Raw genomic sequence first — 126,138 nt, forward strand, 5'->3', positions numbered from 1 at the left:
CAAACTATCAATGAAATTAAACCCAGTTTAAAACATAACTATTTTAAGTAAAAGATCCAAGAAGACAAAGTAACACATGATGCATGACTTTTTCCCTTTCAGAAGTGACCTTCCCCCCAAATGTTCAATTGCCTATGGAAGAATGGTAGGGAGTACCAATCTAACCTCTTTAGATGGTTTTAGACCCCTGGATTAGCCACTATGAACATTTCTCCACATGTTCCCACCAGATGTATCTCAGGATGGTGGAATGCACAAAAAAGCCTACACAGATCTCAAATGATGAATACTCATAAGGGGAATGTATTTGTTTGATAATCTGAAGAAATTAGACACATTTTAGACCAAAGTGACATCAAGAGGTGGGATTTTCCTTCTCTCCCCCTTGCCTTTGAGAACGCCTAGTCCCTAGTTGCTCTACGCAATAGTTATGCAGCCTTCCACTTTATCCCATGTCCTCTTTCCATAGCCACAGCTCTGCACTAATCCTATTCCCTTATCCTATTGTTTACATCCTGGCCACATTTACAGTAGAATCATAGAATCACAGAAGCCTAGAGTTGGAAGAGACCTCATGGGCCATCCAGCCCAACCCCCTGCCAAGAAGCAGGATAATAGCGTTCACAGCACCCCCAACAGATGGCCATCCAGCCTCTGTTTAAAAGCTTCCAAAGAAGGAGCCTCCACCACAATTTGGGGCAGAGAGTTCCACTGCTGAACAGCTCTCACAGTTAGGAAGTTTTTCCTAATTTTCAGGTGGAATCTCCTTTCCTGTAGTTTGAAGCCATTGTTCTGCGTCCTAGTCTCCAGGGTAGCAGAAAACAAGCTTGCTCCCTCCTCCCTATGACTTCCCCTCACATATTTATACATGGCTATCATGTCTCCTCTAAGTCTTCTCTTCTGCAGGCTAAACAGGCCTAGCTCTTTAAGCCACTCATCATAGGGCTTGTTCTCCAGACCCTTGATCATTTCAGTTGCCCTCCTCTGGACACATTCCAGCTTGTCAACATCTCCCTTCAATTATGGTGCTCAGAATTGGTCACAATATTCCAGGTGTGGTCTGATCAAGGCAAAATAGAGGGATAGCATGACTTCCCTGGATCTATACAGTATACTCCTATTGATGCAGGCCAAAATCCCATTGGCTTTTTTTGCCGCCGCATCACATTGCTGGCTCATGTTTAACTAAGTTGCAGATCGTGTCTTGGGATATGAAGCAAAACCTCATAGGTCTATATGAGTTAATACCCAAGGTTTGTTGTAGTCAGGAGAATTTTTATTATAGAACAAACAATATTTGGAAGATTAGAACAGAACATAAACTAGAAATGGAGAGTGGGGGTTATCATAGCATATTTAGAAAATCTTAATATTTGTAGTTTCATAGAGATATGTGTTATGTATGACAGATTATTAGAACCAATGAGTTCCAAAGTTCATTGGCCATTTCTTATGGGCATGGAGAAAGAGCTAATGGGGAATAGAATTCAACTGGCACATCAAAGTAATATGATAAATTTAGAATTTAGGAGTACAATAAGGTGTGCTACTGAATATATTGTGGGTACATCACATTGGAACTTATAAGGAGCATGTATTTAAAGATCATTGTACTGGTACATTGGATATTGTACTTGTGTAAAGTATAATTAGTACATGTTTGTCCCCATAACCTGGAACAAAGGGACAAGGCAGAAATGGTTACTTATTTCAGGCAACATCTTTATTAAAACAAATTGATTCATAGTGCAGTGAGCACCGAACATTGAATCCAAATGAAATGTCATTTCCAAGTCAATTGGAGATTAAGAGCAAATACAATAAATTCCAATGCACTCATTGCTCACTACACATCCTGCCAGTTATACATTTAAAACAGCCCTATCTATATGGAGATTCTTCCTGAGATCTTTATCAGTCCATGATCCCTTCTTATCAATTTCTATGCCTGTATGCCGGTTTATTTGGGGACAACTGTCTAAATGTGACATAAGCACCTCACTGTGGACAATGAGAGAGATTAGCTATGCATCCTTCTTAAATGTGTATTTAACCATACGAGGCGTTATTAGAACTGTTGTCCTTTAACCTTTGATTACCACGTTGGTTTTGTTCTTCCTCTTTGTTTTGCCAGAATAATAAGCTGACAATGCCATAATGAAAATATGAAACTTTAAAAATGACCTGTATGCTGTACTAGGAACTAAACTTAGACATTTATTTATTTCATATCAAAAAGCATTGCATAAATTAGTATAAAACTGATAAAAATTGAAGGAGCACAAGCAGCTAAATATCTTTTGACCAAAAATGGGCAACAGCAAACGCATTGTCTATAGCCTCAAACAATTCTCTGTACATGAGGCAGGACATTGCAGACAAGCATACAGATGCGGAGTTATCTGTTCCGCTTCACAGTCGCACAAGCTGGAGAATTCTTTTAGGTAGTGCCATTTTGTCAGATCATCTTTTGATCTGCCCACTCCATTTCTGAGTCTGTTCAGGGAATTCCAAATTGCCCATTCTTGATTGGCCCCTGGAGGCAGACCTTTATTTGGGGGGGGGGGGGCATCCAATTGGGAATTCCTGGTTTAGGTGCCTAGACAGAAATGTTATGAGCATCAGTGAGCTAGACGACTAAGGTGTGGCAATTAGAATACCTAGAGCCCCTTTTTCATTTCATTTTTCATGATAGTACTGAATGCAGTTTAAATTATTATATCATATGCTGTATGCCATAATGTAAAGGCACATTTTTTTAAAAAACGCTTCCTGCCATATTTTCTTTAAACAATTTTGTGTCCCTTAAAATTAGATCCTGGTGTTTTATTTAATTCCTTTCAGTCTTGTGCTGGCTTCAGTTATCCAAGTATGAGAATTTAGATATTTTCCATTTATAATGAAGAGCAACTTGCTGTTGAAAGAGTTCTTCCAGTTAGAAAATTATTCTTAACCTAATCTTGGTCCTCACAATAATAATAAAAATCAATATGAATTATAGAGTCATTGCACAAGTCTCATTCAAAACAATGTATGGTTCCATGGGAATTATTCCTAGCAATTCAATTACATGTTCCTTGACTCAATCAGATGTTGGACACTATTCTAAGATTTTATTTCCTCTTGCCTTGGCATTTACAAATATTGCATAAGTGCAAACACAGCATTTCAACACAAAACACTCACCGTATTTGCTTTTGGCTTTCCTTGCACAATGGCAACCAAACGTAAGGCCAACCATGTTGAAGCAGTTAAGATGGCCAGTCCCACAAATCCCTACCATTACACTAGGGGGGTGGTTGAAAAAGATTCTAGTATTTGTGCATCAGTTTTAAATCTATTTGAAAATATATAATCCAGAAGAAACATTTCTTGAAAAGCCATTCTGGTTAACACTTTACATGAGTAAAGTCTAGATAATATTATAATCTTGCGAAAACATAGGAAATAATTGTACAGACGTACACATCTAAGACTATTTACAGAAATTACAGAATAATTCATTGTTTTATATGCTGAGGTCTGACTGATTTTCATGATACTTAGACTTGTGCACTTATGAAATCAATTAAATTAATCCAGAAACTCTGACACTATCCTCAGTATTTCAAGCATGGAAATGAGAATGTCTAGGGTTTCCAGAAGACGTTTACTTCTTGGGAGAAGAGCAATGACCAATCTTGATAAAATAGTGAAGAGTAGAGACATTGAAACTGGCAACAAAAATCTGCATAGTTAAAACAATGGTATTGCCCATAGTAACCTATGGATGTGAGAGCTGGACCATAAGGAAGGCTGAGCAAAGGAAGATAGACACTTTTGAACAGTGGTGCCGAAGGAAAATTCTGAGAGTGCCTTGGACCACAAGATCAAACCAGTCCATACTCCAGGAAACAAAGCTCGGTTTCTGACTAGAGGGAAGGATATTAGAGGCAAAGATGAAGTACTTTGGCCACATAATGAGAAGGCAGGAAAGCTTGGAGAAGACAATGATGCTGGGGAAAAGGAAGGAAAAAGGAAGAGGGGCCAACCAAGGGCAAGATGAGTGGATGGTATTCTTGTAGTGACTGGCTTGACTTTGAAGGAACTGGGGGTGGCCACAGCTGACAGGGAACTCTGGCGTGGGCTGGTTCATGAGGTCACGAAGGGTCAGAAGTGACTGAACGAATAAACAACAAAGGGTTTCCAGGATTATTTTGCATAGGGATGTGTTTATCCAAGAGAAACAGGTATCGCCGAGATACTATTAGACTGCATCTCCGCTCAGCCAGTCAGAAACTGCAGCCCACCAGCATGTAAATGGCATGCTCTCCATCCTTGTTCTCTCCACCTATCAAAATTGTAAAAAGATATTGAGACTGTTTCCAGGGCTTATCCTGGAAGTTTGACCTTATTATTTCTTTGAAGAAGCAGGCCTCATTGAACTCGTTGCTGCTTACCCCCAAGTAGTTGCTCAAGTAGGCATTCTTTAAATACATTTCATGTGATATCATATCCATTTTGCATATGGAATTCATATCAAAATCATCTCCTGTAGAGGGAAATATCTTCCATTGGGATTTGTAGTTGAATGCTGTTGATTAACAAAATGGCTATAGCATCCATAAGTGTATTTAGGACTTTTGCTTTAGTACTGATTTCAACACAGAGGAACGTTCCGGAAAATAAATTGAAGCATGACAAAAAGATGACATATTAGGGTGAGATTTTTCCTATTAAATATTATCTGTTAAACTCACACTTAAGTTAATTATTTCTGTTTGAACCTTGTTTAACTTTGGCAATAAAGCAATTATATGAGCACATTGTGTGTATGTGAGTCTTGCAGCCACTAATCAGGTGAGAAGTCTGGAGTTTATATATCCTCAAAGGGAAGGCCTGGCACTCTTTTTGTGTAAGCCAAAACTAGCTGTCAGTTTCTCCATGGACATTTTCCATGTGCACTTTGAGGTAGTCATTTCTTGTAAACTTTTTGTGGCACAGCTGGCATTCGGCCATGGGGCGGTTTGGATTGTGAGTCAGCTTGTGTCGGATCAGCATTTTCTTCAAACTGAATGACAAGTCACAAACCTAAAGCACAGATGAACAAAAAACAAAAGACAAAACAAAACTATTACACTGATCGAAAGCACTTAAAAATATGACATAAGTAGATATTTAATCACTTGACATTATGCATAACCCAGATAAGCAAGAAGGAAATCCTTCACCAAGATGCTTTAACTAAATTATTGAAAAATTTGGATGGTTTGCAGCTTCCTTCTTAAAAGAGAGAGAACAACAGTCAGTTATAAAGTAGATGTGATATAGATATAGTGGTTCCAAGTTAGTAGCTAATATTTCATTTGCTACTCTGCACATACCCTCAAATAACAAGCAACTCACTCTTTCCCAGTTTCAGCTTTATATTTTGTTAAGTCAGATGGGTGATCTGTGCAGCTCTCCAGATGTTGCTGAGCAAACTCCAGAACCTTACCCAAGATATATAGAGTGGGAAATGCTGGGACTTGCAGTCCAACATCTTTCAGATCAATGTGTTAAATAGAAATAATATTAGTTTTACGATGCCAGGAAAATATATATAACTATAAAATGGAATCTTGAGAAAGCCTTGGAAATAGCTATTTATCCAATGACCATGGAAAACCAGGAATTCTTTGAAAGCATGGAAATCAACATGTGGAAGCAAGCAGACTAACAGAGAAAGGGTGGGTGGTTTTTTCTCTGCTCTGCCAGCCTACCTGATTTCGCTTCCTAACCACAGAGGAAGAAAAGCCCTTTCTTCTGTGATCAGGACATAAACTAATTTTTTTCACAACCTAGCCAAATGTTTGGCCTTATTTATAAAGGATTTCCTAGTGCCTTATTACAAAGGATTGCCTAGTGCAGTGGTTCTCAACCTGTGGGTCCCCAGATGTTTTGGCCTTCAACTCCCAGTAATTCTAACAGCTGGTTAGGATTTCTGGGAGTTGTAGGCCAAAACATCGGGGACCCACAGGTTGAGAACCACTGGCCTAATGCCTCCACCTGCTCTGTCAATAGCACTGAGCTCCCTCAGCTAAGCAGTCAAAGGTGCCCATTGGGATGGAAAATGGTTGGTTGTTTCCTCACCACATCCTAAAAATAATCAGTTGATTTTAAAAAGTCAAGACATGAAAAATTTTAAATAAATTCTCATGGTTTTGATAGTGGGGCAAAAATTATTTGAACATTTCCATCAACATGTAAAAGACTGGAAGAAGCAAATATTCACATCCCTAGTACCGAAGGGCCAGTATGCTCATCACTACATCTCTTGATCTATTTGGAATTTGAGAGATTATTTATTTGTTTCTCATTTCAGTGGCTCACATTGACATTGAACTGGAAACTTCCCAGGTATGATGCAAAGGTGGCTCAAGCGCCACATGCTCTTTTGAATAAAAAAAATTAACTCAAAACTACTTTTGCAGAGTACAGGAGGAGAACAGAACAGTTAAGCCTAAAATCACATACTTCAGGTTAAAACTATAAAATTTGGCACATTTATACACTGGCCCATGCTAAACATTTATCTGATGTGGATCCAAGCAAGCAGTGCCTGCCAAGAACTAGAAAATTTACTATTCTATCTTTTTTTTAAAAAAAGCCTGAGTTAGAATGAGTGAGAGATAGAGTTTACAACCTACAACAACCAAATGTATTTTTGGTTTCTTTTGTAGTCACAATTTATATGCATCTTAAGAGCCTATATAGTAAATAGAGTGACATAGTTAAAGCATAACCAACAGGAGTAGATGACTAAATGTATTCTTGTTATCTATTACTCTGGTTCTTTCCTGTTGCTTTCTTTGGGCATTAGATACGGTGTCAAGTATATTATAACAATTCTCATGACTTCCAATGAGGATAAGAAACTGGAGGGTTCACTCTAACCTAAAACTTAAGCAACCACAGATCACATTTCCAAACATTGGGGATAGACCTTAATAAAGAATGCTTTATTGAAGAACAAGATACTATGAAGCAAAGGAGCCCCGTGATGGCAAGATTTGGCCAATTCAAATCAGACTTCCAAAGATCCAGAGTATAGCTTAAGAAATGCATCTGGACTGACTCTTCACACAACACAAGACACACAAGATGCAAGATACAAAAGAACTGTATCAGACTTAATGCACTACTGAGAAAGAAAATAATGAGAAGGCTGTTAGACTTAGAAAATTATACCCAATGCATGCATAAATGTATTTGGGACTGAAACTGAGTAGCCTACAATTAACTTTGAGTTGATTGTAGGCTGGATCAAATTGGCTCAACATCTTTATTTGGGCACAAGACACAGGCAAATATAGATCTCAAGCCCACAGAAAGTCAAATGATCTAATTCTTTTCTGAGAAATGAAAAATACTAGCCTATGGCATTTGGATGTATTTTTGAAGTCACAGCAACATTTCTGATACTGTTAGGAGCCCCATTCTCTACCAATCATAATATCATGGTTCTATTTGAACAATATGTAGTTTTCCATGATAGAGCCAAGTGGATTGTGCAAAGTCAGTGAGTCAAAGCAGCATCTGTTGTCAAAAAAAAAAATAGTTCTTGAAGAAATGTGCACCAAAAAGACATCTCTTCAACAACACAAACTCTGTCATGAGGAATATTTATGGGGATAAAATATTTCAAATATTCAAGTGTAAGTTCAAATTCAAGTTCATAGTTCAAGTACATGTTTATGCCTTGAATTGGTTGCTAGATCACACAGAGTTTGATTGGTAACATATAATAAAGTTGCTCATTTTTAACCCACACAATTGTGTTGTCTCATGATTTCACTGGTGGGAGAGCAAAAATATTATGAACTGAGACACTGTTGATCATTAAGGAGGCATGACGTGTTTTCAATTGCTGCAATACCACAATAAAGGACATATTTTCATGAACAATTTAACTTGCGTAACAGCGGCAACATGGTTTTCTTCACTGAATGAACACAAAGAGAACAAATTTCCAGGTTTCCAGTTGAAGTTGATCCACAGATTATGGTGTTTAAGTTAACAGTAATTTGATTGCTTGTGCTTACAAAAATACATGAGTCTGTATCATTTTGATAGCGGTTGGGCTGTATTCCATCCTCTTCCCCACCAACACCTAAAAAAATCTTGTGGAACCAGAACTAAAGAAGAAAAATCACAACCCAACCTGACAGCAGAACATAGCCCTGAGTGGCCAATGTGATGGAAAAAGAGGAGAATCAGTGTATCTTTACATATGAAGCATCATTTAAAAGACTTCCAGAAAAAGATGAAACAAACATTTGCACTAGAATTAATATCCTCACAGAAATATTTTGTTACCGCTACAGGGTTCTCACTACTGCTTTCAATGAACCAGTTTAGTAGTTTATGTGTTTGAATGCTTTCACAACATAAACTGTATTTTCTGGCGTTTAAGACTACTTTTAACCCAGGAAAATCTTCTCAAAAGTTACGGGTCATCTTATACAGCAGGTGTCATCCTATAGGGTGGGTGCTGAAACTTCCAAGCTGGACTGGAGATTCTGCGGTTGCTGCATATGGTGGGGGGGAGGTAAAAAACAGCCGTAGCAATGGCGGCAATGTACAAGTACGGTAGAATAAAATCCACTCACCAGGATTCATGGAAAGAAGTGACCTAACACACTCCCAATGACAAGGTGAGGGGATGCCTCACCAGGAAGGTGTAAGTGTAGGGCAGAGCAAGCCGCAGGTGTTTGGGACAGCTGGGGTATGGAAAAAAGAGATAGCGTGGTGTTGTGCTCTGAAAACATGCCTTTTTCACCCATCTGGCCTGCCTTTGTGTCCTATTAACATACCTCTTTCTCTGCCTCTCATATCTTGCTCCTAAGGACTGCAGTGAAGTGGAGCAAGCGTGCATGTGTGAGATCTGAGAGGCAGAGAAAAGGTACAGTAATAGGAAAATTACCATATAAAATCAAATCTGATGTTTATTAAATTTTTATTTGGTGTGCATTAGAAGAGGGGTAGTCTTATATGGTGAGTATATCCCAAACTCTATATTTTAACTGGAAAAGTTGGGGGTCTTCTTATATACCAAGTTGTCATATATCAGAAAATACGGTACCTTCCTCCCTCCCTTTTTCCCTCTTCAGGCTACAGATGTTACTATTTCTCTCTGTCCTTTTGTGACACATAAAAATGTTTAAGCAGAAGGGCAAGCACAACCTTTACTTTGAAACTGGGTGAAGGACACTCTACTTTAGAACAAACAACATCTGGAGGAGTTGAGGCCATGTGTGATAACAACAACCTTGAGGTTTCATAGTGATCTTCATTAAGAAAACGAAGGCACTAGAATGTCCCTATTTTCACTCTGGACATATTGATGCAGCTCCACCTTGCCTGTGGCACACTGTCCCAGGTTAATTAAACAGGAGGCCACTTGAGCATCACCTCTGCACAATTAAATGGCAACTACAAAATTTTAACCAGACCCAAATAACTCTAACTTTAACAGAGATAAATGCTACAATAAACAGATATAACTATACAATGTAGAGACAGGCACATTTGCATAAATGCACATGCATGAACATCTTAGAGGCATCGCTTATCTTACTGGAAGTACACTGTAAGAATACCAACGTCAGCAGATGGGCTGTGTCAAATTCTGCTACCAATAAGTAGCTTTTAATGAGTTTCAATCATGCAGTGATGACAGTTTAACAATGGCACATTATCTCTGCAAAAGAAGAAGAATAAACTGCTTACAGATGCACACTAAATACCTATTCCTCACTGAGAAGTAAATTCCTCTTGATATGCTATAGCTGCAGGACTGAAAAGCCTACAAACAAAAAAGAAGTACACATTGCATAGGTAAAAACAAAACAAAGCAGTGGAAAGGATCTTTCAACGATACTTGAATGCATGAAGAAAAATTATAAGAGGAATTGCCTCAGATAGGAAAAAATGAGACATACAAAGCGCTGACACATTCTGAAAATTAAAGTTTACAGGCAGTTTTTGTTGTGAAATGTTCTAAGATATGAAAACTATATCTGAAAGTTAATGAAAAGGCAATTGAAATATGCTGATCAAGCATTTAACATATTTGACTGAACAGTTATGTACCAACAGTGCATTAAGTATAGAACAAAGATGCATTCTGGTAAGAGAAATGTACTATATTTAGTAACACCACACTGTATCACTTTAAATACTAGATCGGTGGTATTAAAACTTTGGCTCTCCAGATGTTTGGGTGTTTAACTCCCAGAATTATTGACCACTGTCCAAGCTGTGAGTAGAAGTCAAACATGTTTGGAAGATGAATGATGGAGAACTACTGCTCTAGGATGAAAATCACATATTTATATGCTTTTAATTTCTTCTTTTTCCTCTCTGATGTACAATTTTTCCAGATATAAGAGATAAACTGAGAATAAACAAATACATAATATATGCAGCCTGGATTGGTAAAACCCAATGATGTCTATCATAGATTGCCAGGTATCAAATTACAAGTCTATATGAAAGAAGAATGGGGAGGGGGGGGGGCTTAATAAAAAGAAAATAATTGAATCCAACAAAGAAAAATATTAAAGTCCAAGAACAGGATGAGAGAAAAGTAGTATGGCCAATGTGTACGGGAAAGAACCAGATGCCTTAGTATAGTAGGGGATGTAAAGAATGTTATTCTCTCTGACAAGAAAAAAAATCTCTTATATGATGAAACATCTAATTGAGAAAATGATTAAACACTGCATGTGGGTTGCTGTGAGGTTTCCGGACTGTATAGCCATGTTCCAGAAGCATTCTCTCCTAATGTTTCTGGAACATGGCCATACAGCCCGGAAAACTCACAGCAACCCAGTGATTCTGGCCATGAAAGCCTTCAACAATACAACCACTGCAAAATTTTTGACATCAACAGAATTCAAATTACAAAAAGCAACTGTGCTGATCTTTTATGGCTTAGTCAGACCACATTTGGAATACTATATCAACTCGCTCTGCTGTATTAAAAAACAAACAAAAACAAGACCAACACTGGATGGTGTCCAGGATGGAGAAGTGTCTTGAATTCAAGTCATATGAGGAATGATAGAAAAATGTGTATATTATTTACCACAGAGAAGAGAAGATTAGGAAGACATGACAGTGGTCTTCAAATACAGTATTTATAATTGGTTGAAACTGTATACAACAAAATGTAAATTACATATCAAACATCTTCCTAATGATGACAACAGTTCAGAACTGGAGGTGGCAGAGTCCTTTCTCTAGGACCATTTAAGAAGAAGCTTGGGGCGCCATCTGTTAGGGTTGCTGTAATTTCATTTTGAACTGCAGGCCATGTATTCCAACAGGAATTAGACAAGATTACTTAAGATATATATATGAAATGGCTAGTATGGATGGTGTAGGAGTACGAGGTGCAGGACATATTGAATGCACCCTTGTCCTAGAAAATAGTTTAGACACTACTCCTTCTGGCAAGAAGATAGTGGGCAAGAAGCTTCAAAAATTCTCTTGTTCTAGAAAACAGGTCTTACATAGGAAATAGGTTCTAAAAAGAGGACTACTGAAGGTTATTCATGTGAGCTGAAACTGAAGAACAAGTTACACATGTTAATCTTGTTGAAGTTACCAAAACCAGCATGCCTGGGATGTGTTCTACAGGAATTATATTAAAAAGGTTTCACTTCATGGACTATTGCTATCACATATGAATACCCCTATATATCAGGCATGGGAAAACTTTTTGCCTTGGGGCTGCATTGAGGGCCTGGCCAGGAGAGCAGGGCCAGGAGGGAGTGGGGCTGTATGCATGATGGGTGGGAATGGGCCCACAAGGGGTTGGGGCCAGGAGAGAGCAGGGCTGGGCCCAGGTCATCCTCACGTTGTCCTCACAGCATAAGGACAGGGCCGCATGCCCCATCCTTATGCTGGGAGGAAGGCGGGACGTGTGGCGACTGTCCTGATCTTTGGGTTGTCCTCTTGCCATGATGCCAGGAGGAAAGTGAGACAGGAGGCAGCTGAGAGTGCTGCAGAAGGCTCTCAGTTGCTATGTACCTTCCTTGAGCTGTCCTTCCAGCATAGGGATGGGATCACTCACACTGTCCTTATGCCATGAGGAGGGTGAGACATGCAATGGCTGAGAGTGCTCCAGAAGACTCTTAGCTGCTGTGGGCTTCTGTGTCCTTATGTCAAGAGGACAGCGTAAATGAGGAGGGCCTGAGGTAAGTGCCCCAGGGGCCGCATCCACCCCCTGGTCCTTACTTTGCCCATGCCTGCTCTATACCAACTCCTAGAAGCCACTGCTAGTTCATAGGGTATCTCCTTTACAAAGTGATATCTCATTCTGACTATAAAACATTTTATATGTTGTAAAAAATGGAAAATTCACCATGGTGGTATCTGTTATACCTCTTAAGAGAGAAGGGAAGCTGTTACCAGTTTGTGCTAATTTTGATGTTTAAAGCATTATAAATCCATCCTATGTAAGAAGAATCCTTTAAGGATGAAATCTTCATTTCAGGCAAAAAACTATGCTTACTTAAAACTTACATTCCATACCTCATCATATCCCTCTTTTTTCCGTTTGTGAACCTAAAAATTTTACATCATCACTCAATAAAGCTCCCTCTAATATACACTGGTAAAGCGTAGTCTTGCTTAGGTTTGTGAAAGTGTCTTGTAAAAGCAAACAACATATGGAAGAACAATTGGTACTTCAATAGTTTCATCCACTATGTAACTGTAAAGTACTTGTTATGTACCTAGTTGGCTATATTTTGATGATTAGTTGAAAGCTTTGCAATATCCTGATCTTGAGGCATCTAACAGGCATCTAACAGATCCTTTACTCTGAATTTTGCAATTTGAATCGGAAAGCCTGCATAAATACACAAATGATCAAATGCAATGTACAATCAGGCTCTATCACAGGCAACATTTCAAATTAGCTTTACAATTCATATCCTGATGCTAAGATTTTCTTAAATCCCTTCACCAATACTGTGGTTGTTACTGTTACAGACACAAATTATATCCATTTTGAGAATAAGTATACAGAGGCAGTGCCAAACAAAAGGCTGGCAATCCATACAGGTCAAGACTTTAGTTTAGTTTTTTTTAGTTATTTGCAACATTTATTTCATTCCCTTCTTACAATACCATTATGCCTTTACTTATAATACAGTAGAGAAAATTTTAGAAGGTTCTTTCCCCTGTTATTTCTAATTTGAAGCACTTAACAGCACGTCTACATAGGATGTGTCTACATATGCCTATGTGTCCAACCTGTCCAGCCTGTCCTTTTGCTGCTCCATCTTCTTGTCCTTGTGTTGCTGCTACCAGCCCTTGAAGGCCTGCTGCTCTGGGAGAGCCTGAGGTCATAACCAGGTTACTATGTGATTAATGAGGAGAGGATAGAGTGCCCCCCTTGATGATCATATGGTTTGATGCCTAAATAACATAAATGTTTGGATTGAGTTAGTCATCATTTCAGTTATGAATGATAACCCAGATTATTTCAGATCTCCGGTGTATTATGACACGTGACCATTTTGTTTTACAAATGATTTGTTTTATATTAATCTGTATGCAAGCAATGTTTAAATCTGGAAAGTAAAAGTAGATATTGAGAAGAAAAACAAACCAAAAACACCTCTCAGAGACACAAAATGCAAAATAAAAGACCTGCTTGTGTCTGTAAATATATTTACAGACTAAGAATATTATGCCTCTGATGGCCTCAATTATTTTTTTGGTTATGGCTTTGAAGTGCCAGATCTTCTGTGATTTGAGGAGGAGGTTCTTCTGGGGATTTACCTGGAACCTGTTGGCTCAACGTGTGCAGAACCAACTTGACATTGCTTAGCCTCTGCTGGAAGACACTGATCACATCAGCAGATCATCAAGTCATGTGTAAATGTGAAGGTGAAACTTCTTCTAGTGAACCACCAGGACCACCATGATCTTGACAAAGTAACTAAGGACAGTCCAAATGGTGGTGCCTTGTAGTGGGTCATGTCCATATGTAAACTGAAGGAACTGGCACTATGCAAGCTATCCTGGGATTTGAACATATGGTTCAGTAAGGTCCTGAGAAGACAGGAAGGACATGCTTGAGAACTTCTGTATAAAGGTAGCACTTACTGACAAACCAATTTACTTTTCTCAGGTTTGGTATGGATCTTCAGGTGCTGTTCTTCTTGGGTACAGTGAAAATGAAGGAGTAGCAGCCTCTGAGGTTGGAACTTCATATATTGCCCTTATTTAGTTCAAATGATCAATGTCTTCCAGTAGGAGGTGATGCTTTCCTGGATTTTAGGACTTTGGGGTGGTTATGAAGAAATTATTTAGTTTGTGGGAGGACGTGATCTGATAGCCATACCTAATAGTGTTCAGCACACACTTGTCTGAGGTGCAAGGTCTCCCATACATGCACAAATTCTGAAGATTTCCCATTATTGACATGCTGATGTTACCTCAACATTTGAGGAAAGTACAAGATAGATGCTTTTGAACTGTGGTGTTGGAGAAAAATTCTGAGAGTGCCTTGGACCATGAAAAGATCCAACCAATCCATACTTCAGGAAATAAAGCCTGACTGCTCATTGGAGGGAAGAATATTAGAGGCAAAGATGAAGTACTTTGGCCACATAATGAGAAGACAGGAAAGCTTAGAGAAGACAATTGTGCTGAGGAAAATGGAAGGAAAAAGGAAGAGGGGCCGACCAAGGGCAAGATGGTTGGATGGTATCCTTGAAGTGACTGGACTGACCTTGAAGGAGCTGGGAGTGGCTATGGTCGACAGGGAGCTCTGGCGTAGGCTGGTTCATAAAGTCACGAAGAGTCGGAAGCGACTGAACAAATAAACAACAATATAGTTTGGATTGGAAACTTTGTTCTTTGTTCTCCCCATGAGTCCTGGTCTGAAGTCTCCTGTCAGAAAGGAGGAGCTCAAAGTGCTCAAAGTGGAGGTAAAGTCTGATTGAAGGACAAAAAAAGGATGAGCAGCCCTGCCTATTGTCCTCTCCTTTTTCTTGGGATTTGTGTCTTCTTTATGACCTTGTTCACAATCAGGACAGGCTGTAATGGGCCACGAAATGGCTTGGTCTCTTGAAAATAGGCAGATATAAAGTTCTGCTTGGAATGTGAACTCATGTTCCTTTTTTTTTAACCAAAGCTGGCATCTCATCTCTATCCATCCTGACCCTTGGTGCTAAACTGAATGGTACCCAGCCTAGCATCCACAATAAAGGCTGTCATATTTATCAGTTTATTCATTTCCTGCCTAAATTTGGTTCATTGGGGAGAATTATCTTCAATGCATCCTTGGGCCAGAGCAGTGATACTTTATCCATAATGGTGATAGACTGCTGCCTTTAATGCCAGGAAAGAAGCTTCATGTGAATTCTTATGGGCTGCCTCAGTTTCTTGTCCTCAGTGACTCTTGGTGTATCATCCCCATTCTTGCAGGACACAAGGGTTGATACAGGGGCATCAACCAATAGAACTTGTAGTTTAGCCATGACATTTTTAGGAAGACAGTAAAAACAGAAGTGTTTTCATCTGTGAAATATTGCAGAATATGCACTCCTTCTCTGCCAAAGTTTTATTTGTATTTTAGCATGAAATCTTTTTAAAGAAAGCATGTAACTAAATTATCTAGGCGGGATATTTTATAAAACAATAGTGTAAACTGATATTTATAAAGCCAAACATCCTACTAATCTGAAGGTATTTTATTATAGAGAAGTAAAATCAAACAGCTACAGCAAACAAAACAAGCAATCCAGAACATGTAAACAAGGAATTACACATTTGTAGTTTCGTAAACTTAGTTCCTTTCTCCAATAGCAAACATCACACTACAGTTGCACTTAAAGAAAGAAAATGTCCCTCTGTTTGCAATGTAACTTCTTTAGTTATCTTTATGGTTACAGGGATGTGGTGTCACCAAACAGTGAAGGAAAAATATTACACATGCCTTGTGTCGATGCCTCATGCTCTGTTGTGAGTGTGGAGATAGCTGTGACAGGAAGGGACTGCCTTTTGGACCACGGTCTGGCAGCTTGAGATACTCTTATTTTTTTAACACAATGAAAAAGCAACCACTTTAGTTACTTTTGAAGAATGAAGAGGAAAAAAAGGTTACTTTTAAAAATTTAACTAGAAAAATTACTTGTGCACATTGGAACTATGGCTATTATTTAAAAACTGTATTCAAACTGTATCCTTCATCATTCAGGAGTAGAAGTCCACAGCCTTCTCAAAATAGTGTCTCTAGATATTACCGTACAAGACCACTATTTGCTTTTAGATCTGCCAATTTCTACATGATGCACATTACTTTGCAACTGCAACACTCTGTCACACTTCCGAACTGTGCATGTGTCAATGTGGGCAGAGCAACAAAAACAAATACCAAATAGATTTAGGAAATGGTTAGAAGGAACCACCAGAAAAAGAAAACCATAATCCTTAGGTTTCACTGCAAACCTTCTAATTAAATAAACATTTCTGGTGGGTACTTTTATAAAAATAGAATGGGCAGGGATTTCCTTCACATTACTTGTATAACCAGAAGGAATAAAAAAAGATGGGTTCTTAATTTCCCCCCCAAATAGCCATCCTATGTCTGTGATTATGGACACTAACATGGGAAATGGGAAATGAAGCTGCCATTCCAAATAGCCTGAAAACTTAAAGCTTGTAATCCTTGTTGTTCATTTGTTCAGTCGTCTCCGAATCTTCGTGACCTCATGGACCAGCCCACGCCAGAGCTCCCTGTCGTAATCCTACTTGCTTGAAAAACACATGATTGTATTCCATGCCACCTGCTAACTGAAACCTTTTCCTGGGATGGGAGAATAATAACTGCTTCAGGAAATGGTCATTTGGATCATGACTATAGAGTGAGAGGAAAAGTTTAATCCTTGTGTTTAGATCCTGAGTGGGACTGTCCACACTGATACTGAATTCTGAGAAACAGGTGCATGAAAAACATATATGTATTTTGCATATCATATAGCTAGACCTTGACCTAAAGAATAGAATTCGGTTGTACAGCTGTGCAAATAACTGCCTATGGCTGACTTACAAAATGTTATATATAATGGAGTTAGAGATATTCACCCATTGTTTTAGAAAAATGTCCTAACAGTAGTTCATACATTACTGTTCTAATATTATTTCACATAACTCTAAATGAAGTTTAGAAAGTACTTCTGCCCTGCCTCAATGACTTAATTCCACTGCACTTGTGAATGCATGATTCTAAAAGTTTTCCACCCTAAATCTCAAGACTCATCATATACAATGGCTTCCTATGGTTAACAGTATCTGTGCCATTAAGATTTCAAGGTGCTTCAACAGTTTCCGCTGTTCCTGTTAAGACTGACTTTGGAAATAAAATACATTTTGCTTGTTCATCTGGCTTGCTTATCAACAGGCTAAAAAGAGGTCCCAAAAACTCTACCTCTTGTTTGTACTCAGTATGCACTTAGTCTCCTTTAAACCATTTACAATGCAATTTGGTTTATAACTGGGAGTTAGGTCCCATCCAATAAGTCTGGTTAAGATCCATGAGGTACACTGTTAAGTAGGCAGGTATAAAATACAATCTTTAACAGCATAATCCTATGAACATTTGTCTGGGGAATTAGTCCCACTGAATGGAGAGTAACTTAATTCCAAATAGACAATTGCAGGATTGGGTTGTTAACATATATTGAAGAGATTACAGTTTAACTGCAAAATACTGTGATTGCATTCTATTAATTTATTCATTTACTGTATTTGTATTCCATCCTTCTCACTCCAAAGGGGACTCAGAGCTGTGTTACAATGGGCAATAACTCAATGGCAACCATATAATAAATTAAACATAGACATTAAAACATAGAATTAAAAAAACATATAAATATATTCTGGCTAATCTCCAACATCAAACGAAGTATTTTATGTACAAAATAGAAGTCTCTTTCAAATAGACTCAAATATCCAAACTGAATTAAAGTGGTGCAAACCATTCTTAATAAACATAGGCCATCAAATGAATGGTTATTATTATCATTATCATTATCATCATATCCTAGTTTATCTCTCCCAAAGGAGACTCAAAGCAGCTTAACATAAAAGCACTAGCATAAAATATAAGCATTAAAACAGAATTAAATATTAACACTATTAAAAAAAACCCAGTTAAAAACAATTTAAAAATATTCAAAGTTAAAACCCATAAATAGGTGTATGGAGTCATTCTCACCAAAAGAAGCAAGGGACAAAAATTCTATGTCCTTGAATGAAGAATTTTGAAATACTTCAAAGAGTTATAAACTCATTAACAATATGCAAAATAGGTTGACAGTGCAATCTTTAGTGTGTATAGTCAGAAAGAAGACTCATTGGGCTCAATGGGACTGTACAAGACATTGTGTTTAAAGGAGTATAACCTTAAGGTAATAAACCCTTGGGATTCATCTTTGGATGAAGCACAAGTCTATAAAAAAAGAAACCCAACTCACATCACACTGGAACGGCTTCTCCCCTGTATGGGTTCTCATGTGTTCATCGAGGCCACGTTTCTGACTGAAAGCCTTGTTGCACTCTGAACACTGGTAAGGTTTTTCCTATAAGAGGGTAACAAAAGAGGAAATGGAAAGGGTGGAAGTCAATAGGAAGTAAAACTCATTCAAGGACAGTATTACAGGTGGGATGAAGGAGCCTTGATATCAGCTAGAAAAGAAAGATACAAATGCTTAGCTTGATAGTTCCACTTTAACATATAAGGAATGTGTTGAAGGAAATGAAATATGCCAGCTTTTTCTAACTCTTGATATGGACCACCTAACAACATGTGTCAAAAAGCCCAGTTTAAAAATTTGCTATAGAAACATTTTGACTGAAGACATTTTAATCTTCTTACTCATAGTAAAAGAAAGCATATGTGCAAGGGTTTCCAAGAAATACAAACAGGAAAGGAGAATATCTGCAAACACCATGAAGGCAACCGTGGAAAGTTTATACACTAATAATCTTTGAAAATGGCCCGATATGACTACAAAATCCACAGTGTAGTCTCAGTATATCCTGATGATGGAGTTCTTTTGCATTCTTTTTATACTTCCATTGAAATGTTTACCCACTTTTGTGGCTTTTAAATATTTATTTTATTTTAGGTAACCATTTGACCAAGATAATTTCCTAGCAAAAAAGATATTTAGAAAGGAATCGTGCGGATGATGTCTTCAGGCTTTTACGTCAATGGGTTTTCAAAAAACTGTCTACTGAGTAAATACTCCATATGCAGCCTCTGTAATTTTTACAGAAGTATACATCTCAGCCATATGAAAAACAGGCCTCGCCAACAAACCCTTAATTTGTTTTGCATTGTAGTTAATGCAAACCGCATTCTGTGTAAGCATTCTGAAAATCTATTTTATTATGTGTATCTGTTCCTTGGTAGATAGCTCAAAATAAAAGTTCAGTAAGTAATTCCGTATCTGTGGATATTATACAGAATGATCACAAGTATATGATCATCAACAGGTGCTCAAGAATATTTCTGCATATTCCTGTTCCAGTGCTTGTTCTATCTTCAACAGAAAGGTACATCAAGGTTAATTAGGCAGAGGTGTGTCCACACTAAGCATTAAGTGCAGAATTGTCATGCTTTGTTTTAATTGGACATCCACACAAAAATTATTTACAGTATTTATATTCTGTCCTTCTCACCCCAAAGGGGACTCAGAGAGGATCACATATACAGCAAATATTCAATGTCATTATACACTGACAAGACAGACAATTGTACATAGAAAGAAGTATATATAGCCTTTCCCATCTTCAAATTCTTGGAGGCTGTGCTCAGTTCTGACCACGGGGGGGGGGGGGGGGGGGTTTGCTGGTGCTGTCACTCCACTTTCCCTGCCACAGGGCTTTTGTTCGTAAACTTTCTCCTTGATTGAATTGTCAGCATTTATCTGGCATTTCCTTACAGGTGCCTTAAATATCTCCCTGCTTAAGTGGTACCTATTTATCTACTCATATCGCTGTTTTCAAAACTGCTAAGTAGGCAGAAGCTGAGCCAGGAGCTCACCCTGACCTTTGCTTCGAACTGTCAACCTTTTGGTTGGCAAAATTTACTGCAGCTGACGGTTAACCTGTTGTGCTAAAGCCCGGCCTAATATCCAGTCATTGCCATCTTGCATTCTGTCTGTAGTTTTTCTTTAACCAAAAAAGGTATACAAAGAATTAGAGTTAAGAGAAATGTTCACAAGCACAGATTTTTCTACTGCAGCTCTTTTGCTTTTGAAATAGTTTTGATAATGCCACAATGTATCAGAAAACAATTTAGCACATCACACAGGCATGACAATACTTTATAACCATTTCTCTAAAGTCTTTCATTTATATCTAAAACAATTGTATGGCGAAGTGAAAAGGAGGCTTAGTTCTGTTCATCCATAATGTTCATATTTTAAAAGCACATTTTTAGTCCCTATCACTATCAACAGATATAAACCAAAGGTATTCTGTGACATTTTCCTGAGAGTTTGCTCTGCATATATTTTTATATTTATCAAACATTCTTGTCTAGCTGTTGAACAGAAGAGAATCATTTATAATTTACAATAATAGGATTGATTCACGTGTGTATGTTCATCACTCAGTGATGGTGTCATTAATTGGTCAGACAGGGAATATGAACAATTCCATAAAAGGGATGGTCGCAAGATGAAATTTTATAACTTAAAGTATTATTATACAACTAAGGTATGTTCTGACTGTGTCGTTTAAATAAAAGAATATTGCACAGTTGCTTTTATGATATCTGCTTTGATTTATGATAACCATCTTTTTTATTTACTAAGTTACTTAGTATCAGAGACAACTATCCATACCTCAACCCATTTTATGTTTCTGCCATCAATAAATGCAAACAGATGTCATTCTTTTCCTTTGGTGAGTGGAAGTCATTTTTCTATAATCTGATAGATACTCCATAAACAGCTGGAATTTACAATCCTAGAACTTCTTCAGTGTCTGTGAAATCAGTTTTTTATTATCTTCCGGATGACTTTGTATTTGCTGATAGTTAAACTATTTCCCTCCTCCTTTTTTCTGTGCTTTTAAATCTTTTCATCTTTGTTTTAATATCGTCAGTGTCCCCATTGTCCTTCTTAATAGCATCAATATTTCCCCCTCCCCAATTGTTGCTATAGTTTTTATCTGTATGTTTTGTATAGATTTACTGTTGTTAAGAACAGAGCAGGAAAACATATTTTTCCACATTGTGACTGTTCTCTGTCCTTGAAGTATCAGTTACCTATAATAAAAACTAGGAAGGTAGTCATTATTTATAGTATTTGCTTTTCTTTTATGGATATGTTTTTAAGATGATGAGTTTGAATAAAGAAAAGTTATTTCCCCCCTCTCTCTCTCTCTCTGATTATCCTGACCCTGTTGGATGTCCATGGCTTATGAATGTTACTTTTTGGACCAGAATTCCCAAAACAGCAAAACCCATGAACCAAATTGATTGGCAGATTCTGGGAGTCAAAAACCAAAAAGTAACCTTTTCAAGCCCCCCTGCTAGCTCAGTGGATTAAACCACTGAGCTGCTGAACTTGCTGACAGAAAGATTGGAGATTTGAATCTGGGGAGCGGGGTGAGCTCCCGCTGTTAGATCCAACTTCTGCCAATCTAGTAATTCGAAAACATGCAAATGTAAGTAGATCAATAGGTACTACTTCTGGGAGAAAGTAGCGGTGCTCCATTCAATCATGCCGGCCTCATGAACTTGGAGGTGTCTATGGACAACACTGGCCCTTCAGCTTAGATATGGAGATGAGCACTTCCCCTCCCCAGGGTTGAACACAACTAGACTTAATGTCAGGGGAAACCTTTACCTTTAACCTTTTTAAGCTCTAACATGACATTTCACTCTCCCCAAGGGATTTTGCCAAATCAGAACTCACATTTTTCTGTATTACTGCCTTGACATCAAAATATCCTGCATGTGAAAATCTAAATAATTTTCCACAAACATTTGGCAAAGTTGAGAAAGATAAACTGGGAAAGATATTGACATGGAATGCTTTCAACTAAAAAAAATAAAAGCAGCCAGACTGGCTAGATACGAAACACAACATTACATGTAGATCTGCTCCAAACTAACAAACGTTGTTTTTTTTTTTGGGGGGGGGGGGGGGACACGACTTAGGAATTATGCTAATATTGGGTTGTTGGGAGTTTTCCATGTTGCATAGCCATATTCCACAATCATTCTCTCCTGATGTTTCACCCACATCTATGGCAGGCATCCTCAGAGGTTGAGGGCTCTGTTAGAAACTAGGTAAGTGAGGTTTATATATCTGTGGAATGTCCGGCGTGGGAGAAAGAACTCTTGTCTGCTTGAGGCAAGTGTAAATGTTGCAACCAATCACCTTGATCATCACTGAATAGCCTTGCAGCTTCAAGGCTTGGCTGCTTCCTGTCTGTGGGAATCCTTTGTTGGGAGGTGATTAGCTGGCCCTGACTGTTTCTTGTCTGGAATTCCCCTGTTTATGAGTTTTATTCTTTGTTTACTGTCTTGATTTTAGAGTTTTTTTAATACTTGAAGCCAGATTTTGTTCATTTTCACCGTTTCCTTCTTTCTGTTAAAATTGTCTACATGCTTGTGGATTTTCAATGCTAATGTTTATTGGGGTTGGGAGGCGGAGTTGAAAACTGGATGCTTTTCCAACAGAGTTTCTCGGAAATAGTCACTGCCATTTGCTTCTAACTTGGGAGGGAGAAGCTCCATTGTTACCAAGGCAAATAGAGTAAGCAATGAATCTCTAACCATTCTCATATCACACAGGTAGAATGTAAAAAAAAAAATAATCTGCAAGTGTTCTTATAATGGACAACCAAGTGTGTTTAGAAAAACTACAACTTTTTGTGAAAAACTCATTTTGACAAAGGAACATTTTTGCAAAGACAGCCAAAGTATTTTGAAACAAACCACAAATATTGTGGGCATTTTTTTACAAACTATTTTTTTAAATAAAACTTTCCCACAAATGTGAAAATAATTTTAAAATGAGCAATAAATAGTATAACGTTGTCTAACATGCAAACCTTTGAAATAGTTCAGTACAGGTACAAAAAAACAAATATTTGTATCCCTCCTGACATATGATCTATCCACCACATCAGGTGACTGACAGCAGAGTAAACTATGATTAAGTCTGGCATCAAGACACAGACTCTCTCCTGACAGCAATTCAAAAGCTCTCCTGTGTAATGCAGATGCCAACATACAACTGAGTATGTTACTTTGGGGGGGGGGGGGGGCACCTTAACTGAAAGAAAATGAGACAGAGTACTTTACTTTCAGCAAGGTAATACAAGTTTCAGAGCTTTTTCTGATGTGCTTCATAACAACATAGATGTTATATTTTGGGGACCACAGTGAGGAAGAAATAGCCAGAACATCACCTCTGTGTGAGTTATCTGTTACTGAACATCTGCCTTCGTAGGTATGTTATGTGTTATACTAAAGTTCAAAGCTGGGAGGATCTCAACCTTATCTGTATCCAGAGCTTCTAGTGCATTGTTTCTCAACCTGTGGGTCCCCAGGTGTTTAGGCCTACAACTCCCAGAAGTCTGATTTGGTCACTTGTAGAATGATTCTGAAAGGAGCCTAAGGATCTAGGATAGGATGTATCCTACAACTACAGGGTGCCCATTCCTGCCTCAAAGCTCTAAAATGCTGTTCACTTATTCATAATTCATAATGGCTAAATTTCAGACTTCAATGGAAAAAGAGCATTGCTTCTATAGACTTTATTAGGCTTTGCTTTAAGTTTAAAAAGATAGCAACCATAACTAACACACTTATGAACCACCTCGGCGATTAAGATCTTCAGGGAGGCCCTGCTCTTGGTCCCACCTTCTTCGCAAGCACAACTGGTAGGGAAGAGAGAGACAGGGCCTTCTCAGCAGTAGCCCCTTGGCTGTGGAACTTCCTCCCTAGTGACATTAGATCAGCTCCCTCCCTCCTAACCTTCAGAAGGAGAGGAAAAAACCTGGTTCTTGGACCAGGCGTTCAGAGAAGCAATGCAACAATATAATATAATTGGAATACGGAACAGCCTCAGACTACGATTTGAACTTAGAGATTTGTTTCTGCTTTGTGTATTTTTAAACACACTTAGCATGGCTGCAAAGATGTCCAATAAAGTGTTTGTCACAAATTATGAGGTATGTGACAAAATACCTTTCGGACCGCATCTCGGCCTATGAGCCTACGAGGACCTTGAGATCGTCTGGGGAGGCCCTTCTCTCGATCCCGCCTGCCTCACAGGCACGTCTGGCGGGGACGAGAGAGAGGGCCTTCTCGGTGGTGGCCCCCCGGCTGTGGAACACCCTCCCTGTTGACATCAGACAGGCGCCCTCCCTTATGTCCTTCCGTAAGAGCCTGAAGACATGGCTATTCGAGAAGGCATTTAATTAAGTGCTACAGTAACTGGAAATGACAACTGGAACGGAATATGACTACGAGACTGATTATGATTCTACTATAAGACGAAGCGGATTATTTTAGTGTAATTAGATGTTTGTGTAGTAGTGATATGTTGGTTTCTGTCATGTTGGCTCATTGTAAATTGTCTTTTATATGTTGTACACCGCCGCGAGTCGCCCCAGGGCTGAGAGCGGCGGTTAATAAATGCAGCAAATAAATAAATAAATAAATAAATTTTATCTCCTTATCTGACAATCTGTCATGACGTCTCAAACATATTTAAGCCATCAAGCTACACATGGCTTGAGTTAAGTGACTATGGAAATACTGTGTTTTTTGTTGCTGGAATGAGGACATTTTAATTAAACCACAAAGGATATGATGACCAAAGATAAGCATTTTCATCGTGAAATTTCATATTACAGAATGCTACCAGCCTGATTGCTTTGTCAAGTTACATTTTGTTGGTTTGTTTATTTAATGTTCATAGAATACTTTTAAATGGGGGAAAACACTGCAAGACTTCTGATAATTTAATGTGAGGGTTTATAATGACAGAGCATAAGAAACAGAATCAGCGAGGAAATAGTGCTAGAATCTGTCCCTTGATATAGATGTGGGATAATTTGCTTCCTTATTGCAAAAACGTGAATGTAAATGTATTTGGCACTTCAAGATGACTCACTTCTAAGTAATAATAATAAAAAATAAACTTTATTTATACCCCGCCACCTTCTCCCATAGAAACTTAGGATGGCTTACAAATAGCACACATGGCAAGTAGGCAAGCAATAACTAGTGTTAGTGCAAAATACTAATAGAGTACAGGTCAATGAACCTCTTATTGACACAAACTTTGGTTAGGCTTGGTCAAAGGGTAAATAACTGTTAATCTGTCCCTTGAATGCCTCAGTCTTCTGCCTGTAATAGAATAACTGTTGTAGTACAGTGTGCTGATAAAGCTACTATAGTAGTAGAAGGGGAAAGAGGGCTGCTCAGGTGCTGGAACAAGAGCAGCAAAGGAAGCGAATTAGGGAGATATTAATGACACTTACAGATACTGAGTTGTTCGAAGGTTTCACAGACTCTGAGATGGAGGAGGAGGGAGATGGGAGTAGAGGCTTGAAACGGGTTACTCGGGAGCAAGAGTCAGATGAAGAGAGAGAAAGGAAGTGGATCTGTGAAATAATGCTCCAAATGAGGAAGAAGACTTCATGGGGTTCACGGGGAGTGATGGGACTGAGAGTGATAACGGAGTGGACGACGGGCTAGACTGGACCCGTGTGCAGGAAATCAGGGACATATGTACTCAACCCACCTCAAGTGAGGAGTTTGAAGGGTTCTCGGGAGACTGGCAACCTGGAAATACTTGGGGTGATCTAAGTCTTGATAGATGTTGGAAAAGCTGGAGGGACGGGCGGTGGCGAGCAGCTGTGGAAGCAAAAGCACCTGAGAGTGATGATGACAGGGTGGAGTCCAGCTCACCTCTGATGAGGAGTTACAGGATATAAGAAAGGTATCAAACTATTGGAACTTTGCAGTAGGTAAAGTGTTGTATTGGGCTTGTGACTTTGTTGCTGCCTTGACTGTCGCCTTGGGTCCTGGGACTACAGATCGCTGTGCTTCCGTGCTTCTACCGACTGGAATCCTGTAAGTGCTGACTTCGGATTGTTTTTGGACGACGACATCGTGTTTTGGACTTAACATCTGCTTTTGGACGTGCCTCAACTTTGGACTGTTTCCTGACTACGTTTTTGCTTGCTCCCACCTTGTTACCTTGTATTTTGTGAACTCTGAAATTTTGAAGCAGTTTGCTTAAATTTTTTGGTATACCGGATTATACCTTTGTATAATCCGGATTATTCTCCAAGTTGCGTTTTTTGCTTAGCAATTGCTACAGACTTTGTTTTATTGCTAGACTCACTGAATTCAAGTGTTTCTAAGCTATTTTTGTTTGTTAATAAACCTTGTTTGGACCTTTTTACTTGTGTTTGGCTCCTTTAAGGCTTCTGGTTCACGACAATAATTGTTAAAAGCGTATTTACCTCATACTATAATCACCTAAGGGGCTTTAGTAGGTCGAGAGAAGAAAAATAAATGCCATAACTAAGTAATTAAGTGAGCAAATAAATACATCAATCAATATTTACCCTTGTATGAGTTCGAATGTGCATTTTTAATCCATCGTTTTTGCTGAAAGCTTTGTCACAATAAGGACACTGGTAAGGACGTTCCCCTGAAAATAAGGAACAAGCATCAGAATAACAGAATAATAAGGATCATATTAACAGCAATTAAAAATAATTTATTTCTTCTACTTCTCTATGAATTATTTATTCTTAAATGCACAACACCTTTTTCCAATTGAATTCAATATAGCACACATATGATTGTCAGTTAAGAGATGACGAGAGTCAAAATTACTTAGCCACAGAAAGGTTGCTAAATCATGTGTTATCACATCATTACCTGAGCCCCACAAACATGGCACGTGGGAAAGAATGTCCTGACTAAAAAGATCAAAGAAGTACAGTATGTTTATGAACCAACTTTTAAAGTTCACTTCATACAATGAAGTCCTTGATTCCAGTGAGCAGTATTTCCAGTGGGGAAGAGCCACATGGTTTCCATGAGCCACATTATATTTGCATCCCTGCAGTGTACAAACAATGCCACAGAGAAACTATTTCCTTGGGTATGCCTATGAGTGTAGTTGAGACAAGACAACCTGACACATCTCAGCTTGAAGGAAACCGCACACACAAGAAGCAAATGGGCAGAGAGATCAAAAGGACAGCTGCTTAATGTTGTCTTAACAAGATATGAATATGAGGACCCACCCTGTCTTCCTGGTGACAACTGTGAGGGTTAGGGTGACTTATTATGGTAAGTTTATGGTCACTTTTATGGCTAGTCATTAATTGTTCTCAAAGTACAGTATGTTTCCCTGACCTCACAGCTGTTCATCATTAGATCCATCTGGGTGTCACCATCCAATTTAGTTACCTCAATCCATTCTGTTCATGTGTCACATTTAACTCAAAGCAGATTAGCTAAATATTGCAGCTTTGGTCCTGTTGCATAACTCTGAATAGATTTCTTAAATGCGTCATAGCTTACTTCATGTCGCACACCAAATCAAAGCTTTTATAATTTAAAACAAATCACATAATACAAAACTCACCACTGTAAATTTATGGGAAATGGCAATACAGTGAATGAAAAAATAATAATTAAATAAACAATGCCTATTAAAAACAAACAAACAGAGGAAACACCAGTAGTGTACTTCCCCCTAACCCAGATCACTCTTGCCTTAGCTCATTAACAGTAAATGTAAGGATTAGGACAAATATTTTTCACAAGTCCTGCAAGCTGTCCCAAGTGCTCTGATTTACAAATTCCGCATCTGTTTGAAATGTGACACTATCTCATCTGACCCTCAATGTCACTAATCCATGCTGTCATCCTTTAGACGCTGCAGGAGCTGTTGGAGTTCAGACATTTAATTAATCCAGTTGACATTTTTATGTTTTGAGGCTTTTGCATTTCAAGGAGAACATTTGGAAAGGTTTGTAAGTAGATCAGTGCTGACAGGTCAGTGTTGACTCCTTTCTCTTCTTTCTTTGTTTATAGAGAAGAGCTTTGTTTTAAAGGACTGGCTTAGGTTGGATATGGAAGTTGTTCATAATGTCCTTCCTGAATCATAGCATTTACAGCTTTTAAAGAACATGGCCTGGATTCTAAGTTGTCCTGTATTCATTCTTAAAGGGGAGATGAGGAGTTATAGTTTCTCTGGGCCCTTCCACACAGCTCTATATCCCAGAATATTAAGGCAGGAAATCCCACAATATCTGCTTTCACCTGGATCAGAGTCGACACTCAGATAATGTGGGATTTTCTGACTTTTTGTGTCAGCCATCAGTTTTAATAAATGTTATGTCAATGTGACAGAATCACTATAACGTATGTGCATGCCTGCGTGTATAAGGTTTCTATGCTTATTGCTTGGGAGATTCTGTCCCCTTTGCCGCAAAACATATTTATGTATCATGTGTGAAATCTTCTAAGGCAGGTTTAGATGTAGACCAGTGTTTCCCAACCTTCTTTTGACCAGGAACCACTTGACCAGGGACCACTCTCCAACATTAGTACCAAAAGGGTTACGAATCGGTTTTTGGTCAACTTTAGATTCAGTTTGGGGTGCCAATTCAGAAAATTGCATTGGATAGACCACATCAGCTCTAGTTTCTGATACAGAACATATGCCATGGTCAGCAACAGGGAAGGAGTTGCAGGTAACATGCAAGGAGAGGAAATAAATAAAATAAGAGGAAGGGGGCTCACGGACCAGATTTTCATCCTCACAGCTCACTGGTGGTCTATGGTTCACAGGTTAAGAACCATTGCTGTAGACCAATGATGTCCAATCTTTGGTCCCCTGGTATTTTGGACATGAGCTCCCAGAATTCCCACAAGCTGGCCAAGGCTGGAAACTATTACTGTAGACTAAAGGCATTTAATTAATCTGTGCTCTAGGTAAAGGTTTTCCCAAAATTAAGTCTAGTCGTGTTCGACACTGGGGGGTGGTGTTCATCTCCATATCTAAGCTGAAGAACCGGCATTGCCTGTAGACACCTCCAAGGTCATGTGGCCAGCATGACTGCATGGAGTGCCGTTACCTTCCCTTCAAGGCTTCCCTATTGATCTACTCACATTTGCATGTTTTCGAACTGCTAGGTTGGCAGAAACTGGGCCTAACAGCGGGAACTCACTCCACTCCCTGGATTTGAATCGCCAACCTTTCAGTCAGCAAGGTTCAGCAGCTCAATGGTTTAACCCACTGCACACCAAGGGGCCCAATAGTGACTCCAGCAGACCAGAAAGGGTCAATAACTCCTGGTGTTAACATGCAAGGCTCCCCTTCACATGAACTAAACTGACTTCTTCTGAGATCCATACACTTTAATCTGGATATGCTCTTCATGTGATATTGCTGCCCCATACAACCGGGATTCTGAAAACTGTAGGCAAAAAAGTAACATTTCCATTTTTCTCCCTTTCTTTCACATACACAGATATGCACAGATGTCACAGATTGTGACTTCTCCTCCTTTTGAGTTTTTTAAATAAAAATAAAATATTTTATTCAGTTTTCAACAATAATTTATAATCTCTGTCAATATCTTTCAGATCAGGTTACAGTTTCACATCTGCAAGTATAAAAATATAAATTGAAGTACTTTTCTGTGTAGCTTTTTCCCCTGATACATATATCCACTTTCAATCTGTCTATAAAAGTATCAAAGAATTAAGGAACTTTTTAAATATCTACCTTTTTCATCAACTGGATAAAGGGAACAAAGTTATTATTTACACTTAGTATATTCAGGTGCAGATATTGGCTTGCTGTGATAGGGAAGTAAATTATATTTATACTGCAGTTTAGCAAAGTATGTAGATATTGTTTGAAATCTGAAATCACAAATTAGATAGACACCATCCAGGGATGCTTCAGCTGAGATTTCCTCCATTGCCAGAGGACTGGACTATCTTCCAACTCTAGAGCTGTATTATATTATGCTGACTCAGAAATACTATTAAATCATTCTTGCCAATAAAAAATAGAAATCCCAAATAAAAGTATTAATCCTTTTTTCTTACATGTCTTGATCTGATGGCATTGTAAATCAGTTTAATAAGAGCAAATAAACCTGAACAATAAAAAAATACCAAACCACAACTATAACATATGTGTGAAATGAGGATAATTCTCCTGGGTAGGAGGTCAGGGGAGGTGAAGGAAAAAAGGCCATCTGGATCACACATTCAACACTCCCTGCCAGGTGATCAATAGAGGAGTCCAGAAAGGAAGTGGTAAGAGAGCTTTTCTAAGCAGAGATAGTGTGAGGTGATGACAGCAGGCAATAACAAGTGTGAATGGACAGAAAGGTTAAGGTAAAGGAGAACTGGATTGTAACTTTGGAAGGTTACTTCAATATCTGTACCTCTAAAAGGCATAAAATGTTTCTGTATATGCACCTCATTAAGTGAGGAAAGTCAGATGCATTAATGTGTTTTCAATGAACATCAGTGAGAAGACTAGTTTGCCTAACAGTATAGAAGTTTTATGGTTTGATTAAAGACAGTGCTTGTGTTAATACACAACATTATCCCTTTTAATTAAAGAATAAATTCAGCCCCATATTTGGATAACATTTGCCCATTGTTTCAGGAAATATATGACAGGGCTATCCAAGCAATCTAGGGAACATTGAAATGATGGAAAATACACGGCAAAGAAAGTGGGAGTGACAGTTTGAGACAGAATCCAAAAGTGTGGTTCCACCATGATTCTCCATCTGTCATTTTTATCTCCCTTCACTGCTTCAACATTGCTTTCCCTCTACAACACAACACTTAGTCTGAAGATTTGTGGAATCATCCTACACCAATTTTTGGTCATCATGGTAAGCTGTTAAGAAGAAGGGAGAGGAGAAAGTTCCAATACCTTGGCAATTCAGTCCCAACACAATGTTGGTCTATGCTTTTCTAAGCACACAAAGTACATCAGAAATGCATTTGGATGACTGCTAATAAGGCAGTTGCAATAATTAATGTTTCAGTAACAATTTTCTGCTCATTTCACCTCTGTAAAGAATGCCCAGTTTTTGCAAACCAAATATACACAAATCCTCTGAATTAATTCCAGAAAACATGTGAGAAGTCTCCCACAGGATGGTAAAACATCGAACATTCAGGCGTCGCCTGGGCAAGGGCTTTGCAGATGGCCAATTCTTTCACACCAGAAGCAACTTGCAGTTTCTCAAGTTTCTCCTGACACACACAAATATTCCAACTAAATATACTGAACTTCAAATTTACTATAACACAGCAAAACTGGGTTTGTGGATTTACAGCTATTACAGCTTCCATGAAAATGTACTGGAATATTCTGAGTATTTAGACAAACTACACAGAAAAATAAAGGAGATATATCACACTGAAATCCTGAATTGCCAGAAATCAACTGGCAAACTAAACTGGCCAATCTAATTGTAATACAATTCTCATTCCGCTGTGAGTCGTCTTCAGGCTGAGAACAGTGGTATATAAGCAGAGTAAATAATTCCACCAATTTCAATACACACTCCATTGCTCCAACTACAGCAGGAACAAGAACATGTACCTAGAACGTCTTCTAAATACTTAATAACAGTTAATCATTTTAATGCCTCAAAATTTCATAAATCAAGATAATATTCTTGTTGGCACTCCAAATCACAGGACATAGACTTGGAAACAAGTCAAACTTACGTTAATACTTATTTAGTCCATAGGTGAGAACCCCAAGTAACATTGTTTTGGTAAACTATCCTGTATGCTCTAGCTTACCAAATCAAGTGAGTTTCAGCATGTTTATTTCACTGCTGTTTTGTATCTCTTCTGTTTTTAAAATATGGAGTGTTTATTCCTCCCTTCACTTAAAAAAATGATTAAAATGCCTTGACCTTCATGAACCATGCACTGCTTCTTTTTACTATTCTTTACAATCACCAAGCTATTAAGTGTTGTAATTCACTTGATCTAAAGAAGTCACTAGCAATCAAGAAAACCATTCTTTGAAAGAACGTATTTCTCTCATCCACTAGTAGCAAACCAACAGGAGGCTGACAGCTGCCTGAGATTTTACAGGTACTTTTGAAGATTTAACTGTCTCAGGCAGATAAAATAGATGATGATATATAAGCCCAATGGGTTTGGAATGCAGATCTTTTCAACTCTGTGGCTTATGAGAATGAAACTATTTTTATAGACAGCACATTTTCTTTGAAAACAGAGAGAGATGATCACTATTTTGTTATAAAATGAGGTTGTAAAAAAAGGAAATTTAAGAATCCAAGAGTGCAGAAAGCAAAGGAACAAAAAATCAAAATGATCAAATTGGTTCATGAAGCTAATTTTACTCTTTTTCCTAAACCCAATAAAGATTCAGCATGGTAAATGGATTAGCACCAATTTGCTTAACATTACCCATCCTCTCTTGCCTTTTCCATCTTTATATTTGTTGTTAACTGCCTTCAAGTCAAATTTGACATATGGTGACCCAATGAATAACAGACTGTCAAGGTATCCTAGGGCCCTTTCAGACAGGCATCAATCCTACGGGGAACGAGTATATTTTATCCCAGGCTTCTGTGGGGGGGGGGGGGGGTAGATACATGCCCTCCCAGGTCAACCAGAGTTTGAAATGGGACAGCATGGAGCCAGCCCCCAGCTCCCCATTTACCCCCAAAACTTACATGAGGGCCCTGGCTACATGCTCAGGCCTCTCCAGCGAAAGCTCCTGGCATGTCAAAATGATGTTTTGGGAGGTTGGGGAAATATTTTTATCTCTCCCCCTCCCCACAACTTGTCATTTTCATGCACCAGAAGCTTTAGCTGGAGGGGCCTGAGCATGCAGCCAGGCCCCTCACATATGTTTTGGGGAATAAATTGGGGGCTACAATAGCTACTACTGATATGACAAAGCACTCTGTAAAGATGTTAACTGTGCAGTGGCCTGAGTACATGTTGGACTGTTATGAAACAGGCAATCTAGACCTATCAGTGTGTATCCAATGGATCTTACTTCAGAACATCAGATGGATCTCATCATGCTATTTACAAAAGTCATGCTTCAGTGAGATGTTTTTGATGTGTATCCACTAAAGTAAAAAAAAAAAAACCTGCCTGTGATAAACTAGGGCCAGTCCCTCTCCTTATGTCCTCATGTGTTATGCACAGTGTTTCTATACAAGCATACAATCATGTACTAACATTGTGAATACCTTCAGCCCCGAGAACACAAATTTACATATAGTTTCTATAAGCTTTTATGCCTTTGGGCGAAGGATCCATTACAGAATTAGCTAAGGCTGACATAACCCAGATCTCCATTGTTATCTAACCATCTCTCATTTCTGTTACTGATTTTTCAACCTCTGGCTTCACTTGCCTCATAGTTCACTTTTTGTGGGCTGTAGTTTCTCTGTAAAAACAACTGTATCACTTGTAAATGCTATGTACTCCCTGGTCATGATGAACAAAGTATTATACTAGTAAATAATAGTAATAATGAATTATTACCAAAAGAAAAGGTTTAAACTGAAGCAATCTGCAAGGCGAAGTTAGACTGAACTTATGAACATAACATTTAACTCTGCAAAAGCAAGAAGCACAATGGCTGCTGGAACACCAAAACAGATCTAACTGATAAGGCCAGGGACCATGGTGGAAACCATATTTAGTTGTGTTGTTCAGCACAATGCAACCATTAATACAACTAAATGAATCAAAGATAGTGTGATCTTCCTGTCTGACAGAGAAAACAGCTTCTTAAAATAACAAAAATAATGTGCTTAATACACCAGAACATAAATTATCACAATAGTTTGGTGGCATGTCATTGGGTTTGCCCAACCTTTTGAGATTCAATAGCTATCATAGATTACGAAACTGCAGGATTTTTGGTGGGTGAGATTTATGTTAGTAGTAATACCAGTCCTTAGTTCCTTTGTAGCACAATGTTTTCTAGTATTTAAAATACTTCCAACACACACAATGGCCAAAACCCAATATTGTATTGTTAGAACTTCTTCCCCCTTCCTTACACTTTTCTGCTGCATTTCTCTGTGATGTTCCCTCTAGAGCAGGGTGGTGCAGTGAGAGAAATGCCTCCCTATTTCCATTGGATTCAACCAGCATAATTTGTAAACAAGGTGTAGTTCATTCCCTTGTCATTTTAACAACAATTCCTTAAAATAGGTTCATATGACTCTGTCACAACTGTTTTCTAAGATCTACAGAGACACTCGCTGGAACACCCCAGCAAGCGAGAGTCCAAAAGTGGCAGGCTCAAACCTAGAGCCTCAATGAATGGCTGATACCCAATGAGAGATTCCCCCCTGGGCACACAGAAAACTGGGTGACTAGGAAGGTGCTGAACAGACTGCGCTCTGGCACCATGAGATGCAGAGCCAACCTCAAGAAATGGGGCTACAAAGTGAAATCCACAACATGTGAGTGTGGAGAAGAGCAAACTACAAACCACCTGCTGCAATGCAACCTGAGCCCTGGTGTTGCCTCCTTGCGGCAACATCAAAAGCACTCCAAGTGGCCAGATACTGGTCAAAGGACATCTAATCAACTACCAAGCTTGCAAACTGTGTCTTTTGTATGTTTGTTTGTTTTTTCTGTCAAAAATGTAATACAACTGTTCGGCTGCCTGACACGATAGATAAATAAATAAACTGTATGAATTTACACCAAATATTCACTGTAGACTGTGTCTTAGACATTGCCCCTCCTCAATTCAAAAGCTTTTTCCGGCATTTTTTGTCAGTACCCTGTGACCCACAAATAAGGTTGCTTTCTGTGATCCTCTGCTGAGTCCTAACCATCTATTCAGAAACCACAATTTCATCTCTTCCCAAGAAGAAGATTCTGTTTCAGTTTCTCAATCCAAACTTTCATTCCAGTAATCAGTATTCAGGCCTAGTTACAGTCAGAATTGCAAACAGGACAAAACAAGTAAACAGCTTTAATTTTAACAGGTGGTCGCTAGAGATGGAAGTGATTAAGACTTATCAAACATATTAGGAAGCCAAGTGATTAAGTGCACATGTTCTGTCATCTTCCTGCAAGCCCAATTTGTTTATGCAAAACTGAACAGAATGTCATAGGAAGACTATTTGTTAACAAGCGCTTTGCATGTGAAACACCAATCCTCACCCTTTTAAGTTGGAAGCCAAACATCACTAAAACTCTCAGCAGCTTGCCAATTATTTGAATATATGTAGTCTGTGGTAAAAACAATGCTGCAGGGCATCAAGTTTGTTCTGGAAATGTTTGTCTGCTATGTACACTCAGATCTGCAGATAAGTATAAGTACTTCATATTAGGTGACCATGATAGACACAGGCAGAGTCAAGAGGACACAGTGATACTGAATCATAGCACAACCCAAAGTAAAAAGGAAATGTAGCAGGGAACTGTAACCAAACAAGCCAAGCTAAATGCTACATGAATTCAAACTTGGTGTACAGAAACTTTTGGCCAAGGGGTCCACCCAACTAGTATTTTACCATCCAATTAGTGAAAAGCATTATATGTATATTCCTCACAATTCCTCAACAACTTCACACATTATATTTCTCCTATGGGAATAATGCCAAGGTAGAAAAAACAGATTACTATGTATTGCCCAAAATGTAGAATGTTTGGTCCTTTTGTTAATCCTGTGAATCAAACAAGGCAAGTTTGGTATAGTAAAAATGTAACATGAAATAGGAGTCATTTTGTACAAATACAAGGGTTCAGTGTTTTTTCCCCATTAGGCTCATTGTGCGTTGTTTTAAAAACTTAATGTTACAATGTAAACTGAACAACATCAGAAAATGTGAGAAGTGTGTACCACATCAATAAACAGTCTACCATTTTTAACAAAATGAAATCAAATACCTTCATTAATAAAATAATTTCACAAATGTTGGGCAAAACTTCATTTTAATATGCAATAAATCATTAAATAGTACCAATAAAGAAATATGTATGATGAAATGGTGCAATTCAAACACCCAGGAAAAGTTGGCATTTCAATTATAATGCTGTACCTGTATGACTCCTAATATGTACTCTCAGCGTTCCATTACTTGCAAACTTCTGTCCACAGTATGGACAAATTTTCTCCTTTTCCCCTGTGTGAGTCTATAAAAAGGAATGAGATATAAAGCTTTAATTTGATTGCAAAATGAGAACAAAAAATAATATACCCCCTTTCCCTCTTCCAAGAGTCTAATTGATTCTGTATCTATTGCAGAGTAAACCATAAATTCACATTTTAAGGGTTTGATAATGGGGGACACTTTAAGACTACACTATAAAATTCCTTCAATAATTTTGCCACTCCTTCCAATAAACTTTGTTATCTAGTATAACTACTAACAGAATTAGGGTTTTTATTCCTCAAATGATTTAGCTCATGAAAATTGTATTAATCTTTACTGCCTCTTGAAAATCTTGTGTGTAAAAAAAGAGGAATGCATCTTACTTGCATATTGTACTAAAGTATATAAAACATGCAGAATAGTTGGCACTAATTTTTATTTCTTAAAAAGAACTTTAAGTTCTGTAAAATAAGACAATAACTTAAAGTTTGGAATAGTATTAATAATATTTTTGAATAAAATGTTTTCCAAAAGAAAAAAAAATAGATGTTACATGACATTTGCTTGTCATGTAACATGGACTGCAATTCACAGTAAACTATAATAAGAACAATTCACACAAAACTTGTTTAAATGGGAAGATTAAATGCAAACAGAAATTGACAATCAAGGACAACAGTATACATCAAACTGTTTATTTGTAAGTGCCTGAAATGACATCTAGTAAATGTGTGTACTGAAAAGTCCAGAGAATGGCTGTTCAGCAGCCATTGTAGGCTAGCTAGTAGGCATGTGCAATCCATGCTTCTGGAGCAATTATTAAAAAAAATGAATTTTCAAAAACGTTTTGTAAATGCTTCGTATTTCGATATTGTATTCGTTTCGTTATTGTTTTGAGGTCGTTTCGTTATTATTTCCGCATGTCTGGGCCAGTTTTATGGTTTAATTAGTGAAAAAAAATTATAATATCACACCAACAGTCAACAACAGAGGGAGAGGGAAGCTTCAGAAGGTTTTGGAGGTTTTTTAGCGTATTTCGCGGTCGCGTCCGCCATTAACTAATCGATTCGTTATTGTTTCGGAAATCGATTCGTTAATTTTTTACCATTTACGAAATTTCGTAAATATCGAACTTTTTAAAAGGAAAATTTTGTAATTATTTTAAATATCGAAACAAAAAAAAACCCCAAATACAAATCGATTTTAGAAACAAATTTTTCCGTTGTTACCCAGGCCTAATAATCACCATCATCATCATCTTTATTTATAGACTGCCCTATCTCACCGAAGGGACTCAGGGCGATTACCAACAAATATGGCAAAAATTCAATGCCAAAAGAAAAACCATACAAACAGTTTACATCAAGACAAGACACATTGGACAATATAGAGCAACATAACTATAACTCAATACTCAAAATAGTGTAAAAAGATATAAAATAAAAACATCATAAAATACAAAAAAAAAAACCCTGATAAAACACACTAAAAAGAGAATATAAAACCAGACAGTCTATCGTAAGACCGGGGAAGTGGATGAAGTGCAGAATAGAGTACTATCTGGCGACCTAGGGACAGGGCCTACAGACTAATTATAGGTTAGCTAGAATCCACATTGAAACAAAGACAGTTCAGTCATGGTTCTTTCCACAGTAAGACACAACAAATGTGCCTCCAAAGGAGTATAAAGCACAAGACCTACAATCCATCCTTGAGCACAATTTTGGAAGTTAATATCACTTGAACAGAGATTTTGGCTTCCATCTTCTAGTCTGTACTTGTAATTCAATACAGTTAACTATTTTTTATGACAAACACGTAACTGTTAGTAGTTTAATAAAAAAATTGTAAGTTTCCATGTCATCCAGGTAGGGTGGCAAAGGATATGATCTTCTCGAGGTTTCCAATTTCAATCATTCCTACCACTGATTCTTCTATCACAAGTGGATAAACTCTGTCAATATTCATTCTGTTTATCAAAAGTCAAGGTTTACAGAGGGAGGGGAGCCAATATTGACTTAGCTTATCTTATCAAATGCAACAGCACACAACCATAATGAAATCAAAGTTAAGACAAATACAAACCAGTCAATACTCCAATCTTAAGACTATAATTTGTCATAAGAGGGCATACAACTTGCAACGGCTTTACAATATGAAAGAGATAAGCACTTTGAACATCATGCTATGCATTTGGAATGGCTGACCATTTTTAATCAGTAACTGCCAGCAGGTAACCAAAGCGAATTCAAGTAGAAAATATGACTTCTTCTATCATTTCACAGCCATCTGCAGCCCTGATTCAGAGAATGGTTAACTACATAATGTGATGAGAATAATACTCAAACCTATACTATACACACTCATAGCGATTTTTGTCAAAAATTCAACCCCCAAAACCTGAATCAACTCACCAAAAGTCAATGTAAGCACTGTATGTTGACTTACCAAAAAGGAACCAACCCCTTGTCTTGAGTAGAGTGGTGAATTTTAAGAGCTTAGTCTGTCCTGTCATAATACAAAAGAAGCACTGACCCCATTTACTCTCTTCTCCGTGGCCCTGATTCTGGCTTTTTGAAATGCTTTTGTAAGGAAATGGCAATGGAAAGAGCTCCCTGAGGCAGTATTGGTGTTTACTACTCTCCACGAAAGGTCATATCAGACGGATAGTGAAAAGGTTTATAAATGATCTATAACTGTCATAGACGGGCCCTTCAGATATTGTTGGACCTCCAGATAATTACAATAGGGAATCTGTAACCCTAACTAATATTGTCATTAGCTAGGAATTATGGGAGCTATGTGGGATGAATGAAAAGTAATGCCTCCACCTTCGTAACTCCTCAACAGATGGCAGTATAGTATGCGGCAGTACTGGTATGTGACAACTACATTATGTAGTTGTTCAATAGACTCTCCTCTACAGCCTTAGCATTGAATGGTTGTGTTGTTGTGTTGCTAAAGTGCGAAGTATGGAACCCTGCACAGACGGTCGGTCAATGCAACTTAAGCAACGTGCAGTCATTGAATTCTTGACAGCAGAAGGTGTCACCCCAAAGGAGATTCATCAGAGAATGCAAGCTGTTTATGATGATTGTGTTGATGCCAGTACTGTGCGTCATTGGGTGAGTAAGTTTAAAGATGTTGAAGTGGGAACATCTGACTTGAGTGACAAAGATTTGGATGTCCTGTGACAGCAACTACTGAGTTTCACAAGCAAAAGGTTGACAGATTGATTCAGGACAATCGTTGTATCACTCAGAGAGAAGCATAATCGGCATTTCACAAGAACGTGTGGGTCACATTATTGCTTTGCTGCCTATCAGAAGATCTATGCACGATGGGTTGTGGAAACAGAATGTCAACTTCTTCCATGACGGCTTCAAATAACTTGTTCATCGCTGACAGAAATGTATCAAATTGCCTGGTGATTATGTAGAAAAGGGAATAGTGGAATAGTGGAAAAGAGCACATTCTAAGGATTATTTCTGCATTTGATGTATTAAAATATTCCTGTCCAAACCCAAATAACGAAGGTGAAGGTACTACTTTTCATTCAACCTTCGTACATTCTAAGAAGGTTTATAACCCCCCAACCCATATTTAAGAACAGAGCATTGGGTAGAAACACTAGAAACTAAGTTACTCAAACAAAGTTTTGGATTCTAAAATGTAGTAGTCTCCTAAGAGATTTAGGATAATCTACAGAGTTAGACATATATTCATTAGGAACACTGCTGAAGGCATGAATGGCATAGAAATAGAACTTTGAAATGCACTGTTGAAGGATTTAGAAACTTTATTTCAAATGAGATCACATGGGTAAGATTACTGAACTGCTTGTTCCATGGATGATTTTAGAACATTACATTTGATCCTATTTAAAACAGGCTGCAATTCTCACATTTGCCAGGAAAACCTCTAATTGTTATAATGTTATACACTCAACACTCCAAAGTGAAATCCTCTAACTTGCATAGTATGCATGACGAATTCCTTTATGTTCGTTCCTGTAAATGGTATACTATTTCAGACTGCAGAAAGCCAATACAACTTTCCACTCTCTGACTCTAGGGAACTCATGTTAATTTTTTTGTGGATTGAGATAAGTCTTTTTAGAAATATTATACATTAGTTAATGATTACATTGACAGATTATATGCAGAAATCCACTAATATACTCTAAATGAACACATTAGCAGCAATTCATAAACTAATCAATTATAAAGGTAGAAATACTTGTATTTTTCTGCTATGTAAACAAACAGTTCATTAATTCTTACAAAAATGGAAGTGAAACATTAGAAATGCTTTCATAAAAGATTTTTTGATTTTATTCACTGTACAGATAGAGAAATGATATATGGCCAAATGTTTAAACCCAACTGGATGTGAGAATATGTATGTTCTTCAAAAGTGCTACTTCGGCATAACATTCTAAGAGGATATTTATTTAAATTTTCACCCACACAAGGAAAAAAATCAGCATGAAATGAAAAAAGTTGAAAGAATAAAATATGAAACATTTTCAATGTTGGAAATGCAACAGCGCTTAATATTTAAGCTGCTAAAGATGACTTGAGAAAGCAGCAGCAATAGGATTAAGCAATCTTCAGTGACGCAAAGGTCCCTTGTCTTGTAGCTATGTATCCTGTTGTTTTTGTTATATGCCTTCAGGTCATTTCCCAAGAAGGCAAACATATCAGGGTTTTAAATAAAATTTGGGCAGAGGGAGAGCTGCCTTTGCCTCCATCTAAAGCAGTGGCCCTACAGGTGTTTTGGAACTCCCAGAATTCCTGACCATTAGATAAGCTAGTTAGGGCTTCTGGGAGTTGGAGTCCAAAACACCTGGAGGGCCACAAGTTTGACACCTCTTCTTTTCATGTCAGGAGCAACTTGAGAAATTGCAAGTCACTTCTGGTGTGAGAGAATTGGCCGTCTGCATGGACGTTACCCAGGGGACGCCTGGATGTTTTGAAGTTTTACCATTCTTGTGGGAGGCTTCTCTCATGTCCCCACGTGGGGAGCTGGAGCTGACAGAGGGAGCTCATCTGCACTCTCCCCGGATTCAAACCTCTGATTTTTCAGTCTTCAGTCCTGCTGGCACAAGGGTTTAACCCATTGCTCCATCAGGGGCTCCTTTTTGATGCCCCTGAAAAGTCTAGAGAATGTGACTTGTTCAAGGTCACCCAATGTGTTTCCATGGCTGGTTTCTTTACTTACTTTTTTATGACTCTTAAGTACAGAGGGTGTCACGAAGGCTTTGTCACACAAATCACATTTATATTTCTTATGGCCATCATGAACAACTTGTATATGAACATTCAGTGTGTCCTTCCTTTTGAATGTAGCATCACAGTGATCACATTTAAAGGTTCTTTCACCTAAGAAAAAGGAAAGAGTATTAGTATATAAATAATACAAATGTTATTTGTCTCCATATTTGGCATACAGTCTCACTACTACTATAGTCATTCTTTAAAGAAGTCTTTCTATCACATGCACCACCTGACATCAATTGGGAAGGAACAGACTGTAAGGAAAGGACCAAGGCATTTACATCTCCGGTCCATGCTCGGTTCAGCCAGCATGGCAACGTCTTAAATCAAGAAATAGCTTTCTATGCTCTACAGAGACACTCGTAGGAGCACCTCAGCAAGCAAGAGTCTAAAAGTGGCAAGCTAAAACCTGGAACTTCAATCAGTTGCTGATACCAGATGAGAGACTCTCTTCTGGGCATACAGAAGATTCGGGCAACCTGAAAGGTGCTGAACAGGCTGCGCTCTGGCACCACGAGCTAACCTTAAGAAATGGGGCTACGAAGTGGAGTCCACAACATGCAAATGCAGAGAATAGAAAACCTCAGACCACCTACTACAATGCAAACTGAACACTGCCACATGCACAATGGAGGACCTTCTCACAGCGACACCAGAGGCACTCCAAGTGGCCAGCTTCTGGTCAAAGGAAGTTTAGAAAAATGCCAAGTTTTTTAACTTTATGTTTTTAAATACATTATAACTGTACCCTCAATTTGCTTCTGACAATTATAAATAAATAAATCACACATTCAGATATGTACTCTAAAAACTAATTGAGGACCCTTCTACACAGCCATATAAACTAGAATATCAAGGCAGAAAATCCCACATTTTCTGTTCTGAACTGGAATATCTGGCAGTGTGGACTCAGAGCGCAGTTCAAAGCAGATATTGTGGGATTTTTTGCCTTGATATTCTGGGTTATATGGTTGTGTGGAAGGGCCCATAGAATTTCTTGAAGTTGTACAATCTTCTGAAATAATAATAAAACAAACTATACACAAAAAAGTCTGTGCTTGCCACTATTCTTACTTTTTTTAGGCCTATTTAACCATTCTGCACACATTTCAAAATATGCTCTATGCTACAGACAGAACATAACTTTTATGGACGATAAAATAAAAATGGAAGAAGATATACTTGTTTTATTATGTTTCATAATATTTTACAGCTATTGTTTTATTGAGTGTTATTGCTGTATTTTTTATTCTTCTGATTCTTACAAAGTAAATGGGACCATAAATTTTAGAAATGAATGCATAAGAAGGTCCTGCCATTTTTCAGTATTTCATTTGACAAGGGATTTTGGGAATAAGTTTTTGAACCTCGACTTATGCTACCACTTACTGTTATGTATCAGAAGGTGTCTCTGCAGAGAGAATGGGGTTCGGAACAATGCTTTGCATTCCTCGCACTGAAATGGTCTCTCTTCAGAATGGGTCTGCCGATAAAATAAAAGGCAGGAAAAAAATTCAGAAAAAAACTATTGAATTATTGTAACTAGCATTGCTGACTCTGTTGAGGTATTGTCTCTTTCGACCCAAAAAAACTACCAAATGTTTAATTCCACATGCACCACTTGGTAATAATGTAGTTGGCGTTAAGCAGATGTACACTACATAAAGAAGGGTCCATATAAATATGGCCAGATTCTTTTTTTAAAAAAAATCCTTGCTTCAAGGTTTTGTTTGGTGTTTCACCGGATGCCAAAACATGAAGATTTTCCAAATCTTGCATGCAGATGTATAAGAATGCCATTGCCTCAGTTAACTCCAGCCTAGTTTTTAGGCAGCAGTTCCACTGCATCATCTGCAGTTTCAATTCTCAATTCAAAATCTGTTGGTTATTTAGAAACAGAAGTTAGAACTTAACACCAGAATTTTTGTCCATAGGTTCCAGCTAGCTAATCACTTTATTTATATTTCACCTTTCTTCTAAGCTATCGCTCAAGGCAGATTCTTTGTTTGCCACTTTTAAAACATATGTTTAAAATATATGCGAAAAAATATAAAGCATAGCTCTGAAAACACACACATTCTAATTGAACAGTATTCTTGAAAAGTTCAAAGGTAATGAGAGATATAAGCTCCTCAAAATTTTAATGCAATGGAAAAATATAGTTGAGAAAGCCTGGTGCCTCCAAATGTGGTGAAAGAGACACCAATACAAACTACCAGTTAATCTATGGAGGATTTCCAAAAGTAGACTTGAAACAAGCAGTCTTTCATTTGGTCTGCATTCAGGAGATGTGAAAGAAATGCTTTGTGGTGGTGGCATCTTGCTTCATGCCTAGACCCAGAATTATATTTAACTTAAAAGACTCAAAATTCCAAATGATAAGATCATCATGCCCATCTTAGTATTCTGGTGATTGGTTTTTGTTGTGTATTGGTTGACCAAGTTTTAATGCTGTTGTTTTATACTTTTTATGTTTATTTAATTGTGTTTTATTTGATTGATATGCTTTGCTATGTTTTATTTTAACGTATTTTTGTTCTTAATAGATTTTTTTGTATTGATGTTCTGTGAACATTTTGTCCCATGTGCAAGCTGCCATGAGTCCCTTCAGGGAGACGGAGGTGGGGTATAAAAATAAAATTATTATTATTATTCTTTTACTGACACAAAAACACAGTATGGCACAGTAAATGAGATATATATGCTGGATTTTGTATCACAAAATCACAAGTCGAAGACTTCCCAAGTGTTTAAGACTATGTGGTGTATTTTCAAATGATGCACACAGATCCAAGTAAGGTGGCCTTTTGCAGTTGACAGATCGTTGCTGTTGTTGTTCAAGGTGCAGTTAATAGACAAATGTGGTCTAAGTCTGATGTTGCCCAGGCTTTACATCAACTGCACAACAGAAATTGCTTCTAATCCCCATATAGCCATTGGAGTTACTAGTCAATTTCATATTACGAGCTGAAATACTCTAAATGATATTTGCACTTCCCAAAGATTTCACTTTAGTACAAGATCTATTGTCTTCAATGGAATACAGCTACTTTCCCCCCACTTAGATCATATGTATATATATGTACATACTGTAATTTCCAACTTATAGTGACGCAAGGCAGATGTGAAGAGGGAGATAAATCATTCCCTTCCCTATAGACTCAGGCAAAAGCATATTGCTGCAGCCTCTCCTAGTTTTTTTGTTCTTCTCCTTTTTCCATCTTGATCATACTCTGATGTTGCATGGCCATGTATGCCCTACCTACACACACACACACCATCCATTACTGGGTACATATGCAAGAACAGAGCCTTTTTGTATACAAACCAAAGAAGCTTTGTTACTGAAATTAAATATGCACTGTTTTCTGTAATATTTTTACATTGTTATTTGGATAAATGCATTTTTTTTATTTAACGTAAAAAAGTTTCACTTTGGCATAAAATATATAAAATAATGTATGCATGTGTTTGAGAACAAAGCATAGACACTGCTAATATGCCGATTACTTTTCAAGCCAAATTTATGTGTGTGTGTGTGTGTGTGTGTGCATGTGAATGGAGAAAGCATAGCCAACAAAGTGCATAGCTTATTAAAAGGAAAACAAAAATAATTTTCCAGCTCCCCTTTATCTTGAAATAACACTCCTAAGCATGCCAAGAACATCAGGTAGTAGTGATTGCATTGGGTTTTCTTCCTGCCTTTTGACTTGAATCTGCAGGTAGAACAATGTAAAAATCCAAATTGCCCAACTGTCATTTTTTTGTTAATATAAAGCTATATATGGTAACTCCCCTTCTAGAAAAAACACTGCATTTGGAAGCCACTTCTATAAGGTTGCTGTGTGTCTATGCAAAATATACATTATTGGCAGTACTACCAGCATGACTCTTTTAACTGCAGCTGGTACAGAAAAGCCAAATCATGTCTGGATATAAAGAGACTGAACTACCTTCTCACCTCAACAGGTGGATCCTCCAGAACAGGGCTGAGAGATTTGGATGATACTTTGCTGTGGGGAAGCTTGCACTGCTGCTGACTGTGCTGCACCTGTTCTGTGGATAAATAGAAGGCTTCAGTCTCTAAGGCTGTTAATTTGGCACCATGCATGACGGAAAATTGTATCTGCTTTAAATTCCCTCCCATTTACATACACATTTGGGACTTCATAGGTGATCTGCTGCCCTGGTCTTAATCAGGCTCAATTTCTATCTGGAAAACTTACTTTACAGATACAGCTCTTGCAACCACTCAATAAGCATAGTCAATGGCCATTTGAAAAACTGTACTCCAAAAACTAACTTCTCTAGATTCTTTAACATGATCAGACATTTTAAGCCTTAAAACATGGGAAATGCCACCATGTTATTAGGAAACTCTGGCATGCCTCTCTTATCATGTCAATAAACTTTCAAGACAAGCTCAAGCACAGATGAAGCCACATCTAAATTGAATTCGGCACAAAAATATAACTCCAGAACACAAATGTATAGGCTATCAATTTGGAATTCCTGAAGTGCATCAAATTCAGTTAATTCAACTGCGACACTCCTCAAACAAACAAAGGTTGCCTTTAATTATGTAAACAAGTCCTTTGTTTCATCTGGAATAGTTCAAGCATTGCTTGGCCATTTCGTAGCCCTTTGCAGGCTTTTCCTCCCCTGAAAGAACTATTTCATATTTTAGACTACGAACCATCACTGGAAGAAGTGTTTAGAAACTTCTTACCCAATGCCTTTGCCAAAATACATACGGTGTTTGCACACCAGCAAGGTTCCTCCTAGCCAATTGTTGGCATTGGCTTAGAGAGATCATGTAAGTTAGAGCCAATGCATAGAGTAAGAGGCTTTAAAATATATGCCTTCTGCACAGAGCAAAAGGATAAGCGCTTTTATCAGCCTCCACATGTGAGGTGTATTGTTTAAATTGGCTCTCAGTTAAATACAGACAGAATGTTGTTGATTGTGGTTACAGAGATTCAGAGAAAACGGTGTGCTAATTATACATCCAGCAGGGTTCTTCATAAGTAAAGGCCCTACTCCATGACAAGTTGGTTTGGAAACAGAGTGGTGCATCCAAAAGCTGTTTGCAATATATATGAGCGCCTGCCTGAAAATATAAATTCAGTGGCTTCTGGAAGCACTCCTAAAGGAAAGGCAGCTAGTTCCACAAGACTGGAAGACTAAACATTCCTCGCTAAAGTCAAATAGGCATATATTCTTTGGCATTGAAATCAATGATGAGAAGCTGACTGAACTGGGAACTGGTGGCACTGTTTTAAAATGGTGCCACACCTTCCTGGATAGCTAGATTATTGTTAAGCTTCATGGCAATTAGTTCTTGGGGGAGTCCACCCCCCCCCCCCCACATTTTATTTTAATATCTACATGTCATCACTGGAGTTCATTAGGGGTATTCCTGGATGAGTTGTCATCAACATACTACTCTACCTGTCCTTTTTTATATCTAATCAAGACAAGGCAATAGACATCCTGAACTGGTGCCTGAGATGGGGATGATAGTAAACAAACCAATACTCAATCCAGAGTTGTGAATGGTGTTGGTCATTCACTTGCCAATTTGAGTGGTGTTTAAACTGCTCTTCAGTGGACCACACTCCCACTTAAGGATCAGGTGTCCAATCTGTGCTCCATCACTGTTAGGTAGTCCATCATCTTAAAAGCACCTTTTATTACCCTGGATTGATTACTATCTATAATTTACTTACTGAAATAGCCTGGCAACAGTTGGATCTTGGTTGGATTGCTGCATTGTGTTGTATCTAAACCCATCTCTGAAAATAATTCAGAAATGCAATTTTTTCTTAAATCGGTTAATGGCTATGATACCAACAGGGAGTGATAACAGAGGTTTATCAATGGCACTGGCATTTAGGCTGTTACCAGGCCTAATCCAGTTTGTTTAAAGTTCAAAATGATTTCAAACCAGATTTGCTAAAGAAACTATCTAACCATCTTCAAAGTGCCCTCAATGGATGAAATTGGAGTGGAGTGCCTATAACTGTGAGGTAGATCTCTGCTTAGATTTATGTTATCATTCAGTGCTTCATGAAAAAAAATAATCTCGGAAGTATTTTATTTTTTTATGGTGACTAGATTTTTTTCAATGCCTTTTATATATACACTTCACTACTCTTATGATTGTTGTGGGCTTTTCTTAAAAAAATCATGAGCCAGTCTGAGATTGCTTTGTTTGTATAACATCATGAAAGAAAAAGAGTTTTAAATTCTTAAATTCATTTTATCATTCTTTTTGGGAAATTCTTCATCACTACTTCTACATATCTAAAGCAATATGGATTTTCTATTTCTATTACAGCTACTTTCTTTTTTTCCTACTCTGTTTTTCTCTTTTGAGATACTTTCAACACTTTATATATGCAACATTTAAAAAGAGGGGCAGGAATGACCTTGGAGGTGTCTATGGATAATGCCGGTTCTTCGACTTAGAAATGGAGATAAGCACCCCACCCCACCCCAGGTCAGACATGACTAGACTTAATGTCAGGGGAAATCTTTACCTATTATTGTTGTTGCTGTTGTTGTTGTTGTTATTATTATTATTTTACTGACACAAAAACACAGCATGACACAGCAAATGAAATATATATCCTGGATTTCATATCACAAAATCACAAGACAAACACTTCTCAAGCATTTAGGACTGTGTGATGCATTTTTGAATTAAGTGCAAATCCAAGATGATGACGACGACGACGACGATGATGGTGATTATTATTATTATTATTATTATTATTATTATTATGCCTAGCTGGGTCCTTAGCAAGTAGTTCCATTTTCAAACAAATAGAACTTCTTAGTTTTAAATGAAACTCTTGCAATACATAAAAATTAAAGTGTGCATAATTAAGATTTCAATCGCTAACTATAACATTCCAGTGAAAGTGCCTAGTAACTTACACATGACTGAGTGAGTTGAAATCATCAAGTCCTTATCATAAAAGCGCCATGTTCAACTACATCAATTACAGCACTGCATAAACTTGGAAACTATTCAAGCACTTGTGTCAGCCAAGAGCATTTTATTCTAACACTTCAGCATATCACCAGATTATACAGCCACAAAAATATTGGTAAGTTTCAAAAGCAGTATTTCCAAAAGGGCACAATCCCAATATCCTGTTTTTCATTAAACATCCTTAAAACCGTATTTCTAATACTAAAAAGAACAGTAGAGCTATAACTCCTTATTTACCCTTTAAAAGTAAATTTTCAGCTCTGCTCTAACTCCAGATTTCACGTGGTCTGACCAGTAATGTATCCAGTTATTTGAAAACAATTACTAGAAAAAAGAACTGAATTGTATATATACAAAAATGTGTTATCACGAAGCTATTGCTTTTCCTTAAAGAAATCTCACAAAATAAATCTTGATTTGTGTAGTGCTTATCTTAACTTAACTTCTGTCAAAATGAAGAACCTTTTGTACCAAATGTGGGAGGTGCGTTGTAACAATAGTACAGGATTTTGCATTTGGATGCTACGAATTACTTGCTTCTACATCCAGGATAAAGTTTATCTGGGGGTACAGGCTTGAACCCTGGTCTCTGACCTTTTACAAATGAAGAATTACACCAAGAGAAAATACAAAACAAGAGCAAAGGAGATTACACAAAATTGGCAAGTTTGCTCAGGTCTAGGCTGAACCAGACCAGTTTGAATCTGCATTATATGGCAGCATAGACCCAGCCTTAGACATTATATGTTCAATCATTCATCTGCTTTGCATTTTAAAAGGAAATTAGCTAGATTTTACAATGAATTACAGCTGAGAGGAGCTGCACCTGCCATCTGCTGCCCAACTTATTCCTGGTACAATGCTTCATGCTTCATGCACTTCTCCCTAATCATGTTGTGAAATAGTGAATCCAGGTTTTACTCTCAACTGTAAAGGATGCCAATCTTGTTTTAGGGATTAGGATTTTGCATCTTGGACACCTCATTTAAAGCTCAAACTGGGAACAGATATATTTCCTGACCAGCATGGGGCCACCAGCCATTATTGCTCACTTTTGGTAACAGTGCCGAACTAGGGTCAAAGGGAGAAGCTGTAAGTGACATAGTGTATGGAAAAAGCTATGCTATTGTATACTTTATTTTAAAAGCTGGACACACTCAGTTGTTAGATATTATCCCAGATGGCATGCAACATAAGCCAAACAGAAAAGGATCTTTGATGGAGCTAAGATACCCAGTCTACTTCCAATGTACTTTTTTCCAAACCATAAGCAATGATATACCGTCTTATCTGGTCCATGTACCTACAGGCCTTTCTCTGGTTTAACTCATGGTCCAAGAAGGGCCACTTGTCATCCCATCACTCCAGGATGAGGTGCCTTGCCTGATCACTTCAAAGGCAACTAGCAGACTTTTTATTAATTGCAATAATGGCAAAGGAATGGTTCCAGTCACTTGATCTTTCTGGTTACTTCCCTCTACAACATTTCCAGTTCCATGTGGCCACCAAACACTTAACCAACAAATGTGGTTCTAATAATTAATATACAATATCTACTTTCACCCTGAATTCTAAACTGGATTGCCAGTTCAGGATCGTCCCAGGCCCTATGGTTTCTGAGTCTAAACCTAAAACCTACAGATACTGTAGATGCTGCTGATGTTCTAAAGCATTATGCATTAAGATGTTCACAGCCTGCCATTCACACACACATTTTCCTGTTTGGATATTAAGACAGAAATCTTAGCTAAGGGCTGTTTCCATATCAATGTGACATGAGAAGGCAAATTCTTCTCACTTGAGGATATGTGAAAAGGAACAGCTATAATCCATCACATGTGGGGGGGGGGGTCCCTTACTGTGCTGGGCCTCCTCTTTAGCCACAGATCCAGATGTATCCCATCAGATGATGCAGGCCATGCTCCTGCTTCATCAGCGGGATAAGTCTTGAGGAAGCATCAAAAGAAGCTTCCTCACCAGCACTGTGAGTCTCCCATCTTTTGGTTATCTCCAATGGAGTTATGTGTGTTTATTTACATTTTCCCATCTGATATGGAAGCGCCAACACACCAACATTCCTTGACTAGATTCTGCCACCCTTCCCCCATGTGATAGGGGAAGGAGGGAGGGCACATGACTCACAGTGAGTTGCCACATGTGCCTTTTGTTTCACCGGTGATTGCTGGTGAAACGGGTGTGTGTGTGTGTGTGTGTGTGTGTGTGATCAATGTGATGAGGTCCTTCATCTCGGCTTACTTACTTATAGCTTCTGAATGAAAACAGAGTGGAGACCTACTACCACAATGACTATTAACAGAAGTTGCATTAATAAATTATGTTCAGTCCCAGATAGTGTAGAAAAGTGAGTTGGAAATTTGCACATAGCCCATTTCTGAGCAGAGAACCCACTAAAACTGAAGAGTTTGTACTCCTTTTTCTCAACTGGAGATAACCTATAAAACCCTGAGATCTGGCAACTCTAGTTACAACCAGCTCATGAACGATACGGGAGATAATATACTTATTCCTTTATTTCCAGACAGTCAGCATATTCATCAAGTATTGCTATTCTTGGATGCTATATATTTAACTCTATCATGAATATATACTTACTTCATAATTGTTAACTTCAAATGCAAAACACTAAAGAAGCTATAACGTTTTCATTCTGAGCCTAAAACTAAGAGGTTTAGAAATCTTATTGAAAACGGATGAATTACAGTTCATTTTTACTTGCCATCTGGTTTCTGAGCTTTCGGCCCATATTGCTATCATGTTTCTCCAGTCTTATCTCTGAAACCACAAGGATTAAAAGAGAAAAAGAAATCTGAGATACTCAGGCTTCTGTGAGAAACACTGTAGTTCATTTCCTGCTGTTGATAGCAATTCTTATATACTTTTTACAAATATGGAACAACAGGGGAGGGGGCGTTGCAGGAGGATTATCTACTTTTAAAGAAATTTTAGTTCCTAACACTGTACAGAATATCCATAGCCTAAGAGTGCCTAAACCTGGCAAAAACCTCAGAGAAAGGGCCAAATAATATGCAAGTATGGTGGAATCAGTGCCATAATTGGCTTTTTGCCTCATAGGGAGACCTGCAAAGACAGAATGATTGGGCAAAGTCAAAGTCAACGTTTGCTCAGTCTATGCAATTTATAAAATCTGGAGGAATCCATTTTGTGTTGTTATTGACATCTGACTTCAAGGCAACCTTAAAGTGAACCTATTGCAGGGATTTCTTGGCAAGATTTGTTCAGAGAAGGTTTGCTTTTGCCTTTTTCTGAGGCTGAAAGAGTGATTTACCCAAGGTCACTCAGTGGGTTTCTATAACCAAGTGGGAATTCAAACTCCCAAATCACAGTCTAATGCTCAAAACACTACATCATGCTGGCTCTTTTCAAATTTTCTTAGAGGTATCAAAAATAGGTTAACATTATTTATCTGCACAAAATATTTTCTGTCATATTTCTGTTTAAAAACAGTGTCATGGATTGCCTCATAAATGAGCAGAAAGTAGGCTATGGCCCTTTGGGAAACAACTGGTCTGTATGCAGCATCCATTTTATACCTGTTGAGGGCACATAACAAGAATAAGTTACACCTGGCAACTTGATTTATCCCTAAGAGACCCCAAGTAAACATCCTGCTTTGTAAATTGAGAGCTCCTGATAGAACACAAGATTTCTACCTTGAAGCGTGAGTAAATGCCAGAAGTCAGTCTACTCTTCATCGCCATAATTCAGTGGTTCTCAACCTTCCTAATGCTGTGACCCCTTAATACAGTTCCCCATGTTGTGGTAACCCCCAACCATAACATTATTTTTGTTGCTACTTCATAACTGTAATTTTGCTACTGTTATGCATAGAAATGTAAATATCTGATAGACAGGAGGTATTTTTATTCACTGGATCAAATTTGACAGAAATACCCAATACACCCAAATTTGAATACTGGTGGGATTGGAGGAGAGGGGTTGATTTTGTCATTTGAGAGTTGTAGTTGTTGGGATTTATAGTTCACTTACAATTAAAGAGCATTATGAACTCCACTAACAATGGATTTGAACCAAACTTGACACACAGAACTCCCATGACCAACAGAAAATAATGGGCATTGGTAGGCATTGACCTTGAGTTTTGGAGTTGTAGTTCACTTACATCCACAGAGAGCTGTGGACCCACACAATGATAGATCTGGACCAAACTTGGCACAAATACTCAATATGTCCAAATGTGAACCCTGGTGGAGTTTGGGGAAAATAGACTCTGACATTTGGGAGTTGTAGTTTCTGGGATTTATAGTTCATCTACAATCAAAGAGCATTCTGAACCCCACCAACAATAGAATTGAGCCAAACTTCCCAAACAGAGCCCCCATGACCAACAGAAAATACTGTGTTTTCTGATGGTCTTTGGCGACCCCTCTGACACCCCCTCACGACCCCCAGGTTGAAAAAATAAGAAAAAATGCTTTCTGTTTTCTTTAAATTCAGAGGCAACTGCTTAGAGGGCTTTCATACATTGGCATGTAAATGCAGCCCCCTTTTGGGTTGTGTATCTGTGTGTATGCACCCATATACATACAGCCATTACATCTGCAAGCTATGATTGTGCTGGGTATGCAAGCTGCTCTATCTTTCAACAGGCCCATGCATCCTGTCTGCGTTAGAAAGAACAGTCAGTGTTGTTTCACCCTGCAAGAAGCATTCTGGTTATTATTATTACTTTCATATGATTTATGGCTAAAAATACAAGAGATGGTGCAAAGATCCGGTGCCAAATTCCCAGATGGCATATAACATGAGCCAAACTGTGAAAAATACGTAAGTATTGGTATATCTGTTTCATCAAGTGTTGGGAGGAGGGAGGGGTGAAGAGGGAATAAGCAGGAGAGTTCTAAAGACTAAGCAGGAAACCAGCCAGATAATTTTTTACAGTCGCAATTCTGAAGCAGCAGCAGTCAAGGGTGCAGCCACGCCATTGAAAAAGTAACCCAGGGTCAACCGTAATGACAGGCATTATTGAAATTAGGACAGGCAGATTGGAGCTTAAAGCACACAGCTTGGGGTCTCTTAGCAGAGGCTGAGTGTGAAGTTCCGCTATCCTTTCAGGTCAGACTTTCTTCCACCACTAGCCCTTCAACTGAAATGCAATTCAAACTCTAATCCTTTTCTTGGTAGTCAAAAAGATACTGAATGACTGCAATATAAATACAGGTTTCCCACTTTTTAAATAAAAAACAAAGGACTAGTTTGGGTTGATTAAAAGAAACACCAAACAATAACCAGGAATCTATTATCTTGCTTTCTAGGCAATCTGCAACAGAACACTATTTTTGAAGATTCAAAGCTCATGTTTCTAAGCATGCCAAAGCATTCCGATCCATCCCTGAAATGAGCAACAGCTGTAAATCTAAGCCTGGCAGAGCTGTAAACAACAACAGCAGAGTGGTTTTCTTATGTTTTTTTTTTTACCTTCTTGTGATTCTTGTAAACATTTCTGTGGGCAAATCCCTTTCCACAAAGCTTGCATTTATAGGGTTTATCTTCACTGTGTATAATTTTGTGTGCAGTCACTTGATCAAGTCGTTTGAAGGACTTATGGCAAACCTCGCAGGTGTAGGGGCGTTTTTCTGCAGAAAATGAGTGGGGAGGGGGGGACATTTAATCTCCTGTTTATACAGGGGTAGAAGATGAAAGGCAGAGACAGCCATCTCCTCGGAAAGATTTCTGGCAATGAAGTCAACCCAATTACAATTAAACCAATTAGAAAGACATCTAATGCCCTTTACATTACACAGTTAAGTTGCTTCATTAAAGTGTAAGCTATAGCGCATCTCGAGAAATTGGCACGTTCTTTGCAACAGTCATGGCAAAAACTAAGTTCTGATTAATTAGCTTAAATCAAAAGAGAATGACTTCAAAGAAGGAAAGCCTGTTCCAAGCTACAAATGTGAAAGAGGGCATGACAGTGTGAAATGTTAAAACTTAATTAACAATATACATAGTACATTTGCTTTCATTAAATAAACGGTATGTATAAATTTACATGTTGCATCAGTTAGTTGAATCTAGCACTATTCTCATCCAAAATCTCAACTGCTAGCTAATTGCCTCTAATAAGCCAAACTTCATTTGTTTCTCTGCACTGACATGGAAACAACAGATAAAACAAACAGTGTTTACTATGTTGAAAAGATGGTAACATAAAACCATCTTTTTAAATAACCTGGATGCAATTTGTTCCCAGTTACTAAATGAACGCTGTTAAAATATCAGTGTGTCATGAAGAGAAATATGTGGTAGAGCCTGATCAGAAAATGTAGTAACCCTTGCAACAACTATAAAGTTTTTTCTTTGCCACATAAATCAAGATCTAAGCAGAATATCATAAACTCTTTGCATGGGATAGTCAATCGATGTTTCTGCCACCTCTAGTGAAACATGTTGCATTCTTGAAATGATGAAACCTCTTGTCAATATAAAGAGACAATCAGATAATTTAAGTACCATCCACTTCATATCTATACTGCCAGATTCAGCCCATGAATATTGCTATTTCTACAAGTCATCTGCACATCACTTACATTATCTTTTATTATGCAAAAACCTTTTTGGATTTATTTGATAATGTTTCAATCAAAAAGCACTTGTTGGAAGGAAATCTCAAAAGTATACAAAGTGTGATGGGGCTGTAGATAAAGAAGGAGGGGGCTGTGTATGAAACTTTGGGCTTCCAAGAAGGTAATGTACAAATGATTAAATGTAAGGTATTAGGCTTATACCTGGAGACTGAATCCCACTGTAGACTGAAAGATATATTACTTTAAGCAGCTTTCAACTGCAAGCACTCTAACATGGCAGCATGCATTACAGGGAATAGTTGAAGACAGCAATGCCAATATTTCAATCATCTTAAATCCAAGAAAACTAAGCTAACTAATTTGTCTAAACAACTACACAATAGCTTCATAAAGCCCTATTTTTGAAGGCAATCCAAACTCACTAAGGTGGCTGAAATTCAGCGGAACCAACACCAGCACATCTGAAGCTTTGTTGGATCTAAAACCCTCCCAACCTAGGAATGTAGGAAATTACTTAGGATTACGCTTACCTAACAGCAAGCTACATAGTGGCTTTGTCCCTCAAAGGGAGGAAGCTTGGAGGATCTGGTCTGATCCTTCCTTCTTCTGCCCTTCTCCACCTCTTTCCATTCTTCTGCCAGAGGACCTTATACCAGCTTATCTCTGAATCACCAGCAGTTATAGTTTATACCAGCACAGGCACCTCAGTCAAAAAAAGGACTGCTGCCCATTCCTGGACTCCTACAGACAGCACATATTTGATTTGAGATTGCACTACTAGTTGTTTTAATTAGTCCCAAGCACCATATTAAAAACATGTATAATATTTTAAGACAGTCATTAATCCAAGCAATAGGTGATGTTTGAATTTAATGATGGGATGGGGGGGGGGGATGTGGTTGTTCCTTTTTCACTTACCTGAGTGTGTTATCATATGACGTTTTAGCTGGTTAGCTGAAATAAATTTCTTGTCACATTCCTGACACTCAAAGATCTCATGAACCTGCAATATGGTATTAAGGATAATTAAGTATGTGACTTACACAAGAACTCACATCTTAAGCTATAAAAGAATACTTCCACAGACTAATTGTTTCTTAGCTCAGAGTTATGCTAATAGTAATGGATATACTTCCTTCCAGAATTGTCCTTTCCTTAACAGCCACATATCTCTAGAATTAAAAGGTCATGATAGAAATGGAACTCTCCTGGAATATATAGTGGCCACCACGAAAGTATTCTCTCAGAATAATAAATCTATTCTACATTAAAATCATATGAAAAACAGAGCCTTTATTCTGGGAAAATGTTTCTTTTGGAAGATCAAATTATGTGCTTTAAAGCAATATAAACAACAAGCAATAAACAATACACTAAGACACAATAAAACTGGGCCGGGCCAGAGTAATGGGTACAGGATTAAAAGTGCTGATGTGACAGGTGGTATATGAGGCATATAGGGCAAGTGCAGTGTGCAGAGTGCAGCAATCTTAGTTCTAATAAAGTGCTCATGGGACTTGGTAATGGAGATTTCCTATTCTGGGAAGGCACATCAGAACAGCCAGGTCTTCAAGTTCTTTCTAAAGACTGCCAGTGTAGGGGCCTGTCTAAGATCTTTGGGGAGGGTGTTCCAGAGTCGGGGGCCACCACAGAAAAGGCCCTGTCTCGTGTCCCCACCAAACGTGCTTGCGATGCAGGTGGGATCACGAGCAGGGCCTCTCCAGATGACCGAAGTGTACGCGTGGGTTCGTAGACGGAGATGCGGTCACGCAGGTAGGATGGCCCCAAACCGTTCAGGGCTTTGTAGGTAAGCACCTGCACCTTAAATTGGGCTCGGAAAATAAACGGCAGCCAGTGAAGCTCCTTGAACAGGAGGGTTGACCTCTCTCTGTAAGGGCCCCCAGTTAACATCCTGGCCGCTGCCCGTTGGACCAGTTGGAACTTTCTAGAGCAAGGCTAGCAATTTGTTAAGTCCCATTTCTCTACATGAATGTTGATAGGGAATGAGTTCTACTTTCTCAATCAATTCATAGTGCAACAATTTATATGAAAAAATATCACTCATGATGAGTGGGGTTGGTGACGCAATATACAAGAACTGATGTGGTCCTTGTAGATGAGCACTATACTGGTGCTCATCTATAAGGACCTATTCCTTCAACAGAAATGATGATATGTTAGCAATAGTGGAAGAGGCAAAAGATGTCCACCAAATAAATACATGGACATTGAGTTGTTATAATATTAAAGAGTGGTGAGGAGATCTTATATAATATCCAGTTAGTCAGTGCGATGAAGCTATTTACTTCTTGTTCTTAGAATGTGCTAGTCTTGAGAACAATGCTTTACATGGCAGAAGACAAACCAGTTTTGCCTCAGAAAAGAGAATGGAAGCCCAAGAAAATGGCTTTCTGGATGAATGGCCCAAGGATGAAACAGGAGAGCTTGTATCCAAATGATAGGCTGGCTTAAGGTGAAGCCACAGAGGATTACTAATTGTTCAGCAACATGTGCTGAACACAACACTCACAAAATCATATCCGAGTTCTAGTAAATACCAAAATGAGGTTCTGCATAGCCACAGAATTCATATGTAAGTGAACAGAGACCAGAAAGAAGAACATAAATATATGCATCAATTAATCCTGTTTTTAGCAACTTCTAAAAACAAAACTTATTTTTTTAATTTGTAAACTACTCTGAGCAGCAAGTTCTTTATTTTAAATCTTTTAAAGTCTGTAATACACCTTCCTATGCTAATACTGTAAAAAATTATGGAGCCCTTCGCATTAGCAAATATTAGTTTCTAGATCTTGTAGCTAAGGATAACACGCTGATTGACATTGCTTCTAATTACCCATTAAACCATGTTAGTAAGAGTGTAGCTGATGGTCCTTTGTTATCATCCCTTGTCACGTAGTTTTATGAATACTGAAGTGAATAGCTGGGAGTAGGTCTACAACTGTCAGATATGTTCATCCCACACTCTAAAGTAATATCTATTTTGGGGTTTGTATAATAAAACCAAAAGTTCTAGAGGCATAAAAGAGATAAGATTTCAGAAGTAGAGCAATTACAACCCCCAGGTTCAAAAAGGACTAGAGAAATATTCTGCGTATGAACTATGCAGAAAGGGACAGGGTTTGGGTTCACCAACTATCAGATTGGATATCCTATTCATCACACTTGAGAAAATTAGTCTGTTGTGCTGAACAATTCTTTCATATGAGAAATTATTTAGATTTGTTCTGAACCGAGATATGCATGATCTCTCCGAAGTTAAACATGCAATGCTGCTTTATTCAAGGTCAAAGTATGAGTTATAGTCCTTTTACCTTTTACAGAATAATGCCATCTTATTTCTCTACTTCATCCCTCTATATTATTCTAATTCTTTTAGAATACTTCAAGAACCAAATGCCAATTAATTTGAATCTATTGGGCCTACCGAAGGTTTGTGTAGCCTGAAATGAACATGCTTTTTCACTTTTGAAGAATGACTATTCCAGACACTTTTATTTGCATTATTATAGAGCAGCAGGAGAGCTAGCAAGAGATTTTAAGTCCTGAAAATGTGTGCTCTCTGTCTGAAGGCCACATTCCAGAAAAGGCAGTTTGCTAGGGAAGCAAGGTCAGAAACACAACCGAGCTCAGAGGAAGCAAATGAAAGTCCAGGTAGATAAACTAAGGAGCAGTTAGATAGGAGATTTACGTTTCATCAACACAGAACTTCTTGGGAGAGTGTACAAAGGTCAAGAAGCCTATTAGTCAAAAAGTCCTTATCGGTTTCCTAGGGGAGAAGGAAGGATTTTCTGTCTATATTAGCTAGACCAACAGATTGTTTTGCCAGTTGAGGCAACGTTGATGTTTGAGTATAACTTCTGTCAAATCAAGGGATTTCTATTTCCATGTTTCCTTTTTGTTCATATACCATGTTCCAAATTTTTGAGGACTGTCCCTGAATCTCATGTTTTGGATTTATTCTGCTTTGTATTCCTGGTTTTTTATACTCCTCATATACTTTGATTTCTGTGGATTTATCCAGATATTCTGACTTTGGTTTTTTATACTATTTTTCTGAATTGCTTTTTATATGTTCTTCAATAAACTGCTTTGCTATTTTGCCTTCGATTAGAGTGTGTGTTAAGTACAGAGGTGATTCCCAGCCTTGGAGTGGAACGATTTTTAATGGAACTTAAATCACACAATGCATTGAACCACACTTTTTTTTTCATGGACAACAGTTGCAATTTCTTGCATCATCAAAAGGAATCTTCTGGACTTTTAGTTTATCCAGTTATATCAAATAAAAGAGTTTTGAAAGATATATTAACTTTTCACACAGTATCCTTATAAAATTTCATACTAAACAGAAAATGCACTGTTGCTTTTCATTTTTAAAACATATATGTTTACAAACCTCAAGACTTCAAGACTGACTTCAAAAAAGTGTGGGCAATGTGTAACAAAATAGAGAATATGAGATTTTCAAAATCATAGCTGCAGCATTATAGATACTTTTTTCTTTTGTGTGGAACTTGTACGCAGGTGCATAGTATGCATAATTAACTAAGGTCAAAGTAATATGTTTTTCTATCCTCAAAATCCTAATTATAAATAAACAAAGGCAAACATTTTAAAATTAAAAGTATAGACTGCTTTGACTGTTCTCTTGGTTGTTAATAGGACAAATCATAAAAAATAGTTTAGCTTGCTGTCAGATTGCCCTTGTGGAATATTTAAAATATTGAATTGAAGCTATATTGATAACTTAGTTGGTTGTAGTGAAAAGCAGAAATTGAACAGAAACACTGGAAAGCAGAAATAAAAATAAATTAGTAAAGGTAGAAACAAACTACTGTTCCCAGATAAGGCTTTAATATTGATTTGTTGCTGTTATGAAAAATATACATTCAGCCTCCAAGCTAACTACTCTCTTTGTCAGAATGAAAAATAAATGTATCCAATACTTTGCATCTCAGCAGCTCTCCAGTAATGGTACCCTCTTGTCTTATACCTTTGCAAAGTCATAGCCTGCTGTGGGTCAGCCTTCATTTTACTGACCTTTCGATGCTCTTGAAGATTTGTTGCTGAAGAACACCTCTTATTACACACAGAGCACATCAGCCTCTTCCTAGAATTTCCTAAAACAGAAACAAAAAATACCACCAACTGCTTTAATAAAGAAGTACAAAGAGAAAGGCCAAATGTTTTTACTGCCTGTGCCATTTTTCACAGGCCATTTGATAGATACAAGAATTTTTACTTTTTCCCACCTCTAATGTATTATGTTACAACACAGCTCTCTGTGAGCGCTTTATGGAGGATTCTGCCTGTGGAATGTCAAGTAAAACAAGTTTTTTTTGTTTTGTTTTCTGCTTAAAATTATAAACAATACAATTTATCCAGTATCACTTATTAAAATGCCCACATAGGTAGATCTATTTTGGAACATCTATTTAGTTCTCTATTCTGTTGTTGATATTAGGAGAAGTCATGTTGACTCCAACTTATGATGACGCTGTTACATGAGGGTTTTTTTAAGGCAAACTTTACTCAGAGGAGGTGTGCTGAGAGAGTGTGTCATGCCCAAGATCATATTATGATTTTCCATGGTTGAGTCCTGTTCATCCTGGTCCAACCCTGGTATATAATTACTGTATATTAATTACTTTTTTTTCAGAATTCCATAGAATGTATTAATAAAGTTGTAGCTAAGAATAAATCCACAGCTCAGGGAAAAAGAAGCTGATTGAAGAGATAATTCTTGGCCACTCCCTCCCATACCTTATACAGGATTGACAGACTGTCAAAATACAAATTTAAACAATACAAAATTGTCACTAGAATATTTTTACTGGTTTTGAATGAAAGGTAGGTTTTTATTATATAAGCAAATATGAGTTGGTAGAGTCCATAAGGGACATCTTTTGTTTCCTACCACATATAAGTGGTGATGTATTCCTCCTGGAGTCTTCCAAGAAAGCCAGAAAAAGGGGGGGGGGGGGGCAGATATTATGGAAGCCATAAAACAGTCTCATGTAGGCCATCTGTTCAACCCTACTATTGTAGGCTACAGTTTTAGTCTAGGAGTGGATAAACTCTGTGAGTCCAGGGGTCATTTTCCCCTCTTCTGGCACAGGAAACAAATGCACTAGATGTCAGTCCATTGTACTGCTTGGACCACAGTTTCCTGAAAAGTGGCCTTACTCCATATGACTTGTTCAAGTAAAATATTATCTCGAGGACCCTCCTCTGTGTTACTTATCTTCATCTGAAATACTAGCTAAGAACAGTAGCATATCATCCCAGAACTGTTTTGCTATTTCAGGTGCTGGTAGTCTGTTTGATTGCTGTTTTTTATACTGTGTTATGCTGTTGTTTATTTTATTTTATGTTTATTTTGTTGTTGTTTTATGAATTTTAATGTGTTATATTTTGCTCAGGCTTGTCCCCATATAAGCCACCCGAGTCGCTTGTTGTTGTTGTTGTTGTTGTTGTTGTTGTTATTATTATTATTATTTTACTGTATACAAGCTTACCTACCGAGAAGGCTGATGTCATTTTGGTGACAGTAGAAAAGTGTGCTGAATAGCTATAGTGGGAGAAATTGTAAAGCTGGGATTTTGTCTACAGAATACTGGACTGGACATGAATTGGCTGGGAATGATGGGGCTAGTCCAATGCAACTGGAAGGTAATATTGTGGTCTGACAAAATGTGTTATCTAATAAATCCCAGTTTCAACGTTTGGCTTACCGCTATGAACATTTTCCTTGTGCTTTTTCAAGGCATCTTTACTCTTGAACCTCTTCCCGCAGCTATCAGCTTTGCATACAAACCTGGCTTCACCACGGCATGCTTCCTTATGTTGCTCATAGCTGAGGTTAGATAGTCAAGAAGAGAAAAATGATATATCAAGAAACTGCTACCAAGCAGACAAAAAAAATCCCAGCCCCTCAGCAGGCATTTGAGTGCACTTAACACATGCTGTGCAGCACACTTCTGGGGTTGCTTCATGCTTTTTAACTTACAGCAGGTAGAAATGAAAGAATTTCTTGCCTCGCACAGTTAGGGCTCATAAAACAACTATGAAACTTGAAAGCAAGAAAGCATGCAAAGGGAGCTCAGCAGCAGGATGAAAGCAGCCCGGTAATTAGGACAGGGAACCTCGATTCTGAGCTGAAGGCTGTGTTGCAAACAGAACATTGAAAACTCCTGGAACGTTCTCCTGGGTTGTTGTTTTCTAAGCACTGCAGAACACTATAAGGAAAAAAAGAGAGAGAGAAAGGTTGGGGAGAGATCATACATTTCTATATCCATTTGATTTCAGGGATTAGCCTGCAAGTTCTGCAAATATTGATGCATTCAAAGAGATTTATTTGTAGTGGAGCTATATTAATCTACTGAGCTCTGAGTTCCTATTTATATATAAAAATGATGTATTTAACCAAGATACCGAAGACCATTCTGAAATTATCGGCGTCAGTGTTTCTGTGGGGGAAAACTGGTCATTTATTGCAGATTACACTGTAGATTGCAAATTAAAGGAGAAGACAAGCTGCTTTTTTGGAAATGCTCTCTGGCGCTGGCCTGCATAATTTTCAGAAGTCTGTTGTGGGTCCAATACATATTATATCATTGCATTTAAAACTGTTTTATCCCACATTTCAAAAACATTCTTAGAGCTCCTAACAAAGTCGTAAAATTAAATACACAGTTGAAATACACAAGTTTTTCACCTGTTGAATACCCTGAGGAAAAGCAAAATACTACCAAAATCTTTAAGTGAACGGCCACTTAGAAATATTTATTTATTTCCTTAAATAATAGTTATCCTACCCCTCATCTGAAAGGAACCTCCAAAATGGCTTACAGATTAATGAAAACAAGACAGTTCCTACCCCCAGGCTTCAATTCTATAAAGACATGACACAGAAGGGAAGAGGGGTGGAGAGGGGGGGAAAAGGAAAACCAGAAAACTTAGACCTCAATTCTTAATGGTATGTTTTTATAATAGCCAGCTGGGATAGAAATGAGCTGCTTGCAGTTCACATAAAAGGCATTAGCTGGAGTACATGAAAAGGAGAGGCCAGAATAAACACACCCAGTAATACTACCACAATGTTTTGATGTAATGATGTTCAGTAAGCCTGTTACGCCACCAAAAAGAAAAGTTCAGTGGCAATCGTTTAGGGGACTGTGCACTAAGATTGAATGTGTAGACACTATCATGAGAGTCTCTTCAATAAGGAAGCTCTCGCCCACTCCTGAAAATCCAAGAGTTTGTCAGGATCTGACGAAAGTTCTTGACAATGTAGAATAATTGCTAGAATAATTGTCAGAATGATATTAAAGTTTTTAAATGTCATTATAAATTCTCCCATCTCAGGAGAAGTGTATTGTACAAGATACATCTACATGGTGTCAAGTAATACCCCTATTGGAGGTATTACTTGCTTTCTCAGTTTTGTTGCTACTGCGAGGAATTTTGCCACTACAAGAGTCACCCTATGGCACTTGTCCTCTAAAAGATATCTAACAATCCTCTGCGGGGGATGGCTGGTTATGCAGGACAGGATTTGATATAAAAGTTGGCTACATTGCACTGTAGTAGCAGCACTGCAATAAAATGAGTTTAATTGTTTCTATTTCATTTCCTCCACAGGGGCATACTCTTTGGGAGTAAGGAATTCCAGACAGTCTGCCTCTTAGCAACTCTGAGGGAAATATGTTTAATCTCGCCTTTGTAAAGAGTCGACAATATTTAGTCACTGTAAGGCTTTTTAGGTATTCACATTTCTTAAATGGCTCCTTATATGGTAAATTAAGGACTCTGGGAGAGCATGGTGAATTTGAGTAGGCTTTAAGCCCTCCCAGGGCAATGTCCTATAACCTTTGCTTCAGGGATTCTTGTGCTATTTTAAGTCCCAAATAGAGCAGAAGGGGTGCGGATAGTCCAATTGAGGCTGCTTTTTGTTCAGTCCTCCACACCAAAAGGGGTTTGGAGGTTTCGTAAGGGAAGTGATGTAGCAAACCTGCTCCCAGTTTGAATAACATTGTTTTTAACCATAGGTTTGTTTTCAGAGTCCAGGCCCTGGTAGTCAGTGGGCATTCACCCGTTTCTAGAAACAGAACCACATTAGGTACACAAGAAGGCACATTTAGAAGATCTCTTATAAACCTTGCTTGCACTCTATCTAGATTTGTTGGTTTTACTGATGGGTCTATGGACCATAATAAATATTGTTGTTGGGTTGTTGTGAGTTTTTTGGGCTGCACGGCCATGTTCTAGAAGCATTCTCTCCTGACATTTCACCTGCATTTATGGCAGGCATCCTCAGAGGTTGTGAGACCTCACAACCTCTGAGGATGCCTGCCACAGATGCAGGTCAAGCGTCAGGAGGGAATGTTTCTGGAACATGGCCATGCAGCCCAAAAACTTCAAACAACCCAGTGATTCCAGCCATGAAAGCCTTCGACAATACATGGTTGTTGTTTTAAATGTCAGATGTGCTATGATGACACCATAAGATGTTCTATGTAAAGCAGCAGACTTACACTTGAGATAGGGTTACTTGGCATTGGTATAAGAGATTTCAATCAATAGTTTATAATGTTATAGACTTACTGCCTCTGCAAAGCTTGTTTCACTGGGAATTTCTTCCCACAGTTTCTGCATTTATATTCCTTTTCTTCACTAGGTTTTTGGTGCAATGTTTGAAGGTGTTCGGCTAAGATTTCCTGACTGGCAAAACTGGATTCACAGTTGGGACAGGCATGGTCCTCTTTACAGCTAAGAGAATCTGCAAGAAAAAGTGATGAAGAAATCATTTCATACTGATAATGCAGCAATTCCAATCTCTTTATCATAATATTTATGAGGATTCTTGATAATGTAGACTGCATACATTTTTTTCTAATATTTTCAAGAAGAAAAATGTGTTTTATAATTCAGCCTCTATCCGAAAATAGAGAAGGAATTCATTTGTGCTCATTTCTTTGTACTTGGATTGCTTTTGCCCTTAGGAAGTGGAATTTGTCAGTGATTTCTAAATTCAGGGTCCAACACCAATCTCCCATTTTTTCTAAATTTACCCTGGATGAATTTACAAAGTCTAATGCCCTCATTTACAAGGGAAATATTTCAAAACAAGAGTTCAGAATAGTATAGTCCAAATATTTGATGGATCAGATCCAGATTCAGTCATTCAGAGCTCATCATACAACTTCCAATCAAAGTACTGTATATCTGGGTCTAAATCAAGCGCAAGTAATTTCAACCATCAGTTTACTAATAACCTGAAAATTATGTAGAGAAATTCACTATTATTAGTGCAAATGACGAAAAAAGAGAACCACTGAAATCATTCCTTTCGTTCTGTAGTCTATATAGAAAGTCTTTGATTTAATTAAATTAAGAGTGCATCTACACTGTAGAATTAATGCAGTTTGACACCACTTTAACTGCCATGGCTCAATACTATGGAATTGTGGAATTTGAAGTTTTATGAGGTTTTTAGCTTTCATTGACAAAGACTGATGACACCTTACCAAATAACATCCCCCAGGATTCCACAGTACTAAGCCATGGGAGTCAAAGTGGTGTCATGCTGTACTAATTTTACAGCGTAGATGCACTCTAAGGCAGTATAGATCTCCTGATGCTTAATTTATCCTTAAGTTAAGAAAGTATTACTGTGTGTCTTTAAATAGCAGTGGATGCTTCCCATTCTCCATAATTATACACATACCTTTTTCACTAGTTTGCTGTAAGTCCTTATGGCTGCTATTACTATTGTTATTGCTGTCATCTTCCTCTTGGTGAATAATGACTTCCTCCTCCTCTTCTTTTACCTCTTCCATGTCACTGTCAAGGTAACCAATCAATAGTTCTGTATCTGTTTCAATATCTTCAACAGCTAAATAGAAAATGTTTTCTCCTTCCTGTTTGAGACAGAAAAAGATGGGATGACCCCTTTAGAAAGATATACAACTAGAGCTATTTTGCAAGTTTTCAAGTGGAAACATAAATAACATATTGCTCTAAATTTCCAGAGGGGCAGCGATGTCAGTCTGTTTTAGAAAAAGAAACAGAGAACCTTGTGGCATCATGAAAGTTTATGCCATAACACATTTGTTAGCCATTAAAGCGCACTTTGTTGTTTTTATGTTGCTCAAATACTGCTGCCAGAAAAGGCTTTTTTATCAGACACAAATGGAGTCTGAATACCCTGGAAATAATTTACATGTGTTTATGCCACATTGTAGAGACTGGAAAAGTTACATTTTATTACAATTCCCAGAAATGGGCTCCTTTGCAATCCTTGAAGTTGAAATCCAAAAAAGGAAATTTTCCATTGTATTATACTGAGTTTTTGTATCTTTACTGAAATTACTGCTTCTGAACCTTTTTAAAGAACTAATTTGCATGGTCCCACTTTTAAGTCAATATTCACACAAAGCATCCATACTTAGTAAAGAATCATAATACTATCAAACAAATGATTTTGATACTATTCAAGAAAAGAAAAGGGAGACTGCATTTACCTAGTAAAGATTGCCAAGTGCTGTCACAAATCATAAAACATATCTGATTAATGTACAGCGAAGTTAATTGAACCTTGCTTACAGTGTACATATCCATATATTTTGTGATGAGCTTTGTGAGATAGGATAAGATAACAATATTTAATTTTCAATATGCTAGGATTCACTGAAACTGCCATCAGGAGATATCACACTTCTAAAGCTTAGTTAGGCCTGTAATGGATTAAAATGATTTATTTATGAAATGGAAAAAAAACTATTTAATTTGATAAACGTGACGAAAGCAGGCATGTTCAAGGACCAGATGCATATTTGGTCTTAGATCAGTGATGGAATGGGAGAAGAAAATTAATTACATATTTTCTTCAAGATGTGGCTTTCACAGTAGAATCCTGATAGCTATCATAATACCATGCCTTCATCAAAGACTTGCTTCTTCCTCCTAATGGCATTGTTGTATATTCCAAGGAATTTAATTTACCACAATATGAATTCAAGATAAATCAAGTTATAAGGTACTGACTTTTCTTCTGATGCAAATCTACTTTTTCTTGTTTCAAGGCAACATGTGTCTTGGCACTGAGTTCTTTCAGTGTATCATTTTCATCCCACCTCTCACCCTATTTATTTAGAAACATGAGTGTCTATGCAGAGTGAACCTGTTATACCTTGATTAAACCTTGAGTTCCATGGTTATAATTTCATCAATAGCAATGTGTCTGATATTTGTCTGGATATTTGAAGAAGAATTCAAAAAAGAATGCAAATTTCTTAAACTCATTATGTCAGAAGAGGCATCTTCAGCAGGCTTAAGGACAGACCTTCTTCCCTTAAAACTCTCTTGGAGTCACATTGACTGACAAAAAAAAAAAAAGAATAGAAGGTCTGAATAGAATAGAATAGAAGTCTATTCTATTAGAGTAGAATAGAAGTCTACTGTTGTGTGTACTTCCAGACACTTTCCTTCTTTTTTGTGAGTCCATTGGGTTCCCAGAGGGCTTAAGGCAGTGACTCCCAACTTTTTTTTTTTGACCAGGGACCACTTTGACCAGAGAACACTCTCCAACATGTATACCAAAAAGGTTACAAATCAGTTTTTGGTCAACTTTAGATTTGGTTTAGCTATTTGGGGTGCATTGGATAGACTACATCAGCTCTAGTTTCTGATACAGAACATATGTCATCTAGTAATCGTCATCGGATCAACCACAGAAAACCATATTTAATAATCTATAGCAGATATGGTAGTATTATTTCATGGGTAGTCAGCCTTTCCCCTCCTGACATTCCTGTTGCCTTGGTACTATAAGTGAATTTCATGAGACCAGTCACTCTAGTTGCCACGTAGTTTCGAGCAACGGTGTAGGCCGTGGACCACATTTTCGTTCTTGCAGACCACTGGCTGTCCATGAACCACAGGTTGGGAACCACTGGCTTAAAGGGAAGGTCTGTCCTTTAGCCTGCTGAAGATGCCTCTTCTGACATAGTGGGTTAAGGAAATCCGTGCTGCTCTTTCCCTAGAATTCTTCATCAAATACCCAGGCAAATAGCAAACATATTGCTCTTAATGAAATTATAACCATGGACCAGGAAGAAAATCTGTGGAACTCAAGGTCCTTGAGTCTGGGTTTTATTTAGAAAGAAAGACAAGACAATGCCCCAGAAAAATAATTAAATCTCTGTAATGTAATTAAAGTTTATCATGAAATCACAGAATCATAGGAAGATACCACAAAGCCTATCAAGCCCAACTCCATCTTCGAGTAAAGATGAACTTATTGTGCCCTTCCAGATGTTGTTGATAGGCAGCTCCTATGAGCTCTGAATGAAATATTCAGAAGTGAAAAAAGTGAGTTGCTATCTGATAAAATCTGAAATCACTCTGTATTGTCGAAGGCTTTCATGGCTGGAATCACTCAGTTCTTGTGGGTTTTTTTGGGCTATATGGCCATGTTCTAGAGGCATTTCTCCTGACGTTTCGCCTGCATCTATGGCAAGCATCCTCAGAGGTAATAATAATAATAATATACACTGAAGTCACTCTGTTCACACCTTAAGATTCTTATGTCATCTCTCTGCATCTGATTTCATCAAATGAATTCCTGTTTCAGTTTCCATTTCTGTATATATTCTATACACATACCATTAACAGTCTTAAAGCTGCAGCCTTGAAACTGGAATATTACAGAAACAGTTCTGAACTATGGTATTCTTCCTCTAAGACAAATGTGGGATTAGGACACTAATCTTGCATTACTCCCCAAACCCATGCCCCCATGTGAAAATATTTATATGTGGAATAGCTAATAGCTGCTAGTTTTAAGAGAAGGGCAGAAGTTTGCCAAAATTTAAACTTCACTATCCAGTGGTGACCCAATGCTAATATCTGGGCATTGTACACAAGGGTGTGGGAATGATATGGCTCAGATCAAACTACTGGCACTGATCACTGGCTATTGCCATCACCAATGCTAGGTAATACAATCAGACTCAATACAACCAGGTATCCCAATAAGACTGCTCAGAAGCCAATCTGCCAAGGGTGCCCTCAGAGTCACATCTGCAGTGAAGAATATAAGCCTTGCGTCCACCCACAATGTATTTTGGTATGAACATTTCATCAATTTAACTGCTTAATGTATGTGCAGCCCAAGATATTAATGGGATTTTTCCCAATCTTGCAATTATCATTCATATATATCTAGAGTCCTCTGCTGTCTTTATGGATTACTGTTCTTCTTATGTACCGAATTCCTGCTTGTCTTTTAGGCTGAGAGATGGAACAGTTGTACCAGATTTATTACTGTGTGGATTAATTCTCAAATACTAATCTTCCATTGTTGCATTTGTTAAGTATGACTTTAAAACACTCTACTGCATCACAATAAATACCTCTTCTTCCATTAACCTTTGCAATTTCATTATTCCAGATTTTTGAGCTTATCCAGGCCACCAGAACGTCTTGTGGTTAACGAACAGAGTGTTTGAATACAGAAGGTTGGCTGTGATTCTCTTTATAGAGCTTCAACATTAACAACAAAGAAGCCTTTCCCACACATTAGCCACCAGAATACAACATTTTAAAAGTAATACAATGTGCAATCAAATGCAGATTTTATTCAGACAAATTATTCAAAGCATACATTACACAGCAGGATCAACCAATGAAGATTTTATAAGTGCATTGATCAGTTGATTAACAGGGACAAAAATTGAGTGTTCGTTGTGGCTGTTTAGACTCAAAAACTTCCAAAGTCGACAGTTTCACAATAATTTTGGTTAATCAAATTTCTACTTTATGGGTCATTCACAAAGTCTATCCCATAATGTATTAAATTATGAGCAGGACAGTAGAGTTTTATTATAACATTATGAATTATTATATATTATTAAAATGTAATAATAAAGTATATCGACTGTAGACTGACACTTTGAAACCATTTATAAAGAGTTTCCAAAGTTCCTATACCATATGTATAAGGGTATTTAGGCTACCTAAAGACTGCTCAGCCAAAATAGCCTAAAGGTATCGTATCCTGCCTGATCTTGGACACTGATTCAGGTCACATTAATATATAGATGGGAGGACCACAAGCCAAAAGGTTTGTAAACTTTATTTTAGAGGAAGGAACTGGCAAAATTGTGTATTCCCTGCCTAAGTAAACCCAACAAAACTCATGGGATTGCGTAAGTCAACAGCTGACTTGAAGGCAAATACACTCACAAAACTCCATTTATTGACAATAAAAACTTTCTGTTGATTAGTTCTGTAAATCAATCTGCTTGTAGTATAGATTATAAGTTCACATAACATTCAAGATGTAATTTTGGAACAATTCTAACATTTAGCATTCTACTCACTCTGTACCTGTAATTGTATACAGCTCAATTGGTAGGAATAACCTAATCAAATTTAGGTATTCTTAATTTATGTTGGGTGTGGTAGAGAGTTAACTAAGTGATTAAATCTCTACCTGTCTGAACTTTTACAAATCACATCCTGAATTTTCTCCAAGTAAGGGTGCTTTCAGACCTATATTAAACTCGCTTCGGAGCGGGTTTAGGAAACTCGCTCCGAAGCAGGTTTAAGTTGCCACACTCCAGAGAAACAAATGGGTTTTCTCATGGGTTGTCCACATTGCAGCGCAGTAACTACCACGCTTCAATGGGGACAATCCAACCCCCCCCCCCCCCCAAAAAAAGCTTTAAAATACAATAAAAACTTACCAGGCTTCCACTGAGTCTCGTGGAAGCTTCCTGGCGTGTACCAATGTTGTGTCAGGAAGTGGGGGGGGGGAGCGATTTCCTCACCACCACCTTCCAACACAACATTGGTACACACCAGGAAGTTTCCAGAGAGGTCTAATGGCAGTCCGGTAAGTTTTTATTTTATTTTAAAGCTTTTAGGGGGGAATTTGAGGAGAATGGTGGGATAGTCTGAAACTACCTGGTCGTCTGCCCCATAGCGCTTACACTACATTGGACCTGGGCCTTTCAGGAAGGCCCGGGATCTAATGGAGTATCTAAATAATTCATGACAAAGCAGAGTTTTCCTCCTTTGTCATAAATTATTCCTCTTTTACCAGAGGAGCAAGGGCTCGTGCATTTTGGGTCCTGTCTGGATGAGCCTTAATTCACTTATACAGGTTGTTTTCCTCATTTACACTCACAATCCTGCAAAGGAGATTAAGCTGAAAGACAGTGAATGACAACAGATTTGAACCTGTTCTGGGTATGACCTAAATAATAATAATAATAATAAGAAGAAGAAGAAGAAGAAGAAGAAGAAGAAGAAGAACAACAACAACAACAACAACAAACTTTATTTATATCCTTCTCCCTCTCCAAAAGGACTCAGGAGAGCTTACAACAAAATTAAATCATAACAGATACATAAGCAAAAGCAAAAAAGACAGGACATAATATATAACCAACAATCATAAGCAGGTTAAATTAACATAACAGTATCACAATAAACAAATATTCTGAATGAATACATGAAAGCTTCAAAACACTTTTGGAATAAAATCTCTCTCTTACCACAATAATGTTACTGATCTATGCATGCAACATAATTCTGGTTTATTTATTGTGGTGTCTGACTTCTCTATTTCAAAGCCTTTGTGAAAAAATATGAAAGGCATTTTTAAAAGGCCAACAAAAAGAAATAAATTCAATCAAGTGTTAAAGGGACAGTTCTTCTGCTTCAGAAGAAGAAAGACCCATGTCCAAATGTGATTCTCATCTAACCTCATTCTTTCACATAAATACAAAACTCTCTCCCTCTACACACACACACCTTTTCCTATATATATATGTAAGAAAAGATATTTCAACTGAACAACTTTTGCTAGAACCTAAATTTGTTTTCTACATAGGGAAAGATTAATTAAATCAATCCTTTGTATAACTTTGTGTATTCTGAAAGCTCATTCAATGATTCTGTGGTATTTTAGACATTTCAGAGTATTAGGAATAATGAATATTCACTAAACAAATAAAATGACTTGTTCATAATAATTTTCAGGCTACATTGGTTCCTGGTTTGAATTTTTTTTCTATGTATTTTCTGAAAAGGTAGACAAGACACTAGTTCTGTAATATTCTGGACATTCTTTACCATTTAACATGCTGGCTGAGACCTTTAGAAGTTGATCATCTGGAAGGCCACAGGTTTGCCACACTTGTTTTCAGACATAGGCTGGATCTACACAGCCCTATATTTCAGGATCTGACCCCAGATTATCTGCTTTGAACTGGATTATATGAGTCTACACTGCCAGATAACCAGGGATAAGAAAATAATCTGGGATAAGATCCTGGGATACAGGATTGTGTAGATCCAGCCTTAAGCACAGGATGACTACAAACCATGTAAAGTTACCTGGGAGTAAGGCACATTTCAATCAACAGAGCTTCTAATCCAGTGGTTCTCAACCTGTGGGTCCCCCGATATTTTGGCCTTCAACTCCCAGAAATCCTAACAGCTGGTCAACTGGCAGGGATTTCTGGGAGTTGTAGGTCAAAACACCTGGGAACCCACAGGTTGAGAACCACTGTTCTAAACAGTCATGGGCAAGATGGAGTTGGAAGGGTAACAGTTCAACACAATTACCTGGATAGCAGCCAAATTCTTCTGCTCTTGAGATGGTGCTTCATGTACAAAACGCAACCAGTTCGAATGCCGTGGATTGCTGGCATCCAGGACATAAAGAACTTCACCTTTATTCCCACGTACCTGAAAATGCAGAAACCACTGAGCATTAATCAGAGGAGGGTAGCTGTAATGATTCCAAAGGCAATTTTCTATCTCTAGGATTATCCATGAGCTACCAAACAAAGACTCACCAAACTTTCAGGCATAGCCCAAAGTCAACCTTTGATGTAAAACAAGTGCAGGGAGACAGTGAAATCCAAAAAGTGAGCCTGCCACTCTCGGAGGCTTGCAGGACAGCCTCCTCTGTCTCCTCCTTCTGTTTCTTTCCCCCCTTCCTCTAAAAAAAAAGTGACCCGAGGAGTCTGGAGGGTTTGAAGGCCTTAGGTAAAGCCTGGGCTGACTGCTTGTGGTACACAGAATAACAAATGTAACCATCAGTTACTACAGTTAACAAATAATTTCTGTATTCCATAATTCCTTGAAAGTTATACTATTTCTTCTGTAGTATTGCCTGTGAGAGTGCTGTAGTGGTTTGATGCTTGAATGCTGATCTATGATGCTAGGAGACCCATGAAACCCATTGGGTGACCTTGAGCATGTTACCCAATGGGTTTTGTGGATCTCGACCAAAGGGGAAATCAAAACAATGCTCATTTTCTGATGAGTGTTGCTAAGAAAAAGCCAGAATCAGGTCATCACAGATCAGAGTTAGCTCAAAAACACAGAACAACATCAATATGGATGATAGCAGTTGGGGTTCATTATTATTGTGGGGACATAGGTTACTCCATACTAGTCCATACTATTTATTTATTTATTTGTTTGTTTATTTATTTATTTATTGTGTCAGAAGCAAATTGAGAATACAGTTATAATGTATAGAAAAGCCACAAAGTTAAAAACTTGGCATTATGCTAAATTTCCTTTGATCAGAAGCTGGTCACCTGGAGTGCCTCTGGTATGGCTGTAAGAAGGTTCTCCACTGTACACCTGGCAGGGCTCATACCACATTGTAGTAAGTGGTCTGTGTTTTGCTCTTCTCCACATTCGCATGTCATGGACTCCACTTTGTATCCCCACTTCTTAAGATTGACTCTGCATCTTGTGGTCCCAGAGCACCGTCTGTTCAGCACCTTCCAAGTTGCCCAGTCTTCTGTGTGCCCAGGGGGAATTTCTCATCTGATTGAGATTCTGGGTTTTAACCTGCCACTTTTGGTCTCTTGCTTTCTAAGGTATTCCTACGAGTATCTCTGTATGTTGGGGTTCAGCCTGATCCTGATCTGTGTGAACCGGATTCTCTGATAGTTTTTCCAACTGAGCAAGCTCTCCCTGACAGTGTGGAATCTGTTGTTGATGCTGAGGTCAGCGGCGAGGAAAGTGAAACTGAACAGCTGGAGGAAAATGTTTTGGAAGCTAGCCGTGATATCTCTCCACCTGGGTTTTTTAATGAGGACCGAAGAGAACAGATAGTTAGAGACAGAAATGTTTCACAGTTTCTACGAAGGTCAAATCGTTTACAGGAGAGACAGGCCCAGGCTTCAAAGTCATGGGGCGTTTCAAAGAATAACTTCTTTGGTTTAAGGGGCCTCCTGCCGGGTGTCTCTTTAGATCAAGCAACGTTTGGGACTGTGGCTGTGCCTTGGCAGAATTTCTGTGTTCCATGGCCAGTAATCCCAGAGGCTTCTAGTTTTCAAGTTAATGGTTAGCGAGAGGCTAACAGGTTCCTGGTTCTTGTATTGTGCCTTTTGGAATTTTGCTCAAGTTCAGAGATTCTACTGACTGCTGTGTTTCTATTGTGGCTTTTTAACTTTGCATTTACCTTTCTTTTGTAACCAATTTTTCATCAATAAACAAGGATTGTTTTTCCTACAGTCCAGTGTGGTGGATTTAATCTTATGGTCTCGTTTCTTGATCTGGGATGCAACACTGTAGATCTTAGGAAGCTACTTCTTGATTTGAGGCGTTGGCTTGCTGACAGATATCCGAACAGAGGATGGGTGAGAGATGTCAATGCCCTGGTCCTTTCATTACAGGTTTCTACTTCCTGATGGATGTCAGGTGGCGCAGTATCAGCTAAACAGGATAATTTCTCCAGTAGTGTAGAGCGCAGACATCCTATGATAATGCAGCATGTCTCATTAAGAGCCACATCCATTGTTTTAACATGGTGAGATGTATTCCACACTGGGCATGTGTATTCAGCAGCAGAGTAGTCCACACTAATAATGGAATTATTCAGCTGTGCTGAAGAGATAAATAAAAATGAGGGGAGTGGAGTGCACTAGAGTCAATGGAATTGGATATCCATAGCAATTGACACAAAAAATGGAAAATTTTCTAGAGCTCTTTGCAACACTGCTGCTGGCCATTTGCCCAAATTCAAATATAGGTTGGGAAAAGCAAACACATATGTGGTCTCATTGGCACTTTCCATTCTTATCATCCCATTTCATTTGCCTTTCAAAATTGACATCTGCACTGTTCCTCGCAACATGTTGCCACAGCATTTCCCCAACTGCTAGAAGATAATGTATACATTTTATGCCTTCACATTACAAAACAAAAATGGAGCCTCTCCTAGGAACTCCAAAGGCAGAAGGTTATGTTTTAATAACATTCACCATCTTTTAACTCGGGCCTCTAAAGCCTTGGGAATCAGCATTCTGCCTTTGCACTGCAAAAGTTTATGTATGACCACTGTTTTGAAGATATTATAATGTATTTCCATAGGATGAATTTTCACACCACACAAGAACAGGAGAAATAGAAGTTTTTAGTGGAAAAAATGATTAGCCCATTAACAAATCAGTTCCACATATCAGTTCCTTACTTCCAGGTATGTGTAGACAAAATTATCTAAACTAAGGGTAAGCATATTCTGGCTCTAGTGCCACAAGCAGCCCCATCAAATATTGTTACCTTCAATATCTTCAGAATAACTAGGTTTATCTTGACTGATCAAAAAAGAAGCTGTTCCTGGAAGTTTTTTTTTTTTAAAAAAAAAACATTTTCAATTGTGTTACAGAGTACCAGAAGTGATCTTCTGACCACAGTATCTTTCTGCAATTCATACAATCTCCGAATGGTCAGAGGATATCAAAGTGGCCCCCAGATTAGCTGCAATTTCCAACCCATGAATTAAAGCTACCACTTTCAATTTCAGATGGTTTCAGGAATGAAGTATCTTTAGACCTCCTATGTGAGCCAATTGGTCTTCCTGAATTAAGACTAAAAGGTAATGTGAGAGTACTCAGGAAGACTTGTTCAGAGATGTTGAAGCATCTCTTTAGGAAGTTTCAGTAGCTTCCTTCTACTTTGAACTCACCCACACACACACACTCCAACTGCCACTGATGATTTTGCATTACTCTGTGTTAATCAGGGAGTCCAGATTTGGCAGAAGCAGAAGGAATGCCTTGGCCCCTAGATTCTGGACCCATTTCATGCTGATTTCCTATAGAACAGCAGACTGAATTGTCAAGATGCTATTGCTGCAACATCTTGGGCACATTTTTCCTGTTTCTTGGCAGGGAGTTGGACTGGATGGCCCATGAGGTCTCTTCCAACTCAAGGATTCTATGATTCGTTGGCATACCTGATTTCCTGTTTTAATTCACCAGGCATGTAGGGATCAAATAATCATTTAGTAGTCTGGGATTAGAAGAATTGATAGGGTTTCTTAAATCCTGCTCCTTGTTAGATCTCCATCCTTGTTTTCAAAACACATAGAGGTCACCCCCCCCCCCCCCCGCTTCATCATCATCCCAGTTACTTTTTGAAACTCTTTATTTTTCTTTCTTTTCCCTACTGATTAGTTTACATTAAGTCTTTACAGTCTGCCAGACAAGCCATGATCCATTTCTTTATTACATTTATAACCTACTTTTCCTGTGTGGCACTCAAGGCCAGTTAGATAATTCTCATGCAGAAACAAACATGCCTACATTACCCTTCCGATAGTGCCGTGCTGCAAGTTAGACTGACGGTCCCAGTGGTACCCAATATGTTTCATAAATGGGCCGACGCTTGAGCCTGTGTTTCATAGGCCTAGTTCAACATGGTGACACATCTTTTCCTAAACTATGTCTTTCCAGATGTTGCCTGATACCCTTTATCAGATACGGCAAATATGCCCAGGGGTCAATAATAATTAAGACAAAAAGGATTTGGTACATTAATTAGAGCACCATGGCCAAGAGGCAAAGGTTATCATGACCAAGGACCAAAATTTATAATGGTCAAAACATCTTGAAGGGGCCCAGGTCAAGGAAATGTGCTCGAGTCATTGGATCAGTGGTTATCAACCTGTGGGTTCCCAGATATTTTGGCCTTCAACTCCCAGAAATCCTAACAGCTGGGATTTCTGGGAGTTATAGGCCAACACACCTGGGGACCTACAGGTTGAGAACCACTGCATTAGAACATTGTCTTTTTGTCTGACTTACTCTTTGGAAGGATAGTGTTATTTCTTTACTGACAGACACAAACAGTCTTAATACAACAAAGTCTGATAAAACATATAACACTATGACAAAGTCCATGGAAAGCCATATTAGAATGACTCCACTCAAAACTGTTATCTTTAAAAGAAAAAAAGGAAAAGAAAACCCCTCTTTGGGTTCAGTAAGCAATATTAAATTTTGTTCTATTTATTTGTATTTTTTTCATAGAGGGATTTCTTCCCTAAAGGACAGATTTATAAATATAACTTATTTATGAAGATAATAGGATTTGCATTTGGCTGTGAAAAAAAAGCCAAATCTGTTCCAAGATGTTTTATTTCATATATGTATGAATAAAAATTATTTTGTTTGGGAAAGGCAAGCAAGGCCAGTATTACTTCTGGCATGAATATGGATAAAATTAAAGTTATCAAGTTTCAAACTAGTTGACATTTCCACAATAGCTCAGGTTTATTCTATATTTTTAACATGAAAGGACTGAAAGCCTGAAGGGACTACTGCAGTACAACAAACTCTACATTATACTAAGCAGACAAGAAATGCAATCATGGAAATTGGAACCTTCCTTTGGAAACTTATGTGATTGTAGTACTGTACACTATTAGTTTGCTAAAGTCCATTGACTTAAATAGACCTTAGGAAGCTTAACAAAGTGCTTTAACCTGTATTTCTATGCCTGGTGACTTGAGAGTAAGTTCCACTGAGATAAATGAGACTTCAGAGTAAACATGAGCATGGAAAGAATAGTTTGTCGATAAGAAAGGTTCTTAACCTATGGGCTGTGAACCTCCTTCTTTATTTTATTTTATTATTTTATTTGTTACTGTTCCTTTTGTGCCACTCCTTCCCCATCGCTGACCATGGCACATGTACTGTATCAGAAACTAGAGCTGATGTGATCTATCCAATGCACTTTTCTGAATCAGCACCCCAAACCAAATCTAAAATTGACCAAAGTCTGATTCGTAAATGCAGATCATCCCCGAACAGTGAGATGAGTTCAGCAGGGGGAAATGTTTCGCCAGTTACGATGATCTCATAACAATGGATGTGATGTGTCTGCCATTAATAGTGTCACTGCAAGTTCACTTTGGACCTCTATAATATGGTCTCAAATGGATTTTTCTTATGGTCAGTTTAGACAAAACCTTGGTTAAAGAGATTGAAATATAGTAAGAAAGAGCAGAGACTTGTTGCCTATATAGTACTATCACCTTCACAGCAGACTGAAGGCCCTTCCACATATCCATATAACCCAGAATATCAAGGCAGATAATCCATAATATCTGCTTTGAACTGGGTTATCTGAGTCCACACTGACATATAATCCCATTCAAAGCAGATAATGTGGGATTTTATGCAGCTGTGTGGAGGAGGCCTGAGGGCACTTGCAGACAGGGATAAAATCTGCATCAAAGCGGATTTAAAAACCCTGCTTCTGTGTAGTTTTTTGTCCCCAAAAGCTGCCCAAAACCCAGGTTTTCATGGGCAGAGTGTCAGGGTAATTACCAGGCTGGCACCCAGGGATGAGTCCCCATAGGCGCAATACCCCATTAGACCTGGGCCTTTCAAGAAGTTCTAGATCTAATAGGGTAGCTAATTAATTTGGAATGACCCAGGTAAACCCTGCTTTGTTCCAAATTAATTTGTTTTTACCATCCTTGGTAAAAACCCCTGACAGGTCTAAGGATATGGACCTGTCTGGATGGGTCCTGAGTTGGTAAATTGGCTAAATTTACCTGGCTAAATTGTTGTCGCTATTTCTGAATTCGCATCACTGCATGTAAATTAGCACCTGCAAGTTTCACACAGGTCTTTAACATCACTTTTGGTGAAGCATTTCCTCTTCTTTTTTTTGCAATGCAAAAGTAGAGATTGTTATTGGAAATTGGATTATTGTTCCCCCAGGAGAAATTTCATTTGCTACTACTCACCATGGTGGAGAATAGATACTGAGGACATAAACCAAGAACTGCTAAATGGAAGCACCACTTTGAGGAATTACACAAGAATGGACAGAGAGTAGAAACGGTAAGGATCTGAGCTAACATATACCCTAATATGGATCAAGAAAGTATTAAATCGCTCACCTAAGCTTGTCATGAAATCATGTTTAATTTTGCCAAAAGCAACAGCAGTGGAATATACTTTGCTCTACTACTTAAAGCCATGGATGTGACCTGGCTTTGCAGCCAGGGAGAGAAAAATGTCAGCACAACACTGATAATAAACAGATGGCTTCCCCAGTAAATACATTGCTTGCAATTTTGCAGACCATTTAGTGGATTGTTATTAAACAAGAAATGCAAGAAACTACATTCCTATATAAACAGCATGGGGAAAATATTTCATGCCTAGATTCTTAATTTAATTTTGAAACAGAACATGTGAGGCCTCATATTGGTTGTATTTAGTGCACAAAGGTTAGCCTTGCATTGATCTTCAAATGGCCTGGCTTCAATTCAACAGAGTTTGGTCAATAGAATCATAGGGTTGGAAGAGACCACAAGGACCATCCTATCCAATCCCTTGCCATGCATGAAAAGGACAATAAAAGCACCCCCAACAGTCATCCAGGCACTGTTTAAAAGCCTCCAAAGAAGAGTCATATAAGGAATTATTGTAAGGGACTCCAAAGCTGGGGGAGAAGTTGGGAGCTGCTATTGTGTTCATGGAACGATATTTTGCTTGCCACTATTGGACACTATATGGACGTGCATGCCTTTGGTTTGAACCATCATGATTTTTATTACCTTCCTAAAATATAGAAACTTTTCAAGTATTCATGCTTTATTTGCCATAAGAACTGGTGCATAAAATGTAGGATAACTAGATTTTTTAAAGAAGTGGTTGCAAATGTTTTACTAAATTATATGCTATTTGATACTTGATGACACCTATTGCTGTATCTACACTTCTAAAGGATGTACTTTGAAATGCATTATATGATCAGCATAGAGTACTGTAAAGAAGCGTTAATGCCACCACTTGCCACCAAAAATATGTAAAGAAGTCTTTATCCCACCGAATGGCACCAAAAATGTAAAGACGTATCAATGCCACCAATAAAATGTAAAGACGTTCCTAGACTGCTATTAAATTAAACTGCCACCAATATGTTTAGAGACGCTGGTCTTAAAGTCTCTGTTTATCCCTATTTGCGTTGTGAGGTAACTTTGGTAGAGTGGAATGCACCGAACATAAAATCACTGGAGGAGGCAGGTTTAAAATAACAAAGAGAACAAGTTTATTGTTAAACAGAGCGTATTGTTGCAATATTGAGATGTTGAACTTGGCACATGCTTGTTGGTTACAATATGGCTTGGCTGAGATACATTCAGGCTTCTGATGTTACAATCTTATAAACTCCTTCTTCAGTGAAGTGCTTTATTATTTCAGTGTTCCCTATTGTGAATATTCACACTGTTTGTCCTATACCGGATCAAACCACTGATCTCCAGTCTTCCACTACTGGCGATCCTAAAACCCCCTCTGTTAGATTCTTTTTAACTCAAGCAATCTAACGAGGTTTCTCCTTCAGCTCCTTTGCTGAAGCAATATTCACAAATACTAAGAACTAACTGAATTTACACTGCTTCACACCACAGAGCTCTAACTGACTCTGCCCTCTTCTCAGGGTCTCTTCCTCCTGACTAAACTACTTTTCCAGAGTCCTATCTGACTCTGCTCTTCCTCTCAGGGTCTCTTCCTCCTGACTGAAGCTTAACTGCCACTTTCAAACCTTTTTCTCCTTCAGCTCCGCCCACCTCCTCTTTTGCCTTGTCACCATGGCAACCTATCTCTCACAGCTAGGCCATGGTAACCAATGTAATACATAAATACAGGTTAAACACAGTATAAATAACACTTTATAATAAACATATCTCTACACCTTCCCCCCCAGAAAAATTATTTTTGGACCATTCTCAATCCTAGAATGGCAAAAATAATTCCACATATTATTTAACAATATATACATATACATCAATTCTGAAAGGGAAACATATTATGGTTAAATACATTTCAATTACACATATATACAAACCTTTAACCTATGGAAGTCTAGATAAGGCGTCCGCAACTAAATTTCGTTTACCTGAAACATGTTTAATTTCAAATATAAAATCCTGTAAACATAAACTCTATCTTAACAATTTGTTATTCGTACCTTTTACATTATCTAACCATTTTCATTTGTTGACATACTACATTCATCAGAATGCCAATTTTTACTTAAAACTTCCACAACCTCTCTACGCTGTGGTTGGGACAATTCTATGTTCATATCTACTCGATCTAAATTTTTGTACTGTTCACAATCACCCTCCCAAAAAGAAAAGGGACCGGATTCCTCTTCTGAAACAACAAAACATACATTCGCAGATCTTACAACATAAGGCTTTAACATGTTTACATGGACTCTTCTTTCTACATTGGAATGTTCATCAAAAATATCATAGTTTATGTGGTTGTGCTTTCTGATGATCTTCCAGGGTCCAGACCAATCCAATTGAAGTTTGTTGGTCTTGTTGGGAGATAAAAATAAAACTTCATCTCTGATGTTGAAGATCTTTGGTTTAGCAGTAGAATCATAATAGTCTTTTTGTCTCTGCTGAGCCGCAAGCAAATGTTCTTGAGCAATGTCTCTCGCCAGCTGCATTGTTGCTTGAAGATCTTTTAAATACTCCGACACTGGAACTGGATCTGTTGCTGGACTTTCCTCCCAATATTCTCTTATCAGATCCAATGGACCACGAGCTTTCCTTCCATATAGTAATTCAAATGGACTGTAGCCAGTACTGTCATGAGGGACGGTCCTGTAGGCGAATAACAGTTGTTGCAATTTGACGTCCCAGTCATATGGCTTCTCTTGACTGTAAGACTTTATCATTTTGACTAAAGTCTTGTTCATATTTTCAACTAGTCCATTTGTCTGTGGATGATAAGCTGTTGAAGTCAGGTGTCTAATTCCACATAACTCAAGCAATTTGGACATAAGCCTGGAAGTAAACTGGGTTCCCAAATCCGAAACCAATTCTCTAGGATAACCAGTTCTTCCCCAAATGGATAACAGGGCATTTGCAATTGTTGTTGTCTCGATGTTAGTCAGAGCTACAGCCTCTGGATATCTTGTGGCGTAGTCAATCATGGTTAAAATGTATCGGTAACCACGTCTGCTTGGTTTACAAAGAGGCCCCACTATGTCAATGCCTACTCTGTAAAATGGTTCTCCAATTATTGGCATAGGGATCATAGGAGCTTTAACTTTATCCCTTCCAGTACTCAATCTCTGGCAGATGTCACAAGACTGGCAAAACTCTTTGATCCTCTGGAACATGCCAGGCCAATAAAAGTTCTTAGTAATTCTCTTCGTGGTTTTCCTCACACCCAAATGTCCACCTTGAGGGTTTTCGTGTGCCACCCTCATCAGCTGTTCTCTAAAACTTTGAGGCACTACAATCTGACTACATGTTACTGATCCTTCTGTCGAGTTCACACTTCTGGTTCCTCTATATAAGACACCATTCTTTAACACAAACTTGGAAGGCTGTTCTTTTGCCGATACTGTGGGGTTTTGAGCTAAAGTGAATAGAGGTTTAAGAGAAACATCGGCTCCTTGTTCCTGCCGAATCTCTTCAACTCCTCCCGTCCTCTTAACAAGCTCAGCCACTGTAGCACTGGATTCCGGACTCTCATCCCCATCTTGTTGTATGGCAAAACACATGGCTTTTTGTTCAGGGCTTTCGTTGTTACATTCTTTCTCCTCACACCCCATCCTCCAGCTCTCAATCTTCTTAGCCAAATCATTTCCAATTAAACATTTGTATGGTATGTCAGGACTGACTGCAAAATCCCACATACCCTTCCATCCTTCATATTCTATTGGCAAAGTCACCACTGCTGTTGGTATCGCAGGTCCTAAACCTTTTAATCTTATTTCAGAGGTTGGCTGCTGAAATTTCTGAGGTATTATTTCGGGGTGCACTATACACACTTCGGAGCCTGTATCTCTAAGTCCTTTCCTGTCTTTGTTATCAATAGAAATGGTTTCTAAGTAATCCTTAGATGGGCTGCCTGACAGGATGAACAAACATTGTTTCTCTTGAGGCTCTGAGCCTGAACTCTCCTTTGAAACAGTATCTGGATCTGTCTTTGGTGTTTCTTTCACTTTATTCACAAAGAGGGTTGTTTTCTCTTTCCTTAACAGGGGACATTGATACTTTATATGGTTCCATTCTCCACATTGAAAGCATCGTCTTTTTACCTCAGGAGCAGTTTGTCTTGTTACACTCTGCCTCCTATAGATGGTGTTTTCTAAGTCAGAGCCCTTTTCTTGCTGTGGGCGCGTTTGTTGTGGATAAAATGGCTGCCTGTTTGTTCTTTTGTCATTTGGCAGATCTTCCCTTTTGAATCCTTCTTTTAAGGTTGTTATTTGATCTGCCATAACCGCTGCCTCTACAATAGTGGATGGCTTGCGATCTTGAATCACCCAGTGAATATCATAAGGCACTAACTGAAAAAACTGTTCCAGCTTTAAAAGTTCTCTCAGCTGTTGGTAATCTTCCACCTCAGACGTCTTTATCCAACTATCGAACAGTTGAGACAAACTAGAGGCCACCTGAGCAAAACTTTGTGTTTTATCTTTCTTTAATGTCCTGAACTTAAATCTGTAATATTCAGGAGTCAGTCTAAACTCTTGTTGAATCTGTTTCTTAAACAGATCATAGTCTCTATAAGATTCTTCAGGCAACTGTCCATAAATCTGCAAAAGTTTCCCACTTATCTGTGGCCTTAGGTATGTCATCCATTTTTCCTTAGCCACCCCAAAATCCCGACAACATCTCTCAAAAGATATTAGGAATTTCTCTGCATCATCGCCCTTGGTAAATTTAGGGAATTTCTTCATCAAATCTGGGGTATCCACTCCAGATCTCCCTTCCTGGACATCACTGGATGTTTGAGACAAAGCCAATCTTTGTTTCTCTAGCTCAAACTCCATTCTCTTCAATTCTATCTCCTGTTCTCTCTCTTTCTGTCTTTCTTCAAACTCTCTCTCTCTTTGTTTTTCTTCAAATTCTCTTTGTTTTGCCTCCATCTCCAGTTCTCTCTCTCTTTGTTTTTCTTCGAATTCTCTTTGTTTCGCCTCTCTCTCCATTTCCAATTCTCTCTCTCTTTGTTTTTCCTCCATCTCCAATCGTTTCATCTCTAATTTGTACTTAAGAGCCATTTCTGACATAGGCACTGACTCTGTCTCTGCCTCAGAGCTCGAACTTTCTTCTTGGTCTCCCTCTCTTTCCTCAGCCAGCTTTCTCTGCCGCCTGGTAGCCATGTTGTCAACAATTTTTACCTCACAACTTATTCCTAAATTAAACTTAAGGCACTCGATCAGTTGTTACACGAATCCCGTCGTCTGCCACCAAAAATATGCGAAGAAGCGTTAATGCCACCAAAAATATGTAAAGAAGTCTTTATCCCACCGAATGGCACCAAAAATGTAAAGACGTATCAATGCCACCAATAAAATGTAAAGACGTTCCTAGACTGCTATTAAATTAAACTGCCACCAATATGTTTAGAGACGCTGGTCTTAAAGTCTCTGTTTATCCCTATTTGCGTTGTGAGGTAACTTTGGTAGAGTGGAATGCACCGAACATAAAATCACTGGAGGAGGCAGGTTTAAAATAACAAAGAGAACAAGTTTATTGTTAAACAGAGCGTATTGTTGCAATATTGAGATGTTGAACTTGGCACATGCTTGTTGGTTACAATATGGCTTGGCTGAGATACATTCAGGCTTCTGATGTTACAATCTTATAAACTCCTTCTTCAGTGAAGTGCTTTATTATTTCAGTGTTCCCTATTGTGAATATTCACACTGTTTGTCCTATACAGGATCAAACCACTGATCTCCAGTCTTCCACTACTGGCGATCCTAAAACCCCCTCTGTTAGATTCTTTTTAACTCAAGCAATCTAACGAGGTTTCTCCTTCAGCTCCCTTGCTGAAGCAATATTCACAAATACTAAGAACTAACTGAATTTACACTGCTTCACACCACAGAGCTCTAACTGACTCTGCCCTCTTCTCAGGGTCTCTTCCTCCTGACTAAACTACTTTTCCAGAGTCCTATCTGACTCTGCTCTTCCTCTCAGGGTCTCTTCCTCCTGACTGAAGCTTAACTGCCACTTTCAAACCTTTTTCTCCTTAAGCTCCGCCCACCTCCTCTTTTGCCTTGTCACCATGGCAACCTATCTCTCACAGCTAGGCCATGGTAACCAATGTAATACATAAATACAGGTTAAACACAGTATAAATAACACTTTATAATAAACATATCTCTAAAAGAAGTGGTTGCAAATGTTTTACTAAATTATATGCTATTTGATACTTGATGACACCTATTGCTGTATCTACACTTCTAAAGGATGTACTTTGAAATGCATTATATGATCAGCATAGAGTACACCCTTATAATGCAGTTTGATTCAGTTTAAATGGCTATATGTGTGTATACACTGATCATATAATCAGTTCAAATTGCATTATTTGGTAGTGTAGATCCAGCCAGAGGGAGCCATTACTGAATATCACTGATATAAATTCTATTTTTAATGTATTTTTCAGGAATATGACCATCATAGGGTAACATTTTCACTTGCATTTGGGACTTTACCATGTATTCTTTGGCTGTGTGATACTATTTTATATAGTTTGCCTGAATAGATAGTTTTCTTCCAGATATCAGAAGACTACCTGTTTGAACTTTACAGAAAACATTCTGTTCTCCTCATATTGACAGAAAACTAAGATGGTAAAAAGCTGGCCTGAATCTTCTGTGAGGATAGGAACCTTGGCCACACCATGCAGGTGCCAAATGAATGTTAAAAAATGTCTTCCCAGCCACATCAGTGGCCATTTCCTGTAGGCATGGTCAGATGTGGGTCACCATTTCTTCCTCTAAACCATACAGGTAGCCATTCTTCAAAAAAAATTGCATTTTGGAATACTGCTGAATAAATAAATGGCTTTGATCTACACTGGCATTTGATCAGAAAAGTGAAAATTAGATCAACTGAATCAACGATTAAACACACCAATTGCAGGTCAAAATCCCACATGGTAAACATGATATCTGTCATATGAACACATGTATAAAGGCTCACTAAATTAAAGACCAGAATTTAAAAGCAATGTTTAGAAAACATACAATGTTTGAACTTTGTCAAAGATTATTTCAAGTGCTACTGCTTGTATTTGAAAGTTGAAAGGAATGCTAGGAGTGGGTGAACATAAAAAGAAGTCCATAAATAATCTGTGGCAAAAGCTAAAGCAATTAAAGACAAAGTGAAAAAATAACTTTGATATTTGGTGTACCAGCACAGCCTATGCAAAAGTGGACACTATTACATAAATTTGTTTCCTTGGTGTCTTGGTTTTTAGGCCTGTTCCTGGAGTTATTGGGGTGATGGCCAGAAAATTGCATTGGATAGACTGCATCAGCTCTAGTTTCATAGGCCTCATCTATAAAATCCTGATTATCTTTGAATTGGATTATATGGCAGTGTAGACTCATATAATACAGTTCAAAGCAGATAATGTGGATTATCTGATTTCATAATATGGATTATATAGCAGTGTCGATGGGGCCTCAAAAATAGGTATAACAATTGAGGCATCACAATGTGTAGTAACCATTTCCCCTCCCTGCTAAGTCTCCTGCCCTGCTCTTCTTACACAAGCACCTTTTTATTTAAATATGCATTTGATTGACTGTTTATGCAGTTATGTTTCAAAATGTTTTTTCATTGTTTTAAGTATTGATTTTTCAGTATAGCACAAGTTGAATATCCCTTATCAGAAATACTTATATCCAGAAGAGTTTCAGATTTTGTTTTTTGTTTTTGTTTTTTTAAGATTTTGGAATGGTGTCTTTGAACATACAGTATTACATAATGGAGTATCTTGGAGAGGGAGCCCAACCCTAATTATCGCATTCATGTATGTCTCATGCTCACCTTAAACATATTGTCTGAAGGGTTTTTTCCCCAATATTTTAAATAATTTTCTGCATGAAATAAAGTTTGTTTACATTGAAGTATCAGAAAGCAAAGGTGTGACTATCTCAGGTATCCATCTGGACAGATTTTGGAGTATTTCGGATTTCAGATTTTCAGATAAGGGATACTAAACCTGTAGTTTAATTCTTTAAACTTGTAATACATGATATTTTAATCTAGTGGTTCTCAACTCATGAGCCCCCAGTGTTTTGTCCTAAAACTCTCAGAAATCCCAGCCAGTTTACCAGCTGTTAGGATTTATGGGAGTTGAAGGCCAAAACATCTGAGGACCCACAGGTTGAGAACCACTGTTTTAATCCATGATTGGACCCATATGATGAGACGTGACAGTTAAGTCATTCCTTAGAACTTTTAGACAGCTACATTGAAATTTTACCAAACAATTGTTTCTAATTTTCCAGTCGCTTAATATAAACTTTGTATTCTTTCTCCAAGAGCAGTCCTTCAGGTGTTATAAGAGCTAATTGTTTATTGCTGGATCAGCAAGAGACAAAACAAACATCAAATGTATCTTTAACTTTCTAAAAATGTTATGATGACACTACTGTTAACAGTAATGAAAATAATTACTTAAGTATATACTCTAGTCCAGTGTTTCTCAAACTGTACTTCTCCAGTTGTTATGGACTTTCAGCTCCCAGAAATCCCAGCCAGTTTACCAGTTGTTAGGAAATGTGGAAGCTAAAGTCCAAAACACATGGAGGAGCACAGTTTGAGAAACTCTGCTCTAGTCCATCTTGGGGCCCTTCCACACAGCCATATAACCCAAAATATCAAGGCAGAAAATCCCATAATATCTGCTTTGAACTGGGTTATCTGAGTCTACACTGCCATGTATTCCAGTTCATCGTTGATAATGTGGGATGTTTTTCAGCTGTGTGGAAGGGGCCTCAATGACAGTGAAACTGGTAATGCTACAAGGTATTATCACAAAATATTACTTTTTGATGATGCTTCAATGAACATGACATATATATTTTTCTTAATAGTAATTTCACTGCATGGATAAGACTTTCTTACTTTGGCAGACTGCAATTCCAAATGCACTGAACATCACCAAAGCCATAACAATGATCTGAAGGTTCATATTCACTTAGTATCTTAGGTATAGAAATTGTGTAAGGACTCATGAATATTAGATCTATGATATTGAGCATACATCATATCACCTACGATGCAAATAAAGCACAGAATATAGGAACCAAGAAACTATGGTATGAATTCCAGTTCAACCATAGAAATGCATTGGGGGCCCTTCCACACAGCCATATAACCCAGAATATCAAGGCGGGAAATCCCACAATATCTGCTTTGAACTTGGTTATGAGTCCACACTGCCATATATCCCAGTTCAAAGAAGATATTGTGGGATTTTTTACCTTGATATTCTGAGTTATATGGCTGTGTGGAAGGGCCCTGGGTGGCGATGGACAAGTAACACTCTCACAACCTTAAAGGAAGACAATGGCAGATCTCCTAATAAATCTTGTCAAGAAAACTCTATGAGAAGTTGCCAAAAGATGGCAATGACCTCAAGGTACATAACAAGAATATCTGACTTACTTCCTTGTTTCAGAATATGAATGGGTGCATCACAGGAAGTGCTTCCTTATTTTGGCTAAACCAATATTTGATTTATGTTTCTACATCTACAGAAGAATGTTTTTGCATGCATTGAAGGCTGTGTGATTTTATCAATACAGTCATAGAATTACAATCAGACATAGGGCTCTTCCACACACAGCCTTATATCCCAAAATATCAAGGCAGAAAATCCCACATTATCTGAGTGTGGACTTAGATAACCTAGTTCAAAGCAGATATCGTGGGATTTTCTGCCTTGATATTCTGGGATATAGGGCTGTGTGGAAGGGCCCTGGGATATGCTTTCCAAAAAAGGAATCACTAACACATAAAACAGTTTAAAAACTGGCCTAATAGTTTCTGGAATACCTATCTTTATGAATCTGAACTTTTATTTTATATATCTTGACATCAACCTTGTAAATCAAGTCTACTTCACAGCTTGATTTGTAATGCATTACAAGGCTTGCATTCAGATCATTCTCTTTTTTCCCCAGAAAAAGGTAAATCCTTAGGTTCAATTATCCAGGAAGTAATAAAATCTGGTTTGCAGGAATCTGTGCAAAATTCCAAAAGTTGGTGTGTGGTGGCAATAAATAAAATGTTGGAATGCCTTTAAACCTTGGTCCTATAAAGGTTTTCTTTTCCTGTGCAAATACCATTGATAAATATACTGCAACATCAACAAACCAAACAGTAATGAACACTCTACATAATTCAAAAGATTAAACTTTCTCGCTGACCTTAAAAAAGTATCTTCTTTCTACTCAAAGCATATATTTAAATATAAGACTCATTGCTGAAACCACTTTGACCTAACTATGCTGCCATTTCCCTGCATTTGAAAGTTCACGACTGACCTTAAAACATGCCTCATTTAAAACATGTTTTTTCAAAAAGCAGAAGCTATGTTTTAATATTCTAAATCCTGTGTCCTTATACCAATTTCAGCAACTATGAAAACAAAATTTCCTGCACCACAGCCCTGTAATTATTTTTATTAAAACCACCAAGGTGGTGCACAGCATATCTAAAGCAATGCAATAAAACCATTAAATTAAAGAACATCAGCAAAGCAGTTTAAAACATTTACATAATCCTAAATAAAGCCAAATACAAAGTACCAGATGAAAAATAAGATCCACTGCTATGATGATATTATAAACCTCAGCCACCCCGTCTTCAATTTATGTGGGAAATGGTCATACTGACTCACACTATTTGTCAGTATGCCACTGGAAAGAGAGCAGACACAATATATGAATTGACATAAGCCACATCACATTTTATGTAGGTGAATTACGCATCCAGTATAAATTACGTCAATATGCAGTCATTTTAAAATCCACAGGGGTCAATTCAAGTCTAGCTATTCCAAACACTTAAGAAACTTGGTCAGTTGATGTAACTGCACTATTTACATTTATGTTTGTTTCTCAGAATGAGATCAGGAGATAATTATATGACTTCGAACTTACCATGTAAACCATGCATGGGCAAACTACCAGCAGTTAGGAATTGTGGGAGTTGTAGTCCAAAACACCTGGAGGGTGTAAACCCTCCTCTCCAAGCAGTACCTTCTTACAACACATACATTTGTTACTATCACTACAACTACCCCTTCTCATTTTCTTTCTCCTTCATTATTATATCAACATGAAAGCAGAAAAGGAGTCACTCTCCTTTCTTAATCCTAAAATTGTTCTTGAGCTCCAAAGAGTTATGTTTCAACTGATAAAATGGGAAAAAGATAACTTAATTATAATGATTATGACAAATTTCTCAGATAGAACAGTAATGGAGAGTCTGTGGGCACATTATGTACTCTAACCATATTAAATGATAGTTCAAATTCACTTTAAAAGTGGAGAGACAAGCAGTATGATGGCATCACATCACACAATAAACTCAAGTAGACCATGTCAGTAATAGCATAAGACGTGACACAGGGAAGAGGAATTTACATCACTCATCACATATAGACCAGGGATTCTGAAACTATGGACTTTAAAATGTCCTGATCTTAAATTCATGGAAACACCAGTGAATTTTGGGATTGGTATTCTAGGAACTAATATCCAAAACAGTGAAGATGAAAGTTCAAGAACCACCAATCCATATGAACATCAACTTCAGATATTATTTTACAAAGCAATACTGTATTTGACTTTTTATAGTTAGAAAAGAAGAAGTGCAAGTCTCACCTCCCACATCAGCCTGCAGTCTGTGTCTTCATCCAGCTCCTGTGGCATTCTCTTCTCGCCTGCAAATGGCCCAAATTTTTCACCCTAAATAATGATGACACAGGGAAATCAACATTGGCAGTATGTTTCTAACATTGTGTTTCACATATCTATCATAACATATCTATAATTATAATTATATCTATCTACCTACCTACTTACCTACCTACCTATATCTATTATGGTCAAGCAATGGCTGCAATCCAACATCCCTCACCATAGCATAAATATGTGCTGATACCCTGGGCCAGCACTATATAACTCCCATAAAAAAATAGAACATCCAGCAACACATGGCAATGACTAGGTACCATATTCTGCATCTGCTTTTGTCAGCACAATATGTCTGCTACATCAGTGGTAAAAAAATTCGCTGCACCAACAAGTTACTTACTGTGACTTATGCATGCATATATGTCTAATTTATGGTTACACCAACTTAATGTGTTCTGTATAAGTTGGATCAAAATTCAAGTGACTCCAAACCAAGCTGTAGGTGGAGTTATAGTACAAACTCACTTGAGTAAGCCAACTTGGGAAAGACCAATCTATACGTCATAACAAATTAGTGATATAGTAATTTCCCACTTCGAAGTGTAAGAGTGACAATATAGTAATGCCACTTTCAAATTCAGATGGCAGGTCTCCCATGGTATATTGTTCTTGTGTGCCTCCAAGCAGATTCCAACTTGCTACAACCTGAAAATAAACCCATTGTGGGATTTTCTGAGGCTGATAAATTCTGTATGTTTTTAAGTTTGTATTTGAAGTTCTTCCTCTCACACACGTCATTTCCTCAAAATGTATGAGTTAATTAGTTATTCCTCCTTTCTATTTTTTGGGGGAAATACATAGTGATATATGTGACAGTGGCATCAATAGAGTTTATGTCACTTACAGTACGGTAACTCATAGTACTATCACCATGGATCTCCTCCAGTACCAGACAATAAAGAATGTTCCATACAAGTATTCAGATGTTTTGTCTGTTTGGTTTTTTTTTTTCAGACAAACCAAAAAGGAGCTCTGGATTTTGACAGGCTGCCACCATGAAAACATCAAAAGAACCCATAAAGCTCCATAAAATACTTAATTGGGGGGGGGGGGGGGGGGGGAGAGAGAGAGAGATGCAATCACAGACACACAATATCATGAGATGACTCTTTGGCAAGCACATCACTTTTTCAGGGTAACATAAACATCTCAGTGTGCATATAACTGACTTTACATATACATGACTTTAAACTTCTGCATGGGTATACAGTAGAGTCTTGCTTATCCAACATAAATGGGCTGGCAGTATGCTGGATAAGCAAAAACGTTGGATAATAAGAAGGGATTAAGGAAAAGCATTTTAAAGCTCAAATTACATTATGCATTTACAAATTAAGCACCAAAACATCATGTTTTACAACAAATCAGCAGAAAAATCAGTTCAATACATGGTAACGTTATGTAGTAATTACTGTATTTACGAATTTAGCACCAAAACATCGCAATGTATTGAAACAGCTGTGGATCCGGGCAGGAGGCAGACTGCATTGGATAATACAGAACGTTGGATGAGCAAAGGTTGGATAAGCAAGACTCCGCTGTATTGCCAAAGAACCAAAATTAGTTCTAATTACTTGACATTGTACATATTCCAGAGAAAAGCAATTTGGATGATGCCACATGATACTCTTCAGGTGTTTTGGCTTCCTTAATGTATGAAAGTATGAAGTGGCAACTTGAGGTGTAGATATATCTAGAAGCACAAGATAATAAGGAAGTATGCCATAAAATACAGCAGCCAGACTTTGGTTGCCTGAAGACATAGAAATAATAGCCACCTTTTTCATCTTTTTCACTTTGCCCTAAACAGCATAACTGAAGGCTTGCAATGTCCATGATGCTCCTTTCTGTATTACTTTTGTTCTGGCTCTGGAAACCTAACTGCTGAAAGCCACCAGCTGCACATTTTGCATGACCTGAATGCTCTGGATTTGCATGATGTCAATGGAATTCTTGCCCCAAGGCAAAAGAGTCCTTTCCTGAGAATGGAGTTTTGGTTTGTTTTAAGTTTTCAGTTGGAGTTCTTCATCTCTCACATACTACTCCCTCAGAATTAATAAATTAATTGTTTCTCCTCCCTAAATCATTTGGGAAATCAGTGTTCAAATATTGAAATATTGTTGCATGTGTCAGTGGCATCACTAGGGTTGGTGTCACCTTTAGCACCATAACACATAGTGTCTCCCTCATGGAACCTTAGTAATGCTTTTTGTACTAATGTTACTCGTTAATCATTATTAATAAATTTGACAAAATCCATGAGGGTTTTTTTATTATAAAGAAGCAATGAAACCAACAAGCTTGCAGCACGTGAAAACAAACCCATGTGATTGGGGCAGTGTCAGCTGTCCAGATCACATTGTGTGATCCTTTTTACCTTTCTCACAATCAAAGCAATAATGAGAACTCTGTCTGGAACACATTAGAAAACAAAAAAGTAAATTAGCAGAATATTAGACTCATGGATATTGGCTTGATGCGCCTTCCTCTTGGCACATTTCTCTCTTTCGCCCTCCATTCGTGCCTCTTCAAATTCTGCATCACTGCTGGTCACAGCTGACCTCCAACTGGAGTGCTCAAGGGCCAGGACTTCCCAGTTCTCCGTGTCTATGCCAGAGTTTAAAAGGTTGACTTTCAGCCCATCTTTAAATCTCTTTTCCTGTCCACCAACATTCCGTTTTCCATTCTTGAGTTCGGAGTAGAGCAACTGCTTTGCGAGATGGTGGTCAGGCATCCAGACAACATGGTCAGTCCAGCGGAATTGATGGCGGAGGACCATTGCTTCAGTGGTGGTGGTCTTTGCTTCTTCCAGCATGCTGACATTTGTTCGCTTGTCTTCCCAAGAAATTTGAAGGATTTTTCGGAGGCAGGGCTGATGGAATAATTCTAGGAGTTGCATGTGACGTCCGTAGACAGGCCCATAGCCAGGATTTTGATTCGGGGGGGGGGGGGGGTGGCGGCTCAAGATCTATCCTAGCAAACCTTTTATATCATTGTCCCAATACCCCCATGCATATGGGATACATTGGCATGGTGATCAGATCATGATATGAATAAACAACAGTTTAAATAATGTACCAGTAAGGCCTTCTCGTGAACCAACCTGAGAATTTCGGGGGGGGGGGGCGGCAGAAGCCCCTCAAGCCCCCCTTCCCCGGTTACGGGCCTGTCTGTAGATAGTCCACATCTCGCAGGTTTGGGAGGACAATAGCTTGGCGTCCCTACGGATGTCCCGGTCCTCACTCTCTGCTTCGTCCGGAAAAATGCTGCACTCGCAGAGCTCAGGCGTTGTTGTATTTCAGTGTCAATGTTGACTTTTGTGGCGAGGTGGCTGCCAAGGTAGCAGAAATGGTCAACATTTTCTAATACATTAAGCTGTATTTCAGGCATTGGAGAGGGATTGGCTAGTGACTGCACCGGGACTGTGGTGCAGCTGGCTGGGTGTCAGCTGAATTAAGATCACTACTGATCAAAATGTCATGAGTTTAAAGCCAGCCCAGGTCAGAGTGAGCTTCTTGCCAATTTGTGTAGCTTGTTGTCGACCTTTGCAACCCGAAAGACAGTTGCATCTGTCATTTAGAAAATTTAGGTACCACCTATGTGTGGGGAGGCTAATTCAACAAATTTACAAGGCCATAAAAAATCTCCAGCAAAAGCATGCGGGGAATGCGGAAAGTACTTCATCAGTGTTGTAGATGGATGGTGAAGCAACAGCTCCACTAGTGGCCAGAAAATAGGAATGTTAAATAGCCTCTGACTATCTATCTATATGTGTTGTGTGTCTATGGTATTGAAGGTTTACCATGTATGTTTACATTGTAATCCGTCCTGAGTCCCCTGCGGGGTGAGGAGGATGGAATATAAATACTGTAAATAAATAAATAAGAGCACTTTGGTTTTCTCGATGTTCAATGACAGGCTGACGTTCTTGTATGCTTCTGCAAAGGTGTTCAGAGTGGCTTGTAGGTCTTCTTCTATTCAGCATTGTCATCAGCATATTGGAGTTCTATAACAGATATTGGAGTTCTATAACAACCTACCAGCTGTTAGGAATTGTGGGAGTTGAAGTCCAAAACACCTGGAGGGTCCAAGTTTGCCCATGCCTGGTCTACACACCGAACTAATGCTGTTTGACACCACTGTAAGCTCAGTGGTTTGGGATCCTGGAAGATGTGGTTAGGGAGGGCATCAGCACTCATATCAGGAATTAGTAAAACTACAGCTCCCGCAATGCATTGAACCTTGGGAGTTATTGTAGAGCAGTGAGGAGAGAGTTGTACACAGTCTTTAGCCTTCTCTGCCCCACCAAACAATGAGCCAAGGCAGCTAAAGTGGCCTCAAACTGTATTCATTGACATACAGTGTAGAGGAACTCAAGGGAGTCGAGGGAAGGACCTCCTCTCCTACGTGGCAGGCTCTCTCTCTGTGTGTCTCAGAAGAGCCTCTAGTTTTGGGACGCTCCATTCCTGCCTGAGGGGGGAACTGACCAATTAGAGAGATACCCCTCTCTCTCCTCCCCCCCCCCCCGCCTCCAGTGTATATAGTAGTTTGCGCCACACATCTACAGAGGCGCCCCCACAACTCCCCTCCCTTGGTTTGGCCCACTCAAGTGAGGGGGAGGAGGAGGAGGAGGCTCACCCACCTTTGTCACTCGCCGGGCCGTAAAGAGCCCCATCCCGTCTTGGATGTTAGACGACTTCAGGGCGAACCTGTCCGGCACGTACATGCCCAGCATGGTTGCCCTCAATGGGGCACCAAAGGAAGGAAGGAAGGGGGGGGGAGGCCAGAAGGGGGAAGAGCCGTGGAGAGGAGCGCGAGCTCTTCCGCGCGAGGGGGGGGCGGGGGGCTGCGCGCGGCCAGAAGCTCTGCTCTCATTGGTTGAAAGTTTGCAAGGGAAAGGAGGGGGCGACGACGCAAAGAAGGAACAGCGAAGGATTCCGGGATTGCTTGGATCAGTGCAAATTTTCCAGAGCAGAGCCCCTCCCCCCCTCCGCATCCTTTGAGTGGTACGTGCCCCGCTCCAAAGAAGCGGGGGCACGTACCACTCAAAGGATGCGGGGGGGGGGGCTCTTTGGAGAACCTTTATACAATGATTAATTACTGCATATCTACGCAGGCTGAGCAAGATGGGAGTGTCTCTACTGCACTAGAATGGATACCTGGGTTGTTGTAGGTTTTTTCGGGCTATATGGCCATGTTCTAGAGGCATTCTCTCCTGACGTTTCGCCTGCATCTATGGCAAGCATCCTCAGAGGTAGTGAGGTCTCTTTGGCATCAATGTATTGTCAAAGGCTTTCATGGCCGGAATCACTGGGTTGCTGTAAGTTTTTTGGGCTGTATGTCCATGTTCCAGAAGCGTTCTCTCCTGACGTTTCGCCTGCATCTATGGCAGTGTCCTCAGAGGTTGTGGAACTTGTCCATACAAACCAAAAAAACTTACAGCAACCTCTAAGGATGCCTGCCATAGATGGAGGCGAAACGTCAGGAGAGAATGCTTCTGGAACATGGCCAGACAGCCCGGAAAACTTACAGCAACCTCTGAGGATGCCTGCCATAGATGCAGGTGAAACGTCAGGAGAGAATGCTTCTGGAACATGGCCATAAATGCAGACAAAACGTCAGGAGAGAATGTTTCTGGAACATGGCCATACAGCCTGGAAAACGTACAGCAACCTCTGAGGATGCCTTCCATTGATGCAGGCTAAAAGCCAGGAGAGAATGCTTCTGGAACATGGCCATACAGCCCAGAAAACTTACAGCAACCCAGTTTGGCATCACTTGAACAAGCATTTAGACAATCTCAACAGAAAGGAGGAAACCATGAAAATTAATCACATCTGGCTACCAGTATTTTTATTTTTATTTTTAAAAAACCCTCTAAAATCAGGACAATAAAGAAAGAACAACACTCAACAAACGGGAATTCCAGACAAGAAGCACTCAGGGCTAGCTAATCATTCCTCAAAACAAAGGATTACTCCCCTGGGGGCAGGAAGCAGCCAAGCCTTAAAGCTGCAAGGCTTTTCGATGTTAATCAAGGTGATGAATTGCAGCATTCATACTTGCCTCAAACAGACAAGGGTTCTTTCTCCCACCCTTCTCCTTCCACAGATATGTAAACTCCCTTTTCCTCATTTCCAACAGACCTCACAACCACTGAGGATGCTTGCCATAGATGTGGGTGAAACTTCAGGAGAAAGTGCTTCTGGAACATGGCAATACAGCCAGAAAAACTTACAACAACCCAGTTTGAAATGACTTGAACAAGCACCTAGACAAAGGAAGAAACCATGAAAATGAACCAAATCTGGCTACCAGTATTTATTTATTTTTTAAAAAAAACACTAAAATCAGGACAATAAAGAAAGAACAACATGCAGAAAACAGGGGAATTCCATACAAGAAACAATCAGGGCCAGCTAATCACCTCCTGACAAAGGATCCCCCCCCCCCCCCAGATAGGAAGCAGTCAAGCTTTGAAGCTGCAAGGCTACTCAATGTTAATCAAGGTGATCAATTGCAGCATTTATAGAATCATTGAGTTGGAAGAGACCTCATGTGCCAATCACTTGAACTGTCGTGGAATTTGCAAGAGTTTTCTCAATGGCTTTTGCCTTTTCTGCCCAATAGTGCTGGTGCCTCACCAAACTGCAACTCACACAATCCCATAGCAGTTAAAAGTGGTGTTAAACTGCATTAATCCTGCAGTGTAGATAGATCAGGGGCCCTCCAACTTTGGTTCACAGTCCCTCAGACTGTTGCCTAAGAAGATCATATTGTGAGAGCTTGCACAATGAAGGGTATATGAATATGGATTTCTGTTACACCTATTATTGTTGCATTTTCTCTCTCTGTGCCTAGTTTCCACTGCTGGAATGGGCTTTTAAGGCACTGTTTTACTGAAAGGACAAGTCAAGGCAGTGGTGTCGGGGAACTTCTGGTCAACTTCCTAGTCTTTGCCTTGTGGTAGCTCTAAGCTCTTTCCTTCCTCTCTCTTTCTCTTTCTTAATCTCACTCTCTCAACACCATCATTGATAAATAGACCCAAAGAGAAAGGGTTGAGGCTCTGATGGTAGGAATTGGTCTTACAACCAGCATGTGATTCCTGCTTTGTGATTCCTCACCTTGAATACCACATCCAGTTCTGGGCACCACCATTCAAGAAGGATATTGAAAAGCTGGAATGTGTCCAGAGAAGGACAACCGAAGTGATCAAAGGTTTGGAAACCAAGCCCTATGAAGAATGACTTTGGGAGCTGGAGATGTTCAGCTTGGAGAAGAGAAGACTAAGGGGGGACCTGATGGCCATATTTAAATATTTGAAAGGATGTCACATTGAGGAGAGGATAAGCTTGTTTTCTGCTGCTCTGCAGACTATGACACAGAGCAGTGAAATCAAATTGCAGGAAAAGAGATTCCATCAGGACTTCCTGATGGCAAGAGCTACTCAAAGTTGAACATGCTGCCTCGGAGTGTGGTGGAGCCTCCTTCTCTGGAGGTTTTTAAACAGAGGCTGGATGGCCATCTGTCAGGAGTGCTTTGGTTGTGCATTCCTGCAAGGCAGAGGTTGAACTGCATGGCCCTTGTGGTTGCTTCCAACTCTATGCTCTAGGTTTTAGTCTGAAAATTGTTCATAATGTTACTTGAAATGGATTCAGCACCTTGGATAGCTCTTTTAATGTTCAGATTGAAAGGCATTGCTGATCCACTGAGGATCAGATGTCAATATTGCCCACACCTACCAGAAATGGCAATTGCCATTTCTCACCGAGTATAGAGGTGGCATGTACTTAAATCCTAATAACATAACATTTTGAACCAGAGTGCACGTGGGGTGGGTGAGAGGATAAAGTAGGTCATTGTGTGTGGTCACCTTTCTGTATTGCACTGCCTAGACGAAAACATCAAGAAGTAGGCAGAGGCATATTTTCATTCTTTCTCTGAGAAGCATCAATGGTCGAAACCCTTTGTGCAGACAGACTGAGAAAGAAGGAGAAGGCAGGAGCTGTTGTCTTCTTTCCTTGTTTGCCTTCTCCTTCTTTCTCAGTCTGTCTGCACAAAGGGTTTCGACCATTGATGCTTCTCAGAGAAAGAATGAAAATATGCCTCTGCCTACTTCTTGAAAATTGACTGGTTATTGAAGGGTGGAACTGGGACACTCTGTTTGTTGCAATAGTAGTAATAAACTTAAGTTATTGCTGCTTTTTGGTTGCTCAAAACTTGATTTCTTAATCTTCCATTTTCCACGAGGCATTTCACATAATCCCAGGATTCAATTGTTTCAGGAGAAGACAACTTACAGAAAACCCTCTTGCCAAATACTTCTCTACATAGTAAAACTAAATACATCTTTAAAGACAAAGTATCCCCAATTGGAACATTACACTTTGGATAATATTATACCTAGTCCCAGTTTGAACACGAAGCTGTAAATCACTTTGGGTTATTTTGCTAATACTGTACATTATACACAAGCAGGTTTGTGAATGACAGTGGGACCTGAAAGTGAACTCACTCTCTTAACAGATTAATTTAAGAAGGGAATTCAATCCAGAGTGCTTGTATTATTGCTTTAGTCTGTACACAGTTTATCAAAGTGCAGATTGGAGTTGGCTAGATTGCTCTTTTCCCAATAGAGAGATGTATTTGTTTAAATCTGATTTTAAAAACTTTGAAAGAAAAACAGTGCATCTAGAGAAGACAAGAGAGCTGGGGGAGGGAAGATTCCAGCAGTATTTAAAATTCTGTACTTAAAGAAGTATGCTTACATTGTCTAACTGTAATTAGCAGGCTGCTCTCTGGATTTGTTATTTTGGCTTCTGCTTTGTTCCAAACGCCTTCCCTGACACAGCTACTCTTTCAAGTAAGCTAAAGGGTGTAATTACGTCACTGCTTTTGCTGTCATGTTGAGACAGTTCCAGATGAACCAAGTATTTAAAGGTCCTTGGAACTTCTTTTCAAGCCAAAGATGAGGCACACAACATGGCCTTACAATGCAAATCTTTCCGGTTTATCTCAATGTATAGACATTTTCTAATGTTCCCCTTCCAATCACCTTCATGTTTAGTTTCCAGAGATCCAGATAATTTTAGAGTACATTCCCATTCATGTCCAATGCCACACCATTTTATAGATTAGCAACCAATATCCTTGAATCCTTTGGCAATCCCTCATAGCTCAAGGATGATTGTCTTCCAGATGTGGTGTCTTGGCAGTGGGTCCATAGGTGGCTGTTGAGCCCTATCTTGATCCACATGTTCTCCCACAGTGAGGATATCAGTTTCCAGATGGAAGGTGGTCCCGGTCAGGGTTGGCTTGGCGTGCCTTCCTCTTGGCATGTTTCTCCCTTTCACCTTCCATTCGTGCCTCTTTGAATTCTGCAGCACTGCTGGTCATAGCTGACCTCCACTTAAAACACTCAAGGGCCAGGGCTTCCCAGTTCTTGGTGTCTATGCCACAATTTTTAAGGTTGGCTTTAAGCCCATCTTTAAACATCTTTTTCTGTCCACCAACATTCTGTTTTCCATTCCTCAGTTCAGAGTAGAGTAACTGCTTTTGGAGACAGTGATCAGACATTCAGACGTGGCAGGTCTAGCGGAGTTGATGGCATAGGAGCGCCGCTTCAGTGCTGGCGATTTTTGCTTTTTCCAGCACACTGACATTTGTCCACCTATCTTCCCAATAAGTTTGCAAGATTTTTCAGCAGCAATGCTGATAAATCATTCCAAGAGTTGAGTGTGACGTTTGTAGACAGTCCACATTTTGCAGGCATTTAACAGGGTTGAGAGAACAATAGCTTTATAAGCAAACACCTTGGTATCCCTACAGATGTCCTGATCCTCAAACACTCTCTGCTTCAATGTATTGTCGAAGGCTTTCATGGCCGGAATCACTGGGTTGTTGTAGGTTTTTTCAGGCTATATGGCCATGGTCTAGAGGCATTCTCTCCTGATGTTTCGCCTGCATCTATGGCAGAGGTATTTGTTTGCTTCATTCAGAGGTATATCTCTGCTTCATTCAGGAAAATGCTGCACTCGCAGAGCTCAGGCAATGTTATATTTCTGTGACTGCATTAAAGCAATAATATGACCAAGAAAGGAATATGATAAATATTTTTAAAAGGTATCTTATTTTCTGCAAGGATCAGAGGAGTCAGTGCCAGTATCCTCCAAACTGTATCACCCACATTAAAGTTAGAGTTATGTTTGTGTCTATTAAACCCCTTTCTTCCTTCTTAGCTTGTGTTCATAGGGCTCAGAATAGTTGGAAGCAGAGGCAGAAGACCCAGAACAAATTGCATTCAACCCTGTTTAATGCAAAACAGATGTACTACTGAATGTGAACTTTAAATTCTTTACAAGAACTCAAAGGCACCATCTACTTGCTTTAACAATTAAGCAGCTCTTTTGTCATATTAAACCCACCATCATCCACCCCAGAGAGATGTGTGTCATAATTATTAATTTTTTCCCCTCTAGACCTATCATATTATTTGCTTTGTCTACAGTTTGGGTGATTTTGGAGACATATGGTATTCATCCTTGAATACACTTTGATTTGCAGTTTAAAAAAATACAATTTTAAAGAGAATGGCATTTGTTACATGAAAGTAGCTTTTGTTGGTATTAATTAACATTTTCATTTAGGCTGTCAATCTAAAGATCTTCCTCCCGACATCAATAAATAATACAAATGCTGTGTTGGGAGGAATTAACAAGTTAATAAATGTGACATTATTTACCTCAAGGGAATTGGGAACCACATTGCTTGTTTTGTGTATTTTCAGTTAACTTAATCCATTTTTACACAAATCAAAATTAAAGAAATAAATGTCAAAAATTGTCTCTTAATCCGATGAACTGCTGTTGCCGTTGCCCAAGTAAAATCAAATGTGACTGCAGACCAACACACACATTTTCAAAGCTTGGAATTTTGGAAAAGGCATACTCAAAACCTTTTTGGAAAACCAGGAATCTCTGCAGACTTTTGGAAGCATGATCCTTTTGTAGATTAATTGGCATTCACACTATTTGGAATAATCTTAACCTATTGGAAAGACATGATCTTGTTAGAGATCGTAACCTTTTGTAAAGTATGATCTTCCTGAAAAGAGTTAAAAATTCACAACCTTCTCCTTAGTGGCAAATATCCACTAGTATTCATGAAAGGCAATTAGGTTTCTCAGCAGTTAAACTGTTATACCTAGAAAGCTCTTGGAAGATATGCCAATGCACAAAAACACATAGCAGAATTTCAGAAGTGTTTCTTTCAGTTGCCCCCCAAAAAATCTATTCTCCCTTAAAACATCTTGGTTTAAATAGCATGCTCTCATGAGACAAAAATAATCAATCATATTTTTTATAATCAGCAGTCCAAAGTCTCATGCAGCTCTCTGGTCTGAGAGTCTAATAGAGTCTGTACAGTCTGAAAGTTGGCTTCGCTAAAGATTTCTGTTTCTACTGACTTCTAAAACGGAGACTGAGATCTGAATAGTCCCAGATCTGATCACATGGTCTACAGCCCCTTCCACAACATAGAATTAAGGAAAGCTACATTCCTGTGACTGTGTCTCATGTTCATGATGGCAATGGGGTTAAAGGTTTTTCTGGGCCTGGGTCTGTTGGCATTGGGGATGATGGTTTTCCTGGGCCTGGGTTAAGCCCAGGCGAGAGGCCCGAGGTGTCTCATGAACAGAGTATTTTTCCTGCAGATTCATATGTTCACACTCCTGGGAGAGGCCCTCACACTGAGGATGATTTGTCAAGTGCAGAATTTAATAAGAGTGAAGAGTGAAAGCAAGATTTTGTAAACAGAGACAAAGTTCTCAGGCACAAGAGAGATAAGAAATCTTTATCTGGTTGTAAGAGCAAGAGAAATGCTTTCCTTTCAGTTCAGGGGTCAGGAAAAGTTTTATATTGATACAAGGGAAACAGCTCAGGCTCATCAATGTTGAAATTTTATGGCGGTCTTGTTTCCAAGTGTTCCTAGATTCATGTTTCAAGTTTTGCAAGGCTTTTGATCTGTGTATTGGATTTTCATGCTGCCTTGTTCTATGGATTTTATACCTTTGGCTCTTGTGATTTATCTTTGTGCCTTGAACATGGACTATCTTTTATCTTTGGGCTATACTGTTTTTACCATTTTTACTGCTTTGCTTAAATATGTTCTTCAATAAACTGCTTGTTGGTTTTACCAAACTGGTGTGGTGTTTAAGGACAGAGGTGTTCCTGCTCTGGAGTACAACAATACCACACATGTACAATAAAGTAAGCAGTCGAAATTATATACATAACAAATAACTAGTATAGGAGGCTTGTAGAAGGTTGTGATTTCCAACATGGAAAAGTGTTGCTTTATTACTAAAACTTCCAGAATTCCTCAGCCAGCATGACCAACATGTTACAGATTTTTTTTACTGTTTTGTTTCTAAAAAAGTACTACAAAAATATTTTAGGTAAAATTCATAGAATTAAAACAGAATTCTAATGTGTAATATTCAGTCATAGTTGGGTCTATTTAAAATATTCCTATTGTTTTTAAACACCCTGGAGATGCTATACTGTTAATGATCACAAACAGCAGGATTAATAGCAATTTCCTAAAGAGGTTCTTTCATCAGTTTATGGGATTTGCATTCATAAATGCAGTATGACAAGCAGTATAAATACAGTATGACAACCTTCACACGCACACACCTCAATCCATTGGAAGTTCTTAATTCAACCAGGCTTGTTATTATCCACACTTTTATGTAGCCACATGAAACTGAGGAACATATCTCTCTAGGAAACTGAGGTCATACTGTGCTATATTAAAAAGATATACCAGTGTTTGTGTTCAGTTAAGCTGCATAAAATGCCTGTCTATTTAGGGAAAAAAATATTCCTATTAAACATCCAGAGGGAAATTTCAGAACAAGCTGACATGAATGTATAGTTGACCCTCCCATCCTCCCCCCCCCCCCCCCACACACACACACACTTTAGTGCACGTTAGGAGCTCAAGTAGATAAAACTGCTACTACAGGCCAATGGGGATTTTTAAAAACCTGATAAAAAACTTTTCTAAGCCTTTGTAGGTGGACACCTACATAGAGATCTACAATGCCTAGAGATATTTTTTCCATGTAGCATTCCACGAATAATCAAATCTGTGAATGCTTAAACAGTAAATGTGGAGAGACAACCGTACTGTCATAAGTGAACAACAGAACTTGAAATGTTAAACTGATTTTGCAATGACTTTTAATCTGGAATACATTACTTTTGAAGATGGTTAATGGTCTACATAAAACTGGAGGAATCTGTTTTGAAGCTGAATGTCTCAGATCAATGATGTTTTTCAATTTGTTTACAGACATATGGAATTCAGAAACCGATTTTAGAATCCCTTTTGACAATTCCCTTAATTCTAAAAAGGAAATAATTTGGACATTCTTGTAGATGAGCAACAGATTTTTCTTTTTTGTTTATAAATGTGTATCAACATTAAACTTATAGGATTTAATTACAATTTTTGGGTTCTGTTTAGACAGCGTGAACATTGGTTCCACTTTCTGTTTATCATATTACTTCAAACTCATAACAAAATCTGTCTTGAGCTGTGGTTTGATTGCTAAACTCAAAATCATATTTAAAAGGCTTGTGAAAAATGTGTTATATTTCTGTTTTGCGTGAAGTATTACTGTTAAGGTTTGGGGTGTGTGTGTATATGTATATACATACACATACACACACACAATACACTCACTCAAAGCATACAGGAGGTTTCTTTTTCCACTGGCCAAAGTGAGTTCTCTTTAAAATTAAAATAAAACATGTGTAAATCTTGCCTCCAAGCAAAAGCATAAAGCATAATACACATTTGCTTTCCATCAGCTTCTGTAAAATGGGTCAGGAATGTTTAGTCTTTCAACATTTTTTTTATATTACAGCTCCCATAATCCCTTACCACTATTCTTTTGGGCAGGGACTTTTGGGAGTCAAAGTCCAAAACATCTAGGATACTTTCACATTATATAATTATACTAGCTGTGCCCTGCCACGCGTTGCTGTGGCCTATAGTAAAACTTATCAAAGTTGAGGTAGATATCTGGACTATTACGAAAGAGAGGTCCCTATCTATTCCTTCCCCCTTTTCCTCCCCCTTTCTCTACTTTCTTCCTTCTCTACCTCTTTCTTTCTTTCCTTCTTTCACTACTTGGTTTCATCCTTCTCTCTTTCCTTCTTTCCCTCCCCCTTTCTTCCTTTGCCTTTCTTCCCTCCCTGTTTGCTTCTTTCTTTCTCTTTTTATTTCCTTTTATTTCACCACCATCATAACAATAACAATAATGCAATGCATTGCCTCTGGGACCTGACACCTCTCCCATTCCCCCTAAAAGGGTCTCATAGGAACAATAGCATAATAATAATAATAATAATAATAATAATAATAATAGAAATAACAACCTTTACCCGCCACGTGTTGCTGTGGCCAATCTTCCCTCTTTCTCTCCTTCTTTCCCTCCCTCCCTCCCTCCTTCCTTTCCTTCCTTCCTTCCTTCCTTCCTTCCTTCCTTCCTTCCTTCCTTCCTTCCTTCCCATCTTTCCTTCCCCTCTTCTTTCTCTATCTCTTTCCTTCTTTCCCCCTTTTTCTTTCTCTTCTGCTGTCTCTCTTTTCTTTCCTTCCATCTTTCCTTTCCTTTTCTTTTCTTCTTCCTCTAACTTTCCTTCCTTCCCCCTTTTTCTTTACCTCCCTTCCTCTTTCTTCCTTCTTTCCTTCCTTCCTGTCTTTCCTAGATTTTGACAGGGCGGGAAGGGGCGGGGTGGGGTTTGGAGGTGGCCTGAAGTAAAAGGAGGTAAGATTGGGGCAGGGGAGTGATGGAGCCTGGGGTTGCGTGTGTGTGTGCGGCAGCGGGGGGAGTGGGGTTGCGTGTGTGTGTGCAGCGGTGGGGGGAGTGGGGTTGCGTGTGTGTGTGGCGGTGGGGGGAGTGATGGAGCGTGGGGTTGCGTGTGTGTATGCGGCGGCGGGGGGAGTGGGGTTGCGTGTGTGTGTGCAGCGGCGGGGGGAGTGGGGTTGCGTGTGTGTGTGGCGGTGGGGGGAGTGATGGAGCGTGGGGTTGCGTGTGTGTGTGCGGCAGGGTGTGCGTGTGTGCGGGAAGCGGCGCGGCGGGGCTTGGAGTGGGCATGGTTTCCGCAGAGGGAACGTTGGCCGGAAGGCCATGTGCGCGCGCGATGGAACTTGCGGCTGGGTGCCAATGCGCATGCTCAGTTGTTTTGCCGTTTTGTGAGTGTGTTGTGTTGTTTTTCATTTTGAGTAGATATGTTTGTACCTTGTGGGTTGTGTTATGGGCATGGGAATTTTGGTTAAGTTTTGTTGGGGCTTTTTTGAGTTTTGTTGTTTTGCCGTTTTGTGAGTGTGTTGTTGTGTTGTTTTTCATTTTGAGTAGATATGTTTGTACCTTGTGGGTTGTGTTATGGGCACGGGGATTTTAGTTAAGTTTCGTTGGGGGATTTTTGAGTTTTGTTGTTTTGCCGTTTTGTGAGTGTGTTGTTGTGTTGTTTTTCATTTTGAGTAGATATGTTTGTACCTTGTGGGTTGTGTTATGGGCACAGGGATTTTGGTTAAGTTTCGTTGGGGGATTTTTGAGTTTTGTTGTTTTGCCGTTTTGTGAGTGTGTTGTTGTGTTGTTTTTCATTTTGAGTAGATATGTTTGTACCTTGTGGGTTGTGTTATGGGCATGGGAATTTTGGTTAAGTTTCGTTGGGGGGTTTTTGAGTTTTGTTTCCTCGTTGGATGCCCCTAACAAATTTATATATATAGATGAGTATGCTTTTACTTGGTCACAGTGCATCCTATGGAATCATGGGATTTAGAGTTTGGGAGACACTGAAAGGCTCTGACTCAGGACTTCTCAACCTGTAGATCAGGTGTGTCAGAGGGGTCACCAAAGATCATCAGAAAACAATATTTTCTGTTAGTCATGGGGGTTCTGTGTGGGAAGTTTGGCCCAATTCTATTGTTGGTGGGGTTCAGAATGCTCTTTGATTGTAGATGAACTATAAATCCCAGCAACTACAACTCCCAAATATTAAGGTCTATTTTCCCCAAACTCCACCAGTGTTCACATTTGGGCATACTGAGTATTTGTGCCAAGTTTGGTCAAGATCCATCATTGTTTGAGTCCACAGTGCTCTCTGGATGTAGGTGAAGTACAACTCCAAAACTCAAGGTTGAATGCCCACCAAACCCTTCCAGTATTTTCGGTTGGTCATGGGAGTTCTGTGTGCCAAATTTGGTACAATTCCATTGTTGGTGGAGTTCAGAATGCTCTTTGATTGTAGGTTGGAACTGGATTATATGAGTCTCCACTGCCATAGAATCCGGGATAAGCAAATAATCAGGGATCAGATCCTGGGATATAGGGCAGTGTAGAAAGGGCCAAAAGGAGCCATTTCATGCTAGCACAATGAGTCCACTTTAACAGCCACAGTTACATCCTAGGTGATCCTGTGGTTTATTAATCATATCAGAAAGCAAACTGCGGGTACAGTTGTAACACAAAGTTTTTTAAAAAATGACATTATACTAAATGTCCTTTGACCAGTAGCTGGCCACTTGGAGTGCCTATGGTGTTGCTATAAGAAGGTTCTCCATTGTGTGTGTAGCAGCGCTCAGACTGCATTGTAATAGGTGGTCTTCTCCACACTCACATGTTGTGCACTCCACTTTGAGGCCCCATTTCTGTTCAGCGCCTTCCAAGTCACCCAGTCTTCTGTGTTCCCAGGTGGGAGTCTCTCATTCGATATCAGCTATAACTTAAGGTTCTGGTTTTTAGCTTGCCACTTTTGGACTCTTGCTTGCTGAGGTGTTTCTGCGGGTATCTCTGTAGATCTTAGAAAACAATTTCTTGATTTAAAGCATTGCCATGCTGGCTAATATCAGAACAGATGGGTCAGAGATGTCACTGCCTTGGCCCTTTCGTTATTGGCTGCTACTTCCCAGCAGATGTGAGGTGGTGCAATACCGGCTAAACAGTGGTGTGGGGCATAGACATCCTGTGATAATGCAGCATGTCTCATTAAGAGCCACATCCACTGTTTTAGCATGGTGAGATGTCTTCCACACTGGTTTGCAGCTTTGGGATGGGGAAAGAGCCTTTGCAGTGGCTGCTCCCAAATTGTGGAAGTCCCTTCTGAGAGCAGACAAATACTTTTTCATATTTAAGGAGAGGTTTAATTATTAATATGTTGTAGCAGATGGAGCTTTTCATGGAGGATTGTTCTGGTTGAGCTTGTTTTTCCAACTTGCATTTTTTTCAAATAGAATTTTTAAATAAAAATATGTATTGTAGTTTTTAATATGTTGTGGCAGATGGAGTATTTAATGGAGGATTGTTTTGTTTCTATTTTATTATGTTTTAAATGTGTTTATTTTTTTGTTTCTAACTTGTATTTCTTCAAAGAGAATTTGAGCCTAATTGTGTTTTAACTTTTGTACTGTGTTTTTTAAATGGCTATAAACCACATTGGACCATTTATTTGCTGGAGGAAAAATGAGATATTCAATAGATGGATTTCTTAGCCAGAGCATACTACTACTGTGCCAAATACAATATAACACAGTCTTGATATAATATAATCTCTTAAAATGTGTGATAGGGTAAGATACAGCAATTTGCTTTCAGGAAACTCAGAGAATGCCTTATTGGACCTTGGAAGTAATTTTGGCCTGGTGCAAGCAGAAAATAAATCTGTCTAGTGCAGTGTTTCTGAATCTGGAGGTCAGGACTCCTTGGGAGGGTGCCAGGGCATGTCAGGGGTCACCAAAGACCATCAGAAAACAATATTTTCTGTTGGTCATGGGGATTCTGTGTGGGAAGTTTGGTCCAATTCTATTGGTGGGATTCAGAATGCTCTTTGAATGTAAGGTAAAGGTAAAGGTAGTCCCCTGACATTAAGTCCAGTCATGTCTGACTCTGGGGTGTGGTGCTCATCTCCATTTCTAATCCGAAGAGCCAGCGTTGTCCGTAGACACCTCCAAGGTCATGTGGCCGGCATGACTGCATGGAGCACCGTTACCTTCCCACCGGAGCGGTACCTATTGATCTACTCACATTTGCATGTTTTCGAACTGCTAGGTTGGCAGAAGCTAAGGCTGACAGTGGAAGCTCATGCCGCTCCCCGGAATCGAACCTGCGACCTTTCGATCAACAAGCTCAGCAGCTCAGTGCTTTAATCCACTGCGCCACCGGGGGCTCCTCTTTGAATGTAGGTGAACTATAAATCCTAGCAACTAAAACTCCCAAACGTCAAGGTCTATTTCCCCCAAACTCCACCAGTGGTCACATTTGGGCATATTGAGTATTTGTGCCAAGTTTGGTCAAGATCCATCATTGTTTGAGTCCACAGTGCTCTCTGGATGTAGGTGAACTACAACTCCAAAACTCAAGGTGAATGCCCACCAAACCCTTCCAGTTTTTTCTGTTGGTCATGGGAGTTCTGTGTGCCAAGTTTGGTTCAATTCCATTGTTGTTGGAGTTCAAAATGCTCTTTGATTGTAGGTGAACTATAAATCCCAGCAACTATAACTCCCAAATGACAAAATCAATCCCCACCCAACCCCACCAGTATTCTAATTTGCGCGTATCAGGCATTTGTGCCAAATTTGGTCCAGTGAATGAAAATACATCCTGCATATCAGATATTTACATTACGATTCATAACAGTAGCAAAATTACAGCTATGAAGTAGCAACAAAAATGATTTTATGGTTGGGGGTCACAACAACATGAGGAACTGTATTAAGGGGTTGAGAAACACTAGGAGAAACATTAGGAAGGTTGAGAAACACTAATCTAGGTTTTGGGGGATTTTCTATTGCTTAACAAGATGTATAATAGCAACAACAAATTTATATTTTTTAATTAACTCTGCTAACATTGATTGAACATAAAAGCGAGGAATGGGGGGGGGGGGCTTCAATAGCTCAATCCTGGAGCAGTAACCAAATTCTTCAGCTGAATTTATATTCAGTGTTGCCTTGGTATTTAATGCTAAGGGTGTGGTCCACTACTTGTCCTACTATTTTGCACTTGGCTGCAAGATTAGATGTTACAGTTGTAGTGAAAGAAAATGTAGATTCCTCAGGCCTGGAATCTATCCAGGGTTGTAACTACAGGAGCGGGAGGCAGAATAAGGACACTGTAGGAATTTTTGCCCCCAGTTACATTTTCTCAAACTCCCCAAATCTCTACCATTGCAGTATCGTTAAAATTCAGTTGAGTATTGAGAAATACACTGGAGACATCCAAAGAAAAATGAGTAGACATGGTTCCCAAGGCAATACAGACACAGCAAAGATGAGAGTCCTTGGTGTGACCTATTTTCAATGCCTCACTCTCTCCAATGTTAGAAATGTTACAATTTGGATGCAATTCTCCTGCTTCGTGGCAGGGGGTTGGACTAGATGGCTCATGAGGTCTCTTCCAACTCTATGATTGTATGATTAATAGAGACGGGGAAGAAGTCTTTTTTGATAGGGCAATGTCCTCATTCCGCACTCAAAACCTGACTACGAGCTTCAACACGGTTTGAATATGGATTATGAACAAGTAACTCGGACGAATGAAACTATGCACTTTATATGTTTTCATCTGTTTACTGTTTTCATGTGTTTATTGACTAATTATTAACCGTTTTAATGAAGGCGGTATGATATTGTTTTTACTGTTGATTTTACCAATATTGAATTAAACTGGAGTTGTAAACTGTCTTGAGTCCCCTGATGGGGAGAAAGGCAAGGTATAAATGAAGTAAGTAAGTAAGTAAGTAAGTAAGTAAATAAATAAAACCTGAGCCTAGCTGGGGTACCCTAAAGGCACAAGATCTTGTCTGAACTTGAGGGTTAACACTGATATTTAATTATTTATCATGTCAGAAGCAAATTGAGAATACAATTATAATGTATAGAATAGCCACAAACAAAGTTAAAAGCCGGCATTATAATAATTTTCCTTCTACCAGAAGTTGGCCACTTGGAATGCCTCTGGTGTTGCTATAAGGTCTTCTACTGTGCATGTGGCAGAGCTCAGGTTGCATTGTAATAGGTGATCTGTGGTTTGCTCTTCTCCACACCCACATGTCGTGGACTTCACTTTGTAGCCCCATTTCTTAAGGTTGGCTTTGCATCTCATGGTGCCAGAGCGCAGACTGTTCAGCGCCTTCCAAGTCACTCAGTCTTCTGTGTGCCCAGGGGGAGTTTCTCATCTGGTCTCAGCCACTGATCAAGTTTCTGGGTTTTAACCTGCCATTTTTGGACTCTCGCTTGCTGAGGTGTTCCTGCGAGTATCTCTGTAGATCTTAGGAAGCTATGTCTAGATTTAAATGAAAAAACTGAAACTGGCTTTTAAATGTTGTGATTGTTTTAATAGGATTATGTTTATGTTTTATAATGTTTCATTTTTTGTATGGCTTTTTGTGTCATTTGGCAATTTAATGTATTGCACTATGGTGTAAACCGCCCTGAGTCATCTCGGGGGGATAGGGTGGTATATAAATAAAGTTTTATCATTATTATTTAAGGCATTGACATGCTGGCTGATATCTGAACAGAGGATAGGCTAGAGATGTCAATGCCTTGGTCCTTTTCTTACAGGCTGCTTCTTCCTGACAGATGTCAGGTGGTGAAATACTGGCTAAACAGTGTAATTTCTCCAGTGGTGTAGGGCATAGACACCCTGTGATAATGTGGCATGTCTCATTAAGAGATACATCCACTGTTTTAACGTGGTGGTATGTGTTCCACATTGAGCATGCGTATTCAGCAGCAGAGTAGCAAAGTGCAAGGGCAGATGTCTTCACTGTACCTGGTTGTGATCCCCAGGTTGTGCCAGTCAGCTTTCATATGATATTATTCCTAGCACCAACTTTTACTTGATATTCATGCACTGCTTCTTATAAGTCAGAGCACGGTCCAGAGTAACTCCCAGGTACAACAATCATATTAGTAGTTAATATATTTCACCAAGTATTTCACTCATGTACTAAATACATATATTTAACTATATTCATGGGGTTTCCATACATTGACAGATGGCTTGAAGGCACAGACACACATGCATATAGAGGAGAGGGGCTAAGTAGGGAAGCCAAATGGATTGCTATAGATACAGCTTAATGTTCTCAAAAAGAAAACCCCAAATCCCAAGGTGAAGCAAACTGTTGTGAGATCCAAGCACAAGAGGCACGCCTAGTTACAATGTTTCTTAAGGAAAGGTTGAGCCTCAGGACAGAAGGTGAACTGTTTCACTGGAAAAATCCCGGAGATTCCCCTTTGTGAGGGGAAACGTTACTGTGCCAAATGCGACTGTCTGCTAGAATTGTTAATATTTCATTTCTCCTATTAGCACAAGTGTTACATCCAGGTGCGCTCAGAGAATTAAACATTGAACTATAGAAGGAGTTGGCTTCCTCCGATTGTTAATAGCTCATGCAGACATATGGCGTATAGCTTGAGCAAAAACACTCAAGATGCCGTGTTCAAAATCTACCCCAAAGCAAAAGCCTGGTTTGGCAAGCTTCACAGCAACTATATCATGTTTGTTGAGATCTTTATGGAAATCACTGCCCATGTTTTGATTTATGGAAATTCACCATTTAACCTTCCCATTGCCAAATGAAGTGAAGTGTTGGCCTGTCAGCCAAGTAATCCGTTTAACCCGTTGCTGGCTTTGCACTCTTATTGATAGATGGCAAATTCTTAACTGGCTTTAAATGGCTTAGCAGGCAGCACCTCCTATCAGGTTCCTGAAATATGCAAAGCTCATGGCTAAGAAGTTGTTTTGCTTATAGTATGTATTACTGTACAAAGAAAAATAGAATAAATCCCAAAATGTCTTTAATAAATTGCTAACATTTGAAACATCATTTGTACACTTCAGACTCCAGAAAACATGAACTGTTTTGTCCGTTTAATATGTAGTACTAATAGAGAACATACACATATGAACTGTTACATGATTTTAATAAGGTCATAGACAGATCGTTGTGGCTTCTTTGAAGAGAAGAATACATGGTTTTTGACACAGATGTTTCTTTTTTTAAAAAAATGAGGACATTTTTTTTAAAAAAATCATCAAAGCAACTATAATACTGTCTTTAAGGGAGGGAACAGAATATGTGCTACAACATCTGTATTTTAGAATATTTTTATTTATTTATTTACTCTATTTTTATCCCCTTCTTTCTCCCAGTATAGGGACTCCCACTTTTCTCTTGATATAAAAACACAAAATTCCTATCTTAGAAATTTTAGATGCCCCCTGATTTATGGCACAATTTCCTGCTTCTTAAACTAAGAATTTATACTGTTTGCTGTTTTACAGGTTTGACCACTTTACAAAACTTAAAGATCGTCTACACCAGTGGTTTTCAACCTGTGGGTCCCCAGAGATTTTGGCATTCAACTCCCAAAAATCCTAATAGCTGGTCAACTGGCTAGGATTTCTGGGAGTTGTAGGCCAAAACATCTGAGGACCCACAGGTTGAGAGCCACTTCTACACCATATAATCAATGTTGTTTGACATTATTTTAACTGTCACGGCTTAATATTACTGAATCATGGGAATTATTTTATAAGTCTTTTAGCCTTCTCTGCCAAAAACTGTTGATGCCTCACAAAACTAAAAATCCTAGGATCATTTTATGATAAGTTATCTAGGAATTTTATTTAACTAAATAATGTGTTTTGCACTTGAGCAACTCTGGCATTGTAGTTAAGGACAGGATTGTACTGAAAGTTGCAACCTTCATCCATGGATCTTATCAAAATTCATAATTTTGCCTCAAAACCTGCCCTCTACTTATACACGAGGGTGACTATATACTAGGCTTGTGCAACCTGGGCAAAATGCGATCTGTTTCAGTGTCCCAGATTTCAGTGGGGTCTCCATCCATTTTTAGGAGCCTCCTGAATACAGGATGATAGAAATCCATTTTTGATCCAGGAAGCCAAAAGATTTTTTTTTTCTATCCAGCCCATTATGAGAAGGGGAGGACTTCCCAGGTTCCCCTTCCCATTATTTTAGGAATTGTGTTTGTGCTTATATCCTTCATTAAGACTCAAATTAAAAACTTTAGACTTAAGATACCACTCTTTCTGTGATCCTTTCCTTTCTGTCTGTAGAGGAGACCGGGTTTAATGCTTAGTTAAAGCTATTTCTACTCTAGAGGAGACAGACGCTGCAGGTGCACACAGCATTATCTCCCTGCAGCATGCAGGTTTCCAAGGCATTTTAAGGAGGCTTCCCCATTTCCCAGGGAAGAAAGAGTGATTGACTTGGAGCTAACCTACCCTGGGTTTCCTTTAAAAAGCCCTCCCTTTTCTCTTGATTTGCAGGCCCTGGAGTGGGGTCTCTCATGCTTTTCCTTCTAGCAGCTGCCTCCCTCCCACACTCCACTTGTAAGCAAAGGCAGACAGTTTCTGATAGCTACTGTTCTGTTGTGGCTGAAAAAATCATGGAAGCTGAGCCCTTGCTGTTATGGCCAGCCAAACAAGCCAGACCAGCCAGATTAACCTAAGGGAACCGGTCAAATTGAATCCATCCGTACACAAGCCTACTCTATACAGTAAATGCCCTATGATGATTTATGCAACTTCCATCAATAGATAACACTCCTCCATATTCAATACTGCCCCTTTGCCTGAATTGAAGTTCAGAGGTAGATTTCCAGAGGGAAAACCTGCATTAAAAACAAAAATCTTTATTTACTTAAGTTAAATGAATCACTGCAATCTCCCCTAACTTGTGTGTTCTTTCTCATTTATAACTTTTGCCATGGCTTGACCACATTCTGATGTTGCTTTGCCCCATATGTCCTGATTTGCTATTCTAGCTATGGGATCAGGAAATTTGACCCATTTGGACCGGGACTCCATACTGGGAGCCCAAGGCTTTTGTGCATTGAATGTCAAAACATCTGGAAGACCAAAAGTTCCCGAACTGTGTTCTAGAATTATACTTGCTTGCTTTCTAGCACATCAGGGATCATTGCCATTAATTGAGGGATTAAAATACTTGGTCTTTTCTGCATAGCAGGGGTGCTTTATCAACACATATTTCATTACATTCAGTACAATTTCTCTTCTTCCAGTTCATCTTGTGAAATCCTACTCAAAGTACTGGAGAAACATAGTCATTTGTCTTCCAGAATTATTTGGCACTATTAATTTTGGGTTGTTGAATAAAAGTAACTATTTGAATTTTTGCTTAAATCATCGCTGTCAGCAGAAATTGCTTGCACACACTCAGGGCCAGATGTGTCCATAAGCGTGACAGTGGACACTGGATGCCAACATGAAATGTGGAGTGAGAATCTGGACCCAACATAGTTTATTATTTCATGCAAAGCATGAATTTCCATCAAGAACTGGACTGCTGCAGAATGTTTATAAACCACTTTAAAGATAACTTTGTGGAGTAGGCGGAATTGTTTCCAAGTTGTACCACTTGGTAACCGAAGCAGACATTTGCTTTTGTCCTGAGCTATTAAATGTCCTGTAAAATCTCTGTTGTAGCCAAGAAAGGGTAATGAAAGGCTTTCCCCCAATAACAACTATATACAGCAGACTACTGGAAAAAATTAGTAAAGCTATTTTGCAGAAATACAGCCTATAACTAGAATTAAAATGCTTCAGCCAAAAATGTCTGCTGGTGGAGAACAGTGAACAAAACAACAGCTTGAAAGAACAAATGTTCTCAAAATACAGTTTTATCAAAGCAGTGTAAATCTAAACATATGTACCATATTTCTTGTATGTTCAAACATAAATCAGAATTTTAGAGAATGAAAAAGTGTAGCAGCTCAATGTCACGTTTATATTATCGGTTTTGCTTTAATTGGAACACCACCTATCCAATTATTCAAGTTTCCTATTATTATTTGTATATTAGTTTCTTGATTATTTCATCTTTGTACCAGTATGAGATCCACATGTCTTTATGTCATTGATATATGTGGCATTACATTACAAACAATATAACGGATACTTTTTGCATAGAAAGAAAAAGAGAGAGGGTGATGAAAGCAAGGATAAAATAGAAATACTGGGCATTCATTTCAGTGATATGTGTTTTTAGTATGGAATCACATAAATCTGGTGGATCGGTGCCAACTGTGATAGCCTAATCCTATGACATCCTTGAACTTGTAATTTGATGAGGAACTCAGCATTTTCTTTCTTTCTTTTTGTGAAAAAAATGTTTTGTGAGGTTTTCCCCCCCTCTTTGGGGAACTATCTATCTATCTATCTATCTATCTATTATTTGTGGTATATTTATTTATTTATTTATTCCGTGTACTTCTACCCGCCCTTCTCAACCCCCGAGGGGGGACACAGGACGGCTTACAAACAGGCACAATTTGATGCCTACACAGTAATACAAAAACGCATAAAAACAGCACTTAACAGTTATAACACTTAAAACAAACAATATATATCACAATCAATAACCAATGTCAAGCTCAGCGTTCGCCAACTCAGAGGCCATATTTCATTCCACATTGTCTATTCCTATCCGTCGTCATAGTCCTTTTATCTGCCAGATTGCCCAAACGCCTGGCCCCAGATCCATGTCTTAAATTTCCTTCTAAATGAAAGGAGGGATGTCGCCAATCTAATTTCCCCGGGGAGTGAGTTCCACAGGTGAGGGGCCACCACTGAGAAGGCCCTGCTCCTCGTCCCCGCCAATCTCACTTGTGAAAGAGGCGGGGCCGAGAGCAGGGCCTCCCAAGAAGATCTTAAACTCCGAGGTGGGACGTAGAGGGAGATCCGTTCGGACAGATACGCTGGGCCGGAACCGTATAGGGTTTTGTAGGTCAAAACCAGAGGGGTCTCTGGGCGGTTCATAGTGTTGGCAACCATTCAATGCCATTGATTAAAAAAACAGTATAAAACTTCAAAATTGACTCTCCCCTGATAAAACATTAAACATTATTAAATGCAGCACATAAAATTAAATGACAATTTGACAATCTGTGCACACTCTGTCAAAACTAAGCACTTTTTTTTTGTCGTGTCAGGAGCGACCTGAGAAACTGCAAGCCGCTCCTGTTGTGAGAGAATTGGCCATTTGCAAGGACGTTGCCCAGGGGACGCCCGGATAATTTGATGTTTTATCATCCTTGTGGGAGGCTTCTCTCATGTCCCCGCATGAGGAGCTGGAGCTGATAGAGGGAGCTCATCCGCCTCTTCCCAGATTCGAACCTGCAACCTGTTGGTCTTCAGTCCTGCCGGCACAGGGCTTTAACCCACTACGCCACCAAGGGCTCCAACTAAGCACTGAAACTACTGCAGAAAATTGATCCACAAGTATCTCATAGCGACACACATCTGGTTTTAAAAGAAAGATATTGTAGCTGCTCTGTTTAGCATTCTGAGGTTAGATACATTGTTTGCTTGGTCTTCCCAGTATCATTCTGAGAGTTCTTTCATCACAAGGCATGTGTTTCCATGAAAATAATACACTGTTTTATATTTATTTTTCCTCAAGATTTTCAGGGGATGTCTTCTTTGTATTACGTACAGTACAACAAACTGCATTTATGGTATGATCTCTCTGGGCTCAGTAACAGGCTGCTTGCTGAAGTTTTTCCCCATCCCCTGGTGTTTGTGTGGGGTGAGAGAGACCCACAGACTGTTGCCGATCACTTCTGGGGAGCTGCAGCTTTACTGGTGTTTGTGAGGGTGTGAGAGACCCACAGATTGTTGCTGGTTGGTGCTGGGGAAGAGAGACCCACAGTGCTGAGTAAAATGTCAGCCACAGCTTTACTTCTTCCCCCTGAGGACATACAATATCTAAAGCAGAGCGTCCTGCTTCTCACTTCACTGAAGAGACTTTTACTGTCAGTTTCTATGTCTCCTTCTATGCCCCAGCTTGGAGCACGCACAGATCTAACGGGACCTTGCAGAAGGAGCCACTCCTATCACTATGCATACCCATGCCTATTACTATGTCTTATTTTCAGGGTATGGCTTATATTGCGCAAATGCTTAGAAATCCAGATAAGACTTATTTTATGGGTATGTCTTATTTTCGGGGAAACAGGGTACATCTCCAAAAAAGTGTATCGTACTGGGGAAAACCCAATTGGTTATGCCTTAGAGAGCAACTTTGAAATGATAAGAAAAATAAACTTGCTAGAGCAGGGGTCTTCAAACTTTTTAAAGAGAGGACCAGGTCACAGTCCCTCAAATTGTTGGAGGGCCGGATTACAATTTGATAAAACATGAATGAATTCCTATGCACACTGCACATATCTTATGTAGTGGAAAAACACTTTAAAACAATACAATAATTAAAATGAAGAACAATTTTAACAAATATAAAATTATTAGTATTTCAATGGGAAGTGTGAGACAGGATTATTGTTGTTATTGTTTGCTTTCAAGTCATTTCAGACATAGGTTGACCCTGAGCAAGGGCCGGGTAAATGACCTTGGAGGGCCGCATCCGGCCCCTGGGCCTTAGTTTGAGGACCCCTGTGCTAGCGCAATGAACACAATACCATAGATTTCCACAAGGAATCATAAAGACTAACTGCTTTTAAGAAGCCTGGTTAAATTCCATAATACATTCCACAAACAAAACTCCACAGTTTCAAACCAATGAATGACCAAAGCAGTAGAAATTATGTTGATAGCAATCAAACTAATTTCAATGGCAAATAAAGCAAACCGTCCTTAATAATTAATCAAGTAAAAAATGTATTTCATGCTGGTAATAATGTCCTACTACTGTACATACAAAGAAGGCCAGGAGATCTAAAGCTGCCAACCAGAGAATTTTCCCTGCACATTCTTCCATCCAAGAAATGATCATTTACGGTAACTCAGAAGTGTGGTACTTACTTTAGTACCTTTTAGCAGCCACTGCGCAACTAAAAAAAAAAGTAATACATGCCAGTCTTGGATACCTACTTGTGTCCCAAAAATATGGCTATAGTGACACAATGTTTGCTTATGTCTGTGTAGCATTTTTAAAGCAAGAATATGCTCCTTGAAGACATGGCTTCTTTTCCCTGTTTTGTCTTACATTCTGTTTCTGTGGCTATTCTGCTCCTTGAAAATAAAATATAGTGATATTCCGGCATCCTTAGACTTCATTTTATACTCATAACCACACTCATTTTAAACAAAAGTATCGGGATTATAGTCAAATTACTGGAATGGCATGCTAACCGCAAAGGGACTTCCAATTTCCCAGCCCTATTTCAATATTAACCAGTCTTGAAACAATATATAAAGCAATAGCAAACATTGTGAAATCAAATCAGGCATAAAAGAAGAAGTTAATCCCTCTGAGGTACTTCTGTCCTTCCAAACTTTCCAAAGTGGTCAATGAACCTTCTATAAACAGTGGCACCCTAAGGCTTTATCAAATATTTTCTTTGCAAGCTCCAGGAATTTCTCTGTGCATTTGAACCAAGACCTACAAGAATGCTCCCACTGTAAATTTAGAAGAAGACAAACAGGGTTCAGACGTTGCTCTTATCACAAAGAAAGCAATTAATTGACAGTTAGAAATAATGTTTAACCATTCTATACATTTGTGGAAAAGGCAGTATAAGTTTCACATATTCTTTCCCGTTTATTAAAAGTGGGTCACTATTGTGAAAAAATACACTGAGCAAACACATTGATGAAATTTTTCATAGAAAGATAGTGGTTATGAAAAACTATTACAGCTATTAATCAAAAGACTTCAGAGTGGGCCCTTAGTATCCACTGGGGTTCCAGGACCAAAATCCATGAATGTTCAAGTCCAAATATATACAATGGCATGGTAAAAATGACAACCTTTATACAAAATGGCAAAATCAAAGTTTTTTAAAAAAATATTTTCAAGCTATGGATAGAGAATCCACAAATGTAGAGGGACGACTGTCTGTTTCAACTGGTAGTGGTAGCACTATAGGCAGAGAACTGTTTCAGTCAAGGTTAAGTACTTACTTAGGCGAACTGTGAGAATTGCAAAATTGAAATCCCCACTCAATATGAAAACCCACTGGGTGACCTTCGGCAAGTCACACCTTCTCTGCCTAAAAAGGAGAGAATGACAAATCTAATAAAATCTCATGATAAAGTCACCAAAAAAGTTGACTTGAAGGTAGCTAATGTGTCATTATGCCCATATATTTGAATGGAACTGAGTTGAATATTGTCATCTGGGTACTCTTCAGACTATTTTGGAATCCAGAGGAACATGGAGCTGGGGTGGTCTAAGGCAGAGGTGGGCAACTTTGCCTGGTATGGGGGGGACATTCCTTGAGCCCAGAACACATCGGATGTTTTTAAAAAATAACCTAAACAAAAAAATCATCACTGCTTGTTATAAAAATAGTCTTTATTTAGAACTAAACAATACAGTGGGGTCCCATTTTTTGTAAAATAATTTTACACCAGGGTTTTTAGGCAGAAAAAATAGTCTGGGCACTCTGGAGGTGTCAAAGGCCATAATATTATCGTTGGCAAATGCATGTGGTTATGGGTCCACACTTCATCCACGCGTGATTTTTTTCTTTTCCCAAGTACTGAAAAAAATGCCAAAAGGCAAATGGAAAAACAACGGAAGAGTATTTGGTTCTGTACATTATTTCCTTTCTAAGCAAGGAAGGACTGCCAAGTCTTCTGTCTCTTTAACAGGGCTTTGTGACAGTGATGCAAAAAGATACCAGCTGTTCCTTTATTGCAGTGGTTCCCAACCTTTGGTTCCCCAGGTGTTTTGGACTTTAGCTCCCACAATTCCTAACAGCTGGTAAGTTGTCTGGGCTATCTGGGAGTTGAAGTCCAAAACATCTGGAGAATCCAAGGTTGGTAACCGCTGCTTTATTGTTAAATAGTTGACTGTTTGCATTAACGAGGGTCAAGAGTGCTACAAATAGCTGTGGACTCCAAGGATGATGGGAGAAACATGGCTATTGGGGAAAGCAATGTAGTCAAAGGAGCCCCCGGTGGTCCAGTGGGTTAAAGCGCTGAGCTGCTGAACTTGTTGATCAAATGGTCGCAGGTTCAAATCCGGGAAGCGGCATGAGCTCTCGCTGTTAGCCCCAGCTTCTGCCAACCTAGCAGTTAAAAAACATGCAAATGTGAATATATCGATAGGTATCTCTCTGGCGGAAAGGTAACAGCGCTCCATGCAGTCATGCTGGCCACATGACCTTGGAGGTGTCTACGGACAACACTGACTCTTCGGCTTAGAAATGGAGATGTGCACCACCCCACAGAATTGGACACGACTGGGCTTAATGTCAGGGGAAAACCTTTACCTTTACCTAATGTAGTCCAGACAGTCTTCTCCTTCAGACAGTCATAACAGACAGTCTTAACGATGCTTCCCAACAAGAGTGAAACCCCTCCCTCCACTCTCTTTCGCCTGTGATTGTATGTGTTGATAAAATAAGTTAAAAACAAAAAAGTGTAACAATTGCAAATTTTGGCCAATTTATGGACCTCCAACGAAGCTACACAATAATTATGCCTGTAGCCCTTTGTCGTCATTGTTTATGCGTTCAGTCGTTTCCGACTCTTCGTGACTTCATGGACTGGTTGGATCTTTTTTCTGTCCAAGGCACTCTCAGCAGTTTCCTCCAACACCAGAGTTCAAAAGCATCTATCTTCCTTCGCTCAGCCTTCCTTATGGTCCAGCTCTCATATCCATAGGTGACGATGGGGAATACCATTGCTTTGACTATGCGGATCTTTGTTGCCAGTGTGATGTCTCTACTCTTCAATATTTTATAAAGATTGGTCATTGCTCTTCTCCCAAGAAGCATCTCCTGATTTCCTGGCTGCAGTCTGCATCTGCAGTAATCTTTGCACCTAGAAATGCAAAGTCTGTCACTGCCTCCACGTTTTCTCCCTCTATTTCCCAGTTGTCAATCATTCTTGTTGCCATAATCTTGGTTTTTTCGACATTTAACTGCAACCCAGCTTTTGCGCTTTCTTCTTTCACCTTGATTAGAAGGCTCCTCAACTAACAATAGAAAATGTGGAACAGGGAACATGAGAAATTGTGCCTGATTGGAGTGCTCCAGAACCCCAACACTTATATGGGCTGGAAAGCCACATTACTGTAAGTTTCTGTAATGAATGAACATAAATTTGCATCATTTGTTTAAGCTTCACATTGCCTTACTAATGCCTGTTCCTGTTGTAATTGTGAAATTACGATGTCATTGTATTGCAAAACTAAAAAATAAGTCTGATACTGTGACCACATTGCTGCCTTATGTATCACTAATTTCAGAAGTGTAGTTATCTTAATGATACCGTTCAGAAATTAAGGAAGGACTTAAAATGCAACTCAATTTGCCATATAAAGCCATATTTTTTTCTAGAGTTGTAGAACTCTTGAACCTTCCATAGGCAAGATTGCTTGACAAACTAATAAACCCCAGAGTCATATTTTTGTTGTTTTCATTTTGAAAAGTGTCATAGTGATTATTATACACTTTATAAAATCAGTATGTCACATCCTGACTGCAATGTGCATGGTCAGACATTGAAGTCATTCCCAAACTGGAGCCTGTTCAGATATTGAAGTCATTCCCAAAGATGAAGTCCATGGGTAAAACCTTGGCTCTTTGCAAACTTATGGGAATTTTGCCATTGACTTCAAGGGACTGAAATTCCATTTACATGATTCTGTATTTACACCAGATGTCACACATGATAACCACAGCAGCCAGAGATAATGTTAAGTGATGTGATAAAATGAAAAGTTTGCTACTTTGGCATTGAGGGTGGTTTCTGAAAACCAACAGATTCCTCCTTCCCAACAAGTAATAACTTCTGAAGTTCAAATTGAGGAGAACTGCAAGTAACTATGGAGGAAAAAATACCCTTTATTATAACTGGGCTGAACTGCAGAAGTTGATAGCTGAAACTAATGCACGATAGCCCTCAATAAATGTTCATACTGCTCTTTTAAACTGGGTCTATTGTGATAACAGACTTCAATGACAATGAAAGAAATGTGCTCCTAATTTCTTAAGTTCTATAACGGAGCATATAAGAGGAAAATACATGTTCTCTAAAGTTTTGTTTTTTGCAAATTGGACTGTACTTAATTTTATTTGAGATCTTTCTTCATGTCACGATTCCATACCTACTTCTTTTTTTTTCTGTAATTGCTATTTTATTAATTTAGGGCCCATCCAGACAGCCCCTTTAACGTGGGAGTTCCTGCAATAAAAAGGGGGATGTCCAGATCTGGTTAGTGGCGAATTGATTTGTTAGTGTGTTTAATCTGCACTTTCTTGAAAGGCCCTGGATAAACCCACTGCTTCTGCTGCCTGGACTGCTCCCTCAAAAGTTCTGGGCTTTTGAGGGGGCAGTCCAGACAGTAGTCCCACTGTATTCCATGCTAATTTAGCCCAGAGAACCACAAGGACACCAACCCCCCACGAGGAGAGTGGGGGTGGGAGCAGGAGTGATTTTCCTCTTCCACCCCTTTCTCTAGCATGTGATTTTTACACACCAGGAGAGCTCCAGCACTACTCTAATGGAGGCTGGGTAAGTTCTTTTACTTTTAAAAAGGGGGGGGGCTTGGGGGAGGGGGTTAGAGTACTCTCCCAGAAAGTTCCAGGAGCACATCTGGACACCCACCCCAGAGAGCATGCACTTTCTGGGGTGGGTGTGGATGAGGACCCGGGAATATTTGCATTTTTAAAACACAAATGTTCCCGGGTGAAAGGGCTGTCTGGAAGCTCCCTTAGTGGTAATTAAGCCACAACATAATGAGTTTTAGATTAGGACTCTTGGGGGCCCTTCTACACTACTATATAATCCTAATTATATCATTAAAGCAGATAATCCAGATTATCTGTTTTGAACTGGATTATAAGACTCTGTACTGCCATATAATCCAGTTCAAAGTAAATAATCTGGATTGTATATGGTAGTGTAGAAGGGGCCTGGGAGATCAGGTCTGAATCCACACTCAGCCATGAAAGTCCAATACTGGATGACCTTGGGCAAGTCACTTACTCAGCCTCACACAAAGGCAAGTCCAATCCTCTATCAACAAACCATGTAGAGAAACCCTTGTGACAACTTTGCCTTAGGGTCACTCTAATCAGAAATGACATGAAAGCACAGAACAAACACAAGTGGTAATTTACAGGGAAAGGGTTCTAAGTTCTTTCCATATTCCAAGATCTATCCCATTTAACTCACAGATCTCTGTGTAAATGTATGTATGTATTTATTTATTTCATATACTTGTACCCCGCCCTTCTCACCCCCGAGGGGGGACTCAGGGCGGCTTCACAGAAAAAACCATTTGGTGCCATCATAATGATAAAAACTATCAACAAATTTATTAAAACAAAACATTAAATAAACAATTGTTAAAACACACCAATTAAAATCTGGGTCCGGGTCAATTCATTCTCACTTTGAAATTGCTTGTCTCCTTCATACAAGCTGCTATTCAATGTTCAAATGCAAGGTCCCACAGCCAAGTCTTGAGTTTCCTTCTAAAGGACAGGAAGGAGGTGGCCAATCTGATGTCTTCGGGAAAATATTTGCATGGCATATCCTGGCTTCCTTTAAATTTAAATTTAAAGTTTTATTTGAACCAAATCTATAGTTCTGTGCACACAAACAAAAACTACATGTTGTGCTTCTGACTTTGGTCCTCTGCACTCACCAACTGGTTTAGCAGAGAGATGTAGCTAAAGGGAAATTCCACACATCTCCCTTATGTGAGTGGTCTTTACCCAAGAGTGTCTCCTGCTTGCATGAATGTAAATGCCTTGTGCTTATCCTAGGATTTGTTGGAGCCAGGCTACAATCCATATGAGATGTTGATAATAAAGAGTGTACTTTATTAAAAGCAAACTTTTAAATCAAGGGGAACTATATAAGGATTAGTTTAATTCTCCCACTGAAATCATGGAACATCGAAGTGCTTAACATGGGTTCATCAGGCCCAGATGTATTGTGAAATGTGAGCACAATGCCTCTAGAAAACATATACAGCTCACTGAAATGGAAGCGTTAAGGACCACAGCCCCAAGATGTGTGGTATTTTTTCAATTAAATATTTGATTACTACATATTATTCCATATCAGAGTTCAAAAACATACTTGTTAGGCAGAAATCACTTGTGTTCCTTAACTCCGAATTAAGGCAAAGCATGCTGTATATCCAAACACTAAACAAAATACACAGAAGTATAGTTTCTCTCAATCACTGGAATTTGCCTTTATATGTAATTTAAGATTGCACCCTTAATTAGTTCTAAACCACCTATATTGAAAACAACTGCTAGAACTGGTTTTCATAAATATAAAGGAAATTTCATTCCGGAAGACTGAAATTTTAATCAGACTTATTTCTGTGAAAGTATAGCAAATTAATATGTCTTTTTTAAAAAAGATGCATATTTGCCTTCCTGTTTTGCCTCTCCAAACTGTTCTTGTATGTGAGCTTGATAATGCACTGCTTTTTGCCAAATGTATACAGCCATGCTATTATGATGCATTAAAGGAAAAGTATTACTAGGTTATTCACTTTTTTAGATGATCCTCAAACTATATACTAGGCTCCTTGGTGGTGCAATGAGTTAAACTATTGAACTGTTGAATCTGCTGACCTAAAGGTTGACAGTTTGAAGCCATGGGTCAAGGTGAGCTCCCGCTCTTAGCCCTAGCTCCTGCCAACCTAGGAGTTTGAAAACATGCAAATGTGAGTAGATCAATAGGTACTTGGGGGGCCCTGGTGGCACAGTGGGTTAAACCGCTGAGCTGCTGAACTTGCTGAATGAAAGGTTGGCAATTCGAATCTGGGAAGCAGGGTTAGCCCCAGCTTCTGCCAACCCAGTTCGAAAACATGCAAATGTGAATAGATCAATAGGTACCACTTCTGTGGGAAGGTAACAG

The 126,138-nt window shown here is 38.8% G+C and overlaps 1 protein-coding gene across 2 annotated transcripts; it reads right to left on the reverse strand.

Moving 5' to 3' along the window:
* Positions 1-1,701: 1,701 nt before the first annotated feature.
* PRDM5 (PR/SET domain 5) lies at positions 1,702-96,041 on the reverse strand. 2 transcript variants are annotated; one of them, XM_060779002.2, is made up of 16 exons: positions 95,854-96,041; positions 91,119-91,202; positions 72,747-72,869; positions 65,836-66,028; positions 64,713-64,887; positions 62,252-62,344; positions 61,841-61,962; positions 60,147-60,226; positions 56,001-56,085; positions 45,457-45,551; positions 42,885-42,978; positions 41,440-41,600; positions 36,163-36,256; positions 26,659-26,744; positions 18,522-18,626; positions 1,702-5,070 (listed from the first exon to the last, which is right to left on the reverse strand). In XM_060779002.2, exons 1-16 carry the CDS (start codon positions 95,944-95,946, stop codon positions 4,906-4,908), a joined length of 1,848 nt encoding a protein of 615 aa, XP_060634985.1. In that variant the 5' UTR covers positions 95,947-96,041; the 3' UTR covers positions 1,702-4,905. The 2 variants fall into 2 exon arrangements, with proteins under 2 accessions (XP_060634985.1, XP_060634984.1); XM_060779001.2 differs by lacking the exon at positions 45,457-45,551 and adding an exon at positions 53,974-54,131.
* Positions 96,042-126,138: the final 30,097 nt, after the last annotated feature.

The sequence above is a fragment of the Anolis sagrei genome, chromosome 5 (genome assembly GCF_037176765.1).
Source record: "Anolis sagrei isolate rAnoSag1 chromosome 5, rAnoSag1.mat, whole genome shotgun sequence".
Taxonomy (NCBI): domain Eukaryota; kingdom Metazoa; phylum Chordata; class Lepidosauria; order Squamata; family Dactyloidae; genus Anolis; species Anolis sagrei.

What these genes read in the sequence shown, in the direction of transcription:
- PRDM5 (XM_060779001.2), bottom strand. Translation starts at nt 95,946, where the DNA reads ATGCTGGGCATGTACGTGCCGGACAGGTTCGCCCTGAAGTCGTCTAAC. An exon ending in ACTGCAGGCTGATGTGGGAG is followed by an intron (nt 72,870 to 91,118) that starts GTGAGACTTGCA and finishes CTGCATTTTCAG; the next exon opens with GTACGTGGGAATAAAGGTGA. An exon ending in ATCTTCAAGAGCATCGAAAG is followed by an intron (nt 56,086 to 60,146) that starts GTCAGTAAAATG and finishes ACCATATTGCAG; the next exon opens with GTTCATGAGATCTTTGAGTG.